Below are 114,330 nucleotides of genomic sequence, written 5' to 3'. Positions count from 1 at the left end.
TTACCGGGTCCCCAGGCCTGGCCCCAGCTCAGCCCGGCCTCTTCCTCTTCCTCGAGTTGGCCTGAGGCCTTCCTTTGTTTTTCCTCAATCCAGGAAGAACTTGTTGGAGGAACAGTTCTCTTTTCAAAGCCCAAGAGCGTCATTCCCTTGTCGCTGCCCCACGAGTTCACTCACGTGCCCGGAAACCAGGCTCCTCACACTCATTTTGGTAACAAGCTGTCCCCCAGCATCTGGACGCAGAAGGGATTAGGTCTGGAAAGCGCGGGGTGGGGGCTCTCAGAGCCAGAGGCCAGCTCAGGGGAGGGGAGCCCTCCTGAAGGATGGAGCCGACCTGAAACCATCCAGCTCTTGGGCACCGGAACTTCGGCTCCCACGGGGCTCGGCCGTGAGCACTTCTGCCCCTCAGTCACCCCACGGGCTGGCTTCCCCAGCAGGAGTTGGGGGTGGGCGGAAAGGGCCCAAGCCCAAGGGAAAGCATCCTGGCAACACCCTCACCTCTCGGAAGACCCACTTCGGGAGGTCCCAGCTGTGTGCTTGCGAAGCTGAGGAGCGAGAAGGGCGCTATGGTGTGCTGTAGCGCTAACCACCCCGTTCCCACACCCTTGCCACCCCCCGAACCCCAAATTCAGTGACACCTTCCAGCCTCGAGTCCCCCAGTGTCCGCACGGCACGCATATTCCCTGGGGCACAAGACAGCCCTTCAGTTCCGGCAGAAACTAGGCAGGCGCTTTCCTGCCTTCCCCTCTCTGCCTCCAGCCTTCCGGAGCTCGCCTTCAGGACGGGCTCCAGCCCCGCCTGCTCAGGATGCGGCCGAGCTCGCTGGTTCTGAAACGAGCCGGGACCTGTATTTCCAGGTTTAGAGGCACTGGATTCAAACTTTCAAGTACTGAACACTGGCGGTCGGAACAGCAGGCGCAGGTCCCTCGCCTGAGGCATGCAAGGAGAGCTGGGGGCCCGGCCGGCCCATTCTCAGAAGCCTGCTCTGCGGCCGCTCAGAGTGCAGGGTGCTGACGCCCAGACCCAGCACGTAACCTGCGGGGCCAGCGCAGTGTTTCCAGATAGTGAGGAAACTCGGGCTACCCAGTCAAATCCAAAGTTTGTGTAAACAACGAACAGGGTTTATTTTATTAGGATAAGTATGTTCTAACTATTTCACGGGGTATACCTGTTCATCCAAAAGCATGATCTGTTGTTTATCTGAAATTCAAGTTGAAGTGGGCATCTCATACTGGCTCCAGAGTTACACCGGGAACACCCTGAACAGGTCTGTGCTGAGGTCGGGGCCCTGCAGGGAAGAGGTGGGACTCTGTGTCCTGGAACAGTGACCTTTGGGGGCATGAGTCTGAGTTTGAGCCCCTCGATTCCCCAGACCCCTCTGGGCACGGAGCAGCCCCTCCCCCACCCTCCCGGAGGTGCTGGTGTCGCGACGCTGTGGGAAGACTTCACCTGAGCTGATGCCTTGCAACAGGGTGCTTGTCCTCAAAGCCCGTCCCCATCTCTTCTCATTTCCTGCAGAACAATGACGAGGGTCAGAGCTCAGCAAAGCCCAAACGGAAACGTAAAGTTCCTGCTCTGGGAATCAGCGGCGTCTTTACTGGCACAACTGCGGTCCTGGCTACTGTGTCACCAAACGCAGGGGGACAAGCGTGCGGGTGGACCTTGAAGGTACTGAATGCAGTTCATTGACTTGGGAGGAGTCTCCCCAGCTCGGGACTGGACTTCCTGGCGGGCACACTCGGAAATGGTCCCAATACGCTGCTCTGCAAGGCGTGGGCTCGAGGGCAGCGAGGAGCGGGCGCTGCAACTGCCCGAGCTCGGAGTAAGAGCCGTGCAGGGGCAGGGGGAACGTGAGGAAGGTGGGTTTATCCTGTAGATTCCATAGATTCCACCAGACTCGGTTCCCTGGGAGGCCCCAGAGGACACTTCCGCCACCAATTGGCTGAGCAGGAGACTTGGAAGGCTGGCAGGTCCTGGCCCACACACAAGCGTCTCTGGCTGGTCAGGGAGGGACCGGAGGGAATCGGGCGGGAAGACTGGACCCAGAGAGGTGTGCGTGGACCTCGGGCACCGTGTGTGAGCCTGGTATCTCCCTCCTGCCAACGTGCACCAGAGGCCATTTACTGCAGAAGGGACGCTGACCGAATAGGCATGCTGTGGACGTCAGCCTTGGTCCTTGGGACAGTGGTCATCACCTTGAAACGCCCTCTCCTTCTCTCTTCCCTCTTTCCTGCATCCTGACCACATGTCCACCTTTGCCGGGGGTACTGCAAGGGATGAAGGTCAGGGGCATCCTCCGGGGCTGGGCCCCGACATCACCCGGACTGGCGCTCGACCTCTGGACCACGGCCTGGTCCCTCTGGACATCTTGCCCTGGGTGTCCGCCTGAGAATAGGCAGAGTGGGCCCTGCAGGGCCAAGCCATGTGGTCAGCACAGCCCCAATCCCGCTTCTGGGTCATTTCCTGCTGTGACTGCTCCCCACCAACAGGGGGCGAAAGAGGCCAATGGTGGAGGGTGCAGGGGTGGGGGTCATCACTAGACGCGCGGTGCCCAACCTGCTGCCCAATGGGGCGGCAGGGCCAGGCCGTTTAATCCTCCGAGGCTGACCCTGCAGCCCAGGTTCCCCCATCGGGCGGGCTCAGTTTCCCCACTTCTAACACGGGATACCTTCCGGCGCTCGGAGGTCTGAGCTCCGGGGGCAAGACAGTGTTTGCGAAAGTGCAGTGCAGCGCGGGTGCGGTCTCCGTGCGACTTGAATGAGATTTCCGTGCAATGCGAGGCTTCGGTGCGGCGCGGGTGCGGTCTCCATGCAACAGAGAGGAGGGCCCCTTTCACCCCCCCGCCAAAAAGGGGATGCCCCCCTCCCCGAAGTCTACCCACCGCCTCCATCGGGGACTGGCTCTGGCCTCAAAGCCTTTCCTTTTGCGGCCAAAGAGCTGAACGCAAACGCATAATTAAAGGCAGGGATGAGGTTTCTTCTGGAGAGAGAGTCCCCCACAGGCATGCAGGCGCTCTGCCCCCGCGTCTGTCCCCTGGGTGGGGCTGGTCGTGGGCCCCCAGCCCAGGGGGAGCCAGGGGCGGCTGCAGGAAGACCCAGGATTCATGCCCTCAGCTAGTGCCCCAGTCCTTCCCTGGGACCCTCAGGGGCCTCTGACACCCCGATGCACTAACCTGCTCCTTGGAACGCGGAGCCCCCAGCACCTCTTCTTCCCAGACCCGTGAGGAAAGGCCTGCTGTTACTGGAATCCGTGGAAACTAGGGCTTTTAAACCCAGGACTCTGTATGCACCAGGTGACCTGTTCTCACTCACTCCTCACATGGGACTCCATGTAAAACCAGCCCGAGCCAGAAATGAGTTATGGAAATCCAGCCCGGGACCCTCCAGAAGAGCTTTTATTCATGGTTGTGACTTGAATGCTTTTGGGGGGCTTGTTTTTACTAGCAGATTTTACAGAAAGACCTCCTCTCTTGGTGCCCCTGTGGGGTTTGTCCGTGACCCCAGTCCCCGCATGCCGGGTCCGTTGGGAAATCATTTCCCAGTAGCTGCTACTCAGGACCTACCCGGAGCCACGCCAGCAAATTGCACAGCTTGGCTCCCTGCTCCCGGAGTCCAGTGAAGGGAACCCTGGAACTCCCCAGTGGGGGCCGGTGTCAGGACCGCTGGGGCTTCCCTCCAACCCAGCACAGGGTCAAGGTCCTGGCTTGCAGCCCTAGGACCAGGAGGATTGAGAGACCTCTGGGGACCCTCCACAGCCAGCCAGGCTGTGCGCTAGGTCCCCACCCCGAACGAACAAGCAGCTACTGCTTGGGAGACCCGTTGGCTCCCAGCTCCTCCCTTGGGGCCTGGACGCCTGAGGGGCCCCAGCCCCTGCCTTGGGCCAGACCAGAGATGCTGGGCAGGGGCAGCGGGCCAGGAGCCGGGCATTGTTTCTAGCTCTTGGAGGCAGAGGGATAGGACCTGGGTCTGCGTTGCCCAGGAAACCGTGGGAAACCGGCTGTCTGCTGGCGGCTGAGTCATCCGTGGGGTGTGCGGCTTCTGGCGTGGGGCCGGCGGCGGCTGTGGGGAGCTGGGTCCTGGGTTCCCAGTGATTGCGTGAGGGCCCTGGAGAGAAGCCCAGAAGCTCTCTTTGTGGTCTGTTCACACCCAACGCCCACGACCTGAGGGGGGTCACCAAGGCCTGGGCCACCCTGAGACGTGTGCTCCACACCCAGGTTTGCTCCAGCCCCATCCAGGGGCCACTGTTAGCCCCACAATGAAGCGAGGGGCTCCCTGCCGAGAACAAAGCCCACCCTCCTGTCCTGCCCTCCTGGGGGCTCCAGCCCTGCACCCCATGGGCATCCCTGCGTCCTTCCTCCCTGCCAGGGGTGTGCGCAGACTGCGGAGAGCCAGCAGAGCAGGGTGACTTGTCCTGGCGCCGGCCACTGCGGCAGCCTTGCCCCTTTGGCCTCAGGGGCAGATGAGGTAGAAGGCTCTGGAACACAGAGGAGCGGGGGACTGTGGGAGAGAGAGGCTGTGCCACCATCGCTGTGGGCATGTCACAGCCAGGGCCACCACAGGCAGGCAGGGAGGGAGGGGGATTAGGACCTCGGCCTGTCCCCTCCTGCTCCCCAGGCCTGGCTGGTGCCCCTCAGGACTGAGCCCACGGGGACGCCGAGGGCTGGGCATAGTCCATGCAAGTTGAGCAGTCAGTGTCTGGGACACAGGAGGCCAGAGGGTGGTGGGGCTTCCCGAGGGACTCCCGGCCCCCACACTTCCCCTGGCTTCCCTAACCCTTTCCGCCCCCAGCTCCCCGGGGGCCCTACGAAGCAGCCGCTGGTATGTGACCACACCTAGGCCCCCTGACCACCCTGGCCACAGGGATTCTGAGGGAGGAATCAGGAGGACAGGGGCTCCAGAGAGGACAGCCTGACCTGGTCATCCTCCTGGCCCACACCCCGCACTCAGTGTGCTGGCGCTCGCCCCCACTTGTGGAGTGAATGAGTAAGTGGTAGCCCGGGCCTCCGCTGCTCAGTCCAAGGGAAAGGCCACAGCTTCAGGAGCGTAGGAGGCTGACCTTGGGCTTCCTCGTCTTCGGATGAAGCCCAGCCTCAGTGACCAGGGCCCAGCAACAGTTCCCCGCTGCACTCCGAGTGACAAGCACCGGATGCTCCTGGTGGCTCCCTGTGTGTGGGGTCCTGTGCTACCTGTCACTTACGCGACCTCATCCAGTCCCACAGCATGCCTGGGGGTAGGCTCTGCCATTCACGTCCCCGTGTTATGGATGAGCAGGCAGGCACAGGGAAGTAAAATGTCACAGAAGACAGGGGTCCCCAAGCTGCAGTCTGCCGCCTGTTAGGGATGGACTGCACACCAGGAGGTGAGCAGCCAGTGAGTGAGCGAAGCTTCCCTGGCATTATGGCCTGACCTCCGCCTCCTGTCTCCCCCGCCCTGCCTCTGTAGGAGGAAAAATCGTCTTCCACAAAACCAGTCCCTGGTACCAAAAGGTTGGGGACCATGGACAGAAGTGATTTTTTCCAAAGGTCGCCAGCCATGCGGATGGAGCTGGGGTTCCTGCTCTTGTCTGTCTAGAGCCAGGCGTGGCCCCCAGCTGCATGGCTTCCCCCGGAAGGCCACCCAGGCCGCCTGAGTGGCCCCTGCAGTGGTCCTGGGGAAATTGACAGCTGGGGGCCAACCCTGCTGACCTCAGTTCGGGGATGGCAGAGCCAGGCCCCTGGGGCGGGGCGGGGGGGGGGGACACCCGGCTTAGGCACTGGTGTCTGTCCCTTCAACCTAACAGGGGTCTCTTCCCTTGGAGACCCTCCCTCCAGCCCCTCTCTCACAGACCGGCCCCAGACCCCCCAGCACTGGTCCTGCATGCACCCCTACACAGCCCCCTCCGTCCTTTCTCTCCTCCCAAGTCCAGTGCCTTACTCTCTGCCCAGGGAGCTCCTCCCTGCTACTTCCAGGGTTCCCGGGGGCCTGTGCCCCTGCTCCAGGGCCTGGCTCTCCAGGGCTCCCTGATCCAAGCCTTGCCCCCACCTCTCTGCCAGCTCCAGCCCTGGACACCCTCTGCATTCCTCTGTGCATCCTGTGGTGGTGGGGTGTCACAGCCCTCCACGCTGGGAGCTCCCCTGGAGTGCAAGGGTCACAGGTTTGCCCCCCACATGTGTTCCTGCTGGGGGCTCCTCCTGGAACAGAGGGAAGGACCACTGTCCTAGAGGGCCAAGTCTGCAGGAGCTCGGGGACCCTGCTGGGCTCTCTCTGTCCAGCTGCCTCACGGGGCCCCTGGGAGAGCTTCCTGCGGAGCCCTCCTCTGACAACAGGCCCCCAGGCCAGCGGACTACCCTGCAACCAGCTCCGCCGCGCTGCCCTCGGGTGCCCTCTACTGGCCAGAGGGGTTTACTGCGGCTGATCCTGAGGTCCAGGTGGATCCAGGGGAACCGGGGACCCAGGATCCCCAGGATCACGTGCACCAGGAAGAGCAGCCAGGCCGCAGACCTGTATCTGCTGGGCTGTCCACCCCTGGACTGGGAGCCCGGCCGGCGCCCACCGCGAGGAGCGCGGGTGGCTGTCTGGAGGCTGTGCCATCTGATCTCCGTTAGTGTCTGCGGCGCCCGCATTGACGGGTTTCTCCCGAGCAGACCCTAGGTGGCGGCTGGAGCGCCTTCACGTTTTTGTCCCGCTGCTAGAGGGCTTGCCACGTCTTTTGGCGTCTGGTTTCAGCGTGATGGTCTCTGGGATTTTACAACCTCCAGGGCTGAGAGCGCAGGCGGAAGGGCTTCAGACGCCTGGATGCCAGGGTCAGCAGTTCTGCCTGGACTCGTGTCCGCCCCTCGTGTTGAACCCTGAACGGCCGTTTGCCGCCAAGGATCACGCCTCCCGGGTCAGGTGGCTACAGCCCACTGCGGGGCGCTGTCCCTGCACCCAGCCAGCTGGTCCCTGCGCGCTCCCTCTCGCCCACGCACCCGGCGAGCTCTCTCTGGCCGACGCCCAGACAAGGGGCTTGTTTCCAAGCAGAGCAGAAGCTCACTTATTGAGAGTTTGTTCCAAAAGACAGAAGAGGTGACGGCCATGCCTCTTTACGAGTCCACCTTCAGTGAAGCGTGGCTGATATCCTCCCGTGTTGTGTAATTTGGTTCCTTTCTGTGGGCCCCACGCGTGTTGTCGAAGCTTAGGACTCCAGCTTCTGGCCATTCTGAAGATTTCCATCGTCGTCCTGGCTGTCTGGCGTTAAGAAGACTTATAATTACTATGAACTAACTTCCTCTTCCTCCCTCCCTTCCTCCCTCCTTCCCACCGGCGACTACACCCCCGCCTGCTGGCAGGAGGGGGGCACAGAGGGGGAGCTCTCTCGGAGTTATCCCGGCTGGGCAGAGGGAGCGGGGGTGTAGCCCCAACTCAGGCCCATAGTGGCGGAGGCCCCTGCCAGCAGGAAAGGTGCCTCAGGTACGGGGTCTGGGCCACCAGGAAGCAGCATCGTGTAGAGATAAACGAGGCACTCAGGACACCACTCCACTAGAGTCCCTCCGCTGCTCCGTGGCCCTGGGGCCCACTGGCCGGGCCTCTGCGGCAACGTCCTGCTCTGGGGGGCCAGAGTCCCGTTCCCTGTGCCTGGAGCCCGACCACCACTCCCCCCGGGGACCCCCGCCTGCCAGAGGACTGGGCCCCTCCCCTCGTTCCCCAGGTGAGACTGGGCTCAGGCCCGTGGGTGCCGCCCTCGTCTCTAACTTGCGTCCTGGCTCCCGCAGGGCCTTCAATGGGTGTGAGGAAAAGTACGTAGATGTTTGGTTTGACTTAGTTTGTTTTCTTAAAAAAGAATGGCTATGATGTTAGGGGTCACGATGTACCAGGGGGCCCCCAAAACCCAGAATTTATTAATAAAAATTGTGTTTATTCTTCCATGTTTAAACGTCAGTCACCTTCAAAGCATTCTCCATCTGACGCAGTGCACCTATCGAGACTCCTCCCCACGGCTCCAAACAGTGTTCGAGCTCGTCGATGTTGACGCCTTTGATGCTTCTGCCGTTCTTGTCTCATCTCTTCCCCGTCGGCAAAATGCTTCCCTCTGAGGACTTTTTACATCCCGGCAACAAAAATGTTGCTCGGTGAATAGGGAGGGTGGGGCATGGCGGTCATGCCGATTTTACTCAAAAACTGCTGAACACTCAGCATGATGTGGGCAGGTGTGTAAATCACCCTTCATAAAATGGGCAAATGTGTTGAAAGAGTCTCAAAAAAATACACTGAAGCCGAATGCAGCCTCTCACAACAACACCAGCTGGTGCATGGATACAGATGGGCTCCTGGAACACTCACTCAGAGGAGGAAGCCTGTACTACAGGGGGCCTGTCCTCCGGAAGGTAACACGGGTTTTTTCTGAGTCCCCTTTCATAGCTTCCATAATCAATACTGTGTCATATTGGCTGATGGAGAGACACACAGATCGATGGGACAAAGTAGAGAAACCAGGAATAGATTCACACCCAAATGGCCCACGGACGCCTGACGAGGGTGGAAGAGCAGCCCTCTGAAGGAAAGAGAGCCTTTTCTACAGATGGTGCTGGAGCCGCTGGGCATCGTGGGCAAGGGGACAAGCCTCGACCAAACCTCCCCCATTACACAAGCGCCAACTCCAGAGGGACCACGGACTTAGACTGTACGACCATCAGACTTTCAGGGGAAAATCAGAGAAAATATTCTGGGCCAAGGAGTGAGTTGCTTGATTTGGCCAGAAGCACCGTTCACAAAAGGAAAAATACGGATGCACGGGACTGCGTCAGAGCGGAACGCTCTCGCTCTGCGGCGGCTTCTGTTAAGAGAGTGGGAAGAAAAGCTACACACAGGGAGAGCGAACATGTTTGCAGACCACGCTTCCCACCGAGGATCGGCGTCCAGAGTATTAACCCCTAAGGCAGTCAAACTCAACAGTAAACAAACAAACAAACAAAAAACCTAAACATCTAATTAGAAATTGGGCTAAAGACATCATGAATGGGCTTCTTTTTTTTTTTTTTAATTTTTTACCAGAGAGGACCCACAGGCGGTAAATAAGCGCATGAAAAGATGCCCCACATCATCAGTCATTAGGGAAGAGCAAATGCAACCACGATGAGATGCCGCTCCTGAGACTGCCTAAAACAAAAAATAGCGGTAATCCCGCCGGCAGGGACGAGGAGGAGCTGGGCCGCTGGACCTGCTGGCGGAGCCGGAAGCCAGACAGCCCCTCTGGGAGAGGCTGTGGCCGCGGCCTACAAGACGGAGCACGCCTCGGCACCCAGCTCTGCCATGGCACCATGGGGCGTTTGTTCCCGAAATTTGAAAACTTCTGTTCACAAAACCCTGGACACATCCATTCACAGAAACGTCACTGGTGTCCGCCTTACCCGGGAACCATCTCCGACCCCGCAGTGGGTGCAAGGCGGAACAAGCTGTAGTTCCCCTGTGTCTGGAACCGGCTCTCATCCACGAGAAGGAGCAGACTTGGCCCATGCAGCCCCCTGGGTGGACCTCAGGGAACGAGGCTGCCTGAAAAAGTCACCCTCCGAAGGCCGCAAATTATCTGAGTCCCTTTCAGTAGCATCTGGAGGTGACGAGTGTATAGGGGAGAGGAGATCAGTGATTGACGGGTCAGGGAGGAGGCGCAGAGGGCGTGGCTGTGGCCATAAAGGCATCCCGGGGGGGTGGCCGCACGAATCTACACTGAACTAAGAGCACCCGCATGAGTGCGTGTGAAACTGGTGAACTGGGAACGAGGCCGACGGCTCGGACCAAGGCCTGTTCTCGGCTGTGATATCACACGATAGTTATGCTCGATGGAGCCCTCGATGGAAACAAGGTAACGGACGTTTGGGGTCTCTGTGTCCTTTCTTCCAACTACCTGTGAATCTACAGTTATCTCGCCGTGAAAAGCGAGGGGTCACCAGAGAGACGAGACCTGTGCCCAGGCGTACACAGCACAGTTGCCTGCTGCTGGGGATGCGGCGAAATTCTGGTTGTGGTTTTGGTCCGGGACCCGGACTTATGGGTCCCAGTCCGGGTGCGTGCGGTGGGCAACCGATCAACGTTTCTCTCCCTCTCTTCCTCCCTCCCATCCCCTCTCTCTAAAAATAAATAAAATCTTAAAAAAAGAGAGACAACCCATCTACTTCAGTTTAGGGAAGCAGCTCTCTGGGGCGGAGGGTGGGCTTGACTACGAGGGGGCGCGGGAGGCCTTTCTGGGGGATGCGGGTGTTGTCTATCTCTGTTTTGGGTGGCTACGTGGTTGTATGCATTTGTGGAAACCCATCAAAATGTGTGCTTTTAACAAAATATTTATTTCCTTTTAGAGAAGAGGAGGAGGGAGGGAGAGGTACATCGGATCAGTTGCCTCTCGCACGCCCTCAACTGGGGATCTGGCCCCAGACCTAGGCCAGTGCCCTCCTGATGGGGAATCGAGCCGGTGACCCTTCGGTGGGCAGCCGGGGCTCAGTCCACGGAGCCACGCCAGCCGGGGCTAAATGTGCACTGTAACATGCGTAGGCCTACACATTTATCGCAACCCATCAAGACGGACGTTAAAACAAGTAGTGCCTTTTGCTGTGTGTTGTAACTTGTCTCTGATTCGAAAGCAGCAGCTTTGCTACAGCTGAGCGGGGTTTGGCCTGAGCTGGAGAGGGTGGGGGGGGGGGGTGAGCGGGGGTGGGGCTGGAGCCCTTGCAGAGCGTGGCTTCCCAGTTCCCTTTGGCAGCTGGGTGAGGTTTATCTTGTGCAACATTCTCTGCACTTTGTAGATAGTTTAGCTCGCCCCAGCTGCGCCCTGACCCCTGTTCCCCGTGACTGCCGTGACTCACCATCCGCACGGCTGAGTCTGTGGGGAGAAGACTCGAGCGCTTGGCAGCCAGGCCTTGCTCTTGTTCACTCTTGACCCACGACCCACGCAGAGTTCCCACAGGACGAAGTCAAGATGCATTTCGGCAATTGTCACAAAAGGGTAGCTTGCTGCTGTGGACATGGGGTTGGCTGCTGAGATTTCCCTTCAAGGAAGAACTTGCTAGAAAGCCGAAGGGGGGTCCCTGGCAGTCTCTGGCCCAATTCAGCACCTGTAAGATCTGTCTAGGGCTGGAGGCGAGGCTGATTCTTGGGGGCCGCTCTGGACAGGGCCTGGGCCTAGTGGGGGGTTGGAGTGTGACCATTTCTGCCCCCCTCAGGGCTGGCTGGTGTGTTCTCGGCCTCGCCCCACCCCGCCCAGCCCTCCCTCTCCAGCTCTGCTCTAGGTTTTCTCCTCCCACACCTGCTCCTTCCCTGCCCCTCCCACCACATTGTCCACTGCAGGCGCCTTGTGGGAAGCACAGGGAAGTGTTTCTGCAGGTCCTGGAAGAGGAAAGAAGCTACATGCGGCTGCTGCAGCGATGAAGACATCAGCCAGAGCAGGAAGTCACTCTGCTCTCCAGGCCTCCCGGCAAAGAGGGGTGGGCGGTGTTGCAGGGATCTGGGGCCACCTGCTGGACGCTGGAGTCATTTCAGGCACATCTGGTAGGAGCTGGGAGCCCAGAGGGACAGACTGCTGGTAGGTTCCTTATTGTCAAGTTGGAGGCCACAGGGGAGAGGGGGGGGAGAGAGACACCCTGACTTCTCCCTTCCTGCCCCCTCACCAGTCTCTGCTCTTGTCCAAACCCACCTGGAAGCTGGAAGACAATGGGGCTGGGATTCTATTTCCCTTCCTTATGGAGCAGAGGAACGAAAGCCAGGAGGCGAATCTGAAAGAAGACAGGAAGTGGCCAGGACAGCTTCCAAAGCCTTCTTCCCGCTCCTTCGGGGGAAGGTCACGGCGAGGGGGTGGGAGCGGGTGGCTGGAGGGATGGGTCCGTCAGGGATGGAGCCAGAATCTAGGTGGTGGAGACACAGATTTTCACTAAAATTCTTCCAACATTGCTGTGGATCTGCACATTTTCATAATAATAATAAAATATTGTAAAAAAAATACCCTCTTTAAGTAAAAATTTCATCTTTGGGGGGAGAGGAAGGTCAGGTTCTAGCGTAACCGTTTCTGCCTGGAGCCCTTTCCTCCTCCTGCTGGGACCAGCCCTGTGACCCCTGTGTCTGCAGCTTTCGGGGTGCCTCTTCCATCCCGGGTCGGGGCTGAGGGGCAGAGGCTGCAGCTCCTGGCCAGGCTTCAGTCCGCGCCACGCCACCTGTGGTCCACCCAGGGCTTCACAACACTTCTGTTAGCTACTCACACTTAAACATCTGAACGATTCTCACAAAAGTCCAAATGTCCAACTTCACTTTGAAACTGGAAGGTCGGGCAGCCCCGGGCTTGCCTTCCTCCCCGGCGACAGCAGAACGGAGCTGAGCGGCCACATGGCTCGCTCCCCGGTCACCATGACCACCGCCGGCCCATCTGCTCACTCAGGCTTCCTGCCTCATCCCCGGAAACAGAGGCTCGGAGGACCCGGGTTCACCGGGTCACCCCTGTTTAGAACGACCACTCTGCACCTTCCCCTGATGGCTCCGTCCCTTAAGCTGCTTCATCCACGAAGCCCTTCTGTGACTTGCCGTATTCACGGGTCACCTCTGGTTACTTACAACTTTAAAATGCACTCTTTCAAAGCCAAGGCCGATTTTATACATTTCCTGAGCAGCAATCCCTGTAAAACCAAGAGTTGGGTGCACCCAGCGGGTTTTCCTGACGCTACACAGCGCGCACTTGTGCCTGAAACCACGGGCTCGCATCTCCCACAGACGGCTTGTGCCCCCTTCCGGGCACCTCTGCCTGGGGCAGGGCTCCAGAAAGCCCGCCGGCCTCCTCGGCGAGGTCCCCCCAGCCCCGCAGGGCCTTTCCCACGTCACACGTGCTTGAGTCCAGGCTGCTTTCACGTGACCCTGAAGCTCGGGGTCCACAGCATGGCCCCCAACATCTCCTCCCCCAGAGACCATTCCTGCCCTTCCCCAGTCCCGTGGCTTCGGTGCCTCTTGGGCACCCACCCCCCAGTTTGCTGCAGTTCACCCGATTCACCCAGGAGAACCCTGGCCCGTTCCGACTGTGAGCCCTCCGTCGGGAACGCAGTGTGTGGTGTGAGGCGGGGTCACCCTGGAGAGACAGACGGGGCCTAGGGACAGTCCGCCCTGCCGCACTGGGGGTCTGTCCATGCGGTCGACCGAGGCTTAGTGAGCCCTTCTCAGGTAACTGGACACCCTGCCAGGGCCGCCAGGTAGGTCCCACGTAGCCGGAGGCGGGGTGACCGCAGCAAGGGCCCCACCACTCCGGCCCATGCGGGGTCCAACTCGATGGTCACACAAACACTGTGTGGGGGGTCGCTCTGGCCCCTTGACAGATGAGGAAGGGACAAGTGACATTCATACAGGTAAGGGACATGCCTGTGCTCTACAGCTGGTAAGTGACAGAGCCGGTGCCCGAATCCTGGTCCAGGTGACACCCGTGTCCGCCCTTCCGCTGCCCCACTGGCCCCAGGCAGTCGATGCCGAGCCACGTCTTGTGTTTCTGGTGAGTTAGTCCAAGTCCCTTCCGCCTTCACTCACAGGTTAGGCGGTTTGGTTGTCTTGGGTTTCCCCCTGGCTGCCCCTCTTGGTGCCCCCAGAACTGGGCCCCGGGCCGTGAAAAGGCTGTGCAAGTCCCCACGCCTGGTGTGGCTGCGTGTGCCTCCTGCTTCCCTGGCGGGGGGTGGGGTGGCTGAGTCACACAAGCTGCCTGCGCCCTCGAGAGCGATGCCGTCCTCTCTGTCCCGGCCAGCGCCACGGAACACTCCAGCAGGAGGACGGGAGGTTGGGGCGCTGTCACCAGGCCCTCGTCTTCTGTGACTTAGTCCTGCCCGCTGAGTCTTGGAGCCAGAGCGTCCAGTGCATGGTGTGGTCTCCATACCCGGGGGGGTGCATGGGAGAAGCTGGGTGGGTGCTGCTGGGTGGCAGCCCAGGCTGTCCTGGCTGGCGCGTCCACCGGCAGTGCCCGGGAGTCTCTGTGAGTGCCCAGCACAGAGAGCACTGTCACCCCCTCCCTGCGGCCACCATGAGGTGTGTCTTATAGAGGAAACGGACAGAGGGGCCAGCGCAGTGCCACACCGAAGGGAATGGTGGGGAAAACGGCCCCTGTTCGTCAGCTCTTGTCCGGGACGTGTGCCCTGGCACCTCTTCCCACCTGGTCCTCCCAGAGACAGCGTAGGGCGGGAAGGATCCTGAGGCCAGGTGACTGAGGCCAGGCGAGGTTACAGGTCTTGCCAGAACTTGAGGGGTTTCCGGGATGCACCCAAAGCTGTGGTCACCGGCTGAGTCTCGCTGCCCCACCCTCGTTCCTGGAAGCCCTCCCCGCCCTGCCCCTGCCTGGACAGAGGGGGGCTCCCCTGTCCTGTCCTGAGTGTCAGAACCCACTTTCTCACGGAGGAAGCAGTGGCCACGCCGTCCAGGGGCCCTGGAACGTCGGAGGGCAGCGCTGCCACCGGCACGCTGTCGGAGGAAGAGCCCGCTCTGGCCGGCCTCGTGACCCCCGAAGACAGTTTCTGTGGGAAAGTGCGACTCGGGCCCCAAACGACTGACTTGGAAAGGCAGTCCTGGCGCTCAGCCCGAGCATAAATCAGGGACTGCCTGTCGCCGTAAAAACTGTTTGTTTGGAACACGGGCCTCCTGGACTTTCCTCCCTCTGGTTCCGTCTCTTACTCACTTTCCTCTCTTCCCGGTGCCGTGCAAGGGCTTCCTGTTCTCCCGAGCTGGCAGGAACCACAGGGTCCCTGGGGCGGAGCGTCCGTTTCTGGAAATACCCCAGAGACATGTTTCATCGCTGTGGAAAGTGTCATTCTGTTTTCCTAAGTGACGGGATGTGTTTATGCAGGGACTCCGACGGGGCTCCCGCCTGGCTCGATGGCGCGGCCGGCTGTGCTGGGAGCCCAGCAGCTGAGCACCGCCTGCACCCCCACTGCTGGCCACAGGACCCGCAGGCAGGGGTCTGGGCGGGCCTGTGGCCACGTGATGCACACGTGCCCAGCTCTGCATGCCGGACCCGGGGCTCTGCCCGGTGGACGCCTTAGGTGGAGCCTAAGGCCGGGGAGGCCTGGCGGGCCGGGGCAGGCCCTCCCAGCCCACAGTGAGTCATGCCTATTTTTAGCAGCCCTCTCGCCCAGGTGGGCCAGGTTTCGGCTAACTACTCTCCCGCGGCTCCCTTTCCCCTGTGGAGCGGCTGGGCGGCCGGGGACTCGAGTTTCCAGGCGGTGCTTCTGCACACGTGACTCTCAGCAAGGCTGGCGACAGAGGGAGGAGAATTAGCCATTTTGGGAGCCAGTGACATTATGACAGGGACAGTGCTCGAGTGGCTCTTGAGCTCTGCACACCGTGGGCGGGAGCAGGGCTGGCAAGCCCCCAGGGACTTATCCCCCCGATTCTCCACCTGCGACAGAGACATGACTAAGTGATCGGGATGCTCCTCTCGCCGGGCTGGGCCTCAGCCGGCTGTGATAGATTAGCCATGCCTGTCTCTGGGCCTGGGGGCGCTGGTAGGGAACCCCTGGCGGCAGAGGTGGGGAGAATCGTATGTCATTTAGTCATTGTGTGAATTCCCTTCCATCTGTCGCTGTATTAACAGCAGTTGTCCGTATGTCCACAGAGCCTGGGACGGGCGTTGGAGTGCTGGCCTTGTACTGGGAGGGGTCCCGGAAAAGCCCTAGGGCAGTGGGGCAGTGAGACGGGGTGTGGATAGCATGGGTTCCCTTGGGGCATCTGGGGACCCTGAGGGGTGTGTCCAGAGCTGCCCCCTCCAGGTGCGAGGACGCAGGGTGTTCATTCCGCCTCTGCAGCCTGTCATTGACTGAGGACCGGTCCCCAGGCATGAGAGCCTCTGGCACTTTCTTCCTGCCCTTGCATGGGGGGCGTTCATTGTCTGGAGTCCAGAGAGATCCCCCAGGCTTAGAGCTGCAGGGAAGGAGGGTGCCCTCGAGTGGGTGGGCTCAGGGCGGCTGCTCCAGGGGAGAACAGCAGGTCTGGGTCCGAGTGGCCTGGGCTGCCACCCTTGCCTCGCTGGGTCGGAGCGCCGGGTTAGCCACCAGCATCTCTGCGGCTCTCATGCCTCCCCGGTACCTCCAGGGCTCGCCGCGAGGATGCAGCAGGTGATGTCCACGAAACCGCTTTGCTCGATTCCAAGACCTCCAGGGGAGTCTGTGTGAAGGTCATCTGTGGCTGCCTGCTCTCTCGTGGTCCTGCTCTCCATGTAACTCCGGGGACCGCTAATTAGAACCCCGCTCTCCCCTGGAGGAACTAATTCCTGCTGGCGACGCCACAGGCAGCCTCTCCCAGGAGGCACGCGGCAGCTTCGTGGTAGATTCTGGAATTCTCACGCTTTCCCCCCAGATTGCCCTCATGTACCCACCTCCAGTGGCTTTGGTCTCCCAGCCCCTCTCTGAGTTCAGTGACGGTCCAGGGCCCTGGCCCAGGTGGACTCTGTGAAGTCTCACCACTCCTCGTCCTGTGGGGGCGGGGGGAGGGATGAGGACCCCAGCGTCACAAGCAGGGCCCCGTGTGAGAAGTTTGGGGGGCTGGGTTCTTCAAATCCCACCGATGAGTGTCCCTCCTGAAGGACGGACACTCTGATTGCCCCTCTCTGCAGCTCGGCCCCTTTTCTTCCGCTTCCTGGGGTCTGATGTCAGAGAACCCCCTCCCCGCAGGGCCGCCTTGGGCACCAGCCCCTCCCAGACCTTCCAGGTCTTCCAGTGATGGGACTGTCCCTCCTCTCCCCAGGGCCCCATAGTGCTTGGGTTCTCCTCTCCGAGCCCTTGCCCGAGTGCCCCAGGCCCACGGTCAGAGGTGTTGACGGCACCCTGGCGTGGCTTCCTGTGGGGCCAGAGTGCCCGGGTGGGGGCGGAGAGCGCACGATGCCCCAGTCACCTCTGTGGCCGCAGCACAGAGCAGCCTGCCTGGCACACAGTAGGTGCTCACTAAGTAGGGGCTGAACGGACCCCCTGTGCTCACAGCCCTCTCTGGGTAGGGCTGGTTTTCCGTCAACACCAGGAGGAGGAAGTTGGAAAAGGCTCAGCGGTGGGGCCCCGGGGAGTGAAACTGCCAAGCGACACAGTCCCCGCCCCCCCACTGCCCGGGCCACTCAGGGGACGATGGAAGCGCCCCACTCAGAGGACATGGGCCCCAGCTGCAGTGGGCGGGGCTCCGTGCTGACCACGAGGGGGACCCGCGGCTTCAGCTCCCCAGGCAGATGCCTGCTGGGAGCTCCGGTATCAGCCAGCCCTGGGGCTCCCGACCCCTCTCTCCAAGGCCCCCAGCATGAGGTCCCTGAAGAGCCCCTTCCAGACTCTGGACGTCGGCCTCCTTGCCCTCCCCAGAGCTGAGGAAGGAGGGCTTGCTGGCCCATCGCCCTGCCCCGTGACGGTGCCAGGCCCTGTGACCCCCGTGGGACTGCTCAGTGGTCAGGCCCGTGCCCCATCCCAGCTGCAACCCCTGCCCACAGGAACGTCCCTCGCAGAGCCATCCTGACCGACGGTGTGGTGTCTACCAGCTTCAGCGCGTTTCGGTCTGGGGGTCCGAGACACACTCCACCCCTCGGCAACCAGGACTCGGACGGTCCTGGCCCTGTCCCTGCATCAGGGCCGTCCTCCCGGGTCTGGTCTGGGATGTCCAACCCCCCCGGCCCTGTCCTTGCCCTGGCTGGTTCCTCCCACCTGGCAGCCTCCTGCCTCAGGATAATGGCAGGATTTCAAGAGACCCCGAGACCTGGCTCCCTTTCCCAACCCCGCCTTCCGGAACTTTCCATGACATGACAGCTGTCAGTCCCCCCCCCCCACCCCTGGGCTCCTGGGGTCCTCACAGTGGTCTGTGGCAGAGCGTGTCCCCCCGTCTCCCCCGGGCACTGCAGAGCGGCATCTGAGGGCTGCACGGGATGCCACACGACCTCGTGCGGTGTGAGCAGAGCCCGCTTGACCGTCCTCAGAAAGGAGGCCGGTGGCCGAGTGTGGCCTGGCTCCGCTGCCCTAACGGGAACATTCCAGCCGACTCCGACACACGCACTCTGCTGAGTCCTGCTCCCCGTGCGGCGCTTCAGCGTGGCCTGGGCCCAACAGGAAATGCTTGGGGCTCCTGAAATGCTTTTCAAAATCTCTGATAAAAGCGCTGACCTCGAGCCCTGGCTGGTGTGGCTCAGTGGATTGAGCACCGGCCTTTGAACTGAAAGGTTGCTGGTTTGATTCCCAGTCAGGGCACGTGCCTGGGTTGTGCGCCAGGTCCCCAGTGTGGGGCACACGAGAGGCGACCGATCGATGCATCTCTTGCACACTGATGTTTCTCTCCCTCTTTCTCTCTCCCTTCCCCTCTCTCTAAAAATAGGTAAATAAAAATTAACAAACAAAAAGTGCTGACCTCGAGGATCTTGATGTGGATGTTGGGGAACCGTGAGGTGCCGAGGATTCCGGGGAAGCTGCTGGTTCAGAGTCTTTCCCCGGGACCGAGTGTTAGGCCGCGGTGTGTCCCTCAGCTGAGGTCTGAGCAGGAGAATGGAACCAACAGGCGAATGCTCTCAAGGGGGGCAGACATGGAGGGGGGTGGCACTTTGAGGGGCTGCCTGGCAGGTCAAGGCCTGGACCCCGCCCTGCCCTCTCCTGCCCCGGGCTCCAAGGGTCCCACCGGCCAGACTGGCCCTCACCCGGCCACCTCGGGAGGGAGATACCAAGGCGCAGGTCATGTGATCCTCGTTGTTCTAAAGTGCAGATAAACCTCCCCGTCCCGAAACTCCAACAGCGGGTTTCACTTCCCTTCCCCTCTGGGTGTCCCGTTCCAGCCTGGCAGGTCTGCTCACACCAGGGACAAGGGCACATGGCTGTGGGACCTTCTGGACACAGAGGCCCTGCCTGGCTGCCCCTTTCCCTCCTGCCTTGTCCGGGCCTGGGCCTCCCTGTCGCTATCTCACCTGCAGCCTGGCAGGTGCTCCCCCAGCGGCCTCAGTCCCCCAACGCTGTGGGGCCCCCTGGCTAGTGAGGGGGTACGATCACTGTGCCCCAAACCTGGGTCCTCACATGTAAGTCTATTGTCACAGGGAGACCGGACATTTCTGGTGGCTGACGAGGCCATCGTCTGGGCCCTGAGCGCCTGGTACCTGTAACTGTCCCCCATTTTCTCAAGCTTCCCCTCCCAAGGGCAGGCCTGAGACGGCCCCTCACCAGCCCAGAGAGGCCCCTGTCTTGGGGTTCTTTCCTGGAGGGCGATGAGCCCCTCATCTGGCCAAGTCCCTCGTCCAGCTGTTCCTGGAGGAGAGGACACCCCAAAGGTCCCAGCCGTGTGGCTCCTGAGCCCCGAGGTGCTGGCCGTGCGCCTGGCCAGCAGCAGCAGCAGCAGGGAGCCGTCCTTCCTGTGGTCAGAGGTTTGTCCTGTCCCGGTGGCCTGGGGGCTCGAGGGCCTTGAAACCCCTCACTCAGCTTGGTCACCTGCCCAGGTGACAGCCAGGGGACAGTGAGGCTCAGGTGCACTGGGAAAGCTGGACGGCAGGTGACTCTCAGGGGAGGGAGAGTTGCTCAGCAGAAGCTGGGGTGCAGGGGAGGTCAGGGACACCCTGCTCACCAGCGGGAGCTCCTCAAGGTCATGGGGGGACCTTCCCGTTTTGCTCACCTCCATGTTCCAGGGCCGAGCCCCCAGCGCCAAGGCAAGTGCAGACTGAAAGGAAACGTGTGCCCGAGGGAAAATCCTTCGAAATCCCCCCGGGGTGAGCCGGAATCAGGCCCTGCCTCCTGCCGGTCCTTGGTCAGACCTCTTTCTCAACCTGTGCGCCTCAGTCTGCCTGTCGGGAAGATGGGGTGACAAGAGGCGATGGCGCAAAGGCTGTTGGAGGGAGTCTGTGGAGGGACCACGGAAAAGCAGCCCCCAGGCCTGGGGGGTGGCACGTGGTCAGTCACCTGGAAGCTGGAACCGGGGTGTCTCAGAAGAGGCACCTCCTCCCTGGGACCACCACGCGGGCCAGCAGCCAGGGAGGAAGAGCAGGGACCGAGGGACCTGGAGGAGGGGGTCTGGGCCAGGAGAAGGAGGCCCGTGTGCTCTGCCTCCCCCGTGATGTGAAAAGCCGTACAAGGGACCCGTCATCCGCACCTGAGCAAACTCCATGTCCCTCGTGGGACTGAAGTGTCACCTGAAGTCCTTCAGCTTTGCCAGAGTTAGTAACACACGCTCTCGGGATTTCTCCCCCCCTTAGTTGGAAAAGTGGAGCGTCGTTTCCGGCTTTTCTCACCCCTCTGCTCTAGACAGTCGAGTTCTGTCCTGGTGCAGAGAGGGCCTGTGCACTCGGCACCGCAAGGTGAAGGCGGCTTTCCACAGGGCTGAGCCCTCCCCGCTGCCCGAGGCCGCGCGTCTGCACAGATACCCGGTTTTCACCCTCGCCATTCCGCATCATTACCGAAAGTTAGGCTGCGAGGCCGGCTGCCCGATCGCTTCTCCCCTCCCTGGCTGAGGAACGGCTGCACTGGGAAAGCCTGACAGAGGCCAAAAAGGGAGCTACCGGGAGTTCCGCGCATCACAGGCCCTCCGCTGCAGAGAGTGAGGTCGTGAGCGCCCTGCACTCTGGCTCAGCGGGCTGCGCTCACTCTGAGTGCACAGGTGGGATTTTAATGTAAATAAATGTTTTTTGTGTGCTATCAATCAGGAGAAACATCTGAATATCTATCATGCTGATTTGATGAGTTACGCTTCCGCGGTTTCAAAACCCCTATTTCAGTGTAGTAATTTGTCAAGCCAAGGTCTCCCTCCATGCATCCCTTCCTTCCACAAACAGCCGAGGACCTACTGAGTGCCGGGCCCTGTGCGGGCCACCGAGGAAGCCCCGCCCCCAGGGAGCTGTACTCTGGGGGAAGGCGACGCTGCCGAATAGGAAACCCGCTGCACCGCACGGCACCGTAACTTCTGGGAGGGGTGGGCCAGCAGCTGGGACACGGGGTCTTCCCTTGGGGGTTTGTTCCCACTCCCTAAGGTCACCCTTCCTGTCGGTCGCTCCCAGGCTGGACTGAGCACTGGGGTCCTGCCACAGCCCCTTCCCTAGGTTGTGGGACCCCCTCCAACGGGAGGCTTTGGCTCTGGTTCCCCCGCTGACTGGGATGGAGCCTAAGGTTCTTCCTTCCGCTTCTCCTGCCCTGGGTGTTGCCCAGCATCCCGGTCGGCAGGCCGGCCCCGTCCTCCTGCCCCGGCCTGGGGCCTGCACCTGCAGTCTCGTCTTGGACTCGGCTTCTCGAAAGGACTGAGATTATCTCGACAGGACCCACAGAGCCTGCTGGGATAAAAGAGGAATATTTGAACAGCGTCATGGGGTGAGGAAATAAAAACCAGCCTTGGCTGGCAGACAGCTGCCCCTATCCAGTTCCAAAGGTCACTCACCAAGGTTGCCCAATGCGGCTTCCCTGTTGTATCTTATTTTTTGGCTGACATCCTTACGTCCCCTCCCCATCTTGCTTCTCCTCCCCCTTTTGTCCTCCCTCCCCTCCCCTGCTAAGCCTGTCTCCCTGGGGTTCCTTCACGTTTCGGTTCTGCCCAGGTATTTTCTCTGCAGGACCGCCAGCCCCTCCACGCAGGCTCCGAATACCTCTCTTCTTTTCAGCTGCCTTCCCAACGTTGTAACAGCAAAGCCCAAAGGGACATCTGTGGAAATTGCAGCTGGAGAACCAGGACTGGGTGTTGCTTAACATGTGACAAAAATGCGGTGTTTCCTTCTACAAAGAACACGGTCCCCTCAGTGGTCAGTCCACCAGCAGGTCAGAGGGCCTGGTGAGGGCAGGGGCTGGGTGGCCCCCCAGGACTCTGCCCAGCTGTAGGTGACCCCCTGCTTCCCAGCCTCTGCCTATGTGAGCCTCCCCAACTTTGCCATGGGGTGGAGGGTCCGGGGCCATGCGGGAGGGGCTGGGCCACAGTCAGCAAGAGAACTGGCACACAGGGAGCTGGCTGGGGGCCTGGAGGGTGCAGCAGCCCAGGGGACTCAGGACAAAGCCCACCCAGTTCCCACCTAGCCACTCCCGCCTGGCCCTGGACTGAGGACCACCCCTCCCGGGCAGCCACGTGGGTTTCCTCAGTTTCTGGTGCTGGTGTGAGTGGTCTCTGCTTCTGCCGCCCACTCGGGAAAGGCAGCAGAAGCAAGGAGCATTCAGGGTGGGGTGTGACCTGTGTGCCGACTGCACTCCCTCCCGGAAAGGCTGAGGCTCCGGGCTTCGCCGACTGGGGCCTCGGGCTCTGCCCTCCAGCTGAGGCACTCACATGGGCAGGCAGTGTCTCTGCTGATGACGGACAACGGTGGGGGGCCACGGCTCATCCCCGGCCAGCGAGGGGTCCTCTAGGGATGATGCTGCCCGGTGCTCTCCCATGGGTGGGCGGGGGCGTCGTCAGGGCACGTGACTGTCTTGGGCCTCCCTGTCCCTGCCTCTGTCCTTCCCCATCTCCTTCCACAGGAGCCGACCTGCATGGCCATCTGACAGCTCCCCTGCCTGCTCCTGGCCCCTCTCCCTTGTACTTACCACGGTGTGATGTCCAGTGAATCCCTTGCCTGTTTGTCTTCATTTTTACTTTGCAGAGAACCAAGGACTGGGGTCAGGGACTGGACCGTTCACAGCCTGGCTGGCAGGGACACCGCATCCTGAGTGACACAAGGTGGTGGCCCAGGTGCCAACGATTTTACCGGTAGTGACTCGGGAGGGTGTCCCAGGGAAGGACGCCCTGCCTGGTGATGATTTAGTCTGTTGGGAACAGGGACAACTGTGCCGGAGAGGACACAGAAGCGGCGTTGTATCCAACACTGCATTTGGTTCCCGAATGGGTCACTGGGCGGGTCTGTGCGGCAGTGGAGTGGCCCCCGCCAGGTCCGGGGAGTGTGCAGTGAGGGCCACCACAGCCCGAAGACTGAGCGCAGCCTCGGAAACGCCCTCCCGCACGGCCGAGACCTGAGTCTGATACAGGTCGTGTTCTGGCCGGCGGTTGGGTTGGCGCAATCAGCACTTCCCCTGGAGAGTGTGGGGATGTGGGGGCGGTGGTCCATTTCACCTCTCTGTTTAGGAGCCGCCCGCCCAGAAGCTGGGTGTGCCCAGGCCAGTGCATTCTGCCTGGGGGTGGTAAGTCTGGGATGGGGCCCGAGCAGGAGGGGGTGCGAGGACCGCACATATCCCCCGCAGCTGGAGCGGGGCTCCCCCTCTGGGCCTCTTCCGCCATCGAGGGGGGTCTGATAGGACCTGCGGGGCAGAGGGACAGGCTCCAGCTTTGCAGACGGGGGAGCTGGAACCTGGAGGCTCTGCTGCCGACGAGCCCAGCCATCTCACCCCTTCTCACTCCTGCTTTGCTCACGACCCGAGGGACACAGCGAAACGAACACACGACACAGGAACAAAACGGTGAAACCAGACAAAACACAACTCCCACCTCGGCCGCGATCCACTAGCATCTTCAGTGAACCAGAAAGGAGATCTGCGCCCGTGAAGCTCAGACGCGGCACTGTGGCTGCAGAGCGGTCGCAGCGAGCACAGGCCTGAGATTGAAACGAGGGGAAACGTTCGGTGCCGGTGTTGGCAGGAGGAGAAATCTGGAAAACCGTATGGAAGACAGAGACACGGAGACCCTCAGAGAGGAGCCGCAGAGGATCAGTCTCGGAGCGCCGACGTCAGACTCGGTGCAGAGCGTCAACTCACATTAATGCCCTGTCATGCTCTGCTGGTCTAAGGGAAGCATCTCACATGCACACACGCACGTACACACAAGCACACACACATGCACACGCGCACACACACACATCAGTGGGGGATAAGGAACCCGAGTCCCAGAGTCTCGGTCTGCGGGTCTGGGAGTCAGCACAGCGGGCAAGGGAGTCGTCAGCGTCTTGAAAGGAAGGATCTCCGGGGCCAGGTGGGCGGCGGGGCAGGCGAAGTCTTCTGTCCAGCAGGGCAGAGCCCCCAGTGACCGAAGCCGAGGGAGACCAGCGTGGCCTGGAGCAGCGCTCTGGGGTGGGGAGCTCGGCCGTCTCAGCAGGGGTCTGGAGCCTGCCTCAGTTACACCTTGAGAGTGATGTCCTCCACCCTTCGGGGGCTCTTGGTAAATGTCTCGGCACCCCTGGTGCCCAGTGGGGAATCTCCCCAGGAGCCTGTCTGGGGGGGTCCCGCCCGCAGGCACGGCTGTTCAGTCACGCGTGCAGATGCTCGCGTGTGTCTCCTTGCCAGACGTGTGCAGTGTGACTGGGTGGTTAGTTTCCCTCTGGAACCAACATGTCGTGGCCAGCTGGCCGCCATCTTGGCTGCCACTCTGTCTCTGTTTTCTGTCCTCTGTGCCACCTCGTCGGACCAAGGCCCCCGTACTGGCCCCCTCCGCAAACACCCAGGAGAGAGCCCTCCCCCGTGGGGTCGTCCGGCGGCTGGAGGGAGAAACGTCTCCGCCCACCGTCCCCTCCTACGGCACCCGAGGGTGCGCTGCACTTTCAGACGCAGTTTTGGGATCGCTCCCTCAGCGTGCGAACGTCACAGGATGCAACGTCACCAGTGTTTTTAAGGAAGAAAATAAGAGCAAGGATTCCTCACTCGGGTGGTGGAGGGAAGGGGCGGGCGGAGGGGGACAGCACCTGTCCGTCCCTCATGACGTAGGGTTCAAGAGTCACCCCCGGGGCCAACGGCTGCCGTCGGGCCCTCGAGCTGTTCACTCGGGTCTCTCCGTTCTGGGGTGTGTCCTTGTGTCACTTCCTCCATAACGTCCCATCCCCCTTCGTGGCTTCTGGGACTGATCTCTGACGGACGTGTGTTCCTCCTTCCTGTAAATTTCTCTTATTTGTGTTCTGCTTCCTTGGACAGCGTTTCAGGTCTGTTTTCTGTCACCTTGTTTTCCCTGTTCTCGTCCTCATCTGCGCAGCTGTCAAGTGGTCATTACTATTCTATTGAAAAATTTGAAAAGCAGCGTGCGTGTTTGAAGAGGACGTCATCCCACCTCGTTCTCGGAGGTCCCCAGGGTGGTCGCCCTGGGGGTGCACGCTGCTGTCTTTATCGTGAGCTTTAACTGGAGGCCCTTTTCCCGACGTTGGCCGATCTTCCCTGGTCTCCGCCTGTTTTGTCAGGCGCGGATTTGAGTTCAGCGCCACAGGAGTGGATGGGAGCTTCCTGTGCTGGGGTCACTGCGGGCCCCTTGACGGGGTGACCTGGAGGCTAGCACCTGGTTTGTTAGGGTCCCCCTGCCAGTGTCCACCTCGACCTTCCCACCTCCGGAAACAGCTCATGTCCACCTGGGCCAGGGACCCACGCGATCCCTTCGAAGGGCCTCTCCCTCTGACAGCTGGGGCTGTGTGACAAGTCCCCACACACTGGGGGCTTAAAACCATTGGAGTTAATCTTCTTGCAGTTCTGGAGGCCCAGCGCCTGAAACAAGGGTGCCAGCAGAGCCGTGCTTTTTCTGGAAGCTCAGGAAAGGCTCACGCCTCGGCTGCCCCCGCGCCGGGTGGCTCCCCTGCCCGTTGGCCTGTGGGCACATCCCGGCAGTCTGTCTCCATTTCCTTCCCCCCCCCCCCCCAGGTCTTCCCTCTCCAGTCTCTCGTTCGGGCAGGTTTCACGGCGTGTCGGGTCCACCCCAGCAACTCAGGAGCTTCTCGTCTCAAAATCCTTACCTTCATCACAGGTGCAAAGGCCTTTTTCCTGATAAGGCCACATTCTGAGGCTTCAGGGGTTAAGACGTGGGCATATTGTTTTGGGGGCACCATTCAACCCACTACACTCCCCAAACTGCGGACCCACCCCCTTTGCCAGCACAAGTCCCTGCAGAATGAGCTCTCTGACACATGAGGACCAGGGGCCGCGGCCACGGGGTGGGACCTTCAGGGGCCACTCTGCCCCATGACACTGAGAAGAGGTACTCTGAACTGTATGGAGGGGCGGCGGCGCCTGAGTTTCATTCATTCAGCACAGTTTCTGTGCCGCGTGGCCCCGAGCTGCGGGGTGGAAAGTTGGGCAGAGCCTTATGCCCTGGAAGGGCCCGCATGACCCTGGACAGTGGGTGAGTCCGAAAGGGCCCCTTCACAGGGAGCGGAGTAGTCCTTAAATTGCAGGAGTAAACCACACGCGAACACTTAAAAGGAACGGTAGAAATAAAATCGCAGGCGCTGGGTTCAGAAAGGAGGCGGGCCCTGGCCAGGTGGCTCAGCTGGTTGGAGCGCCGTCCTGTGCACCAGAGGGCTGTGGCTTCGGCCCGGTCAGGGCACACGCCGAGGCTGCGGGTTCGATCCCTGGTCCGCGTGCATCCAGGGGGCAACTGGTCGATGTTTCTCTCTCACATAGATGTTTCCCTCTCTCTCGACTCTAAAAAAAAAAGTTCTTGGGTGAGGAGTAAAAAAAGAAAAGACAGAAAGAAAGAGGGTGGAAGGGGCGTGCACCAGAAATGCTGCACTCTTCCCCAGAAGTGCTGATATTTTCTGTTTGGGGCCCGTTGCCCCGGTGACATTCCACAGCGGCGCGTCACTCTGCTGGATGCAGCGTTGTCCAGAAACCTCAGGAGACCAACGGCTCCTGCTGTTTTAATATGTGGGTCAGTGGAAACCAGTTGGAAATCTGATAGTTGCTTAAACGTTCACTGGCCAGGCCCTGTTGCAATAGACAAATGTATAATTTAGCCAACGCTCTAGTGAATTACACTGAGAGGTGGTTAGCAACTGTGTCCGCGTGTTTTGGGGGAGGTGGGAAGAGTGGTGGAATCAGAAAGTGGCTGAGGGGGGGCTGGGAGAGACGACCCCCCTGTCCATCAGCCCAGACAGAGCTGGGATTTGACCCCAGGTCTTTGACCCCAGCGGTCCCCCTTCTGTGACAGAGGTCATGGCCGCAGGTCTCAGGGTGTGTTTTATTTCAAGGGAAATTTGCTCCAACGTCCTGATGTCCCCGCACAAGCAGCCCCTCTCGAGGGTCCTTTGTGAGAGACCCCGGCAGCGGTGGGGGCTGGGGAAGGACGCCAGACTGTCCCTCGTCCAGTACGCAGGACCGGCTCCCCAGGCAGCAGGCCTGGGGGACACGCCTTCGTGTGGTCTGGCACCTCTGCCCGGCCCCTTCTTACCCAGCATAGTCAGCCCCTGACGGGCCCAGTGGGTTATGGGTGGGGAGGGAGGGAAGTTTCTAGAAGGCATTCTGAGACCTTTGGGTCACCGTTAGGGTCCAGTGACCGACAGAGAGACTCTGGAGGCCTGGTCTTCAGGGCTGCATCCATCACCTCCCGGGGAAATGTGGGGACAGAGCAGCGAGGATGGCCAGCCCGCAGGCTTGGGGGTGTCCACGGGGCTTTGAGGAACTCCAAGGGCGGCAGTGAGAGCCTGGCCTGCCCATGGGAGCCTCTTCACTAGCCGTTCAAGGACCTCCCTGCAGAGAGGGCGGCAGGGGTGGGCCTTCATCAGCTGCACCTGCACCGGCGGATGGTGAGCACCTCTGAGCTGAGAAGGCGGTCCCGGGGCTGGGTGGGGCACCCAAGGGTGTGGCTGTGAGAGCCCCGATCCCTAAGAACTGTTCAAGCGCAGGTGCGACCCATCCCAACAGGTGCACGCTGGCCAGGACAGTCGCTGAGAGGGCTGTGTCTCCGAGCTTTTCCTGGGCTCCGGGGTCTCCACGGCGGCAGGCATCAACAGGTCTGATCAGCGGACGACTCTCGGCGGTGGCACCTGGAGGGGACCCTCCTGTTGGGAATTTGAAGGTGACAAAAAGATGTCCTGAGCATGTGCAAGCCCTTCCTCCGAGCCCAGTCTGTGTCAGTGTCTCCAGCCCCGGGCAGGTCCTGGTGCGTGAGCGCCCTCGGGACCGCTTGGTTATAAGAATGAGTGAATGAAGCAATGATGGATGATGAGTGAAGCGGGGATGCACCCGGCCTTGCTGCCACCAGGTTCCTGGGCCACCTGCTGCTGCTGGAGATCCTGCCGGGAAGACCGGCTCCCTATCTGCCCCCTGGGGCTCTCTCAGAAACAGGCCGGCAGCTCCTCCCCCACCTCTTCCAGGATTTGGCCGGCACCTGCCGGAAGTCTTGTGTGGCTTTCTAAGTGTGGCTCTGCGTTGCCCCCACGCAGCCGCTGCCGTGTGGGTGGGGGGTGATGGAGCAGTTTTCCCGTCCCCAGTCATGGCTCGGGGCTGGAGAGGTGAGCTGAGGAGAGGGCGTGGTGGGGACCGGCAGGCCTGGTCACCGTTACTGTTTACAGCATGCCGCCAGTGGAAAAAGGACTTCACCGTGGCTGGTGGACCGTGAATCAGTAGCCGCCCTCACTGACGGCTCCTCTGTGAGTGCCCCATTCACGGCGCCCCGGGGGGGTGGGGCTGAGGCCGCACTGCAGTGGGTGTGCCCGCCCAGTCGCTGCTGCCGCCGGCTGTCCCTCTCCAGGCCGCCGCGACCCCAGCCCCCAGCGCAGCCCCTCCCGGTCTGTGGCTGCAGTGGGTGGGCAGCCGGTGAGCTGGCTTCCCTTTGCTTGCTTCCAGCCTTACTCACTGCCATGTCATCGTGCTGGCCCGTCCCCACCCACCTGCCACCCTCTCTCAGTCTAGGGCAGCCCTCCTCCCTCCCGTGGTCTCCTATCTCTACCCTGGCCCCCTGCCTCCCTTCCTCAGGGCTGGTGCTGCCCTGCCATCCTGTGGCCCTGGGGGCCGGCAGGGAGCAGGGTTCCAGAGGGGAAGAGCACAAACCCACCAGCGGCCCTGTGGCAGGAGGGGTCCCACGGTCAGGCACTGAGGTTGCTGTGCAGAGGAAGTGACTCTCAGAGGTGTTCCGGCAGAGGGGACCACGTGGGGGCTCTTTACCTGCGATATCCATCCACTAGACCCTCCGGGGGCCTTCAAACCTCTCCACTTGCGCCTCTCACCGGCCCGTGGCAACCCTGGGAGGCCGGGAAGGTGGGGAGTTGTTCGTGTTTGCCGCAGAGAACACTGGGGCTCAGGCTGGGTGACCAGCTCAGAGTCTCACAGCCAGGCATGGGCAGCCGTGTCTGCGGCCCCAGGCCTCTTGTTCTTGTCTGCCCCGCCCTCCCCGCTGCTCTGGCGGCAGCGTCCAGAATCGGTGTTACTCTGCCCTGTCCTGTCCTACCCTGTCCTGTCCTGTCCTACTCTATTCCATCCCATCCTGTCCCACTGTTTCTAATCTGTTCTCATTCTAATTCAATTCCCTTCTCTCCTATTCCATCCCATCCCATCCCCTCCCCTCCTGCTGTTTCTACTTCTGTTCTCATTCTCATTCGATTCTAATTCTAATTCTATTCTGTCCTATTTCACTTTTCTATTCCTTTTTTCATATTACTTATCTAATAATTTTTCCTGTCCTTCCATTCTGTTACTTTATTTCTCAGACATCGGACCTCTTGAATAGACCTGCAATTTTCTTGTCTATTTGTTTAATTTTCTCTCTGACATTTGTCCTGTTTTCTGAAAGATTTCCTCAAGTTAGTCTTCCAAAAACTCCTGTTGAATGTTTCAGTTTTGCTGCGGTATTTTCCCGGGATCTACGGAGGCATAACTGACAAATAAAAACTGTTGTGTTTGTGGAGTACAGCGTGAAGGCTTGACGTATGGGAGACACTGGGAGTGACTGCCCAGTGATCAACACACTTGTCACCTCCTGTAATTACCATTTTCTTGGAATGTGGACGTTTAATATCCGCCCTCCCATCCAACTTCAAGGACACAATAGAGTTTTGCTGAGTCTCGTCACCACGCTGCACTTGAGCTCCCCAGAACCTACTCAGCTTGTCACTGAGTCTGTACTAGCAGCTCCCCCAAATCTTTGACCGACGTCTCCCGCGCCCCCACCTCCGGCTCCCGGGAACTACTTCTACTCTCTGCTTTTCCGAGCTCGACGTTTCCCGAATCCATAAGCAGGTGAGATGTGCTCTGGTGTTTTCAACCTCTACATACATTTCATACTCAGCAAATATCCTCATCTGAAAAATAACGTTCTCTCCTGTTTCGTGCCTGCAGTATTCTTTCTTTGATTCCTGGGAGTATTCATCATTGCCTAGCAGCAAGTTTTTCCCTGCTCCCTCGGTCCCCCTGAGTTCCTTAGTTAGTTAAGTGACACCTGCTTGCTTAAGTTCCTGTTCCTTATTGAAGGTTTAACTGGTGTCCATATGAAGGGTGGGCACACACATCTGGTTACACATCCGTGTCCACGACGGGCCCGTTGAGTGGCCACCTTTGCAGCTGGGTGACGACCCAGCTACTTCCTGGGGGCCCCCATGTAGCACCTGACCACCTTTTCTTTCCGCCCAGCGAGCTTGTCCATGGAAGGACTTCGCAGTTTTCTGCTGCAAGGGGGTCCTGGGTTCAGCTGCAACTCCCTGGAAGGGCATGTCCAGGTCCCGCCCCCAGGACCTCGAGTCGACATCAGAAACGTTAGAACCTGTAGAGCATTTTTGTGTGTTCATTTGAGCCAAACTGATGACAATTGCCAGGAAGCGAACCTCTCAATGGACTGAGGAAATGCTCTGGAAAATGATAGTTTCCCAACTTATTTTATATACTTTTGGTTGAGGGAGTGGGAGAGAATAAAGCAGGAACCCCCTGGGATCGGACAAAGAGTGAAACAGAGAGGCACACCCTGCTTTTACACCGGCGGGGAGGGCGGTTAGCAAGGAGCGCTCATAGCCCACGGAGGTGGAGGCGGGAACCAGCCAACAGGCAGGGCTCGGTGTCTCGCGATCCGGTGCGGTGGGCAGGCCGGAGGGGCCTGGAAAGGAAATCACCCTGACATTCCCAAAGTACGCTGTCCTCGATGCAAAGACAACGGGCAGGCTCAGCTGACGTGAAGCCTGACCTTTGTCAAGGAAGCCACAGGCCCAGGACACGACTCCCTGCCGTGACACTTTTCGTGAGGGAGTTTTATGTTCAGACCATCCGAGAGGTCACTTGCAGTCTCTGTGTGTGAGGCCTCCACGCAGGCCCCCCCAGCTCGTCAGGTTTAGCATGCGGCCTCCTGTTCGTCCACACCCTGAACGTGTCCTTATTTGAAATAGGGTCCTTGCAGGTGTAACGAGTTAAGGCGAGGTCACGCAGGGGTAGGGCGACCCCTAACTGTATTTCGCTGCTCTCTTCACAAGGAGACAGAGCACACAGGGAGGAGGCCGTGGGGGGACAGACGCAGAGATTGGAGCGATGCTGCCATAAGCCGAGGGGTGCCCGGAGCCCCCAGAGCTGGAAGGGGAACCGGAGGACCCTCCCCTGGCAGCTTCGGAGGGAGCATGTCCCTGCAGACACCTTGAATTTGGACTTCAGCCTTGAGAACGGAGACTACACCTCCGCTGTTTCCGCCCGCCGTTTCGGCACTGGGTTCTCAGACACGGTGGCAGAGAGCGTGTGACTTCACGGCTTGCTGATGAGCCTGAGGGGGCCTCTGGGGGCTGGGAGGGCTCATGTCCTCTTCCATACGGAGACTTTACTGAACGCCCCCACCCCTTCCACTGTCCCTCGAGGGTCTCCCCTTGCCTCATTCTGTGCCCCGTGTCCTGGGGCCTGGAGCTCCTTGCTCTTGAAACTCACCTCCCCATTCCTCTTGGGGTTTGGAGGCGTGATCCGCCTGGGGCAGGGTCTGGGGGTTGCGTCCTCTCCACTTAGACCCCCGACCAACGCATGTGCTTCCTGCCTCAGCTCGCTCTTGCTAATTAAAGGGCAGCTCCTATTCCTAAGGGGCCTGCCTGAGCTCTCCCAGGGGGAAGTGAGGGTGCCCTCTTCTGGCCTCCTCTGGCATTTACCCCAGGCGTGCCCAGGCCTCTTCTTCCCCCCGGGGGGCTGGCGTGCAGAGGGAGATCCCGTCCCACCCCCGCAGGGCGGTCTCCACCTCTGGGTCCTCTGGGGTCGCCTCCCTGCCCCACGCAGCTTTCTCACACAACAGCCCTCAGTGCCTGTGGCTGGAAGAGCAAAGGAAGGGAGAGGGCAGTGAAGCTAAAATGAGCCGAGGTTTGACTTCACGCCTGAGAGAAAATCAAACCTGAGGCTACGGTTGTTTGAGAAAGAACCAACCCACCCATTTCTTTCCACATGGAATTCATAGTTCGACCTAGAAAAAATAACCCAACAAGAAAATGAGTCAAATTGGAGCTTTGGTGTAGTCTGGTAATTATAACACCAAATATCTTCTTGCTAAACAGTCTGAACCCCAATCAACGGCAAACGGCTTCTTGGACCATCTCACTTGGGTTTGCCATCCTTAAAACTCATCAGCTGAGCACGGCTTACAGCTCACAAAGTTCTGGGAAGCATGCTGTATTTTTAACCCGGCGATTTGACACAAATTTTCCTAGAGCCAGCTCAGCGCTGGCTCATTACTTCTACCCAAAGTCATCTTCTCGTTTCCCCAAATGGAGGGGTTCACACGTTCCCCCGAAGTGACTGGTTCAAGGTAAATAAAAAGTTCCTCCCATCTGGTGTTTCTTTGCAAGAATGTGCATCAGTAGGAGGCTGTTTCCCAGGCTCTGCAAGTCCGCCGCTCAGGACCCACCATCCTGCCCCCCGTCTCGCTGGGCGATGCTCCCGAGCGCGCCTCGCCTCTGATGTCTGGCTTCTGCATCAGGCTTTGTGTCCACGTGCCACTCAGTGACAAGGACTTCACTTCCTGTCTGTTCAGGGAGAAAAGTGGCCTTAAGAGAAAGCGAGGGAAATCCGGACGAAGATTTTCACGAGAGTGGGGGTGGTCGTGGAGCTGCGGCGCGTGAGCTGCCGGCCCCGGAGGTGGCACGCGGCCCTGCGAACGGCCGTTTGTCCCTCAGGCGGCAGGCGGGCTGTTCGGGTTGCAAGTCTGGGGAACCTAACTCAAATCAGGGTGAGAAAAGTGTAACTTCTGGCTCACACGGTCAAAGGGGGAGCTGGGGTGGGGGGACCCAATTATGGGGAGGGCTGCGTCTAGGGACGTCTGGAAGCAGGGATGGATGGTTCTGTCCCCTTCTCTCCACTGGCTCCCTTCACGTGGCTGCAACCAGGACAGCTGCTGGGGTCCCCTCAGGGAGCCCTGACACTGGCCAGCTGGGTCCGTGTGTGTCCCGCGCCCGCCGCGGAGGCTCGGCGGGAAGCTGGCAGCCCGCTTTAGAAGCACATGATGGAGTAGGGGAGGGCTCTCCCCCCAGGAAGGGAAGGGCAGGCTAGACAAGCGACAGAACAGATGTCCCCGACGGCACTGCAGTTCCCCTTGCAGCCGCTGTGCTCTGGCCAGTGGAGGAGAGATGTCACTAGCTCTGGACTCTTGGAAATGGCTGCCACAGCACTGTCTGAGCCGTGCAGGCGCCCAGTGGGGGGGCGCAGCAGCCTGTGCACCAAGTGCGGGGCGGGGCAGGGGCAGAGAGCCCCCCCCACCCTCCCGCCTTGTCCCTGAGGCCGGGGCTGGGGGCACAGTCAGAGCCAGCGGCCTGGGGCTGGAGGTCAGGCCGAGGCCAATACTGTGGACACAGCCCGACCCCCGAGGGTCAGCGCTGGACTGGTCCTGACGGCGACCTCGCATTCTGCAGATGAGGAAACTGAGCCCAGACTGCCCACTTGCCCGAGACCCACAGTCTGTTAGTAGCAAGCAGGCTTCGTTCCCACTTTCCACGGCGCAGCTGAAGGAAGCTGACTGTGGCATGGAGGGGCCCCAGCCTCCCTCCCCCCGCCCATGTGGGGTCGGTGGGGGGGTGCCCGGGGGGGTGTTGGGCCGGGGGCGTCGGGCGGGGGGCACAGCTCAGCTCCTCCTCCGTGGCTGTGCTCACACCCCTTCTCTGGAAATAGCAGGGTTGCCGCTTGGGCGCTTTTCAACTAAGCTGACTTTGGAATCTCATGTACTGCCCCCCCCCCCAAGGTGCGCTCCAGCCTCACAACAAGTGACCCTGCCTGCAGACGCACACCCCTGCTGGCCTCTCCCCTGCACTCCCCAACCCAGCCTCTTCCAGGAACTCGGTTCTTATCTCAGAGGCAGAACTGACTGCGCCCCCGCTTCCCTGCTCTTCCCCACTCAGTGCTTCCTCAGCGTCCGCAAGTCTGTGCGAACTCGGACTCCCGCACTTAATTCATGAATGCAGGGACACCCCTGGGCCACTCCAATGGGACAGGCTCTCTGCCTGTGTCCCCAACTTTATTCATTTTTTAAAGTATGTTTGTTGATTTTAGAAAGAGAAACATCGATGTGAGAGAGAAGCACCGATTGGTTGCCTCCCGTATGCATCCCGACTGAGAATCAAACCCGCAAACTTTTGGGGGACAGGACGATGCCCCGACCACCTGAGTCGCACTGGCCAGGGCGATGTGCCCCAAACAGGGGGGGAGACCCGACCCCTCCCTGTTCCCACCGGGGAGACGCACGGCTGTTGCCCCCTTCAGCTGCTGCCACTGCGGGAGGTAAAGTGCAGCTTTGCTTTTACTTTCGGGATGTCGTGACCCTGCAAGATCGGGGCGTGGTTACGGAGAACCGAGATTTTTCTTTACCCGTCATGCTGTAGCCTTTGCACACGCCTGTTATTTGCGGAAGTTTTTGATGGCTGTTGGCAAGAGCCTTCGGGTCTCGAGCAGCATCCTTGGGGCTCAGAACCTGGGGTGTGGCTGGGACCCTGGAAAGGCCTGCCCGGTGCGGGGCTGCTGAGGCGCCTCTTGGCTCCTCCAGCGGCTATGAGTTTCGACTGGGGACAACGGTCACAGAGGTGGGCTTCTGGGTCCCATCAACTCTGTGAATGCTACCAGTGCTTATTATGGGTTGCTGGTTGTAGGGTGGTGGGGCTGGGGTAGGGGTCGGGAACTGTTCTGGAAGAGGCTTATTCAAGATGTGGAGTGGCAAAGGGGTTAGCCCATGTGGATTCCAGAAGCTCCGTCCCGGAAGCTGGCTGTGAACCATCCACTCCCCTTCTCCCAGGGCACCTGCACCAGCACTGCTTAAGACTCCCACCAGCTCCGTGGGTCCCCGTCCCCACCGACAGGCCACTCACAAAGGCAGGGCCACGTGAGTCGTGCCTCCTACAGTCCAGTGTCTGTCAGTACCAACTTATTTTGCAGAATTAAGAGGAAGAGATGCAATCTGAGGACAAATCATTTCACGTTTCCCCTAAAACACGGATTTAAACACTTCCACGTGGTGCGGTGGGGCGAATGAGACTCTCTCTGCATCATTCCCGGAGAAGAGGCGCAAAGGCTGAGAGGCAGCGGAAACGCCTGCGCGCCCAGGCTCCAGGCTGATCCGACAGCACACCCCGCTGGGGCCTGGGATTCCTTCTTTCTTTCTTTTTGCCTGTCACGTAAGAAGCACACATGCACGGGCCTTCAGAAGCGTGACGCTGAGGGCTGATGTGGCACCTGAACCAGGTGGGGTTCCCTGCAAGAGAGCAGACCCCACCTGGCTGCTGCGAGCTCACAGGGATTTTCGTCTGGGAATTATGGGGCGGGGGCCTGAGGAGCGGGCTGTAGGGCCACACCAGCCTGGTTTGGTCCTCCGGGCTGCCCTGGGAGGTGGGGACCGGGGCTGCATGGCAGAGCCTGTGCTGAGGTGCATGTGCCCAGCTACGGTCCAGGGTTCAGGAACGAAGATGGGGTGGTGGCCTCCTCAGCTGGAATGTGGAGTCACCACTTCCCTTCAGCCGCTGGGAGCTGGTGGTGGGCCCCGGGGTCCTGAGCCCAGCTGCCCCTGCCCCCCTGCCCCTCAGCACTGGGACGGAGGCTGGAGTCGCACTTAGAACTCTGCCCACCACCCTTGGAGGTGTGGGGGCGTCTCAGGGGAGGCTTCTCGCTCCCAGGGCCACGGGCAGTTCTCCCCAAAGGGTGCAGCTGTGAGCTGTCGGCAGCTGACCCCCACGGTGGCTGCCGCCGTGGGCGCCCCCACCCGGGAAGGGGTCTGGGAGAGGCCCGTGCTTGGCTTTCCAAGGGCCCGCAGAGCAGCCAGAGCAGCAGGGGAACGGCCAGCACCTCTGCCTGCCTTCTCCACATCCCGGCTGTGCACTGGGGGAGACCACTCCCACTGGAGGGAGCCTGGGGGGCGGGAGGGAAACTGCCCAGCTGTGCAGAAGGAGACGAGAAGACGTGCCCAGACCAGCTCACCCCAGCGCTGGAGGGGAAGCCGAATCGAGAGGCCCTGCGGCCCATGAGGTCCCTCAGGTGGCTGGCAGACACGATGTTTAGGTCAGTGCTGACCACAGTTGAGATGGTCCCCCGGGCCCAGGTGGCAGAGGAGTGGGACATTGCAGCAAGGACCCCACATCCCAGGAGCCAGCGAGGAAACCTCTGGAGCCCAGTCACTCCGTCTGGGGAGCGCGAGGGAGGACCCCAGAGGTTCGCCGCCGACCATCACCGGCCTGGGTCGTTTCGGGAGCCACAGGCGGTGCTGGGGAGTCTAGATCAGCCATGACCTCGGACAGTTCAAGGTCACAGAGTTCGGTGCCTGAGTGAATCATTTTCTCTTTAACTCTTGTTCTCCTGATTCCAAGGAAGGCCTCTTCTATTTCAAATGGCGTATTTCCACACATCAGCCGGGTACTGTGGCTCCCCCTCAGAGCCTCCGCTCGCTTTCTCATTGATGGGTGACAAGCTGGCACTTGCCACAGTGCGCCCCTGTCCCCTAGCCCGACATTCTTCGAGCTGAGCCCTAGGGTGCGCTGGGGCTGTGGGAGGGGCGTGGGCATGGTCTCTCGGGTGCTGTCTCCCCTTATTCCTTGGGCTTAAAGGGGACACTCTGTGGAAAGGAAGCCAAAGTACCCCTCAGGTGTCTCTAGTACAGGGTCCCGCACAGATAGCGCCCCTTCTCATTACAGAATCGTAAGCACGTAGTTCTGTAACGTAACTACCACCCTCAAGCACACCGCATGACATGTGTGGTGAAATGTTCACATGAAAACCATAAATTATCACACCCATGTTAGCACCCAGCCCACCACACGCAAGCAGGCCTTACTCCTGCCGGGCCCTGAGTGTCACACTGACCGAGTGTTCACCGGGGCCGTGGGACAGGGCGGCAGCAGGAAGCCAGGGCTCAGCTCAGAGCTCTGCTACGGCCCAGGCTTTCCCTCATCTGTGAAGTGGGGCCCTCCCCTGTCCTGACAGAAGAGGACACGGGCATCCATCGGAACGGGCTTGGGGTGCCGCTGTCGTGACCGAAGAGAGAACGGGTATCAAAGTGTTGGAACCGCGCAAAGCCTTGTAGAAACGCAAGTTCTTTCTCAAGAATTTCCTTGAAACTCTGAGCAAGAGAACTGTTCTCTTCCCCTTGGACGTGCCCCGGAACGGGGTCCCCAGCCTCACACTCAGAACCATTAAACACGGAACCGTGGAAAAAGACGCGGTCTCCCGTTCTCGTCCCTTTGCGCGCAAACAGAGCTTTGGGGAGTGGGAAGCCGGGGCGGCTTTAATTGCGGCACTACCATTTGAGAGGGGAGGCTATTAGGAGAAGTCCCTATTCAGAAACTTCAAGGAGAAACGGGCAGGCGGGCGTGGTGAGGGCGGAGGGGCAACTGCATTTCCTGTTTTCCTTTCCTCCCGTGTTGGAAAACACCGCGAACACTATGGAGACCCACGAAAAAATTCCAGAATTTATTCTCTTTGCCACGGCGGCCCAGCCCAAGAGGTGACGCGGAGAAGGGGCGAGTTTCTTTTTCGAGAGTCGGGGTTTGTGGGAGCCCAGCCCCACGCATGTCGGAGGAAGACAGTCCTCAGAGGGTGACCTCAGCGGCTGCAGGGGCCAGGCGCAGCAGGGCAGGGTCTGGTTTTCATTTACAGTGCGGGGCCGGCCCGCAGTGGGGAGGGGCCGGGAGGGGCGGGAGGAGGGAAGGAGAAGGAGGAGGGGCTGAAGGAGGCCCTCACTGTACCCCTGGACCCCGGCCAGTGCACAGCTCGGTCTTCCCCCAAAGGCTGCTGTGCTCTCCCTTGCTCCAGCCTGCTGTAGGAACCTCCGGGGAGTGTTCCTTCTCCACTCCGGTCCCCTCTCCTACAGAAAGAAAGGGACACGCCGGAGGCGGACAGCCATGGGCCAGACCCTACGTCACTGAACACCGCAGCCCAGGGAAGCCGCCTCTTCAGGTCTGCTCAGGGTGAGTGCGACTTCCCTTGTGGCCCCAAGGCTGCGCCCAAGGAGGGAATGCTTTCGAGCTGGGGACCATGGGAGGTGGCTCTCAGGGTCCCTCTGTCAGCGTTTGCAGGACTCTGGACGATTCGGCTGAGTTTTCTTTCTCAGTTTGCGGCCACTGGGCTTCCCTAACGCAGTTGAGGCTGTGGGCTGCCCATGGGGGCACCTAGGCTGCCGCCGCGGGGCGCCTGGGGTTTCCAGCTCAGCCTGTGCTCTCCGGGCGGCTGTGCTTCTGGGCCCACCAGGTGTGGGACGCTGTCTCTCCTTCTGCAACTTGGTGGGAGTCTGCTTTGTTAGCGGGAGTGCCTTTGGGAGAACCCCAGAGCTACCTGTCGGGCTGCTCCGTGCGAGGTGCCTCCGAGTTGTCCCAGGTGCGCCGGGCCTGGCTGGTGGAGCACATCTGTGGCCTCTGGGGGACTGCGGTGACTTCAGGGTCCAGGTTCGGGGCCAAGTCAAGAGTTAGCCATGACTGTCACGGCTTCATCTTTTCAGGAACCTCCGTTGAAGCCTTTGTCCCCTGGGGCTGCTTAAAGGAGCTTCAGGGTCAGATGAGGAGAAGGCATTTGGTGTCTGGGCGGCACGCCCAGTGGATAAGGCCGGGGGCCCTGGGGCCACGGGCCGGCCTGTGCTGCCCAGATGGGGGGCGGATGCCAAGCTGGGAGGCCCCGGCTGCTCCTGGCTGGGAGGGTGGGGCTCGGTCCTCTTGCCCAGGACGGAAAGTGTTTCCTGACAGTTGCCAGCCTGCCTTGGGGACCTCCTTCAAGGGCTTACTGTGTTAGGAAATCAGTGTGGGGTGGAGCGGGGTGGGGCCCCGGGAAGGGCCCCGTGGAGTATGGGGGACTCAAAAATCCAGCATTTCACAGCCAGCGCAAGGGGCAGGGGTAGGGGCTGGTCTGGACCCCAAGAACGAGCCGGTCTGGGCCTGGGGGTTTCTCCTGCACCCAGTGGGACTGCAGGTCTGGGGCCCCTTCCCAGGTGGGTCCTTGAGAGCTGTGGGATCGAGGGCTCCTGGGGTGCTCAGAGCTCATGCAGACAGACTGTGCTCCACCTGGGGTCCCCCAACCTCCCAGGGGACCCATTCTTAACACTTCAGAAGCTTGCACAGCTGGCCTTAAACCCAAGCAGTCTTTGTTTCTAGTCAAAATTCTACTGAGGGGCAGTAGGCTGGTGGACGTTATGGGGACTTCTGGGGTGTTTGCTGGGCTGCCGGCGGTGGGGGGTGTCCCTGGTGGGAGCCTCTGAGGCGTGGTCCTGCGGTTTTGAAGAGGAAGAATAGAGCGCTCCCAGAGGCTGACTTACTTGCTGAGGGCGCAGGACCCGTGGGAGCCTGAGATGGCAGGAAATCCCTGACGGGGGCGGAAAAGCCGACGGCCTCTGGTGGAGACCCCGAGCTAACATGCCTCTGGGTTTGCACCCCCAGAAGATTCTGTCCCGCCCCCACAGTCTGTTACAAGTGATGGGAGACTGCTCTGTGCTCCCCGAGTCCCTGCAGGCACGCGGAGGAAACCGTGCCGGACAGATGAGCAGTTGCAGCGACAGCACCGGCCCTGAGCAGGGATGGTGGCGGCAGCGGCTCCCTCGTCAGGCCGCCTCCTGTGGGCCTGCTGCTGCGGGCTTGGGCGTTGGGGAGGGGGGAGGCGAGGGGCTTTGGGAGGAATGCAAGATCTAGGAGTGGCCACGTGGTCTTGACGGCTTCTTGGTTGAGAGGGACGTTTTTCATCATGGGGCTAGAGTCTCCTTCCACGCACCCGGCAGTGAGGCAGCACTGAGAGGATGTGGGGCGGAGGGGCCCACCCAGGGAAGGGTCCCAGAGCAGGGCGGTGCCCCAAGGCTGTCCCGCCTTTTCCCAGTCCGGGACTGGAGGGTGTGCCACCTCCCCACACTCGTCGCCTTCTGGCGATCGGGTCTGTGGTGAGTGGTCGCAGTTGGGTCTTAAGGACATTTTTGATGGGAGAAAAGCATCTTCCTGAACAGGGACTGTCCTTTGTCTGCAGCCCCTCGTGCCCACCGTGTTTAGGGTTCACTGTCACCCCGCTCTCGTCATACTGAGCTGAGAGCCTAACACGTCTGTCGGGGTAAAGTGGGGAGCAGCCCTCTGGCAGTTGGCAATCAGCCTGTGGCCCCCACAGGGCGCCCCATCCGACCTCAGCGGTGGGTGTGGGGGCAGCCACGGCCACCCCCTCACCCCAGGGCCAGCAGCTCAGATGCCCTGCCCCTTGAGAAAGCCACAGTGTCTCTGCCGCTGTTGGGGTTCAGGTCTCCTCCCCCAGTGCTTGGGCAGTGGGCGAGGGAAGCATGGTCCCAACCAGCAGGGTGTGTCGGCCCCCACTTTCATGGGATATTCCACGCCGGGGATCGAAAACTCCACGGCAGGTCACAGGTTCTGTGGCATGCAACTGTCTTGAAGGCGTGGCGGTCATTCAGCCAAAAGTTTCATTTGGAAATTGGCTCTAGGCACTGTTCTCCTTGGCAGAACCGGAGGGTTTGCTATCTCTTGGAGAAGAATCAGACGTGGCCCGAGACGCCCCCGTCTGCACGGGCGTCGTGGCCTGTGGGCTTTCCCCCTGCGACTTGAGGGGGCGGACTTTTCCCGGCTCCCTTGCCGGCGAGGTGGGCAGTGAAGCCCAGCACTGCCTTCAGGACCAGTGGGCGACCCGAGGGCCGACCTGACATGTACAGCATTTTATTAGTCGCTCTAGCTGAGGATATGAACCCCCCCCTCCCATGCATCACAATGTAAAGCAGGGAAACTTTAAGAAAAGTTCCTGCAGATTCAGACGGCTTTGAACTAGACATGTGTAGACACGGTTTCTCTCTTCCCGATGCAGCAATGCTCGGGATGGCCCTGCCCTCCCCAGAAAAGATGCTCTTTCTCCTCCCACTCAGCACACACCGCGTCCTGATTAATTTCCCTCGGACCTTAACTATGCTAATTCTCAGAAACATACTTTGGATGCCTTTGGGCTCACAGGTCTGTTCTGGGAAGGAGGTGAAATTTTGAGTTGGAGCCTTGTTCCTGAACGTGAAGGTTGGTGTTCTGTCCTCTAGAGGGCAGCCTGTCCCCCTGAGCGCCCGAGAAGAATCTCCAAGGGGCAGCGAGCCCCTCGGGTGGGGTTTCCGGGCCTTCGGGGAGTGTGTCTGCAGCAGAGCTGGGGGAAACGTCAGGAGCTCCCGGCAGGTGGTTTCAATACAGAGTGTTTAGAAAGTGGGACTGCAGCCTCCAAGGAAGATGGAAACTCAGAACTTTTTCTAGCTCAGGTAGGAGGAGCGCATTGAGGGGAAATCACGCTTCGCAGGGAGGCGTTCTAACTTCATCAGGCGACATATCGTCATCACAAGGGCATGGTCCTGATGAGAACTTCTAACGGAGACACTCGCCACACCTGCTGAGGAGGGTCAGCAGTAGCTGCGAGGTGTTTCGGAGCCGAAGCGAGATCACGCAGCCCTGCCGCGCCACGCCCAGGCAGAATTTCTGAAACGCATTTGTTTTTTATTACATTGTGTCACAACTTTATTTTCTACGTATATGTTATTGATTTGCTATCACAGTTGTCCCAATTTTGTCCCCCTTTGCCCCCCTCTGCCCTGTACCCCTCCTCCCTCCAGCAGTGCCCCCTGCCCCTCAGTTCATGGCCATGGGTCGTGCATGGAAGTTCTTTGGCGTCTCCATTTCCCACGTGGTTCTTAACCTTCCCCTGTCTATTCTGTGCCTACCAATCATGCTGCTCATTCCCTGTACCATTTGCCCCCATTCCCCCTGCCCCTCCCCCCTGATAACCCTCCATGTGATTTCAGGTTCTGTGGTTCTGTTCCTGTTCTGCTTGTTTGCTTAGTTTGTTTTTTTAGAATCAGTTGTTGATAGTTGTGAATTTGTTGTCATTTTGTTGTTCATAGTTTTGATCTTCTATTTCTTAGATAAGTCCCTTTAACATTTCATATATATAATAAGGGCTGGGTGACGATGAGCTCCTTTAACTTGACCTTATTTGGGAAGCACTTGATCGGCCCTTCCATTCTAAATGAGAGCTTTGCTGGATACAGTCACCTTGGGTGTAGGTCCCTGCGTCTCATCACTTCGGGTGCGTCTTGCCAGCCCTTCTCGCCTGCAGGGTTGTTTTGAGGACTCAGCTGACAGCCTGTGGGGACCGGTGGGGAGTTAAGATAAACCGACGCAGTGATTCAAGCTTTTCATTCCCTGCCCTTGACTAGTTCCTCTCGCTGGGCAACCTGTTCGAACATATTGTAAAGTGGGCACACAAATGACAATTATGAATGTCCCATTTAAAGTGTTTGTTAACACAAGTCGGAGACCGACTCTCAGACTCGGGGCCCGAGTCCCGGAATCCGGCTCCGAGGGAAGAGCTCCAGCCCTCAGCGGGTCTCAGCCTGCTCTTCACTCACGCTCGGCGAGCGCTTGTGCTCCACGGCAGGGCGCCTGGGGTCCAGGGAGGGACGAAAATGGCCAGGACACAGGCCCTTCGTTCTGGTCGGCCAGTGTGGTTTCCATCTGGCTTCTTGGTGGTGCCTTCTCCACCCCCTTGACACTGCAGGAGAGGGAAGGATGGCTAAGTGGCCTGAGGTCGCCGTTTCCCGGGCGCTCCCTCCTGTTGGTGCTCCGTGGCCAGGTGGCTGGGGCCAGGAGCACCTGGGGCACATGTCTCCGGGAGCACGGTGCTGTCACGGGAAGGAAGGCCCTTCTTTGCGCTGGCCCGTCTTCCGTGGAGGAGCGTATTTCAAGTTGATTTAGCAAAGGGGTAATTGTTGTTAAAAAAAAATCTGGAAAGGAAAAGGAGAGAAGAAAAATAAGACAGATACGCAAAGTTCTGCCAAACCCTCTCCCAAAGGCAGAGTGTTAGTCTTCTGAAGGAGTCTGGCTGTATTTCGCTCAGTGTCATCCAGCTGTTCTCCTGCAGCTACGACTCGGGGAACACGGAGAGACGTTTCTGAGTCAGGGGAGGCCCGGGACAGTGCGCAGGACATGTCTCCGGCCCCTCCTCCCCCGGTGTGTGCTGTGCGTTCAGTTTTCCTGCATCCAGAGCGCGGAGGCTTGGCTACTGCAAGGAAGAACTCGTGGACTGGTTTAAGTTCAAAATTCAGAACTGAGCCGCAGCTGGACATGACTCAGGTCTCCAGGGAAGCCATTCCAGGAAACCGGTTTGTCTCTCTTCTGGAACCTTCATCAGTTGATTCAGCAGCTCAGAGCTGGAGCCAGCTCTGCTGAGCCCTCGGGGTGGAGCTGGGCTCTCTGTGTCTGGAGGGGACGGGCCGCAGGAAACCCCGGCCATGAGACCCTCGGGCTGTTCCTGGTGTTTCACACACCAGCGAGGCTGCGAGAGACTCTCAGACCCCCACCGATGGAGACCGGCATGGAGCTTTGTTCCCGGCTGTCACTCTCAGTCCAGAGCGGAGGACATTTTAGCAGATGTTTCGACTTAATTATTGTAAAGCCTCTATTTTAAATAAGTTTCTCTTCTAGACTCGATCATGAGTCAGGCCAGAAAATAAACCAGCATGTTTAATTTCCTTAAAATATGAGAGCAGTGCAGCCACGCTGAGTGATTGTGCTACAGAACCCCATGGGCTGGGGGGCCAGGAGCCCCCAGGTCTGGGGCCAGGAAAGGAAGTGAGGGGCACAGACACCGAGCCCCAGCCCGGAGCCCCCGGCACCCTGAGTCTCGGGGCTGGGATGGAACGGGGTTGGAGCTCTGTTCTGGAGCATTTCCTAGGGCAGCCCCACCTCGGTGAAAACCTGAACGAGTGCTGAGGTTCACCCTCAGCAGTATAAACGCAGAAAGCCTTGTCCGGGTGCCTGGCATGTCGGAGGGTAAAATGTTTTCCACATTTGCACTGGGGCGTCGAGCTTTTCCAGCTGCTGCAGAGATGGAACTTTCTGCTTGAAGGTCATTGTCTTGGAGCCGGGGATGAAGTCTTTGAATGGATTCCCAAGTATGTGGGCAGCTGCTGCGGAGGCTCTTTAAGTGGCCCTTGCGGGGGAAGGAAGCTGACTCAATGGGCCCAGCGTGTCCTCCCTCCTGACCCCGTTTGGTGAGGAGGCTGCTTTCGAGGGGACGTCCCCACCTCACCGTCCCTGCGGCTCCTGAGCCGCCAAACAGGGATTGTTTCACTGGACTTTACCAGGGAGCGCTGAGGACACGGGTCAGCCCCCCAGGGTCCAGCCAGGACCCCAGTGGGTGGCAGCGAGGCGGGGCCAGAACCCACGGGGTCAGAGGAGTTAAACGTCTGCCGTCACAGGAACCTCGTTCGGAGCCCGGGTCACGTGCGCCCCTGTTTACAGGCGCAGACTTGCGGCCGACGTTTCGTTTCTGATGAATTTTCCCGGAATGGAAGCGCCAGCTTCTCGCGTGTTTCTTCGCAGCGCTTCCCTCAGGGCTGTCCCCAGTCATTGGCTTTCGAGGGTCCCCCCAGAGCTCTTTCGAATGACAATAACGTTAAACTCCGCTCTCCTCCTAGGGGGTGGACCCAATCAACCCCCTTAGCTTCCTTTCTGGGGCTGAGAACAGGGGCTCCTTTCACAGGGTTCAGGCAGAAGGGGAAGAAGTCAAGAAAAGACAGAGCAGGGGGGCGCCGCAACCTCAGGACGCCTCGGGTTTCCTGAAACGTGACTGTCCACGTCACAGCAGATGGCGAATCTCTGTCCTGTGGCCCCCGACGCTTTCTGCAGCTCCGGGGGCAGCAGGGCCAGGGAGGGGTTAACAGCAGTCCCAGCCCTTGGTGGGCGGACCGGCCTGACGTTCGAAGGCGGTGCTTGGGGAAGACCAAAGGAATGACTTCAAAATGGGAGCTCTGGATGTACTTAAGCCTTTGTTTCCAAATTATTTCCGTGTGTGTGTGCGTCTGTTTCTTAAAAAAAGATTTCCAGACGTGGAAAACGGAAAAGCGTTTGGGTAGACTTCATGAAAACTAAACGCATGCAAAATAGCTCGGGGAAGTCTTTGGAGCAACGGCCTTGTATGGGAGCGTCGCAAAAGAGGGATCTTTTTAAGTTTCCAGGCAACTCAAATCCCTCTGAGAAGGAGGCAGATTAACAAACAGAGGAATTACTAGTGCTCAATAGGGAGGAGGAGGGTGCATTTTAGTTCTATTATTAACTCCGTTGCCTTCAGGGCAGAGTCTGTGACACAAAGTGGTCCTTCACCCCCCCACCCCGCCCCTCCCCCCACTCCACCCCACCCCACCCAAGGGTCTCAAGCAGCCAATTTTAAAATCATTTTTGAAAGAACAGCATGAACAAATGGATTCCTTTGACACAGAATCTGCGGTTTGTCGCCGTCAAAGACGTCTATTTTATCCCCGCGCGACGTGGGGGTTCCTTGAGCTGGGCCAAGTCTGCCACAGCCTCTTAGGGCTTCCTGGGGTTCTCCCGTGGGCTGTGGGACGTGGACCTTTGTTTCGGTTCTGGTCAGGGTCCTGGTTCTGTGTCGCCTGTGTGGCCTTGGGCAAGTCGCTTCGTCTCACCTGGTTTCAGTTCCTGCTGCAAAAAGGGGGGCGGGAAGCAGCTGTCCGGCTGTTCACATGAAATCTCACCCAGGAGACTGGAACCCAGAAAATACTCCTGGTGTGTCATCTCTATTTCCTGCGGGGGAGGGGCAGGATTGGGGGAGGGGGAAGGGGGGGCGACTGCCTCATCCCCCCTAATTAAAGTGGGCAAGCCAGGTGATCATTTAGGGTGATGATGTCGACATCTCCCACTCATCTAAACACGAACATTTCTCCAAGTTGCCAGGAACCTCGGTTTTGGAAGTTAGGCTCCACGCAGGGCAAACAGTAGACGCGATTTGACCGCAAAGAGAATGCAAGCAGATAGAAGGTTTTCCCACCGGGCACCCAGTCACTCAGCTCATCGGTCCTCCGCGGAGCCTGGACGACACAGGAGCTCACAAACACCTCTCCTGTCCTTCCTTTTCAGAGTCGGAAGGCCTTCTCCCTGCCCCTCTCTCCAATATCTGTATAGATTTTGGAAAAAACTATTCCTGTGCATTGAGTATTTATCCCATTCCTTTGTGTCCCAATGGGAAGCGATTTGCCTGGGAAGTTGCTCTCCTAAAGATCAACACCTCGGCGATAGAGATTGTTCCATGGAATGTGCAGCCAATTTGAAATTCATTTGCCTGAGAAAATAGTGGCAGTAAGGGACGCCCCAGAGAGGCGTGGCAGATTTCGTCCCAGAACGGCTCAGTTTTTGTTGAGATCCAGCACAGACTACGGACTTACTTTGGATGCTCCTTACAGCCCTGCATCTGGGTGCATGGAGGGCATCTTGGATTTAAGCCTGGAACCTGCGGTGAAGGTGATGTTTAAGCTTCAGTGGGGAGTTCGGCTCACATGCGGACCCCGGAACCTGACAGATGCCCTTACAGTTTCTCATGCACTTGTGGAGGGTGGTCAGATCCTGTGCAGTCTGTGGGTTCCATATTAAAAAGCGTTCTTGACCAGCCCTGGCCAGTGTGGCTCCGTTGATTGGAGTTGTCCTGTAGCCGAAGGTTTGCGGGTTCGATATCCAATTAGGGCGCACATCTCGGTTGAGGGTTCGACCCCCGGTCCAGGCACAGACGGTCCTCGGTCTGCATGCAAACGGGAGGCAACTGATTGATGTTTCTCTCTCCCTTCCACTCTCGGACGCAATGAAAAAATGTCCTCAGATGAGGATAAAAAAATACAAACATATTCTGATTATATTTGGAAAGGACAAGCTGTATTTCCAGAAAGAATCCAGTAAAATTCAGATCACGTGGACAGACAATTTTCCCATTTTTAGTAAGATGCTTATTGCTAACAAAAGTTCCAGGGTTTAATTTTAATAGGAAGAATTAAGAAGCACTCACGTACCGTGGCCTTCCACCTTGTGCTCAAGTGTGTGACTCAGTTACTGGGGTACATATGAATGCACACCACACGCCTTGCGCTTGCTTTCCTTTTTTTTCAAAAAAAATAAAAAAGACATGAACAAACCATCAGGAATAAGTCGAGCGGAGTGTGGAGAAGGGAGGTATGAGAGGACAGAAAGGTCTGGAACCTCCTTCTTGCTTTGCTAGAACATTCCATGGAATGAGGGTTCCCTGGAATACACTTTGAGAAATGCTGGCAAAACCAACCGTGGAAGAGAATGGTAGTTAGAATTCGTGACTATCCATTCTGTGTCGGGCATTTAACAAGCAGCCTGATGCACAGTCCTCACGGGCAGCTGGCGAGAGGGGTGCCATTAGTATGGCCCCATGTTTGAGATGAGGAGGAGGGGCCTGCCCAAGGCAGGGTGCGCCGGACCCTGAATCCAGGTTCACCTGTGTTTCCCTCCTCCCCTGGCTCCTTATTTGTTCCTAAAAAGCTCCAAATTCGGCTATTGAATTTGATTGACAAGTTGTCCCAGAGTATGAAAATGTTTTTCTTCCTATCCTCTCATTAACCATCAGAGTGGGGGGCCCACGGGAAGAGCAAGTCGCCCCTGAATAGCTGTGCGACTTGGGCCAATTGCTCTCTGAGCCCCGATGTCTTCTTGATAAGCCTGGGGGTAACGTGTGCCTTGAAAGATGGAGAGAGGGCACTTAGCAGGTGCCGGGGAACTTTCGATACCGTGACGTCAGAAAGAGCGGTTTCAGAACACCACAGGCTAAGGCCAGCGCACCTCCTCTCTCATATGGCGCCACGCCCCTGACCGGGGGTCCCCTGAGCAGGCCAGGGGAACGTGAGAAGAGCCGCTGGGATACCAGGACCAGCTCCATCACGTGCGGGCTCAGTGCAGAATGAAAGCAAAGGGTGCTTTTCCCGAAGTTACTCAGTATTTCAAGACAGTATTCAGCCAAGCATGGGGCCCTTCCAGCATGGGGCCCTTCCAGCATGGGGTCTTACGGGATGGCCCAGGAAGAAGTTGGGAGGAGCCAGAGCCTTGGACGAGGGGAGGAGAAAAGAGGTGCTGTCTCGGCAAGGGGACATGAGCCTGGACGGAGAAGACCCGGGCCAGCTCCCTGGAGGGCTCTGGAGCCGACCTCTCTGGGTGGGGGCCCGGGGCGTGAAGAGGTGACCTGATGGCTTGGTGGGTGGGGCTGCTCTCTGGTTCGGGGTGTGGTGAGGCTGTATTGCTCGCAGGGACACAAGCGAGTGAGCCCCTCTGAACACGAGTATGGCGGGAAGTCACGCCTGCAGCCACCAGCCGGTGGGGACCGTGCAGCAAGGTGGCCAGCCCTTGGGTCTGGTTCTCAGTCTTGCTACACAGGAGCCCTGGGCGCGTTCCACTCGGAGACTGGAGGCGGGCACGCGGCAGGTTTTTGCTGGGGGAAGGTGCTAAACGTTAATGGAGAATGAGGGCAAGGTCCGAAATGGCCCCGGCGCTGGGGCTGCGTCCATGCGCGCTCACACCGTGGTCTGGGCAGAGTCCACTCCCTGCCCGGCCCGGAGCTCTCGGTGGGCTTCCTCTGAACGTGCTCACCGAGCTGAGCTGGGTGTCTCAGTCCCTCCACACCTGTGCCTGCACTCACGTGCCGTTCTCCCGCACTGTTCTCGCTGCCGTTGGCTTAGTGACACTCTCTAGCTGCCTGGGCCAGTGTGACAGGCAGACGGGCGTCGTGGCAAAGTTGGTAGCTATGGCCACACTGATACGACCCCTCGATTCAAAGAGTCTCATTTATATGTTCAGTCAAAACTATTAGTCGTGAAAGGGGCAACCCCTTCATTTCTTAGGCGGTCATCTCAGAGCCAAACACGGGTCATGCTCTGCCCTGTCTTCTCTTTCAGGTCCACACAGGGGGCACAGACAAATTCAAAATGAGGAAGCACCGGCATTTGCCCTTGGCGGCTGCCTTCTGCCTTTTGCTTTCAGGCTTCTCGCTGACACGTGCGCAACAACAAGCAGGTAAGACCCAGAGCATCTCTCAGTGCTTTATAACAGGAGCCGGGTCCTCCGCTCCCAGACCCGAGAGAGCCCGTGGTAGCCGCAGTGCTTACAGGTGCTCTGGGGAGCGAGCTGAGCCGATCTTCACAGAACGTCCATGTAGTTGTCAAGCCTTCTCAGACGCTCGTTCCCCACTGAGAGACGGCTTGCTTGTGCTAGAACTTGGGTTTCATAGCTTGGAGTTGGTTTGCAAGCGGTTGGTTTTTACGCTGGGCGAACAGAACGTTCGCATCGCACATGTTTTACCATCTGAACAGCTTTCTGTGAGGCCCCTGTTGGTCTCTGGGCACTGAAAACCGGGAGGAGACATGATTTTCCTTGGAGACAAAACCCAGTTCCAGACACAGAAACGTGTCACCTAGCATCGTCTCATCTTTCAGAAATCAGTTTCCCCAGCCTATTTTAAAACACTGATCCTAATCAACCCCATTAAGAATTTGCTTGCAGAGTTTTAGGAAACTGAGAAGTGCTTCGTGCACTGGGAGCTCGAAGGGTGACTAGGGCCTGCTGCCCCGGGCAGACAGAGCTGGGCCGCTGGTGGGGACGCTCCCACCCGGTGCCCTAGGGGTTAGAGGGCAGGCAGTGAGTGCCAGCTCAGGGGAAGGGGACCACTGGCTGGGCACTGGGTCAGCCTGAGGTAAGTAGAGTCTGGGAGCCAGCTGTGGTCAGCCAGCTGGCCACCGCTGCAGAAGGGCCGCCCCCAGCTCCCTCGGCCTCCCGCCTCCGCTGCCGAGCGCCCGCAGGACCCATCTTTGCAGTAGACAAATCATGTCCAGCGCCTGTGAAGGCTTTTCCGGCCCCGGAACATATATAGCGAGTTGTCAAGGCACCTTTCCTCATGCTGAAAAGTCTGAGGACAATGAGACCTTGCCTCTCTGTGCAGTAACACAAGTCGTGTTCACTGAAGGAGGACTTACTCATTGCATTTACTCTTCTCGAAATTACCCAAAGCATCGGAGGTGAGTTCAGGTCAAACAGAAGCTGCTGTCACGCTTCCTTCAGGTCAGGGCCGAGTTTCCCGTCCCCAAACCAAAGAGCGCATTTGTAAAATGATGCTTGGTCACCGCGATAGGCTCTCCTTCTGGCCTGATCAGGTGGGTTTGGGGGTTCAAAGTGCCACAGAGGTCATGCTTGAGTTCAAAGACACCCCGGGGGATGATTTTCCCCATTCTGGACCCTGCCCCCTAGGGGTGTGCAATCATGTGGGTTGTGAATGGGCCTCGGGCTGTGCACTGGGCTCCGGCAGCTTTGAGTCCCAGTGCCGAAGCCCCGCCCCCCAGGTAAGTCGGCCAGCCTGCCTGTGCTGCCGGCGAGCCGCAAGTCGCTTACAGACAGCGTGGCCTGAGTGTAGGAAGGGTTTGCACTGCTAGGAAGTAACTGCTTGAACAGGAGAAAAACCTAAACCCATGTCTTCTTTTAAAGATGTCAGAAATGGTGCTGCTGCCGATATAATATTTCTAGTGGATTCCTCTTGGAGCATTGGAAAGGACCATTTCCAACTCATTCGAGAGTTTCTGTATGATGTTATAAAGTCTTTAGCTGTGGGACCAAATGATTTCCATTTTGCTCTGGTCCAGTTCAACGGCAACCCACACACCGAGTTCCTGTTAAACACGTACCACTCCAAACAAGAGGTCCTCTCACACATTTCCAACATGTCTTACACTGAGGGAAGCAATCAGACCGGAAAAGGATTAGCGTACCTAATGCAAAGCCACCTCACTGAGGCCGCTGGAAGCCGGGCCGGGGACGGAGTCCCGCAGGTTATCGTAGTGCTAACCGCCGGACGCTCGGACGACCGCCTCGCTCTGCCCTCAGCGGAACTTAAGTCTGCTGACGTTAACGTCTTTGCGATCGGAGTCGAGGATGTGGACGAAGGAGCCTTAAGAGAAATAGCAAGTGAACCGTTCCAAATGCATGTTTTCCACCTAGAGAACGCCACCTCACTTCATGACATAGTAGGCCGCTTAGTGTCCTCTGTGCGCTCGTCCTTGGCTCCAGAAAGGCCTGGAGACACAGAGACCCTTAAAGACATCACAGGTAATGGCCACGCCGCCACGCTGCTGCCTGCCTGCCTCGCGGTCCTTCGCAGATGAGCTTGGCGCCCGCTGGCCTTACAGCGTCACTCTGGCTGATGCGCGGCGGGTGGATTAGGGAAGAGATGGCCGTTCATAGGTTTAAAAACAAAGGTTTTTCTTCTCTGTAGCCTCCTTCTGAGAGAGAGCATTCACCCACATCCAAGAGGGTGTTTTTTGGAAACCATTAAATTTTAACTCAAAAAACCCACATCTCACCAAAGGTGCTTCCAGGTTCCTTAGGAGGGAAAGCCCAGTGTGGCTGTTTGCGGTCAGATTGGACGGTGGTTCCGAAAGCTCTGTTGGAGAGCACGAGGGCGGGGTGGGGGGAGAGGGTGCCCACCTCGCTGTCCAGTGGAGAAACAGGGCGAGTGCCTCTCTCCTGCAGGACGGAGTTCAGTTCAGAGGCTTGAGGGAGTTAGGATTGCAGGAAGCCTCAGATAGGACGCAGCCCATGTCCGTGGGGAGGAAGGGAGTCCTGGAAGGAAGTGACAAGCAGTTAGCCAGAGGCCCTTACGTTTCGGCTCTGAGTCTGGTCTTGTCCCATGTCCGAAATGCAACTGTGGCCATGCCCACAGAGGCTCTCCCGCCCCAAGCGGCCTGCCAGCTGCTCCGGTGGCTCTGAGAACGCCTGCCCCGGCGTGGCTGGTCTGTTTCGCCAGCCAGACCCCTGAGCACCCCCCCACCCCCTCCCTGTGCCGAGTGGAAGACGGACAGGGCGGGAGCGTGATGAGGCAAGGGTCAATCTGTCACATGCAGCGGTTCTGGGCAGTGACCAAGCGAGGCTTCCTCCTCAGTGGTGGGCAGGGCGGAGGGGCCCCCTTTGTCCGACAACTAGCCCAGGGAACCAGCTGCCCATGGGGAACGGGGGGGTTTGGGGAGGCTGGGCAGGGAGTGAAGGTGGAGTCGAGGCCTCAGGGAGAGACAGGTGCTGTATTCCCAGAAGGGGGGCAGGGAGGAGGAGGGGAACGGGAGGAATGAGCGTCAGGGGAAAGGAACCAGCGGTGCTGGACAGACAGAGCCAGCCCAGCCCCCGTGTTTCATTAGGTCATTCGTAAAATGGTTTCCCCAAAGGTCACCGTGATTTCGGCTTCGGTGGGGTGAGAGGGCCATGCCCTCCTCCTCCTAGCAGGGAGGGCCGAGGGACACGCTGGGTCACTTATGTTCAACACTGAACAGCGTCCCCTCCTTCGAATGACAGGCTTCACCTCTGTGTGAGTGTTGGCCCTGTCGGGTTACAGGAAAAGAACATGGGACCCTCGAGAGCACCCCAAACCACGCACTCCCGGTGACGGGGCGGTGGGGACAGGCTGCCTATACTGACTTGCTCCATGCGCTGCCGTGTCCGCTGTCCCACAATTCACGTCATCGCTGTTCCAAGTGCAGGGACAGTAACTAATGCCTGTCACAAATAGTGCAGGGTTCGGCAGCAAACGGGACAGCTTTTCCTCATTGATGTCTTGGCCGGAGTGGGAAACAGGGTGCGTGGGTTTGCCTCTGTGCTTAATCCTCATGTGAATGAACAGGTAATTAGATCATGAATGATACCTGAGCTTATCAGCCCAGGACCTTTCTGCACCAATGGCGAAACCTTTGTTTTTATTCCGAGAAAACATCTCTGTCTTCTGGTGTCCAAGCCACTAGCAGCACCAGGCTGGACTATTAATCCGTCTCTGTTGTCTTTTCCGATTCACTTCACTCGGCAGTTTTCCTAGAGTCACGCCCCACTGCGTGCTCCACAGGAAGCAAAAGTCAATCTCTGCTTATTGTCTTGGGGGAAGTAGTCAGTCATGATAGAGAGTAATTCCACTGAGTCGGGGCAATTTCTCCCCATCACCTGCCCACCACGCAGCTTTCCCCCATAAATACATATATTTATATTTATGTAAATAAATATGTATATGTATAAAATGTTAGTGTTGCCACTGTTCTAAACGAGCTCTACTCAATCAGCCTCTGAAAGTTGTGTTTTTAAAATCCCTTTTATGAGTGGATATAAGGCCCAGAAGCTTTAAACTAAAGCAAAAGCGAACGCCGGTCTGTAGTCGGTTCCAGCATGAGCTTGCTTTGCTGCGCGAAGCCTAGAGAGCCCAGGCAGCCTGCTGGCCGCTTTGTATTTGCATAGAATGTGCAAGTGTGGTCTTTCAAAGTTGTCTTAAAAAAAGGAAGTGCCCCGTGCGCTAAGGCTGGGCTGGCACCCACCCCGAGTCGTCAGGAACCTAGTGTTTCCAGCGGCGTGGAAGGAGCCCACGGTTTTCCAGGGACCTTGCACAGCTTTTCCATAGAAAATGCCACAGAGGGTGTGGGGTGTGAGCCTCGAAGGCAGAAAACCAGAGAGGCTCCCGGTTTTAATTCTCAGTGGATCTGATTGCCCCCCGAGGGCCCCTAGATCACTGGGGTGCCCCGCTGGACGCAGGACCTGTGGCTCCTGTGCCCCCCAAGGGTTGGGCTCTTCTGGACAACTCAGCATGCTCATACGTGTCCCATCATGTGCGCATCGGAGGACAATGTTGATCGTTCAGTGATGACAAATTATCCAACATCTTTCTATGACCCGCAGCTGTTTGGCCTTTGGGAAGAGAAAGGTTCAAGGGGTTTCCCTCAGGGTCCATTTAGCTTATTCATACTATCGTAAGGTGCATTAAAAATAAGGAACGAATTAATAAGAAAGGTGCAAGCCTGTGATATTTTCTATGATTGACCCTGGGATCCTTGTTAATTCTTCTTTTAAAGGTCTTGCTGTGCTAAGCGTGTGGCAGACCTTCCTTGGTCCCTCTGGGTCATTGGTTCAGGCCTGAGCAATGATGAGGGATTCTGCAGCGTGATTGGCAGAACCTCTGGTCATGTGATGACCCGAGCCATTTCGTCGTCTGGCTCTGTAGCCACACTGCTGGTCCCGCCCTCCCGCAGACCCTTTAGAGACCCCATGTTTTGGCTAAAGAGTGGCCAATGCTTCAGAATTCTTAGCAATTCTTCAATTCTTTTGTGTGACGGCAATTATTAGTAACACAAGCAAAATTATGCTCATTAGACCTTATATTTCCAAGTTAATATGTTTCCCCATGGGAGGAATTTGTCCGCAGAGATGCGGTCAGGGGCGGCGTGTATTGGAGGAAGAGAAGAACGGAGGCGGAGCCCCTCGCAGCCCTGGCTTCGCTTACGCAATGAGAGAGCTTGGGTGACAGTGTGGTTTCACGGTGGCAGAACTCTTCCATTCCACGAGATTAGATTTGTATCCTATTTCCGCAGTGAAAATAAAAGCAATTTTGTTGGTGCAAAGGCAAACCGTTTTAAATATAAAATGTTCACTGCCATGAAAAAGATCAGAATGAATGGTCTTCTACGTTATAATTATATTATAATTACACCCGAAATACAGTGCCCTGAAATCTCAGAACGTAGACACCGCATAGGCTCACGCGGAATTTGTTCCCACTCCACCATGGATGGGAGCGATTACACCAACACCAGAATAGTCCTCCTTTCTCTGCAGTTTAAATCGGTCTGATGTAAATGTTCTAGCCGAGCCTTTGAACTATTCTCCTCAGGTCCGTAGATTTATCGGTTGCTTCTCTGAAATCCCAACTCCTAGCGTTAGAATGGAAGTTTCACAATGGCCCTCATGGCGAGGGACAGAGGAACTCTTGGCCAGCCTTCCATGTTTGTGTCCGTCTAGGTACCCCAGAGCTAGCTCTGGTCAGGGGTCATCAGGTGCGCATGGTCCCAGAAGGCCAGCGGTTTGGGATGTCATAAAAACGAGGTTGGATAATTACGTCATGACTGGTTTCATATCGCCCTGCTTGACGTTGTTCTGCATTATGTGACGGAGTACGAGGCAAGAGCCCAGTCCCAGACCTGCACCGGTGTTTCATGCAACCAGACATTGTATGAGACAAGAAAATCAAGCCAAAATTTTAGCCGAGCATTTTTAAAATGAAAACTTTCAGGGCCATCTGAGTTCTTCCTTTCAAACGAAATGAGCTGTATGTATGCAGTCACACCGGTTTTCAAAGAAAACGAAGAAGACACAGGTTGCTCCAGGAGTCAGGCGGTCCCTGGATCACACTGCAGTGATGAGCCGCCGAGCCCTGGGTCTGACCGCCTCTCTTGTAGCCGTGCGTTTGCACGACGGCAATTCCCACAATCACTTGAGGCTAACACGAGAAACGTCCATCGCATCTTTGGACGTTTGTTAAAGTCCTCCTTTGCTTTCTAGGCAGGGCAACGCCCAATTCCATGAAACTTCATTGCCCTCCAAATCGAGTAGACATTTCTAGAACATGTACCCATGATTCTCTCCCACAGAAAAGTGAATATGAGCCTTACAAAGATGGCAAAAATAAAAATGTGATAGGAAGTTCCCTATTTTACACCGTCATTTCTAAGAAGTTGCCTCTTATCCATTCCGAATGCAGAACGAAAAGAGAAATTCACGTTCCTTAATCAACATGTGTTTTGTTTGTCCATATTTCGTGTTTCTTATCGGTTTCCAAAGAAACATGTCAGAACACTGAACGATGCATGTGGTCACTTGTTCTAACGCTTTCACGTTTTTGCATTTCTCTCTTTTAAAGCACAAGACTCTGCTGACATTATTTTCCTTATTGACGGATCAGACAACACCGGAAGTGTCAATTTCACAGTCATTCGGGACTTCCTTGTAAATCTCCTTGAGAGACTGTCAGTCGGAGCTCAGCAGATCCGAGTGGGGGTGGTCCAGTATAGCGATGAGCCCAGAACCATGTTCTCCTTGGACACCTACCCCACCAAGGCTCAGGTTCTGGATGCAGTCAAAGCCCTGGGTTTCATTGGCGGGGAGCTGGCCAATGTCGGCTTTGCCCTGGATTTCGTGGTGGAGAACCACTTCACCCGGGCAGGGGGCAGCCGAGTGGAAGAAGGGGTTCCCCAGGTGCTGGTCCTTATAAGTGCTGGCCCTTCTAGTGACGAGATCCGCGACGGGGTGGTGGCGCTGAAGCAGGCTAGCGTGTTCTGTTTCGCCCTCGGAGCCGAGGCCGCCCCCAGGGCGGAGCTTCAGTACATAGCTACCAATGACAAGCTGGTGTTTACTGCCCCGGAATTCCGTAGCTTTGGGGACCTCCAGGAGCAATTACTGTCATACATTGTTGGTGTGGCCCAAAGGCTCATTGTCTTGCAACCGCCAACCATTGTCACACAAGGTACGTATGCCCTTCTCGCCATTGAGGGGGAGCGGGCTGTTGGGTGGGTGGGGTTTTGTGGAAGGAAGGTGGGCACCTCCCTGAATGATCCACCCCGGGAGCAGCTGTAAGTACCACAGCAGAGTCCTTGATGGGAGCTAGCTCTTGGGTGAGACGTCACGGACGGCGTGGTTCCTAAAACAAAAGGTCTGTGAGGCTGAGTGGGGAGCTCCTGTCAGGTGGCGCGTGGTCCAGCAAGTGTGCTTGGAGGGCCAGTCCAATGAACCTGACCCTGTGAGACGTCACAGAGCAGTGCTTCACCCCCTGATGATGTGGCCGTGCTGAACGTGGGTCCTGGGGGCTCACTGCCATCCTGAGGAAGTCACTCCAGGGTAATGGCACCGACCCCTGAAGGTCAGCCCAGAGGAAGTGTGCTCACTCACACGCGAGGGCGTCTCCCCAAAGTCCTTTGCATGCTGGGCATTGAGAGGTGTGCTTCTGAAGGTAAGACCTAAGGAAGCACTCGTGTGGGGCAGTGTTTCGGAGAAAGCTTTCCCCGTGCCTGTCAAGCTGAGGGGTAGCTCTTCTCAGTGAAGAGAGACCGTGATGTGGAGTCAAATGAGGGTCTTTGGCAAAAAGCCCAATTAGAGTCATTTAAAAAAAATCGACAACTAATCAAGCCCCCTAAAGCTACGTGTAATACCTGAGGGAGGTGGGAAGTGGATTTCAAAACTTAGATAAGGAAACAGTTGTGCTCTGTGCTGCGGCGGTGACTGCCGGCGAGCACCGCAGACACAGGCGCCGCACGAACTGGGCGCCCCATCTGCCCATCGGAGAGCTTACCTGCGGTAATGGGCACGCACTGGCCTGGCAGGTTAGGGTTGGTGTGGCGCCACACCCTGAAGCCTCTCTCAGTATTTCCAGACGTGCCTTTGGTGGGTCTGCACCCCGCTAAGTTCTCCCTGGGCGTGCCCACTTTTGGAAAGAGCCACGGTCCCACAGGTTTTGTGAACACTGACCAAGGGCCGTGGCTGCCGTGGTGGGGGCTGGCCTTTGGGCCCTGGTCCCACATTAACCCGCCGTCTGACGCTGGGCTGGCCACACGCTCAGGCCACATGCTCCAGTGCCCTGAGTTTGTGACAAAGGATTCTCACCAGGGGAAGACGTAGTTTTGTTCTGGGAGGTGTTTCCAATTCTTCTTCATTCGAGCCAGTGCATGGCCCTCATTTCGGTTTCCCCAACTCACTGGGGAACCAAGTGCTAACTCTTCGTTGGAAACATCCTCTCTAATCTTTGTGACTAGTTCATCAGTGCCCAGCAGGTGTGCTTGGCTGTGTGGTAGGAGCCGGACGACAAGCCAAGCCTGGGGGACTCGGGGCTGGTGGGCCACACTGACGTGGCGGCTGGCCTGGTAGAGTACAATGCGGAGGCAGACAAGGGAAGTACAAACCGACGGCTAAGCCGAATGTCCCTGGGGGGTGGCGGGTTCGAGGAGGACACCACAGGGGCCATCAGGGAAAAAGGGGGTCCAAGCGCTTTAGACGGGGTGGTCAGAGAAGACCACCTGAGAGGTAGCGGGAAGAACGGAGGTGGAGCGGTGGGAGGGAAGTTGCAGGTGTGTCCACTGTGGGGCGCGGTGAGGAGCCCCGCCCCGCCAGCAGGGCTGGCGCTCCCTAGGCATGGGGCCCCGTGAGGCACGGACAGCTTTCTGCGGGCCTGCGAGTTTGAGAGGCACCTGGGTGCTGGGTACCTATTCACATGGGTGGAGAGCACAGTCTGGGGGTGTGGGCAGGGAGAGACAGATCTTGGGGACCAGGCTGCAGGGCCTGTGCTTGTGCAGCTGGGGAGGAAGGGACAGGGAGGCGAGAGTGTGGGGTGCTGGGACCCTGGCGAGGACAGTGTGTCTCCAGGGTGGGGAAGATCCCCTGGGCCCTGAGCTGCTGAGAAGTGGAGGAGGAGGGAGACCAAGAGGCCCCACTGCTGTGTCCACACGGAGGGCCCTAGAGTGGGTGCGGCGGGAGCTGGTGGGGTCTCCCGCACCAGCAGGACTGCTGTGTGGCCGTGCGGGTGGCACAGCTTTGAGCAGAGAGCAGCATCTGGAAGAACCGTCCTGGGGGAGGGGAGCAGAGCTTGCTGGGGCTGCCTGGGGCTCTGACGTGTCACACGGGCCCCGGCTGTGTGACTTTCTCCGGACCGCCAGTGGGCCTGGCGAAGTGTGGGGAAGAGAGGGGTAGGATGCTGGCTCTGTCAGGAGTGACTGAGGGAGGGAGGGGCAGGGAACCAAGGGCCAGGCCCTGAAGGTGGCGGGAGGGAAGTCCAGCCTGCCGGGGGCCCTTTGGGAGCCAGGGTGAACAGACTTGGGACCTCAGGAGTGGCCGGAGGGGCAAGAGCCAGGGGTAGCTGGAGGGCGAGGCCAGGAGGGGGCGGTGAGTGAGAGCTCAGAGACTTTGCTAAAGACCACAAGGCCACCTGGGGCCTTAGACACAGGTGCTGGGGGCAGGAAGACGGGCTTTGTTGGCTTTCAGGGTCCTGGGGTCACTGAGAAGAGTAGCCTAAGAGTAGCCTCGAGTCGGCCTAAGAGCAGGGTGGAGGGACACAGCACCGAGAAAGGGCGGTGAGGTCTGGACGGTTGAGAGGGATTAGCTTGGAAACAGTTCAAGGACGGGCGCCTGGTCCTGGGCTGCCAAGGCTGCGGGGGAGCCGTGTCCTGGGGAACATGCTGGGGTCGGCCACCAGGGAGGGGAGGGCTGCAGCCGGCTGAGTAGGGGGACCTCAGGTTCACCTCCCAACGAGGGTGTTGCAAACCCAGCCCCAGCAGAACCCTGGGGCAGAGCGAAGAGGCTGCGTTCAGCTTGGCTCCTGGTCAGGAAGGAGGAAGTGTCATTGTGGCCGGTGGTGGTGGGGGAGCTGACACTCAGGTGAACCGCATGCGTCCCCTGGGGTCAGGGGTGGGTGTGGATTTGCCTTTCTATTCATGCACCCTCTAAGGTAGACACCTCTGGTGGAATACAGGACACGGCACCAGGGGGTCGGCACCAGCTTCTTCGTCTCCGGTGTGCAGGGGTCCCGTGTGCGGGGAGTGTGGGCCCAGGCATGCCCGCTGTCCTCGTCTGCCTGTAGAGAGCGTGCATGGGGCAGTTTGGGTGCCTACACACCCGTCCTTCATGGAGCAAAAGAGGGGGATGGAGAAGGTGGGGTTTGGGACAGGCAGTGAGTTTCACCCACACACGCAGTGAGAATCCAGCGTGTCTGTGGGTCTCTACAGAGCTGAGGACTTGAAATTGATTGTTTACACCACAATTTGCCCCCTACGCCGTGGTTGGTCCCCGAGCGCCTGTCCTGGGGTGCTTCCTCTGAAGGAGGAAAGTGCGGACGGATCGCTGTCAGTGAACGTCAAGGGCATTGGAGGGCTGTGTGTGGTCCGTCCGGCCACGGGAATGATGGCGGCCCCTCATGGCCAGATAACTGCCTAGTGAGTGGAGGCCTCCTGCCGAAGCCTGGACGTCCCCTGTCCCTGTGAGTCCCGGAGGCCCTGCCAGTTTCTGGCTGCGGGCTGGTTTCCAGTCTCCGTTCCTGGGACTCAGGGGGACTGCTGACTCGGGGCCACGGTATGGGGACAGGGCTCCTGCTTCGTGGTTTGTCTTTGAGTTTTCCCACTCTGACCATGTCACTGAGAACCTTCACGACACAGGGCTCTCACTGAAAACACGTCGGGGCACTTACCGGCTTTGACGTGGATCTGCTTTTCACGAGTTTTTACGATGCCCGGTCACCGGCGTTCTTCTTTGCCTCAAAGTGAGGGCAGGGCGGCCAGAATGAAAGGGACGGGCGGTCATGCTCTTAGCGTCTGCACTTGGCCGAGGGTGTCCGTGCGGCCCAGTGCTGGCACAAAGGGCCCTCTGAGCGGACACGGATTGTTTCTTTAGTGACCGAAACTGTGGCCCCATTTGGTGCTTGCTGGCTTTCTTAGTGACAACACACTAGTGAACCAGGGGCTACGGAAACCACATCTGTTTGGTAACAAAGCACTGAGTGGGTGGGGACGGATGGGGAGGCCATGCTGCCATCCCGTAGGGAAGGACCCAGCTGTCACTGCTCACATGTGGGTGACAAGCCCCCCACTGACGTCATGTTAGCCAGAGCCAAAGGGGACGTTCTGTGGACGGAACTGGCCGTGCAGCGTCGCGGTTGCCTGTGGTTGCTGAGACTGCCCCACTCACCCTCTCCTGTTGCCACCTACAGTCGTGGAAGTCAACAAGCGGGACATAGTGTTCCTGGTGGACGGCTCTGCAGCGCTGCCCCTGCCCAACTTCAACGCCATCCGGGAGTTCATCATCAGGGTCATCCAGAGGCTGGAGGTCGGACCGGATCTCGTCCAGGTGGCAGTGGCTCAGTACGCAGACACCGTGAGCCCCGAGTTTTACTTGAGCAGCCACACCAGCAAGAAGGAGGTGATCTCGGCCGTGCGGAAGATGAAGTCCCTGGGGGGCTCAGCGCTGTACACGGGCTCCGCTCTGGACGTCGTCCGCAACAGCATGTTCACGGGTGCGGCCGGCCACCGGGAAGCTGAGGGCGTCCCGAAGCTCTTGGTGCTGATAACAGGCGGTAAGTCCCTAGACGATGTCAGCCGGCCGGCCCAGGAGCTGAAGAGGAGCAGCATCATGTGCCTCGCCATTGGGAGCAAGGCTGCCGACCAGGCCGAGCTGGCGGACATGGCCTTCGACTCATCTCTGGTGTTCACCCCGGCCGAGTTCCAAGCCGTCCCCCTGCAGGGCATGCTGCCCAGCTTGCTGGCCCCACTCAGAACCCTCTCAGGCACCACTGAAGGTATGTGAGGGGGGCTTGGGGTGGGGGGAGGCAGACACGCCGGAGGGGGCCCAGGCAGAGCCTTCGGGCGGCACAGCAGAGGGCGACAAGTGACATCTGTGTCCTGTGTCTGCTGTGGGCCCTGAGCTGGGACTTGTCGGACTCAGGAGCCATATGGTACAACTTCATGTCCTAAGAAGCCGCACGAGAACTGCGCGCCTTCTGGTGCCATAAAATGAGGACTCTGTGGCTTAAACCGTAGGGTCGGGGCCCGGCTGTCTCTGAAGCTTCTCGCGGAGGTGGTCCCCTCTCAGTTCCTGTCCCTCATCAGGTCCCAGTGTTCTGTGTCTGCTGGGGGCCCTTGTCCAGCCCTTTCCCCCTCCCCCCCACCGCCGCCCCCAACCCGAGGTGCAGCCTGGATCTTCCCCTCCCGAGCTGACAGCCCGCTCCTCAGTGACCAGGGCACAGTGTTAATCCGCTGTCCTCTCCCTCTACGGGATGTCCTGTCCTTCCGTGGGAGGCATAGGGCACGAGTGGGCGTGAGCAGAAAACCCCGCGGTTGTTCCACGCCCTCAGTAGTGCGGCTGTCGGTGGGAAGTTGTTTAGACCACACCCGGGCAGTCGAGAGCACGTGAAGAGGGGGGCTCCGCCCGCTGTCCTCAATGAAGATGGATGTCACGGAGACTGGCTTTCTGCCTCAGGGGCTCTCCCACCGAGGGAGTTCCGTGCTTAGCCCGAGTTGCATGAATGTGCGCTTTCTCCTCTGGCTCTCTCTCTCTCTCCCCCCTCCCTCATGTTCTTGAAAATCCCAGTCCACACTCTCATAGCCAAAGTACAGTTTGACAGAACATAGGATAAAATTAGTTGCTAGGTTTAAATTTTCCTGAGCCACCAGGGGACAGATGGGAAAGAATTTTTTCAAAAGGCATGGACTTGGATGTGGGGGGAGACACCCCTGTTGGAGAATCGCACCTTTGGCCCTCTATGGGTACAGGGCCTCTCTTCACTCTCCCATGTTCCCACGATCCCCTGCTCTCACTCTGGAGGGATTCCCGTGGGCGCCCTGTTAGGGAAAGAGGGCAGCAGGAAGGGACGCGTGGGTGCCCCTAGGAAAGCCGGAGATGAGAACAGAATCCTCTCATCGAGCATTTTTAGTCCTAAGGAGGTTGTGTTCTCGGGTGAACTTGGGTCAACCTCTCTAACCTGCCCAGTGGGGAAACCTCAGTGCATGTGTAGAGGCGTGTCCACGAGGACCCCGTCTCAGGCAGGGGACCCTGGCTGTGACCGGGCCCCCAGACACGGGTGAGGCCAGGCTCCACGGCGCCCTGGCAGACATCACTCCCAGGGAGGGGTGCTCGGTTTCGAGCCTCTGATCCTTTCTGTCGGTCGAAAAAATTGTGCCTTTGGCGTAGTGTCTCTCTGTGAGCCAGCTTGGCCTCTCGCGTGGCCGTCCACGTGCCTCACACACCGGCCACGGTGGGGGACGTGGGCAGCCTGCTGCCACGTGTCACAAGCCCGATGTGCTTTGCCTGTCTCCCGGTGTGTCCCCGCGTCCTGCGTGTTGGCATGTGTGCGCCTGCGGCAGGCACACATGGGAACCCCGCGCCCGCCCGTGGCGGGGGCGTCTGTCTCACTTTGTTCTCTGTGCTTCACTGCAGTGCACGCAAACCAAAGGGATATCGTCTTCCTTTTGGACGGATCGCTCGGCCTTGGGAAGACCAACTTCCCCTACGTGCGGGACTTTGTCGCGGACGTCGTTAACCGCCTTGACGTCGGAGGCGACAGGGTCCGCGTGGGGGTAGTGCAATTTAGTGACGCCCCGGTCACGGAGTTCTCCCTAAACACATACCAGACCAAGGCAGACGTGCTCGCTCACCTGCGGCGGCTGCAGCTGCAGGGGGGGTCGGGCCGGAACACGGGCTCCGCCCTGCGCTATGTGCGTGCCAACCACTTCACCGAGGCCGGCGGCAGCAGGGTGCGCGCCCACGTCCCCCAGCTCCTGCTCCTGCTCGTGGCTGGCCGGTCGGAGGACTCCTACTTGCACGCCGCCAATGCGCTGGCCCGCGAGGGCGTCCTGACCTTTTGTGTGGGAGCCGAGCAGGTGGATAAGGCTGAGCTTGAGCAGATTGCTTTTAACCCGAGCCTGGTGTATCTCATGGACGATTTCAGCTCCCTGCCGGCTTTGCCCCAGCAGCTGATTCAGCCCCTAACCACATATGTTAGTGGAGGTGTGGAGGAAGTCCCACTCGCCCAGCCAGGTAAAGCTCCCCCGCTGTGCGGGGCTCCCTCCCCCAGCTCCTCCCTGGCAGGCAGGCGGCCCGGCCCGAACTCCAGACCATGGTGACTGTAGCAAGTCGATGGGCTCCCTTTGGTCGCAGCATTTCGAATGGGGGTCGAGACACAGCTGCAGCGTCTGTGCATTCTCTGTCCAAAGGGTGTTCACGAGAGACGGCAAGGGTGGGAGCTCCACTGGTGCTCCTCACACCTCCCCCTACCCTTCGTTCAGAAGCTGCTTCCCCTGATGCCTACAGAAATTCTGGGGTGCAAATGGAGGTGGAGGTGAGAGGGTGCTGGCAGACAGACGTGGGCCCCCCTCCCACGCGAGGATGCCTTGGTGTCAGTGGGAAGTCTCAGTTCTCTTCCTTAGGTGGCAGTTTTTATGTGCACAATCTGCTGTATTGGGAGCAGAGGCTGCAGCTTTCTGTGACGGTAACAAGGTTTCCAGCGGCAGCCTGGCCCGGGGTTCTTCCTGCACACAGACACGGGGTGGTGGCAGGGGGCTGCTGAGTCGTCTAGCTGCTGGCGTCACGCGGACGGGCGGCAGGCTGAGACCGCTGAACTGCATCAGAGAATCCTGGGGCCGAACGCTGCGTTCACATGGTGCAGTGGGGCCCTGCTGGGGGCTGCCACCCTCGTTCTGATGTCTGGATACAGCAGATTGGGGCGCAGTGGCCCACAGAGCAGGGATGGACACTATTTTGGGGGCTGATCTATAACCTCCAACTGAACGAAACGGTAATCCCGTTAGAACAGAAGGGTGCGTGTCACTCACCCTCAGTTGTCATGAGAGGTGGGTCGACTTTTAAGCAAAAGGACAATGAGGACCCCATGTTCGAGAGTTCAGTGTGTAATCTGGAGACACTGTCTATTGTAGAGCGGTTGCCCCCCGAGGCCAGAGTGTGACCCTCTGGGCCCCCCATGGGCTTGCTCTGTTGAAGAAGCGTGATGCTAGCTTGGGTAGACCTGTCTTGCTCTTCTGGTCCTTCTCCTGTGCTCACTTCTTGCAAAGGACCGGAATAACGAGGGCATTTTCATGACGGCTGGTGAGGGCTTTGTCTTCCCTGGCTGGTTTGGTGGTCTTCAGATGCCTCATGTGGCCCCGCACGGCCAAATGGGTGTGCGGCCGGGCGGAAGCCCGTTTGGTGCCTGCCCTGCTCTTCAACCTCACTGTGTCCTAACCTCCTTGTTTTGCAGAAAGCAAGAGAGACATTCTCTTCCTCTTTGATGGCTCAGCCAATGTTGTGGGCCAGTTGCAAACCATCCGTGACTTTCTCTACAAGATAATCGACGAGCTTGACGTGAGGCCGCAGGGGACCCGAGTGGCGGTGGCTCAGTACAGCGACGATGTCAGGATGGAGTCTCGTTTCGACGAGCACCAGAATAAGCCCGAACTCCTGAATCTGGTGAAGAGGATGAAGCTCAAGACCGGCAGGCCCCTGAACGTGGGCTACGCCCTGAACTATGCAGACAGATACATCTTTGTGGAGTCTGCTGGGAGCCGGATCGAGGAGGGCGTGCCTCAGTTCCTGGTGCTGCTGGTGGCGGGAAAGTCGTCTGATCACGTGGAGGAAGCAGCGAGGGAACTGAAACAGAGGGGGGTGGTGATTTTCGCATTGCAGGCCAAGAACGCGGACCCTGCCCAGCTGGAGCTGATAGTGCTGTCCCCGGCCTTTATCCTGGCTGCCGAGTCGCTTCCCAAGCTTGGCAACCTTCAACCCCAGGTGGTGAATCTCTTAAAAACAGTGCAGCCAGCACCAGGTACGGCACAGAGATTCCGGTTGCTTCTGCAGCTCAGTTCTGCAGTGTGGGAGTGACGGTGGGCGGCCCGCTGCAGACCCTCAGAGGGAAGCCCCCCGGGGTGTCTGGGGAAGGTGGAAAAGCAATGGGCGGTTTCTACAGGAACAACAAAATAGGACTTTTCTTTCCCTGCTTGGAGTCTCTAGCTGCCCTTTGGGGAAAACAGGAGTGGTTATTTTTAGGGACATTAGAGACTTTCACAATAAGATGCATGCTAAAGATTTAGACATATTTGTGGTTAGAAATCCTTTTAAGAAAGATGACTTTACTATATGCATAATAAAAGCCACATGGCTTGGTTACATTGTAGCTAAAGGACTCTTCATCTTCCTACTCCCCCGCGTCCTGTTTTAAGGGTGTGCCCGAGTTAGAACTCCTTCACTCCATTCATTAGGGGCACACGGCGGGACGACAGGCAGACGCATTCCCACCGCAGACACTGCATGAAACATTGTCCGCCGACATCCCCATGCCTTTGTGTTGGACCACGTTCCAGCTGCTGATACAAATGCCGTGAAAAGGGTCATTAGTTTCATGAGTGATCCTTTTGATGGGACCCTGGGGATTGGGTGTTCCTGGGGTGACTGTGGGGCCCACACACGTTGGGGCTGGACTGTGACCTAGACGTCTGGGTCACATGTCCCCCCTTGGATCCTTGGCGACTTGCAGTGAGTTATTTACAACAGCCTGCCTCCGAGGAGGCGAGGGTCCTGCAGGCTCCGCCCGCCCTGTCTCCCCAGCCCCTGGCACTTCTCCCGGCGCTTCTCCCGGAATCACGTCTGAGTGTTAGCAGTACTGCCCGAGCCTGGGGCGGCTCTAAAATAAAAGTGCTGTCTACATATAATGGTGCATTCACCCCCCCCACCCCCGACCCCCAGGGCTGCCACAACAAATTACCGCAACTGGGTGGCTTTAAACAAAAGGGAATTCATTATCTCACCCTTGTAGCGGTCAGAAATGCAAACCCAGGGTCCTTGGGTTAAAGTCAAGGTGTCCAGTGAGGCTGCATTCCTCCTGGAGGGTCTGCTGGATTGATTACCCCTTTCCCCGCCTCTCAGTTTCCAGAGGAGCCTGCAGCCTTTGGCTATCGGCCCCCTCCTCCACCTTCAAAGCAGCAACATAGTATCTCCTCAAGTCCCCCACGTCTGCTTTCACCCTCCTCTCTTCTCCCTCTAGACCTGGTCCTCCTGTCTCCCTCTTAAAAGGACATCCCCAAAGTCATGCTCTGTTCTGGGGATTCAAAACTGGACATTTCTGTGGGGCCGTTATTTAGCCCACCACAAGTGGTACCAAATTGTCCCTCTCCTATCCTGTTTGAGTCACATGGCTGTCTTCCTCCAGTTTCAGAGGAGAAGGACGTCGTGTTCCTGCTGGACGGCTCGGACGGTGTCGGGAGCGGCTTCCCTCTGCTGAAAGACTTTGTCCAGAGGGTGGTGGAGAGCCTCGACGTGGGCCCAGACCGCGTCCGCGTGGCCGTGCTGCAGTACAGTGACCGCACCAAGCCCGAGTTCTACCTGAACTCCTACATGGACCGGCAGAGCGTGGTCAGTGCCGTCCGCGGCCTGGCCCTGCTGGGGGGGCCGACCCCCAACACCGGGGCCGCCCTGGACTTCGTCCTGAGGAATATCCTGATCAGCTCGGCTGGAAGCAGGATCGCGGAAGGCGTCCCCCAGCTCCTGATCGTCCTCACGGCCGACAGGTCTGGGGACGATGTCAGCGGCCCCTCCAGGGTCCTGAAGAGCGGTGGGGCTGTGCCCATCGGCATCGGCATCGGCAATGCCGACGTCGTGGAGATGCAGACCATCTCCTACATCCCCGACTTCGCCGTGACCGTCCCCGCCTTCACGGAGCTGACGAATGTCCAGCAGCATCTCTACCAGAAAGTCCGGCTCAGCAGAGAAGAGCTGATCCGGCTGCGGCCAACTGGTGCTCCTTCACCAACGCCAGGTAAGGTCGGGTCACCCTTCCTTAAAGCAACTGGGGCGACTTGCTGGGACCATGGGCTACAAAGAGTTCTCAGTGTAGCGTCCCCTGCCACACAGGGTGTGAGCTAGAGTTCCAGGAAGGGGAGAAGCTGCATGTGTTTGGTCTTGGGGGCCGGCAGTGACAGAGGCGTGGGGAGTTGCTAAAGTTCACCTTTTTGGCCAAATTAAAGTCAGACAGAAGGGCGTGCACCTCGCCTGTGGTGTAGGGAGGCTTTCGTGGGGGTGCCCACGGGGTGGGGCTCTCTCCTTGATGACAGATGTCCCCGGAAGGTCCAGCCGGCAGCCTCCCATGACCAGGGCCTGGGTTTGACCTCAGGCGCGGTGTCAAGCTGGACCACAATCTCCAAAATACTGGTTATTCCAGAGCCAGAGTGTAAAGATGGCTTTTGAATTTGCTTGGTGCTGAGAAGTGTCTTAATTGGCAGGAAGGACTCCTGGAAGGCTCTGTGGCCACAGTGTATCCCGTACCCTTCTTCCTGTCTGCTTCCCCAGGCCTCACTGCAACATGCTGGAAGTTGATGGGAGCCTGGCTGCCAGGAAGGAAGGGACCTGGGTGGGGATGGGCACAGTGGGGACAAGGCAGCTGTGTCTTCTCCTAGTGGCTCACATTCTCCAGAACACCTCCTGCAGCCTCACAGCACGGAGCAGGGGGAAGGAAGGGAGGAGGAAAAGCAAGGGAGAAAAGTCAGAGGCAGGGCACAGAGCCTGTGGGAAAGTGAGGGAGGTGAGGGGGACTGCCATGGTGTGATCGAGGGGGTCAGCTTCCCCTCACTGGTGTGCAGGGCAGGGGGCCGTCTGGCCCCCAGGCTTCCGTGGGCTGTTCCAAAGGGCTTGTCATCAAAGAGACGTGGGAACCAGTGAGACACACAAAGGGAAAGAGGCGTCCGCCAGTTGGGGCGCTTTGGGAATCTCCAATACAACGGGCGGCAGGCTCCCTTCCCTCAGGGGCCCTCTCACGCCCTGTGGCTGCGCCGCCAGCCTCCTGAGTGCTTGGCTGCTTTACCAGAAGCAGAAGCCTGTGCTTCTGCAGCAACAGGACTCCCGCCCATTCACGCCCCACCCTGCTTCCGCTCTGCCCTGCCCTCTCAGCCTGCTCTGAGATGCTTGCTTACCTGGAATCCCATTTCCCTGGCAAATGTCAGGGAATTGGAGAAGAGCTCCCAGAGGAACCACATGGTCTCTCCCAGCACCGGAGTCCTTGCCTCAGCATCCCTCCCCGCCTGCCCGTGACCGTGGTGACCCCTGTCTGCTCCCAGGCTGTCCTCTCTTTTACACAGGGGTGCCCTCTGCTTCTCCTCTCTCCTGATCTCCCGTGCTCCCCGAGCATGGGGAGGGCAACGTTCTCCATATGGCAAATGCATTGCTTTCTCTCTGTCTTAGACCCTCCCTCCCAATGCCCCGTGTCCCCTCCAGCGGTGCCTTGGTCCCCATTCAGATCCCACACCCTCCATACCTCCGCTCTGAGCCCCCCAGTCTGCCCCCCGCATCACGCGGCCGCACACAGAGCATTCCTCCCGTGGGCCCTCCATCTGGCCGAACCCAAGGTCAGTTCTCAGGTGCCTTCTGGCTTGACCCACAAACAGCATCTGTCACAGCTGAGGTCCCTTCCTTCCCGAACACTGTCCCCACGCCATCCACACATGGCTCTGTGTGGCCAGTCTCTGCCTCCCTCACAGCGACCCTTCCTTAGCCTTGGCGGTTCCTCTCTTCTCTCTGACTTGTAGTCACTGGGCCGGGATGCAGGGGTTTTAACCAAAATCGTTAGGATCAGGAACTTTGCCCGTTACGTGGTGGTTCCGCGACAGGAGGGAGGTTGTTGGCTCGAGCTAAGAATCAGGCGCCAGTGAAAGTGAACTCCCGACGTTGTTGGGTCCCCAGGTGCTGGCGGCAAGAAGGACGTGGTCTTTCTCATTGACGGGTCCCTGCGCGCCGGCCCCGAGTTTCCGTACATCCGCATGCTCATCGAGAGGCTGGTGGACTCGTTGGATGTGGGCTTCGACACCACCAGGGTGGCGGTCATCCAGTTCAGCGATGAGAAGCCCAGGGTGGAGTTCCCGCTCAACGCCTACTCCAGCAAGGAGGAGGTGCGGAACGTGGTGCGGCAGCTGCAGCCCAAGGGCGGGAGGCAGGCCAACGTCGGCAGCGCCCTGGATTTCGTGTCCAGCAATATCTTCAAGAGGCCCCTGGGGAGCCGGATCGAAGAGGGCGTCCCTCAGTTCCTGGTCCTCATCTCGTCTGGGAAATCCGGGGACGAGGTGGAAGACGCGGCAATAGAGCTCAAGCGCTCCGGCGTGGCGCCCCTCACCGTGGCCCGGAGTGTGGACCCAGAGGAGCTGGTGAAGATCTCCCTGAGCCCCGAGTACGTGTTCTCGGTGAGCACCTTCCGGGAGCTGCCCCGCCTGGAGCAGAAGCTGCTGACCCCCATCACGACCCTGACTTCCCAGCAGATACAGCAGCTGCTGGCCAGCACGAGCTATCCTCCTCCAGGTGAGTGGGGTGCTTGCTGTGGCTGTCTGTCTCCGGGGTTGGGGGGTTGATAACCAAAAAGGAATACCCATGGTGCTCGTGGCGAGTGCCATGAAAACACAGGCACACCTGTGGCCGGGCCAGGCGGGCCTCTGGCTCGGCGCAGGCGGGAGGTGAGCCGTGGGACGCCACCAATCTAGGGAGGGTGACTGCTAGGACCTGAGCTCGCGGCAGGTGAGTCTGTGGAAGGCTCAAGGAAATGGGCCTTGGCCAGGATCAGATGCGGTCAAGAAAGGGAGGTGACCCTAATGGCTGATGCCTTGCTGAATCTTAGGGCTGAAGCTGCCAGGGGCGAAGAAACCCCGGCAGCTCCTCTCAGCCAGGAGAGAGGGGTGTTTGGTTATTTCTGTCTTCTTTTCGTCAGCATTCACACACGGTGATGGCCGTGTGACCTCATTTTTGTCTGATGTGTCATGGTTACCAGGTGGCTTTCCCTGACGTTGGTATTCCCCTATGGTCTTTTGCGTCCCGCAGGAGAGCCCCGGGCCCGCTGTGTGCGTGGGGCAGCGTCTCTCTTCCTCAGCGTGAATGGCTCAGTGGCAAGACTTGCTCAGCCTTTGCTGTGCTGTTTCCACAACCGGTAGCCCGGTGACTTGTGAGGCAAAAGGCCGGTTGAATTTGTCAAGTGGAAACCTATGAGCCATTTAATACGTGACATCTAAAAAAATACCTAGAATTCTAACTAAGAGGAAAGCAGGACTTTCAGATTAATTTCTTAGTTAAAAAATGGGCTCATGTGAAGATCTAGGAGAAGTAGGATTGAAAGTAAAACCTCTGTATAAATGCTGGAGATCCGTGAGCAAAAAGACACAGGCTGACGGTAACAGCAGGGAGGCTGCACCAGCGGCTAAGGGGTGGTCCCAGACCAGGAGAGGACCTTTGACCTCAGCGGGCCCCCTCTTCCGGTGCCACGGGGATGGCGGTCTGGGGACCTTCGTGCCTCCTGGTTGTTACCATGCACAATTCTGTAGGTTGGGGTTCCCGGGTTTTCTTTCCAAATATCGCTTTGATTTTTCACATTAGTTGTAACCCAGACCACAAAGCCGAACTTAAAATTGAGTAAACTCAGAAAAGTTTGGAGAACTTAAAATATTTCAAGAAGTGGATACTGTTTGGGTGCAAAAGGCCCAATTTTAATGATTATTTAAAAAAAAAAACCCAAGCTATAAACACATGTGACTCGGGTTATAGTTTTAGTCTTATTACTGGGGTGCAATATAGCACAAAGTCCAGAATAAAACGCCAAGGGCAGAAACAGAAGCAGCTGACCGCCCGCCGCGTCCTGAGCTTCCTCCTGTGCCCTCTTGTCCGCAGCCGTCGAGAGTGACGCGGCGGACATCGTCTTCCTCGTCGACAGCTCAGAGGGAGTGAGGCCCGAAGGCATCGCTCACATCCGAGACTTCATCCTGAGGATCGTCCGGAGACTCAACATCGGCCCCAACAAAGTGAGGATCGGGCTTGTGCAGTTCAGCAACGAGGTCTTCCCCGAATTCTACCTGAAGACCCACAAGTCCCCGGCCGCCGTGATCAATGCCATACGCCGCCTGGCGTTCAGAGGGGGGTCTCCGCTCAACACGGGCAAAGCTCTGGAATTTGTGGCAAGAAATCTCTTTGTCAAGTCTGCTGGGAGCCGGATAGAAGATGGGGTGCCCCAACACCTGGTTCTGTTTCTGGGCGGAAAGTCCCAGGATGACGTTTCCAGGTTTTCCCAGGTGATACGCTCCTCAGGGATTGTGAGTTTAGGGGTGGGGAGCCGAAACGTCGACAGAACGGAGCTGCAGACCATCACCAACAACCCCAGACTGGTCTTCACGGTGCAAGAGTTCAGAGACCTCCCCAACCTAGAAGACAGGGTCGCGAGTGCAGTTGGACCCTCTGGGGTCACGCCGGCACCTCCGGGAGTGCCGGCGACTTCCCCGCCTCAGACAGGTACGAGCGGTGGGACCCACGGCTACGGGGTGGGATGCCAACTGTTTTTCAGTTTAAAAATGTCATTGGCATTTATTTGGATGATTTTCATCTCATAGGGGTGTTGCCCCAGGTAATATTAGAAATTAAATACTGGAACAACAATTTAGCTGAAATTGTGGAAGGAAACGCATCCCAGAAAGCAAAGGGTTACTGGCCCCCCCCCCCCCCCGAGACGTCCGTGAGCTTCTCCGAGGTGAACGCAGCCCCACTGAGAGGCCCTCGAAGGTGCACTGAGTGCTGGCTCTCAGAACAGGATGGCTTCATGGAAGCTGGCCAGCCCATGACCCTCTGCTCTGGTCTTGACCGCTTGGTGGAATTAGGAAATGACCCCAAACGCCACTGGTTTTCAGCAGTGTCCCACAAAGCTCTCAGCATGTTGGCAGGCGACCCTCCAAAGGCGTGTGGGGTCTGCTTCCCATTTTGCGATCAGTTCCTGCCAGCCTGTCCTTGCTCTGCCTCTAGCACATGTTCCCAGTTCTTGCCAGATGACATCCTTTGTTGGGACCGGAGGAAAGTGTTCGGTGGCATTTCCTAAAACCCCTGCAGTCAGGGCTCCACAGCAGATTACTGTTTCGGGTGGGATAGCCGGGACTCAGTTCCCCCGAGTTCTCCTGTTTCCTTTCCTTTTTGTTTCAGTGATGTATCACTTATCTTGTTTTTAGCACAATGGTTTGAGGGCTGTGGATTTGGAGACTACAGAGGCGTGGGGTGGAGCCAATCGGTTGCGGGGTGTCCTGTGTGTTGACTGTGGCTGTGGAAACCAGCTCGGTGCTCCTTTTTGTTTCGGCTACTTTCAGAAAGCAAGAAAGCGGACATCGTGTTCCTGCTGGACGGCTCCATCAACTTCCAGCGGAGCAGCTTCCAGGAAGTGCTCCACTTCGTGTCCGACATCGTGGACACGGTTTCCGGGCCCGACGACTCCATCCAAGTGGGGCTGGTGCAGTACAACTCCGACCCCACCGACGAGTTCTTCCTGAAGGACTTCTCCACCAAGCAGCAGATCGTGGGCGCCATCAACAGAGTGGTGTACAAGGGGGGGCGGCACGCCAACACCAAGGTGGCCATGGAGCACCTGCGGCTGAACCACTTCGTGCCGGAGGCCGGCAGCCGCCTGGATCAGCAGGTCTACCAGGTCGCCTTTGTGATCACCGGGGGGCGGTCCATCGAGGACGCGCAGGAGGCCAGCTTGGCACTCACCCAGAGAGGGGTCAAGGTGTTTGCGCTGGGCCTGGGGAACGCCGACTCCGTGGAGCTCGGGAAGATTGCGTCCAACAGCGCCATGGCCTTCCGCGTGGGGAGCATCCAGGAGCTGTCGGAGCTGAAGGAGCAAGTGCTGGAGACCCTGGATGCCGCCATGCAGAAGAACCTGTGTCCGGGGCAGACGGACGTGGCCAAAGGTAGCCCCCGCCACAGCCACACGTGCAGCCCGGTCTCGCTGCTGTGCTTGGCTGACTCGGTTGCCTAGATTTGTCTAGACTCCCAGAGCTAGCCAAGGGGTTCCTTAAGCATCGACTTCCTGTGGCCATTTATGGACCCCTGTCCATGTGGGTTGAGTCCTGGCGGTCACCTCACCTGCTGTGGGGTGCTCTTCCAGTATAAGAGGGAAGCCTGCCTCTCTTGCTCTTATAAGACTGACTTTCTCTCTCTTCTTTAATCCCCCAGCCATTCTGACTGTCGACCCCGTTTCTGTCCACAGACTTCTTAGATCAGTGACAGGAGGGCAGAGTATTCGAGCTCTCAGGTGCCTGTAGTTTAAAGCACGAACTTGGGAGGCACCTAAGTGGCAACTGAACGTCATCACGGGAAACCCGCACAGTCTGCACTGGGGCCCCGGGGAGGCAGGCAGGCGGGCTGCTTCTCACAGTTCATCCGCACAAGCGCTGCCCTTAGCTTAGAGCCAGGGGCCCTGGTCCTGTCCCTGGGGCTGTGCCCGAATGTTGGGCTCATCTCCACAGCCCCTCTCGGAGCTCACTGCCTGCTTCCCCCCACAGCCTGTAACCTGGATGTGATTCTGGGGTTCGATGGCTCAAGAGATCAGAATGTCTTTGTGGCTCAGAAGGGCCTTGAGTCGAAGGTGGACGCCGTCTTGAATCGAATCAGCCAGATGCAAAGACTCAGCTGCAGCGGCGGCCAGATGCCCGTCGTCCGGGTGTCCGTGGTGGGCAATACGCCCTCGGGCCCCGTGGAGGCCTTTGACTTTGCTGAGTACCAGCCGGAGCTGCTCGAGAAGTTCCGGAACATGCGCAGCCAGCACCCCTATGTCCTCACGGCGGACACGCTGAAGGCCTATCAGAACAAGTTCCGGCAGGCCTCGCCGGACAGCGTGAAGGTGAGCAGGGCCTTCCCCTGGTCACCAGGAGGCCTGTGGTGTTCCATTAACACCCTTCGTGTTCCGTGGCCTTGGGAGTGTCTCTGGTGTGAGTCATTCACTCAGCCTGGCGTACTCCGAAGAGCGGTGTCTCCCTGGTTTTACTTAAGCTCTCTAAGAAAATATCCACCTGTGGTTTTGGATAAATTGAACACCACCACACACTGCTTCCTTTCCCACTGGAGTAACTGCAGGGCAGCCAAGAACCCGGGGACACCGGGCCATGGTGCCCGACCTCGCCCCAGTTTCCTTAGCTGGAAACAGAGGGGTTCGAAGGGCGGAGCTCCCTCGCAAGCGCCTGTGATGTTTCTTTTCAGTTTCAGCTGGAGTTTGACTCGTCTTGTATTTTCAGGTGGTCATTCATTTTACGGATGGGGTGGATGGAGATCTGGCTGCTTTACAAAAGGCTTCGGAGGAACTCCGACAAGAAGGTAGGTTCCGGGGTTTTCTCAACGTGAGACGGAGCCGTGGGGGAGGCAGATGCGCGGTCCTGCTGGAGAGAAAGGAAATCGCTGACAGGTCCTCGGGCCGCCCTCCTGGGCATCTTGGCTCCCTGCTGCCCCCCTGGGGCAAGGGGATGGGGCGGCCAGGAGCCACCTGTACCCCAGACTGAGTCCTGGCACAGGCCCTGCCGTCTCAGACCTACGCAGGTGGTATGACATCAGGAAGCATGACGCTTTTGCAAGAGGGCAGGAAGGCTTGATTCACTTAGCGACATCACGTAAACTAGGAATTAATTTTGCAGCAAAAAATATTGCTGTCTTTTCAGTTAGCCCAGCTCAAGAAGACAACAACATCCAAGAAACATAAACTGTAATATAACATAAATAAAAGCACGCTTTTAGATTTAAGCTGACTGACTGGATGAGCCGTGGTGGCTGCTTTCGGACGGGACAGCTGCCTGCCCAGCTCCGGGCTCTGGCAGCTCTGACTGCCGGAGTGCGGCGCCAGCGCCGGGGCGGGGGGGGGGGGGGGGGGTTGGCCACAGTACAGGGAAGCATTCAGTCACCACGAGAACGCTGTTTATCGCTCGTTTCCCCGAGCAGTGGAGACGCGATTGCTCTCGCCTGATTTTGAGGGTGTGGTACCTCTTTCCTCAGCACACCCGGGTCAAGTAGGACCAGTTGGGGAATTCGTGCACGAAGACACTTTGCGGGGTCACTACCTGTATTCATATGAAGCAGTGTAGTCACTGCCGTGTCTGAGACCACTGCTCCAAGGGGCTCGAAGCTGCAGTATCTCAGCGCCATACAGGGGCTAACTGGCTCGCATAAACGTGTCTCCGGGAAGGGCCAAATGATACACTGATGTGGTCTTTGAAGAAGAAAGATGCCGTGGCTCTCCAGCGCCCCTGTCAGCCTTAGAAATGTGCCCATCCTCGCAGGTGTCCAGGCGCTGATCTTGGTGGGCCTGGAACGCGTCGCCAACTTGGAGCAGCTGATGCAGCTGGAGTTCGGGCGAGGGTTCCTGTACAACAGGCCCCTGAGGCTCAACTTGCTGGACCTGGACTACGAGCTCGCGGAGCAGCTAGTGCGTATTATGTGCCTCCGTATGCCAACCACAGCTTTTGGCTTCTCAGGATAAAGACATCAGGCCCTGGCTGGTGTGGCTCAGTGGATTGAGCATCGGCCTGAGAACCAAAGGGTTGCTGGTTTGATTCCCAGTCAGGGCACATGCCTGGGTTGCAGGGAAGGTCCCCAGTAGGGGGCGCATAAGAGGCAACCACAAATTGATGTTTCTTTCTCTCGCTGTCTTTTTCCCTCCCTTTCCCTCTATCTTAAGAATAAATAAATAAAACCTTTAAAAACGTATAATGAAATCAGCGATCACCTGGTGACGGGGGAGAGGCTGCTGGGTGGGTGAATTAACCCATGGAATACATGTGGGACCTGCCTTGTTGCCCTAACATGTGTGAGTCCTGGACAGGAAGAGATCCAGAGCGAGAGTCAGTGAGCTGGGACACGTGTCCCCAGGTGTGCTGATGTTTTGGCCTCAGCATCCCCTCTGCTCCCTTTGATAGAGGTCTTTTCATTCATGAGATTGCTGGTTTGAGACCGACCCTTCCCGAACAGAAACCATGTCCACGGCCTCAGAGAGCCGGCATGAGGCGAACGAGAATGTGCAGGGAAAGGAAAGACCATTTCTGGGTGGAGAAGGGGTGCTGATGCCTTCTCTTCCAGTTTCCTTTGAGCAGGTGAAGGTGCCCCTGGGCTTGCTCCCCCTCCAGAGTTCAGCCTCTCTCAGCGGGAGGGTTGGGAGTGGGGGTGGGGCTTTCGGGAGATGTGGGCTGAGCGGTCCACTCTGAGGCCCTCCAGGGACCACAGTGGGCCACCGGATGGACTGAGTATGCCCTGCCTCCTCTCTGTGGCCTCCCAGCACCGGAACCAGGGTTTTGAAAACCGGCTGGAGGGACGTGTGGTTAGGCGGTGAACCTGGGATACGGGAGGAAGGGCAAGCTCTGGGAAGCTCTCTGCCAGAAAACATACCTGACCGCCACGAGTTTAGCAGGTGGAGGTGTAGTTTGGGGCAGCTTCCCCATGCTGGGGCGGGAAGGGTGTGTGAGGGCCGCAGAGGCTGGTGACCCGGCTGGTGGTGCTGTAGCTGGGAGGCAGGGACCTCGGGGTCTGCCCCACACCAGGCCTCCTCCAGGCCGGTGCCCAGGTCCCCGGCCCTGACCCCGGGCCTTCGATTTGAAACCTCCTTCTGTTCTGACCTTCGGCCATTTGTTCATTAGGTTTTGCTCTTTGGAGCTTAAAAGTACATAAAGTACGCTTCACGTTTGAAACTTGAGTATCTGTGCTGGAAAGTTCTAGAGATAAGGCCCAACCTGAGGGGACATTGTGAACAAGGTTTATTTTACTTTGCTCTTGGTCTCCCATTAGTGACTGACCGCCCCGCCCCCCCCCAGCCCCCGACAGTGAAGCCAGGAAGCCGGTCTCTGAGCGAATGCCACGCCGGGGTGACTTCTCTCCCTGTGGGATCCACACAGCTCAGGCCTCGCCCTGTAGGGCCCGCCTGTGCTGTTTGGGCAGGCCCATTGAGACTCCAACGTGCTGTTACAATTTGGCAGGACAACGTCGCGGAGAAAGCGTGCTGCGGGGTGCCCTGCAAGTGCTCCGGACAGAGGGGAGACCGCGGGCCCATCGGCAGCATCGGGCCGAAGGTACGGCGGCTGCACCCTTTCCTTACGCCCGAGGCTCGGGCTCCGAAGTCTGTCATCACCTTGGCTGGAGAGGGAGAAGGGGGAGGAGGGGCCCCCAGGCTGTAGGACAGAGGATCGGAGGATTGGACGAGTGTCCACATACCCGCTCCCATCCCCCAGTCCCGGGGGCGAGGGGGTCTCGCTGTTCCCTGACCCACTGGCTCTGCGTGTTACAAAAGCAAGTTAAAACCAGCGGGCATCTCTGACCACTCACTGAGGACGGACGGTCCCCAGGGGCGCTTGGCATCTGCCTCGGACAGGAAACAGCCAGGATTTTGTGACAGATCAGGGGCCTTAAAGGGACTGACAGAAAGAACAATCGCACCAAAACAACGAGTGGGGAACTGGGCAGTTCAAGGGGACAGCTAAAGCCACACTAAACTCGAGCGCCGCTCTGCCTCACGCGGGGGTCAGGGGGACGCTTCGATACGGAGCAAAACCCTCCAGCACCCCGCGGATTTACCCAGGAACCCACGTGCTTTGTTTTAGGGCATTTCTGGAGAAGACGGCTACCGAGGTTACCCCGGTGACGAGGGCGGACCCGTAAGTGAAGTTGCTTATTCCCGAAATTGTCACTCCCTCCTTGTTCTGTGCCGGGACCGAATGGTGGGGTTCCCAGTCCCTCCGTTTCTGCGGCCTTTCCCGCTGGGAAGCACTGAGGGGTAACTTCCTCAGCAACGCTGTCGGACTGCGACGTGATGGAAAGCAGTGGGGCTTCCCTCCCTCTGTGTCTCAGGGAAGGGCCACTGCGCCTGAGGCCCGGGGTCACCACGTCCGGCTCTGCACAGTCAGATCCCCAAGCACAGATGGGAGGCAGTGGGAGTGGGGTGCCGGGGCCCTCATCAGGCTGTGATCGGGTCACGCCCTTCAGGGGAAGTCTCCCAGGGAAGATTTGGATGGTCAAGAGCCTCGGGGTCCAGTTGAGGGTGGGCAGAGCCTTCTGGAAGCGGTCCCAGGGACAGACGTGGCCAGAGAGGCTTTGAGACACTAGAAGAAGGCCCAGCCTGGGATTCCGGGGCCCCTTGGGAGTAGGCGAGGTCACAGGCTCCCAGCCTCACTGGAGAGCTGGGGATGCGGGCCCACACAGAGCGGTCAGGCCGAGCGTTCTCCGCGGGGGCCTGCCCACCTGGGCCCCCCGGCGGCAACTTCTGCACCACAGACCCACCCGGTGTCCTCCCCCCCGGGATGCTGTGCCCTGGGCCTCAGGGGCAGGGATGCTGGGGCCCTGTCGGCTCAGTCAGCCGCCCTGGCAGTAAATCGGCTTCCTAAGGCGCGCCTTTCACAGAGCTGCGGACCCTGTGGGGACTGAGGACCAGGAGCCCCACCTTGTAAAACAGCTTTGTCTCCCTGACAGGGTGAGCGGGGCCCTCCCGGCGTGAATGGCACCCAAGGCTTCCAGGGCTGCCCCGGCCAGAGAGGAATAAAGGTACTGTGTGGGGGCCGCCACACGCGGCAGGGCCACAGCCCTGGGTGGCGGGCCGAGGGGCAGCGGCACCTGCAGAAGTCCTGGTTCCTCCCCGTGTGTCCTGGGGGAGGATAGGGCGGGGGCCCTCTGCTGGGAGGGCGGCCACAGCTGGGGGCCCAAGAGTGCAGGCCATGCTGGGAAGGGAACCTGAGGGGCAGAAATAGTTTCCTGTGGAAACAGGGAGCCTCTGGGAACCTGTCACGAGGACAGACAGGTGTGGGCCAGGTTAGAGGGAAGGCCAGTGCCCGTGGCTTCAGCCCGGGACCCCAAGAGGAGCCATGGAGGTGGGGGTGCAAGATGGAGGCAGAGACCGCTGCACCCACTGGTCCTCTGCAGGAAATACTTGGATTCAAGGGCTGACGAACTGTCTCCTCCACTGGCTGAAGTTAAAGAGCAGGCGCTGAAGGCAGGGCCACTGTCCTGCCTGTCACAGAGGGACCTTGGAGCCCTGACCCTGGCTTTCAGGCCCCTTTCCCAGAAAGCAAAAACCACCCAAGGGCTTAGGCCCAGGAGAATTAGCTTTGTCACCTCCCTGAGATGGTGAGACAGCAATCCAAACAAATGCATCTCTAATAGTGAATTCTCAGCTGCCGTGGCTTTCGGCTGGGTGTGGGGCAGCGCCGTGCTGCAGCTGAGGGTCTGGCTTCCAGAATGGAGATAATGTTTCCCTTTCCCTTCCTTTCTAGGGATCTCGTGGGTTCCCAGGAGAGAAGGTACGGAGCCTGGTTTTCTTTTTACATTGAAACTTGCGCGGAATTTCTCCCTGCCCCTCTGCCCGAAGGACTCCGACACTCACCCCTGTGTCCTGCCCCTCACAGGGTGAACTAGGGGAAATCGGACTAGACGGTCTTGACGGCGAAGACGTAAGTAAACTGGAGTGCTGAGTCCCGGGCGCCTTGGTCCCCAAGATTCCCGGGATGGTGCTCAGTCTTCGGTAGCGACTGTGCCAGGAATGACGTTTCGCCCTTGTCTTCGGCAGGGAGACAAGGGGTTGCCTGGTCTTTCCGGAGAGGCTGGGAGTCCTGGGAGAAGGGTAGGTGCACGTCCACATTTGCTGTGAGGGAAAACCTGTCCCCGGTTCCTCTTGGGGCTATTTCTTTCACTTATGTGTTAACTCCGCTTCCTCCAAGCAGCCTTCTCTGATCTCCTCTGGGGGTGCCTCCTGGGCGTCCCCTACGTCTGTGGGCAGCTGCAACAGGTGATGTTACAGAGTCTCGTTGGAGACTGTGCCCCACAGTGCAGGGACTGAGGCTGTTGTGTTGTAAATAAACTGCAGTGTGTGTACAGGGTAGGCCCCGGTAAGCACCCGTGGACGCCCTGAACCGAGCAGGAAGTAATTTTATCCTCATGGCAAGTGAGCAAATGCGTAACATCGGTCTATTTAAGATTTATGAACTGAAGAGTGATTTTCAGGGTGAGGCAAAAAAAAAATTACAATTCTCTTTCATGTTTAGTCTCCACTTGCATTTTTTTGTTCAGGGTGACAAAGGACCTAGGGGAACCAAAGGAGAAAGAGGAACCGTTGGAATCCGAGGTGACCCGGTGAGAATTCCTCATGGACAATCGGAGACCCGAGTCTGTGGGAAGAGAGGGTTGAAAGGGAGAATTTTACTTTCCACGTGGCTTTAAAACGTGCTGATAAAGTACATGGTTAATCTGTTTCCGTTGGTTTTGGGGTGGCTGGCCATATGTTTGCTGCCTAGCTGTAGGGGTACGTGTTTGCAAGCCCTGTCCTACGGACACCTGAGAAGGTTCTGTAAAATGTGGTCTCCAGACACTTTAACCCAGCCGGATGGGGTGGTCAGGAAAAATATGCGTGAGGATGTGGATGCGAGGCTCTGCGGCAGTCCCTCCAGAAACATCCCAGGCAGATGGCATCCACCCCCTTCACTGCACCTGATGTGGGTGCTCAAAAATCCTTCGCCCCAGGGAGGACGGTGCCCGGGCTCCCTCTTGCCTCGTCCCGGCCTGGAGGACAGGAGGCCGGCCCGGGGATGGTCGGTCATTTTCTCACGGGCTTCACAGAGCCGGAGGCGAGATAAGCTGCAAACACCTTCCCTTCCCTAAAGCAAACTTCAGTTTCTTCCCCTGCCGGCGTGGCTCATTCCCCTGACCTGTGTCGTTTTCAGGGTGACTCGGGACGGGACAGCCAGCAGAAAGGACTCAAGGGGGAAACCGGGGACTTCGGGTCCATGGTATGATGCTCCTCGTTGCCAGGCTCCCTGTGTGGGGTGGGCCAAGGAGACAAAACTCACGCTGGCTCGTCCCCAGCCCCGAGGCCGAGGAGGTGGCCTCCAAGGCTGTGGATGTGGGAGGTCGGAAGGAGGCAGAGGGTCCCCTGAATCTGAGGGCGTGTCCCCGTGCAGGAAGTCTCTGCCAGGGAACGGAAACAGCCCTTCCAAGGGGGGCTTCTCCTTGGCGGAACTGGGGCCCCTTAGACATTTGCAGACACAGTGCTTGTGCAGCCCAGGCTGGCGCCCATGGGACTGCACCCCAGCAGGACTGCACCCCAGCGGGACCCACCCACACAGTGCCCGGCTGCCCTGGGTGTCCATCCTGCACCCCGCGGTGTCTTGGGCAATATTGCCGGGTTAGACATTCTTCTCTGCAGCTGAGAATCTCACGCGGGTTTTCTCTCCTGCACCAGGGTCTCCCTGGGAGAGACGGGGTGCCTGGCAGCCCTGGGGAGCGCGGGAAGGACGTGAGTACCTCCGGGGGCTGAGGGGGCTCTGCGTGACGTTAGCGCCATTGAAATGCCAAACACTGTGTGGGGCAGTTACTCAGCGACATCCCGTGAGGGAACTTCAGGGAATTTCGGAAATTGTTGTCACTCAAATCTGGCTGCTTAGGTCTCCAGCTCTTTTCCTTTGCTCTGTGCTCCCTTTCCCTCCCTCCCCCGGACCTATTTCCCTGCCCTGCCCCAAACATGCTGAGCCGACGCTTTTCAAAGTCCTATCTTTACTGCCTCTGAAAATGTGGCCAGGCTTCTTCTCACGAAATACGTAACAACTCCAAATGAAAGGCGACCCCGGGGGAGTGAGGGAATCGGCAGGAAGGCAGATGGGGTCGCTCATCGTTACTGGGTGTGTAACTGTTTCCTGTTGCGCGCGCTGCGGGGACTCAGGCGATGAAACCAGATTCCGGTTTTCTAGCGATGGCATCTCGCGGTGGCTTCTTAAGACGGTGCAGAAATGTCAGCTGCAGAATAGCTGGCTGCATGCCTAACCTTTGCGTCCCGTCGAGGAGTTAGTACCCGATTCCAAAGGCTCGCGCGAGTCGTCTGCCGGCTCCCAGGGCCCGGGGGCGCTCAGAGCACGAGCCGGTAGCGGGTGGTCGGTGCCCGGGGAGGAGGGGTCCGGGATCGGCAATCCTCAGGTGCCATTCAGGATGCTGTGGGTGCCCGGGGCAGGTCTCTGCTCCGACACTGGCTGGGGCTGTGCAGCCATTTCCCCCGTGACCGTGACATTTTAAGGGGTGAGCCGCTGGCGGGTTGGGAGGGAGCCTGCCGACGTGAGGGCTTTTAGAAGAAACGACTCTCCTTCGCAATCAGAGGACACGCTGTGGGCATCATTTTGCTTTTAAAATCCAGAAGAAAACTTACTATCTGAAAACGCCCTCAGAAGCTTTGAATATCATTCTTGAATAATGCCGCCCAGCTTTGGAACGAAAAGGCGCCGCGGAGGAACCCCACTGTTAGAGCGGCCGCCTCACTCAGTCCGTGGGCCGGGCCGGACTTGTTTTCGTGAGATACAGCCGCGCGCACCATTCGTTCGGATTCAGTGCACGCGTGGGTTTGAATTCGATACAGCCGAGGGCTCCTGTGGCCTCCGTTGCCTCCTTTGCTGCAGGGGGAGCCCTGTGGCACGGCGCCCTCCTTCCCTGGGCCCTCGCTGGGCCAGCTCCCCCTTCTGCGGGGCTCCCTCCCCCCCCCCACCCCCGGCAGGGCCCCCACGGGCTGCCTTTGGCCCGAGCAATGGATCCCCGAGCGCCGGTGGCCTCTGGCCGTGCTGAGGCTGTCCCCTTTGGGAGGCACCAGCTAGATGGTCACTCTGTAGAGGAGTGACCTGGCCCCGCCCCTCCCCTACTTGTCCATGTGCCATCCATGGAAGGAGGCCACAGTCTTCCCTTAAAGAAGCGGCCAGTCAGCGGAAAGTAGCAAAATGGTCACTCCAGGAGGTCCTTGGGCTGGCCCGTTGGGAGTAAGATGACGGTCCTTGGGTTGACGCAGCAGAGGGCTGGCCTGGTCACCACTGGCTGTGACCGGCCCCAGAACCCCAGCCCCTAACCTTGCGGAGATACACCCAGGACGTTCCCGCGGCCCCGCCCCGCCCCTCCCCTCCCACTGGAGAGGAAACACCCGGCGTGGGAACTCTGCTTGGGAACTCAGAGTGACTTACTGGGCGACCCCAGAGGTGCGAAGGAGGAGTCGTGTCTGGAGCGTGGGCAGGAGGCGTTGCCCAGACTTGAGCGCAGACCCAGCGCCCTGGGCCATCAGGGTCACAGCCGTGCTCTTGGACACTCCGTGGACGGAGGATGTGTTACTTTTGGCGGCCGGACTCGGAGAGTCTGGGGCCCCTTCCGTTCGGTGGAGCGCATCCCACCAGTGACTGCTCTCACTGGCGGGAGAATGGGAGGGCGCTGACACCCCCTTCGCATTTCTCCCTGGGAACTCCAACTGGGCAGCCAGGAGTCGTTGTTTGACTTGGCAGGTTGGGAGCGGCCCTGGCAACTTCCATCTCGGTGGTGGAGGGGGCGCGTGGAGGCGAACCTTCCCGAGACCAGGCGGGAAGGAGGGTGTGGTTTTGTGTGCGAGTCCTCGGGGCTGATGGGGCCTGGCACACAGCGCGTGGCAGAGGAATGTGAGCGTCAGGTCACACAGAGTCCCCGGGCTCCGTCCTGGCTCCCCTCACTGTGCGCCTTCTTCCGCAGGGCGGCTATGGCCGGAGGGGCCCAGTAGGAACTAAGGTAAGCCTCCCAGTTGGCTCCTCTCCTCTGTCATCTCAGTGTGGCTAGATGTGGGCTCTCAGGGACTGTCCTGTGCCCACCGCCCACACGCGGAGACCTCCTCTCTCCTTCACCGCCAAGGCTGGTGGGTCAGCCAGCAGCTACCACTTTTCCTGTGGCCTTCAACTTGGCCTCTTCTAATGGACTTGTGACGATGATTAACCGTGGGGACCTGGGGGGCGGGGGTGAAGGGGAAAAGATGGAGGGGGCAGTTCTGGGGCACCCTTGTCCACGATGTACCCACTTCTCTGGTCATTGGCAAGTCACAGTGTCGCGGTGTCTCGGGCTCCTTGCCCATGAAGTGCAGGTCTGGGTCCCCAGACGTCCTTATTTCCCAAAGCCACATTGAGGAAAAGGGGAGGCCAGGGTGGGCAGTGATTGTAACAGCGCACAAGGACAGCTGGCGTCACCTGTTGGGTGTGTCACCCTGGGGCTGCCGGGTCCATGGCTTCCAACCCCCTCGTAGGGCTGGGGTTGCTGCCCAGTCCCCTCGTCCCACGTGATCGTGGACCAGAGAGTCTACGCTGGTGTGACCCACCCCGACCCCTCCCTGCATCTCCTCCCTTCTTTCTAGGGCAACAAAGGTGACCCCGGCCAGCCGGGTGCCGCAGGGGAGCAGGGGACCAGAGGTGCACAGGTCAGTACCCGGCGTGCCCTGAGCCACCTCACAGAGGCTGTTGCATGTTGTTAAGTGGAGGTGACAGTTCACTTCACAAGCGGAGCACGGGTCGCCTCAGTTAAAGGGAACAGCGCAGGGGCATCTTGTACATTCCCAGGGGTGCATGGGTGTCCCCTCCTCTAGTTTCACAACGTTCTCAGATCCCCAGAGGAGACCCTGTGCCCGTGATGTCGTTGGTCCTCGAGTCCCCACCCCAGCTCCTGGGGACACTCATTTCCCTCCTGCCTTTATGGATCTGCCTCCTTCTGGACATTCCGTAGAGACGGGGTCGTTCAGCAGGCGGCCTCTGGGCCTGGCTCCCTTCCCTTCGCACCGCGTTGTGGGGTGAGGCGGGGCGCCTCTCCTCGGCCGAGTAAATCCCACGGCACGGTGGGCCCCAGCTTCCCGACCTGCTCGTCGGTGAGGGGGCACGCAGGTGGTTCCTGCCTTTTGGCGATTGCGACTGTTCCTGCTGGGGACGTCTCAGACACATGTGCGTTTTTTAAAAGTGACGTCCCCTCCGTGGCCCAGGCTGGCTGCCGTTCCCACGGCAGACACCGGAGTGTGGCCCCAGGGGACCCCTTTGGCAGCTTTAGGGAGGCTCTGGGCTCCGTGAAGGTGCACATGTCATCCTGGGCTTCCTCCTGGAGCGTCAGCTCGACACCACACTGACCTGAGCCTTTCCCCACCAGGGAGTAGCGGGCCCCACGGGTCCCCCGGGCCAGATCGGCGAACAAGGCATTCCTGGACCCCGGGTGAGTTCCCTTCATCCCCCACTCTGCGTGGCTACACCGGCAGCACAGGGCCTGAGTGGGCTGAGACTTGTGATGGGTGTCGCCGAGGACCGACCTTCCCCTAGCCCGACTCGTTGGTGACACCAACACGGGGACAGCCTCAGTCTCCGAGGCCACCTATGTGAGGACATGAGAGCCCTCCCTCTCGGGGCTCCAACGGCCTCAGGTGCAGTGCCGTCCCCTCCCAGCAGCGGCCAGCCGGGCTCTGGCCAGGTCGGAGGGATGTGCCTCGTCTCCGAGGTCTCCGCATGGGGCCGAGTGGACCCCGGATCTACTGACAGTCTCAGGGGTGACAGATTGTTTCATAATCTACCCCTGGGGGTTGGCTCTGAGGTTCGATAGTTTGCGTAAGGGGTTCCCTGTCCTCACCGTCACACAGAAGATGGTCCTTGAACCTGCTGTGACTGCAGAATTCCACACGTCTCGGCTGTGAGTGACGGGGGCAGACCTGTGTCCCGGCCGAGCTGGGCCAGGTGTCCCGCGCACCTGCTGGCCCTAGTGAACAATGGGATAGTGTGGGGCCCGTCCTACCACTTGTTACGGAAAATGACAAGGACCAGCACCTGGCAGGGGACTGGCCTGATGCCACCTGTCGGCACAAACAGGCTTTGCGGTGGAAGTGGGAACCCAGTGACAGCCTTGGTCCACTCAGAAAGTCCTCCCCAGTTTGAAACCTGATAAAGACCTATTTTGAACATTTAGTTCAGCTCCGATTAACCAAGAACTTAAGATGGAATAGGGAGGAGGCCGAGCTCTTGAAACAGTGACCAGCAGGCACAGAGAGCTGCTGCCGCCTGGCCTCTATTCGTGGGGCTCGTTCCCGGGCCCCACAGGCTGTTCTGCGTGTGGGGACCCAGGTTCCCTCACTCACCCAGCAGAGCAGAGCACACCGGTCCCCACACCTGTGAAGCCAGGTCTCACTGTGGAGGTGTGGACAAGACCCCCCTAAAATGTGGGTGTTCTCTAGTTAGGGGCTCAGGGTAGGGAGGGACGCTGGGAACTGCATCGTGGGACATCCGCGTGCTGGCTGAGAGTCACGCAGGGTCGTACAGGCCACACGCGTTTGCCTTGGGGTGTGTGGTGCCGCATGTGACTCTGAGCCCTGCTGCTCCGCCCCGACCTCCGGGGCGTGGGGAGGGAAGCCGGGGACAGACACCGGGGCCCGGAGGGTGGACATACTGTCACTGACGCTGCTCTCCTCTCGTCCCAGGGGAGCGGAGGGCCCGCCGGTGCTCCTGGAGAACGGGGCAGAAATGGTCCCCTGGGAAAAAAGGTTGGTTTTGACAAAGGAGGAGCCTGTTCCCTGAGGCCAGGCCTGGCCAGCCTGCTGGTGGCCTCTCCCGCGTTTGCCTGCCCACTTGCTTCGCTGGCACATCCCTTCGCAACCCCTCCGGTCTTTCCCACCCCAGCCTCCCCTGTTGAGAGCTGGCTTGGCTGGTGGGGTCCCCGTCCCCACCTGAAGGGAACGCACGGCTTGTGCTCACAGGCCTGGCCTCGTGGCCGGGACCCGGCAGCAGCTGTGGCTCGTCTGATCTGCTCCCGCCGTGGCACGTGACCATGGTTTCACGTCCTTGTGTCTGTCCGATCAGACACAAGGGGTCCCCTAGTGTATCTGGCAGGGCACTCAGCTGCTCTGCTGGCCGTGCTTAGCTAACCCTGCGCCCTGACCATTTTGGATGCCGGCAACTTATTATACAAAGGTTCTCCGGCAGCCTGCTCTCTATAAACCTCGAGAAAAACCACAGTTTATCCTAGCCAGTCTGAAAGGCCAGTGTCTTCTCAGTGAAAGAAATGCGTTCCTGGGAATCCAGAATTTTCCCTGGGGTTGGGCTTTCCTGCTGAATTCAGTGCCCACCAACTCTCTCGGCTTCTTGCCTGCCCCCCTCTCTCCCCTGTCAGCGTGTTCACATGCCACGTTCATGAAAAGAACACACGAGCCTCCCTGGCTTCTCCGCCAGGGCTCCACACAGGAACTTGCAGTTGGAGAAATCATTTTTATCGAAATCTAAACGGGGAAGTTGGCGGTGGCGTCACCTAGAACGCTGGGGCTTGGAGTCACGTTTCCAACCGGTCTGGAGCCTCGGGTGTCTCAGCCTTTTTTCTCGTGTGCAGGGCGAGCCTGGAGAGCCAGGACCAAAGGGAGGACTCGGGAGTGCGGGTCCCCGTGGGGAGACGGTAAGATCAACACACGTCGCTGACTCTTTGCTGAACCGTTCAGGAAGCGGGGGGGCTGGGGCCTTGTGCTGGGCCCGCCTTTCTCATTGCAGACGCGGTTAGGTCCCAGGAGAGCTGACTTAACCATCGTTTCTCCTGTCACTGGGGACGTGATTGAAAATGGGGAAACCAAATAAATGTTATGATCAGTTTTGCGTCATGGGGCGGGGTCGGGGGTAAAGACTTTTTTCTGCATTTCCGGGGCGTGTGAGCGTGCTGGCCTGCTGAAGCCGAACCAGGTTGCGTTCCGGTGCACACAAGCACACAGCTTTTCCGCAAAGGGACGGCGTCGGGCTGGGTGAGCACTCAGTCCCGGTCGAAACCGCGCCCTCGGAAGGAGACATCCCAGGAATAGAAACGATTCCCTTGTTAACCTGTGTTTTAAAGAACTGTTGTTCCAAGTAATTAACTGCTCACTGACGGTACTCCTGTGGGACGTGTTCCTGTGTAAGAAGTAGAAATCTACAAAACATTGGGAATTTTTCAAAAATAAGTCAGGATACCTAAAAACTATAGAAACTGAGCAGGTTGACCTGACTTATGACCCTGAAACGTTTACATGTTTTCCTTGTGTGTAACTTCTCTACGGCTAACGGAAGTTTAAAAACATCCGTTTCTGTTACTCTTAGTTTCAGAAGCAAAGGGAAAAAATACCGAACTGCCTGATTCCGTTTCCATACCCCTGGGGGCAATGGCTCCTTTGCTGTTGACGCCCCCTTAAATCTGTAAACCAACTAAGTAACAGGTTGCGTGTTTTAGAGATATTCCCATAGTTCTTCTGCCTCTTTTGAAGTAACGGTGTCCCATTCCGCAAGCCCCCATGAGGAAGGGACAGGGACAGATCTGAGTGTCCTGAGAGGGGGCGTTTGGAAAGAGGGCAGTCTAGTGGCACGGCCTGGGAGGAGGGGGCGGGACATTGGGAGGGGCGTCTGAGCAAGTGTTTTTGCTCTGGAGTGGAGTCAAAGACTCATAGACGGACAGGCAAGGCGGCCTTCACGAATCCTTCGCACTCTGCGATTCCCAGGCCCAGCGAGTCTCTGACTCCACCTCCGAGCACTGTCTGCACCCACAGCTGGTCCCAGTCTTCAAATTAGCGGCACCTCTTGCTGAAAGGCCCTTTCCAGACCGGGCTCTGACAGCCTTGCTCTTGTTTGCACGTGGAGGATGGGGGAGGGACCCTTCCCGGAGCTGCAGCTAGATCTGGGGGCATTTCAGGGACCCCAGGACCCTCTTCCCGGGGCTTTAGACAGAGGTGGGCATGGTGCGCCCGGCATGGTGACCTGCAGTAATGCTGTTTTTCCACAATCAGGGGGAGGATGGCCGAGACGGGGTCGGCGGCGAAGGGCGCAAAGGCAAAAAAGTATGTACTTCTGACAGGTGGTATTTTTACAGAACCGTTTCTCGAAGTTTTATTGGGACATAGTGCATTTTTTCTCTTGATGACCATAGACAGGCTGAGACTGCATCTTTTCTGTTCAAGAATAATTTGTTTTAGATGAGTTTAAATTGAGACTAAACGTTAGTCATTTATTTATCTCTTACAGGGAGAAAGAGGGTTTCCCGGACACCCGGGTCCAAAGGTAAACAGCCCCCTGGTGGGAAAACACCCCGCTGTCCCTGGGCCACAAACAGAGCATCCTGGCTCTCATCCTGGGTCAGCCGCTTGTGAACCGAGCGGCCTTGGGAGTCCCCAGCCCCCACCCTCTCTCTGTGGTACTCCCTCGTCTGTCCAGTGGAGGTGACAACAGGCACTTGTCCGGGGCTTGTGAGGACGAAATGAGACGGCCCCGAGACAGAACCCTTAGTCAGCCTTACAACGCTGCTGCTACGTGGGGTTGTCTTCATTGGCTCAGTAAGCCGAGGCTGCATCTGCCAAAGACGTATGCGCACTAGTGACCCAGTGGGAGGGCTCATCGAAGTGAGCCGCTTGGCTGCCCTGGGAAGTGTGGTCCAGGCGCCCCAGGGACCCTCGGCTGGACGTCCCGTTCCAGAGCTTCATGTGCTGTTTGCTGGTTCTCTTCCAGGGTGTCCCCGGCGAACCAGGAGCAGAGGGACCACCGGGACCCAAAGGCATCAGGGGCCGAAGGGTAAGCGAGCCAGTGCCGGGTGTGCGGCGGGAATGAGGACCCGTGGGAGGGTGGTCGACCCAGACGCCTCCCCTGCTCCTGTGGACACTCTCCTTCCTCAGCCGCCGCCTGGCCCTGGACAGCACTGGGCGGAAGGAAAGGACCCCTGAGCCGAAGACCGGTGTCTTCAGGCCCCCTCGGTTGTGTCTGTGTTCTCCCCATTGGGGGTAGGCCCCGCGAGCCCATTCCTCTAACACGTCTCCAGCAAGGGTCACCCGTCCATGGTCCACTCACAGCATGGGGGGACTCAAGTCCCAGAACCAGTCACGTTAGAAGTCTGTGTGGTCAGATTGGGCCTTGCCCACTGACGGCGAAGCAGCACCGTTTCACCGGTCACATGCTTGCTCATGAGGGTCCTGGGCTGGGAGGCCGGCCAGGCCGAGGCCGCCTGCGCCCGCCCCACCCGCCGGGACCCCTCTTCCTTTCGCTGCTCGGGGTCTGCGCGTTCTCCTCCGGGATGTTCACTCGTTGTTTCAAGATGGCGCGAGTCTTGAATTAGCGAACGGTGCTCTGGATGCGTGTAATGGTTTCTAACGGTTATTTTGAGCCTGAACTGTCGTTCAGCTCACGGTAACTGTCCTGTTGCTTTGCTCAGTGAAGACGGGCAAATTGGTTCAGTTACTGCTTAAGATGGGGTTTGCAAACATTGGGTGGGCTGTCCACGCCAAACAGTGGTCTCGCTAGTGGTCAGTCACTGACTTCCTGGGCACTCACGGATGGTGTCGTCAGTGGGTCTCAGGCAAGCACCTGTCCCACCTCGACCTTCCAGAGAACCTGGTGTGGGGAGACACCCATCAGCTCTGTGAAAGCCTCTTGTCCTTGCGTTTGAACCTGGAGACGCCAGGATCCTCGAAAGGGAGGGCTTTCCGGCGGGGGTGGGGGACGTTGCACCTGCTCACCGTTGCCACCCTTCCCAACTGCGGGGGTTGCGACTCCCCTCCTTCCGCCACAGTTGAGCGATGCTGGTTCTGCCCCTTGCAGGGAAATTCGGGACCTCCGGGGGCGATCGGACAGAAGGGAGACCCCGGTTACCCAGGGCCGTCTGTGAGTATCTACCCCTTCCGGTCAAGCTGCCCGTGGGCTGGACGCTCTGCAGTCCCCGAGAACCTTCCACCACCCCCTTCCCACTAGGGCGGGGTGTGGCATTCTTGCCGTCATCCTTTGCTTGTTCGCTTGTTCGCTTGTTCAACCGCCTTCCTTCTGGTACCATGGTGGGGGAGACAGCTCCTCAGCGCGCTGCGTTCCACACCTGGGGCAGGTTGCGATTTGCTTCTACAGTTTCCTGGTGCAGCTTCTTAGTTCGAGGCTCGGGTGGGGGACAAACAAAAGAATACATCGAAACGCCTCGATGGCACCCTGTGAGAAGACCCTAATTACGCCAGACCCCATTTTGGGGAATGCTTCCTTTGGCCTGTAAATGGCCCCCCTCCACCCCCAGCCCCCAAACAAGTTCCTGATTCAAGGTCCGAACCCATTCGTTACCCGGCTGTGGGGAGCCAGGAGGGCACCCCTCTGCCCCCCTTCCCTGAAACCTCCCCCAGACCTCCCCATTGCTAACCTCCATGTTTTCTTGCTTGAATTTCTCCCTGTGCTCTTATACCTTTCTCCCTGTGTCTCCCTGTACCTTGAAACCGATGAGGTTCGCAGCAGGATGAGAACTTACTGACGGGAAGTCACGCCTAGAAAAGGGGTTATGGGACGAGGTGGGGTGGACCTGTCTGGTGTTCAAACGACTGAGGTGTTTGATGGGAGGTCCTTCACCAGTGCCTGGGCAGGCCAGGTGGGCGGGAGCAGCCTTATGGAAAGACGGTGGGGCCCACGAGGCGACTGCTTGCCCGTCGGGGTGCATCCCTCCTGGGTGAGCTGCCAAGGGCAGCTGAGGGTCCCTCCCCGAGCAGAATCCACCGGGGTACTTCAGACCTGGAGTGATGGGCAGTGTGATGACTTTGCACTGTCTTCTGGGAACGGGGGGTTTGAACCAGCAGGCGAGAGGAGAGAGTCGTGTGGGACTCAGGCTCAGGTGTGTGGTTTAGGTGGGTTGGTTAGTGACGAGCATCCAGGGTTTCGGGGGCGGAGCTCTTCTCCTCCCAGGGAGTCCCGTTTTGTCCTGGAAGTCTCTCTCCTCTGCTCTTGGAGCAGTAAAGTCAAATTTATAGGGAGAGTCTGAGTGCCACCCAGGCCAGCCAAGGTCCACCTCGGCTTCCTCCGTCCCCTTTCTGTGGGCCGAGGCCTGTCCCTCACTCCCGCATCCCGCGCATCAGCCTCTCCTTCCTTGTTTTTCAGGGTCCCAAAGGCAACAGAGGAGACGCGATCGATGTAAGTCGGGTGTGCGCAGCGTGAATCTGTGCCCGTGGGCCCGCGTCGGCTGTGCTCACGCCCCCTTTCTTTCCTTTCGCAGAAGTGCGCCCTTGTCCAGAGCATCAAGGACAAATGCCGTGAGTGCACGACTTTCTCTGCCGGCGGCCCTTTTTGTTTTTGCACGCGAGGGCCTCCCGCGGTGGGTGCCACTGACCCTCTTCTCTGTTCCCTTTCTAGCTTGCTGCTACGGTAAGTCAGTTTCAGCGGCGTGACCCCCTTCCGAGGCCAGCAGACCCCCTTTCTGTGAGTAAAGCCTGTCTCTGAAACCCCCCACTGCCCAGGGCCCCTGGAGTGCCCCGTCTTCCCGACGGAGCTGGCCTTTGCCCTGGACACCTCGGAGGGCGTCACCCAGGACACGTTCAGCCGGATGCGGGACGTGCTGCTGCGGACCGTGGGCGACCTGACCATCGCCGAGAGCAACTGCCCGCGGGGGGCGCGCGTGGCCGTGGTCACCTACAACAACGAGGTGACCACGGAGATCCGGTTTGCGGACTCCAGGAAGAAGTCCGTCCTCCTGGACAGGATCCAGAACCTCCAGGTGGCTCTGACGTCCAAGCAGCAGAGTCTGGAGACCGCCATGTCGTTCGTGGCCAGAAACACGTTTAAGCGCGTGAGGAACGGGTTCCTGATGAGGAAAGTGGCCGTCTTCTTCAGCAACAAGCCCACGAGGGCGTCCCCACAGCTCAGGGAGGCAGTGCTGAAGCTGTGGGACGCGGGCATCACGCCCCTGTTCCTCACCAGCCAGGAGGACCGGCAGCTGGCCAACGCCCTGCAGGTCTGTGCCCAGGGGCTCTGGAGGCAGCTCCCGCCCCTCCTGGGGGCTCTGAGAAGGGTCTCGGGCACGTCTGCACCCTCCAGGGTGTGTCTGTGACCCACGGTTTCTAGAGGGCCCTGGAGGAGGCTGGTCTGACCAAGAATTTCTGCCCTGGGGTTTCCAGGACAGTCTCTGGCTTCAGCCCCACGTCCAAGGTCCCCTGTCCCGGGCTAGAGGAGGGTCTCTCGGGTGGCCCGGGAGGTCTGCCGCCTCCTAGTGAGGTACCCGAACACCTGTGACTCCAGGTCCCCAGTGTGCACCAGCACTCATACCTCGCCTCACCCGGGCTGGCACCCACGGGTCAGCCTGGGATGCAGACAAGTGCTCCCTTGTTATTGCCTAAACAGCACCTTTCATTGTGATACCCAATCGACCTGTATTTACTCAGCGAGAACTCTGGGCTCGCTGCTCAAGAGGAGTGGGTGACGGGCACGGAGGGAGGGCAGGGCCAGGACGGGGGTGGGGCCTGGGCTCGCTGCCCCTCTCCCCGCCATCCGGCTGTGCGTCTCACTCACTGACCTCTCCGGGGCTCAGATTTCTCACCTGCGAAAGACGCGGTGGGGTAGGGATGGGCTCCATGCTTCTCCTTCCAAACTGGATATTCTGCGGTTCTCCCTTTGCCCATGTCCACCAGTGGCACTGGGTCATCGTCTCTGTTCCGCAGGGTCTCCTCTGCCCGACCGCAGGCGGGTGGAGCGCAGAGCCCTGGGCTGGGGGGTCCCACATGGGTCTCCAGCCGTGTGCTTGGTTGGGGGGCACGCATGGGCTGAGTGACCCAGACCTGCCTGTGTGTCTTACCGGCAATAGTCTCAGCAGGTTTGGAACGTTAATTATTCATTAATGGAATTTAATTACTCACTAAATACGTAGCTCGCAATGGTGTGCTCTGACAGGCATCTCTTCTGGAGATGGTTTAATTGCTTGCTTCCTGATCGCATCCCTTTGTAGACCTGGGAGAGAGAGGAAGGGGTGGAGCTAACATTCGCCACTGACATTGATTGCTGAGAGTAACGATACTGTTTAGGCCCCGCTGTCTGATAGAAGGCACTTGGCATACGCTGACTAACCTAATCCTTCATATAACTCTGTTGAGAATTTGCCATCACCCCGTTTTACAGCTGAGGAAGCTGAACCCTGCCCGGAGAGGTGGGATAACTGTGCTTGGGGTCCAGCAGGAAGGGCAGGGCTGGGATTTGAACTCCAGCTCATCTCTGCAGAAGAAAGCCCGTGTTTTCCTGCTCAGCTCAGTGCCTCCTCTCACCCTCGCCCTAAAAAGCGAGGGGCTGCTGCTCCGCTGGGCGGTTTGTGTGCTTGGTGTGACTCCATTCAGTCCTCGGCTGCACTTCGCGAGAGGCTGCTGACCACGACACCCCTCCCGAGCGCTTCCTCTTGTTCCAACAGATCAACAACACCAAAGTAGGGCACGCGCGCGTCCTGCCCGCCAGGGGCGACCTCACGAACTTCCTCAGGAGCGTCCTGACGTGCCACATCTGCCTGGGTAAGCGCTCCTGCCACGGCGCGGCTGCCCAGCCGCAGCCGCAGCCCCTTCCGTCCGGGGACGGACGTTTGAGCGAGTAGTCGCCATCCGTGCACAGGGCTTGTGCTGAGCGGTTCGCGGCACCTGGTGTTCACCCTGTGGAGGCTGCCTGGTAGTTCACATACTTGAAGTGGAGCCCCCCAAACGGAACTTCTCTCGGGGAGGGAATGATTGGTTTATAGGTGATAAAGGAGAACGTAGATTCCGCTTACATTTTGTCTTTGGAGCCCAGATTTTAATGATCTGCCTTTGGGACTTTCTAGAACACATTTCTTCAAAGGGTGGCAAAAAAGTAAGGTCCCCTCCCCTCCCCTCCCCTCCCCTCTCCCTTCTTTTTCTTCCTCCTTTCTTCCCCTCCCTCCCTTCTAACTCCAGTGCTGCGGCACGCTAACAGACTTGGGCTCACTGACGTGTTCATGTAGTCAGCGGTCCAGTAAGGAACCGAAGCCTGGCCACTGCGGTGTCGGCCGCTGTAAACAGGGTTCCGAGTTCTCTGGCGGCGAGGGCGGCCCAGGCTCCCGCGGACCGAGGCGTGTGTCTCGACGCGGGAGCCGCAGCGTGGACGGGCTGCCACTCTTCCCCCAGACATCTGCAACATCGACCCATCCTGCGACCTGGGCAGCTGGAAGCCAGTCTTCAGGGACAGGCGCGCAGCGGGCAGCGACGTGGACATCGACATGGCGTTCCTCTTAGACAGCTCCGAGTCCACCACCCTGTTGCAGTTCAATGAGATGAAGAAGTACGTCGGGTACCTGGTCAGACAGCTGGACCTGAGCCCTGACCCCAAGGCCTCCCAGCACTTTGCCAGGGTGGCCGTGGTGCAGCACGCGGCCCCCGAGTCCGTGGGCAATGCCAGCGTGGTGCCCGTGAAGGTAGAGGTCTCCCTGACCGACTACGGCTCCAAGGACAAGCTGCTAGGCGCCCTGGGCTCCAGGATGGTGCAGCTGCAGGGGACCCAGGCCTTGGGCCGCGCCATCGACTACACCATAGAGCACGTCTTCGAGCCTGTGCCCCACCCGCGGGACCTGAAAGTCCTGGTGCTGATGCTGACAGGCGAGGTGCGGGGGCAGCAGCTGCAGGAGGCCCAGACGGCCATCCTGCAGGCCAAGTGCAAGGGCTACTTCTTCGTGATTCTGGGCATCGGCAGGAAGGTCAACGTCAAGGAGGTGTACAGCTTCGCCAGCGAGCCAAATGACGTCTTCTTCAAACTGGTGGATGAGCCTACCGAGCTCAGCGCGGAGCCCCTGCTCCGCTTCGGGAGGCTGTTGCCGTCCTTTGTCAGCAGTAAGTCCTGTGTCAGACCTCGGGGCTGCCCGGCCGGGCTTCCTGCCTGCCCACGCCGTCGGGCTCTTGGGGGTGAGGGGGGCACACTCGTGGGAAAGGCAACTGGTGTGAAGACGCTGACTCGTTCGTTCATTCAACAGGTAGGTGTCAACACCCACCAGGCCCTGGGTACCCTTTTAGCTCCAGGGGTGGCAGTGAGTGCAGATGGGGACCCCGTTCACTTGCTTATTCAACCAAGTGCGACTGGGCTGCTCCCAGCATGTGGACGGGAACCCCGAGAATGTACAGTCTAGGCAGGCAGAGGGGTCACGCGTGAGGTAATACGCTGGCAGGTCACAGAGAAGTGCATCCCGATGGGGCATTGTGGAAGCTTCTAGAAGGAGTTGCATGGATCTGGGCTTAGCTGCCAACCACGCACCTGGCAACCTCTGGGTCCGTGCCAGCGTGGCTCCCCAGCATGCTCTCCGCCTCTGCTTTGGCAGCAAACCCACATTTGTCCTCCACACCCTCCTGCCGTCGCCCTGCTCACCCTGGGCGCTCCCTATCCCCAAGGCTGGCCTGTCGTTGATCTGGGTGTGGCCCCTACCGCATCTATTATGCAGCCCGAGGCTCATCCGTCCATGGGTCTGTGGGTCCAGTGGGCTGCGAGGTCCTGGAGAAAATGTGTCACTCACCACTGTGCCCCCGAGCCTGGCCCGGAGTTGTCACGGGAAGTTCTCTAACAAATGAGAGAGACATAGGAAGCGTGGATAAGCCTGCGTGAACGGGGAGGTTCTCGTTCAAGGGGAAGGTCAGGGCCATGCCAACGGTACTCCCACTGGGAGGCGTGGGCCCCGAAAGTTTCAGGGAAGGACACAGGGAGCAAAGGTGAGGCAGTGGTTTTACCTGGGGGCCACTGCCCCTGCCTTCAGAAGACCTGGGCCAGAAAAGCTTTGTTAACCGCTGCGCCGAGAAGATATCGAAGGTAATTCGACTCTAACTGGTGTGCAAGGGCTTGGACCTTGTGAAACTCTGCCCCCGAGCTCTCTCTACTCCTGCCTCCCCGCCCACACTGAGCAAACGTTGTCTTTACCTGGGTCACCCACACGTTGCCAAACAGAAGATACTGGCTTGCGATGTTTTCTGGATCAAGTACTTAATGTTTAAAATCGCTAGACTTAGCTTGTCTACAAGAGTTAATTAATTATTTAACAAATATTTATGGACTACCTGCTATGTGGTTCATTTAATTCATTAGCAGATTAATTTTAATTTGCAAGGAATTCACATACGTTATACGTATATATATGTATATATATTTTCTCTTTCTTCCTAGGTGAGAACGCTTTCTACTTGTCCCCAGATATCAGGAAACAGTGTGATTGGTTCCAAGGGGACCAGCCAGCAAAGAACCCTGTGAAACTTGGTCACAGACGAGTGTAAGTGACTGTAACAGTCGTCCCACAAATTCCAGTGCTGGAGGGGACGCAGAGAACCTCCATGCCTGACCTTGCAGGGTGAGGACTTGAACTGCAGAACACGCGACTTCCCGAAGGTCGCATGAGACGTTCTTTTAGAAGAATCTGGTGGATCCGTTCACTCTCTGCTGCATAACAGACTGCCCCAAACACGGTGCTGAGAACGGCTGTTCACTCAATCTGCGATTCTGTGGGCCAGCCTTTGTGCTCGGGCTCAGCGGGGCGGTTCTTCCGGCCTCCACTGGGCTCAGTCCTGTGTTTGAGGTCGGCTGCTCGTCCGCTGTGGGCTGGTGGTCCAGGGTGGTCTCAGCTCGCAGCTCATCTCTGCCCCCGCGTGGTCCCTCACCCTCCGGTAGGCAAGCCTGGCTGCACCCAGGCGACGGGCAGGGCTCCCTGAGACAAGGCAGGCGGAGGGTGCAAGGCCTCTTGGGGCCCAGGCCAGGGCCGGGCTCTGTGACCTCTGCCTCGTCCTGTGGGTGAAAGTGCATCCCAAGGCCAGCCTAGCTAGATTCAAGGGTGCAGAGCCGCACGGTGGGCGAACCTGTCCCATCATATGTAGGGCGTGGGACAGAGAGGGTAGGCAATTGGGGCCCTGTGTCCAAGCGGTTTGCCATCTCTCGTGTGAAATGATTTCATATAGAAGGATCGGACGCATTCAGCAAAAAATGGACTCCAAGTCTTCCTAAAGTAAGCAATGCTGTAATCACACAGCTGACGGTGGAAGGATGTGAGGCCACGTGCCTGTCCTGTGAGGGGGACTTGTGAGAGGGAGGGGCTGCCGCACCCGCCGCGATGCTGGCCGCCTGGCACCTGCTCAGTGACCGTGTGCCCGGCTGCACCTGCAGTGCAGACGGGAGAGCAGTGTGGCCGTGTGACAGAGGGCCAGGCGAGGGGGCGTGGTGGCAGGAACCGAGCGCAGGTCACGTACAGCGCGCCGTGCCTGGGGGAGGTGGAGGCCTGGCTGCGGCCCCCCAGATGAAGTCATAAAGTAGTGAACGTGTGTGTGAGGGCAAGAACTGAGTGGGGGGTGGTCTGTGCCGTTGCTTAAAAATTGAAGGAAAAAACCCTAAAACAAAAGCACACACACAAAAATTAATACAGACCAAAACACACAATAGGCCCCCAGAGTGAAAGCGCAGGCTGACATCCCGCCTTTGCAGCTGGACACAGCATGTTGCTGCCTGGACACTTTCTTATAGCGAGAGTGGTCATTCACTGGGCGTTATCGCCGACAATGAGAGTAACACTTACTCTCTGCACTCTCTGCTTTTATGCTGCAAATTGAAGAGGGACGTCAGGCACACTTACAGTGTGATGTCAGCCTCATTTCTAGTGAGCCCTGCCCCGCGTGCTTTCTGCGGCGCAGCCGGTGCAGAAGGCCTTCGGCGTGTGCGGAGCCGTGTGTAGCGAGGAGAAGCTGCCCTGGGCGTTTTGCTGAGACAGCAGATTCTGCTAGTGCCTCAGGCCATGTGTTTGTCCATTTGAGGTGGCCGGCAAAAGTAGAGAGGGTTAAAGCAATACTTCGTTTGTTTTAACAGAAATGCTCCGAATAATGTTACTTCAAGTCCTGCCTCCAAACCAGTGGCCACCACCAAGCCAGTGGCCACCCCGGAACCGGCGACCACCACCACCAAACCCGTGCCTGTGGCACACCTGCCGGCCTCCAGGCCGGCCGCCTCCAGACCCGGGCCTGGGAGACTTGCTGCCGCCAAGCCCGAGGCCACGAAGGTGGCCACGGTCAGACCTGCCGTGGCTGCAAAGCAGGTGGCAGCAGTGAAGCCAGTGGCTGCAAGACCCCTTACTGCTGCCAAGCCAGCTGTCACCAAGCCTGAGGCCCCCAAGTCCCCAGCAGCCAGACCGGCCACCGCCAAGCCAGCCACTGCGAAGCCCGTGGGTAAGAAAGCGGTGGTCAGGGCTCCCGCCTTGTGACATCCTTGTTTACTGTGGCTGGGCTGTGTCCCTCCAAGCCTGTTTCCAAAGCAGTGGCAGTAGTCACTGATCTGCGATGCATGCTTCTCAACTGTTCGGACACCTGAGAGGCGCTGTTCAGAGCAGGGACTTGTCGAAGCATCGCGTTTTTCTGCGTGAGGAAGCGATCTTCCTCCTCCCCCTGTGAGACAGACAAGCCCCTGGCGAAGGGCAGGGGAAAGGGCTCCCCTCTCCCCCTGCTCCCCGCCAAGCCCCTCCCCCTGCTTTGGGACATGGCCCTTCTCTGCTGGAGACCCAGAGTCCTGAGAGAAAGGGATCTAAGTAGAAGCAGGGTTTCAGCCCCCCTGGAGGCAGGGAGAGGGGAAGACAAGCTCCTTGTCGTCGCCTCCCCAGCTGCGGGCCGTGCCCAGGTTATGGAGTCGGACCTGCCTCCCTCAGGATGTGACAGCCGACCGTCTGATCCACCTGGAGCTTTGTCACAGCAGGCCTTTGTCCTGCTGGAAGAGCAGGGAAAAGAGGCCCCACACTGCCCGCTACGGCGGTGCCCGGTGTCTAGTCCCCACGCGCTGCTCCATGTGCTAGCCCTGGCCGTGGGGAAGACAGGCCCCAGATGGAGTGAGGTCCCGGGGCTGGGTGGGCTCAGTGAGGCCCGGGGTGCGTTACTGTAGGTTGTCCTCAAAGGAGACGCTGGGAGACACTGCAGTGTCACCAACTGTCCCGGAAGGTGAAGGCGGGGGTTCCTGTGAAAGGATTTCATGCCACGCCCTAAAGTTTCATGACTTAATATACTTTAAGGCACAGGCGGCAGACACAAGGCCCGCGGGCCGAATCCGGCTCGGCCCCGGTGGCAGCGCCGAGCTCCTGGCCCCAGTTAAGGAGCAGTTACACTTACACAGTCCTAAAGTTACATCCGGCCCTTTGAAGGCGACCGCGAGGCCGATGTGGCCCCGGTGACAACGAGCCCGACAGCCCCGCTCTAAGTCAGGGCGCTCGTTCTGTCCTGGACGCTTCCCTGCAGATCAGCACGGCGGTCTGTGCGTTTTCCCGGTGCCCCTTGCTAAGGCAGCCTTTCCGTAGGGCACGGAGGGGGTGTGAACCCTGGGGATGAACGACGGGAGTTCTACTTGCTGTGACTCCTGTCGCATTGCATCCATGTTGGTGGGTGAGAAGACCACTGTTTCCCGGGAACTTGAACAAGAACTCAGTTCCCTGCCTCCCCTCCATTTTTCGTCAGCTGTCATACACACCCCTCGGCGTTCCCCTCGCGCCTGCCTGTTTCGGTCACATGGGGTCTTGCTTGCATCCCCATGCTGTGCTTTGACCTCTGTCCCAGTCAGGGCCCCCCGAGAGGTGCGGGTGTCCGAGGTTGCCGAGAGCAGCGCCAGACTCCACTGGGAGAGGCCGGAGCCGCCCAGCCCGTATTTTTACGACCTCACCGTCACCTCGGCGCACGATCAGTCCCTGGTTCTGAAGCAGAACCTCACGGCCACAGACCGCGTCATTGGGGGCCTGCGCGCCGGGCAGACGTACCACGTGACGGTGGTCTGCTACCTGAGGGCTCAGGTCCGGGCCGTCTACCGAGGAAGTTTCAGCACAAGTGAGTACACGGCCTGTTTAAGGAAAGTCGGTCCTGACTCCTACGTGGAATATCGACAGGACTTAGAGGGAACAGTTCTTTTTATAATTATTATAATTTTTAATCCTCACCCGAGGACATGGTTATTGATTATAGAGAGAGAGGAAGGGAGGGAAAGGGAGGGAGAGCAACATGGATGTGAGAGAGAAACACAACTGAACCCACAACCCGGGCACGTGCCCCGACCGGGAATCGAACCCACAACCTTTCGGTTTACAAGTCGGTGCTCTAACCAACAGAGCCACTTGGCCAGGGCTAGAGAGGACAGTTCTCCTTCACCAAGTCTGGGGCACCCAACTTTACAAATGAACAAGCTGGAGGATGGGGTCCTTGTGAACCATTGCCCTGCTTTGGGGGTCCCGGGCCACTTTGTGGAGGAAACCAGCTCCATTTGGCCTGGGCGCCGCCCCGGCCCTGGGAGAAAGAAGTATGCCCCTGGCACCCAGCTGGGGCTCGGCGCCCCTGCCCCGCCCATGTGTCAGGAGTGTGCCCCCCCCCCCCCCCCCCCCGTTCAGTGAACCGAAAGCACCGCCCAGAGTCACTGGCTCCTTCGGGAGTAACCGAGGCGCCTACAAGGTCTCACCGCCCCAGGGCCATGGGGCACCCACGGCCGTGCAGAAAGCACCTCAGAATTTCCCTCCCCAGCTCCCCACGCTCTGCGCTCTGCCCTCTGCCCTCTGCCATCCTCCTGGCTCCTCCCCGGCGCCGAGGCCTGGCCCCGTGCGCCTCCCAGCCTCTCTCAGTGACTCACGTGCCCCACCTCCTTTCCAAGTTCTTGTGAGCTCCCCATCCTCCTTGACCCCCTTCCCTGGGAGGTGGAGGGGGAGGCTCACATTGCTGGCTCTTCGGGCCAGTGCGGTTCAGGTCCAGGCACTGGGCCCGAGGAAAGGAAATTCCCGCCCGTCCCCACGCAGTCCATGCAGATGAGAGCCCTCAGCCCCGGGGGTCTGGCTTCGTGGCCAGAAACAGGAAAGCTTCTGTGGGAAAATGAGAAGATCTGTTCAAAGCCTGGCAGCTTGCTCCACGGGCCCACCGAGACGGGTTGACCGAGCAACCCGAGCAGACAGCGGGTGTCGGGGCTGCGCAGAGGCCTCTCGGGTCTCTGCTTCAGTGGTCCCCGCCCCCCGCCCGCCAAGACTTGACCCAGAGAGGAGAGCTTGCCTCGTCCCGCAGGATCCCCAGCCTCTCTGGTTCCGAATCACTTACTAGCTGCCTGTATCTGTCTCTTGTAGAGAAAATGCAGGCCGCACCCCCGCAGCCCGCAAAGACGGCCGCTAGTGCCACCGTCAATCTCATGGTGGGCGCAGAGCCGCTGGCTGGCAGTGACGGAGGTGAGTGGGGCAGCGTCAGGGCTGTCGGCAGCGACACTTGGCCTCCTGGGCGCTGCACTCTTCCCTACGCTGCGACCTGTGTGGGTGGGTGTGGCCTGCGACGCTGCAAAGCCTGGGGCTCCATCCTGGCAGAGATCCGATCCCACACAAAGCCGCTCCTGAGGACACGAGACAACCCGGACGGGGGCCCTGGGAGACCCGGAGGGTTTGCAAGTGGCCCGTGGCGGGCATGTTCCGGTCCTGGTTCTCTGAGCACACCTGTGGCTTGGTCCACCACACCGACCTGTGTGCGCCTGAGCCGGGCGACTGCGCGGCTCATCTTTAACCAGGGCCCAGTGGGACGCGTTTCTCAGTGACCGCCAGACCCGCCCGCCCAGCGGGGCGCGAGCTAGGGCCCCTCACCCCCGAGGAACTGGTGTTTGGGATAGTCGAGGTGCTTTGCTTAAGCGTGTCCTACAAAAGACATGCCCACTAATACCCAAAGTCCCAATTCCGTGGGCGTTTAGAGATATCATTGTTTTATAGACCCCCAGCAAAAGGTGTCCCGTGAGTGCGGGGACAGTTCCTTGGTTCTGGGGGGCATTGGCCACTGGCAGGAGGGGTGGGGCGCGCCTCTCCTTAGTGTTTCTCTCTGCTCTCGGATGGGATGAAGGGCGCCTGCTGCTGCCCGTGCGGCTCTTGTGTTGCACAGTGCAGCCGTGCTGTGTCCGTTCCCGTACGGTGCGCGGCGGCCGCGGCCACCACACCTTGGTTTTTGAGTTTTCAGCGAGGCTTTCGCGTTTTGCTCTTCCCACTGCGAGTTTCTAGGATGTTACTTTGGTTCTCCGTTGTACCAATTCTGTAGAGCCTGCACCCTGTCTCGTCTGTGGTTAGGGAATATTGCATGGTTTCTGGCTTGGCGCTTGGGAGTAGAGGCCCCTGGACTCTGTGAGCTGTTTCTAGGGGGCTCTTCTCTGTCACTAGGATATTGCATCCCTCTGTCCACGGGGACACGTCTCTGTCCCCGTCTACGAGCCATATGTGGCTCTGTGTTCAAGCCTGCGTCTCGCCGTCATCCCGTGTCACAGCCACCGCCCCGCTGACTCGTGGCCTCAGGCATTACAGGGAAGATGGTGACCGAGCCAGTGCACAGCTGTGGACGATTACGCACACAGACGCATCACCGTGTGGGACTGAAAAGTGTCCCCGATAGTGCGCCCCTGGGAACGGGTTTAGGAATTGGTCTGTGCGGGAGACCGCCAGGGTTTTCAAACTCCTCAAGCCTCGCCAATGGAAAGACTGACGGGAACGAGAAATCATGGCCTCCCGATGTCGGTTTACGGGCCTGAGTCAGGAGTTCGTGGCGGGTTTCGTACAGTCCCTTCCCTTGTACAATCCCTTCCTAGGGGTGTGGGGTGAGGGTACGGGACGGAGGAGGAGAAACCCGAAGCCTCAGCCCCTGTTGCTTCTGCTCAGAAGCTGATTTCTGGGTCCTGCAGAAGCCTTGTCCCCTGCACTGGGTCCCGGAGCTCCTGCCCCACTCCGGGCCCCTTCCGGAGTCACCTCTATTCAGGGTCCCAACCAAGGGCTTGAACGGAGAGAGGCCACAAAGAACTCACAGGAATTCCCCAAAGACATGGGTCCCGACAGAGGAAATGACAGCTTGGAAGTCACTTCCCACTCACTGGGAGCCTCGCCCCAGAAGAGCACGTGGAATGTGACGTTTCCAGCGGAGTCCGGGCCTCAGCGAGAGAAGGCGGCTGTGTGTGAACAGGTCCGGGATGTCTTTGGTCTCCTGCGTGTGGTCCGCAGGGACACGGACGTGTAAACAGCGTTCAGTTAACATAAACAGCACCGTCTTTAAACAAGAATCTGGCTGGGCTTTTTTTTTTTTTTTTTTAAGGACGAGTCAGTTTCAGAAGAAGGGAGGTGTTTTCAATCTGGACCTTTGTCACTTCGGTCCCCTCTCTGCATGTGACAGAGAGCAAAGGGTTTTTGTGTGCACTTCTGCCATTTTTGAGAGCTCTTTTGGTTGAAACCAATGACGTGTTTACAATATTTAAAATTCAGAATGGGGAAACAGCACTTGGAAATGAAAGCTCAGTCTTCCCCCTCCCTCCCTGCCGCCCCCTTCCTCCCCCCTCCTTCAGTAGTTAAGTTGTCTTAGACTGTTTTCCTGGGGGTACAACTTCGGGCTAATACCTGTATTTCTGAAGATCGAACAGGGAATAACTTATCCATGGATTAAGTGACTTCTAAAGACTGCGGTAACTGTATCCTTCGAGCCCGTGAGTGCTGAAACTGTACACGCAGGGAAGTTTTTTCATTCACACAAATTGTCCCTGCTCCTGGGGCTGGAAGCTCTGGCCCCCGACCACCCGCGTGGGCCTGAGGTCCGCCCAGCCTTCTTGTGTGTGAACACACGGAGCCTCTCGAGAGGGTCTTCACACATATTTGCTGCCCCAGTGGAAACCCTTTCCGCTGCCCCCGCCCCACATGGCTCGAGGAGGCAGCGGCGGACCAGTGATCGGCTGCCCTGGAAGACGTCCACACGGGAGCCTTTAAAAATGCTGCTTGTAGACATCATTAGAAATCTCGAACTACAAAAACGGCGTGGTTTGCCAACTCAACATGTTTTTTGTTTCAAAGAGCCACATCTTTTCTGATTATAGAATGGTAGCTCTTCACTGTGCGGAGCTCAGGACGCCAGGAAAGTGTAGGGGACCGTGGCTCCCGTGGCCGCTGGGGAGCGGTGTTCGCGACCCTTCGGGTCTGTTCCGTGAACAGGACACGCAGGTGCACACGTCTTTCTTACCAAAGTGGACCAGTTTCCAGGGTGCCCCCACCCCGTGGTGGTTGTTCTGGGGCGTCCCAGGTTGCTCCTCGGCTCTGGCGACCAGACGGGGGTCCCAGACAGGGTTTCCTCAGACGTCACTGTTGCCCCCACGTCCTCGTGAGTGTGGACGCTCACTGCAGCCTGCAGGGCCCCCCCCCTCACTGTTTCACCAGAGGGTGGTCCAAATCAGGCTGCTCACAGGTGTTTCCTTTAAAATGAAACGTACTTTGCCGTTCAAGGTTATCGACAGCCCCCTCCCCCGCATCGTGTTCCCGCTCCCGCTGGGCTCTCAGTGTAGGGCAGAGAGAATGGATGGACGCGCAGCCAGACGTGCCATGCAGGTCAGAGCGAGGGCCGCGGGCTCCCGTCCAGGGAAGCTGGACGGCCGTCGTGTGCAAAGACCTGTGCCAGGGAGGAGCTCAGTGAGGGCCGGCCACCGTCCCTCTCTGGACAGCGAGACGCTTTGCTTTGCTCCCTGTCCCCAGCATGGCTGTGGTGGCGTTTGTAGGCACGCCTCGGGCGAGGCCGGTCCACACGATGTGTCTCAGAAGCCATGATGACGAGGCTCCTTACGAGCACGGAACCTCCCATTTTCCTGCTTTAAAAATGGAGAATCCCAGGTAGTTGTCTTGGAAGAGGGTAGGGCCCTCACTGATGGATTGCTCTCGGTTTCCCAAACGTCCGTGTGTCCACAGTCACGACGTCCTTGCGTCCCACGGGTAAACCAGACGGGGAGCTTGCAGCGACTCTCGCTGAAATAAAGGATCTCACAGGCGAGAAGGCCAGTTTGGCGCTGGGCGATACGGTGCAGGCTTCCTCCAGGCCGGCGTCCTTGGGCCCAGGGGCGGTTCCCGTCTGTGGCAGAACACACGGAGAGTGGAGGCAGTAGCTAAGCACAGACGGGCCGGACTGAGTGCGCCTGACAGACAAATCGGACAAACACGGCCATTTGGGGGGAGAAAGGACAGGGGCTGCGGCAGCCCTTTGGCCAGGGCCTCACGCTCATGGGGAGCCCACCGGTAAACAAGGGGTGCGTTTGGGTGGCTGGATCACCTTGCTTTGCCCAGTCCCCTTTGTGACATTCCAGGCTTTTCCTGCGGTCGTTGGCACGTTTGAGAGAAAGACATTGTTTTTGTGAATTGTTGTCATTTTTTTCTGCCTCTGTGGGGCTGCCCGTCTTTGTGCCGGGGTGGCAGCCGCCCCACCCTCGCCAGGGAGGGTTTCAAGATCAGCCTGGGCCCCGCGTCCTGTGTACCCTGGGGTCCGGTGCGTTAGGCGGCCCCGTGCTCTGCCTGTGCACCGCGTCTCCCTGCGGGTCTCCGTCAGAACTGCACCCGCGGACCCTCACTGCTGCTGGGCACCCCACTAGCTGAGGAACGAGGCCCCTGGGTGTCAGCCCTGCGTGGTGGGGGCGGCGATGCAGGCACATGTACACCCACACACTTGCACCCCCCCAGACTGCACACACATGTGCACCTGCACACACACAGACACACATGCACACACCCTCACAGACATGTGTTCACATGCGCACACACAACACATGTGCACACCCACACGGGCATGTGCACACACATACCCACTCACAGACACCCGTGCACACCCACACACAGACTGTGCACACACATGTACACAGCTACATGTACACATGTATATCCACACACTCATAAAGGATTTTTTCCTGCTTTAACTTTTACTGTCAGTCTAGTCGGCTTGTCGTGAAATGTTCAGCCTTATTTTTGAGCTATATTCTGACAGAATTAGTTGCTATTTTGCCAAGGAGTAGAACATTCCAAGGTTCTAAAACTCGGTGTCTTTTCTGGGGACTTAGCAGTGAAGGGACCGGAGAGCGGGTGGCCCGGGGCCTGGGAAGGGAGATGCTGTTCACCTTACGTTCAGTTGCCTGTGACAAACAAGAGCTGACGCCGGGGGTTGGGGGGCACATCACCCCGCCCCTCGCCCTCCGGCCGTGCTGGTGCTCCCGGAGACCTGGGCGGCCATGACCCCCGTTTGCGGCATTGGGGTGCTGGCGGTGCGGGGGTCCTTCCCTTCCCCGCCCCCCCCAGCCTGCGACTGGCCCCCAGCCGCTCAGGCTGGAGCAGGAGGGAGCGGGGAGGGGGGCTGTAACGGGCGCCGCCCCCTCTCGCCCTCGCAGCCGTGTGCAAGCTGCCCAGGGAGGAAGGCACGTGCAGGAAGTTCGTGCTGAAGTGGTACTACGACGTGGAGACCGGGAGCTGCGCCCGCTTCTGGTACGGCGGCTGCAGCGGGAACGAGAACAGGTTCAACTCACAGGCGGACTGCGAGAGGGTGTGCGCGCCCGGTAAGCCAGCGTCCTTTTTTGTTTGTGGCCTTTGTCAGTAAGGTAAAAGCCACCCAGGTCAATGACTCACCTTTTTAAGATACTTGAATTACAAAGGTTACGGTAGGTATGAACCAAAAAAATAGATTGTATCTTCAGGTGAGGAAGACATTCAAATAAAGCCCCTGAAAGGGATTTCCTGAATGAGTATCGTTTCTTAAAAACCTACTTGTATCTTTGAACTTTTGCCGATGAAGAAACACGGGGCCGACAATTCCTCACTGTTGAGTTACGCAAATCCCTGTTCTTCACATGATATTGTTAACGAATAGCATCCTTGGGGGAATGACGAACAATTGTAGATGACACCAAAGATAACTAACCCCATCAGTTCACCTTTAAATAACTTTGCTCCCTCTCAGGGATGAAAGTTCGTATTGGGTCCACTCAGTGTGTCTGTTATGTTGGGCAACTCGATGGGTAGTAAAATGTGCCAGCTCCCCGACAGCCGGGCCCTGAGGGACCGGAGAGCTCAGTCTGCACGAGGACCCAGCCGGGGTGCAGGCGAGACAGGCTCAGACTGCAGGAGAGCGCCCCTCCCCCTCTGCTCCCCGAGGCCAAGAAGCCTGGGAGCGGGTGAAGGTTCTGAGCCCGAAAGTAGAGGTGGCCGGGGAGAACGGGAAGCCACGGGGTTTTGTCGAGAAGCACAGGGTCCTTTCCAGTCAGTAACATGCCTTCTCCTTCTCTGCCCTCCCTGCCCGCCCCTCCTGTGACGCTCAGTGCTCGTCAAACCCGGCGTCGCCGCTGCCATCGGGACCTAGGGTGGCTGGCCAGGGACAAACACCTCTCGAAGAAGAAGGAGTCAGCTGTCTCCAAGTCGTCTTCGACGAAGCTCTGGGTGCAGGCTCCCTGGCACTGTGCCATGGCATGCTTTGAGCTACACTCGAACTTGGGAGGGGCCGCCTGCCGCACGACCCATCATATGGTGCTAACGGGGTTTGGGGCCCCTGCGCCCTCCGTCTCCGGCAGTCAGATCCTGTGCTGCGGACGCCGTGCAGCAGTTACGCACCGCTGGCGTTTCCGCCAACCTCCATCACCTCGCACTCCCTCCGGAGCTCCCACCATGCCTGCTCCTGGCAAGCGTGGGGTCTAGAAGGGAACCCCCACCTCCCCCATGGCTACGCTCTCTGCTCGTGCTTCGTCCTCCCCTCCCTCTCAGTTAAGCACCACTTTAGATGGAGACCCCGCTCCGGCGAATAAACGCGTGGCCCAGCTTTTCCGCTTTTCTCCCAATACCCTGGGTTAGGTGTCGAGAGAACGCTCTTCTCCTAAAGCCTCTGACCCGCGGTCTCGATGGAAGGAGGCGAAATCTCTGTGCGCCGCCGCGGGACCAACGCTTTAATTAAACAGTGAAAAGAAAGGCAGAGAACATTTTTGGCATTCCTCTAACGTGTGGGGGTTTTTTGTGCAGGGGTGGGGGGGACCTAATTTTAATTTTAAAATTTTTAGGAAATTTATACAAAGAAACTTTTTAATAAAGTATATGGAAAGTGACTTGGGTTTGGTGTAATTGGCGTCTTGCGGTCAGAGGGCAGGCATTGGTCCTGGGCACCAGCCTCCTGTCCTCCAGCGGAGGGGGCTAGAGAGCTCTGGGAGAAGGTGTCCCCCAGGCCACGGCCGCCCACCGGGACCTCGGTCCTGGCTGAGGACCCCAGGAGTCTTTCTGGTCTTAAGAACCAGGCTGCCTTTCAGCCTGTCCTCTAACGTCTGGTTGCGCCCCAGCGCCTTGGCCTCCCTCTCTGCCTCTTCAAAGGGTTGTTTCCCGGGGTTTAGTTTGCTCCCCCCAGCGGGGCTAAGAGATGACGGTGCAGGTGGCCCGGGAAACCCCCCATCCCTTTTCTGGAGTCTCAGAGACAAAGCAGAACATCTTCTCACTTCTCCCTTGAAGACCTCGTCTCCTGTCTTCAGAAAAAGCGAAGAAGCCCGTCTTCCGGTGGTCCCTGGACTCCGCTTCGCCAGGACCCTGGGTCTGTTGCACAGGACACGCCTGCTCTGACAGGTGCCCGCGACCTGGGTGTGGGCAGAACTGTGCTGTGCATGACCGGGGAGGACTCCGTCGGAGAACCCAGTGAGGGGGGAGTGAGGAGGAGAGAGGGCGCAGAGCCATCGAGAGGAGGGGAGACGGCAGCTGCACCCCATCTGGGAGGGCCGCGCCTCAGTTGTCACCCTGCACCCGCAGTGGGGCACCTGCACAGGCACCGGCGGGAAAGCAGGGCCTTCTGTCCCAGGTGACGTGGGAGAGAGTCCAAGTACACTGACCGGTGCAGGGAGGGGTGGCAGAGCCACCTCTGCAGGGAGTTGTGGGAGGAGTCAGGACCCCACCGGGACCCCGCCGTCCATGTCTGCGGTGGGGGTTCGAGTTTGCCGGCACCTCATGAGGACTCAGAGGCCCCGGATGGACCTCAGGGCGGCTTCAGGGGAACTCAAGCTCTGGGGGCTCCTTAGAAGTTTCCACAGTCGGTGGGGGCCCTGGACCACTGTTGTCCCTTCGGTAGTGCCAACCCCTCCTTACCTTTGGAGGACCCCCTTTTTAGCGTGTGACCAGCCCAGGGGACCCACAGAGAGCCCAGCGCGGTCATGACTCCCTTGGAGTGGGTACGCATCCTGGGTGGGAAGTGCGTGTTCTCTGACGCCCTCGGTGACGGCTCCCAGAGTCTCCAGCCCCGTGAGAACAGTCCCCCTCCTCATAAACGTGCCTTCCGCCTCCCCTCAGGCTGGGGTGTTCAGGCCGAGTTCACCCCAGGGGAGCAAGGACACGCTCATAGCGGGGCCAGGAGAGGGGCATCCCTGGTGCACTGGGGGGCCGTGGTCAGGGAACTGTCTCTTTGCTGGGCTCCGTCACCGACTCTCACAAACGGGGCACCAGAAACATCTTCTCTCCCAGTTCTGGAGGCCGGAAGCCCAGAGGCAAGGTGTCGGCGGGGCCCTGCTGCCCTAAATCTTGTGGGGTCCCCCTTGCCTCTTCCCACCTCTTGGTGACTTCTCGGCTCTTAGCCACGCGACTCCAATCTCTGCCTGTGTCTTCACGTGGCTTCTTCCTGTGTGGCTGCCGGTCTCCTTGTATTGGATCGGGGGTCTGGTGATACGGGATGCGGGCCCCCACTCCAGTCTGACCTCACCTAATCTGATTGTGTCTGCAGTGACCCCGCTTTCAGAGAAGGCCACATCCTGAGGCCCTGGGGGTGAGAACTTCAGCACAAGCCTTCCCCACAGCTGTCTCAGTCCTCCTCCTCCTCCCCTTCCCTCGTCAGATGCTGAAATCCAACCCCGCCCCACGCAGCAGGCCCTGGACGCAGGCACTTCCCCCTGGGAAACAAAAGCCCGGGAAACAAAAGCCCGGGAGATGGTGGGATGGTGGGCGTCTGGCTTCCTGCCCCGCCCACAGGAGAGCTGTTCACTCCCTCCCATTAAAACCCTTAACTGCATCACCATAAAGCCGTCCATCCACACCCACTGTTTGGTGAGCTTTGGCCGTTGCAGGCCTCACACTCACGAGGTATGACAGGTCCCTAAGCCCCTCTGGCCGTGTGTGTGTGTGTGTGTGTGTGTAAGAGCACTTACAGTTTCCACGGCTTTTCTCCCGGCACCTTTACACGCAGAAATGTTTCCCAAGGAGCCCACCGGAGACATACGAAGGTCTGTGTTAAGGATTTTCGATCTGCCATTATTCGCGGTGACCAAAAGCGTTGGGGGTGTGGAAATGACCGACAAGGGGGGTGCTCAGGTACATCAAGCCTCCCCCACAATGGATCTACGCCATCCGTTGGTGAGCGCTGCATGCGATCTCAGTGTCCCCGCCCACGGGAACACACTCCAAGGCCCCCCCGGATGCCTGACCCCATAAATACGATGTTTTTTCCTCTACGTACACACCTGTGATGAAGCTTGGTTAATAAATCGGGCACCGTAAGAGATCGACAGTAATAACCAGCCACGAGACAGGACAAGCATAGCAATACACCGAAAAAGCTATGTACACACGGCCTCCCCTTTCGCTAGATCTCTGGGCGCTGGGTTCGCCCGCTCGGGAAGAAGTGAGGTGACAGATGCCCACACGGCACGCTGAAGCGAGGCCCTCAGAACAGCACGCAGCTTCAAACTGCCCGCGTTGTTTATTACTTCTGGAATTTTCTGGTTCACGTTTTTGGGCCAGTGGCGTGTTGTTCGGGGTGATGACAGCGGCTGCGGGCAGGGAAGGCGAGGCTGACGGTGCCCTGGTGGGGGGCCGCTGTGTTTCAGCGGAGTGGCCTGACCCTCCCTGGTGAGGAGATGTTGTTGGGACCCGAGGGCAGACGGTGAGGGGTGGCCAAGCTGACAGCGAGGAGAGAGCTGTGGTCAGTCAGGGCCCCAGGGCAAGGAGTGTGCCCCGAGGGAGGGGGACACCGAGGCGGGAGGTGCAGGGCCAGAGGGGGCGTCGGTGGCCTGGGAGGGTGGCCGTCACTCAGCAGCTGGGTCAGGGGCTGGCGTGCTCTTCTGTGGGTTAGAACGGGCCCCCCAGTTGCTGCGTGGGGGCAGCAGGCGGGGGGCACCGGCCCCGAGTTGGTGGCAGAGGTTCGGGAGAGGGGCACCGGTGGCCAAGCCCAGGGCGGCAGCAAAAGAAATGGAGGGTGGGCTCTCGGTGCCTTTTGATCCAAACATGCCAGAACCGATACCGTCTGTGTCCTGTTCAGTTTTCCACACTCGTTCCAACGAAGGAACTACAGCAAACCCCGGTCCGCGTCCTGACTCTGTTCTGCCAGGCGAGGCCCGAGTGGCAGGCCTCCCGCCCTGCAAACCGTGGACAGACCGTCCTTGGCCAGATCACGCCTGGACTCCTCGTCCTTCCCCGAGCCCTGGCGCGCCCCGACCCCGCCGCCCGCCCACTTCTTTCTGGGGAAGACTCTGAGAACTTCCAGCCTGGCTGGGTGGGAAGTGGCTTGCCAGGAAGGAAGGCCCGTTTTGGATTTTGTGAGCAAGAACTACACTTCCCCTGGGGTAAGACATTGAGGGCTTGGGCTCCCGGAGCAGCTGCCGTGACCGTAGCTAATCCCATTCACCTTTGGCCGAGAGCGGCCGTGGGTCAGGCGCTGTGTCAGGTGATTTACTCCCGTGATGCCCGGGAGCGGCCAGTTCCTAGTTTTACAGATGACTAAACAGAGGGTGGGAGTGGTCCAGTTCCTCCAGCTGTGACCTCTTGGAGGCTGTGTCCGAGCAAATCATCATACCCGGAGCGCTGCCAGGGCTCCCAAGGATGAGCTGGTTCCTGTGGGACCCACAGTCCCTCAGGGGCTTCGGGACGTTCCCTGGGGGTCAGATGTGAGCCTCGCTCTGTCCTCTCCCAGCACGAAGCGTGCCCAGCCCAGCACCTTCCCTTACTCCCAGCGCTCGGAGCCGGCCTCTGCCCCTCCCTCTGAGTCCGGTGTCCCGTCTCTTTTTCGCTGTCCGAGGAGAAGCGGACGTCCTGGCTCTTTTTTTGGGCGATGCGCAGGGCGGCTGCTCGGGGCTGCATCACCAGGACATCGGTTTGGACCCAACCGCGAGCCCGTTTCAGCCCCTTCATTGTCTTCCCTGCTGCATTCGTGACTAGGAGGGCCTCCTGCTCCCCTGCCCCACCCCCCACCACCCACCCTTTACAACTTTGCGTAAGTTCTGAAAAGTCACGGTGAGCGTGACCGGGAGCCAGCACCATAAACCCTCCGGGGCAGTTCTGAGCTGCTTCTCTGACAGCGGCTCATTTTAGGGGTAGTTCGGATTTCCTGCCAAGCTTCCCCCCTTGCTGTTGGGTTTCCAGCTGGACCTGGCCGTCCTTTGGGAGACAGGCTCCCTGGGTTCCCCCGGAGAAGCTGGGGGCTCCCTGGTGTGGAGCCGCTGGGCCTCATCCGGGGTCTGCCCGAGGGTCCGCTCCTTCTCCGCTGTTGGTTCCCTGCTCTGAGCTTCGGTGCTGCCTGTGCTCCCACCTCCCCTGGGGGCCATGGTGCGGGTGCTGCCGGGCAGCTCTCAGTGCCGTGAGACCCCTGAGGGTCTTCCTGCGTGTCAGGAATCGTGACTCCAGAGCCAGACTGTCCCTCAGAAGTCCTGAGGCTCGGTGAAGAACCAGGTCACGGATCCTTCCCCACGATCCCCGATTCTGTGACCCGCCGGCCGAGGTAGAATCACCCAAGAGCGCAATGCCGGGGAAGGGCACTTGCAAACCCAGTCATCCCAGCCCAGAGGCATTTGGCGATGGGAGACAGCCCTGGTGGGACCCCTTCCACTTCGCAGAGACGCAAACGGCACAGCACAGAAAGTCAGTGGGGCCTCTGTCCTTGGGGAGGGGTCCTCTGTCTTTTAAAGACTCACAGCTGAGTGTTTCTGTCACCCCGTCTTCACGAGGGTTCCCCTGAAAGTAGGTGCCGGCCGAGCTTTGGTTGCAGGGAATTTGCTTAGGCGGGAACGTGGGAAGCCCAGCAGAGGGGCTGGAGAAGCAGGACGGAGAAAAGCCCACGAAGGTGCGTTGACGTGGGGCAGCTCACCAGCCTCGCAGCTGTGGAGGGGCCATGGGGCGGGGCAGGGCAGGGCGGGGGCGCAGTGTGGTGGGGAAGGGGACCTGCGTGCCTCTCTCTCGAGGCTCCTCTCCTCTGGCTGGGGTTTCCCTGGGGTGTTCGTTAAGTCCCCACACCTCTGGGCTCCACCCACACTGTTGCTGGGGAAGGGCCTTAGGTCCAGAAGCAGGGAGATGAGGGCCCTGGAGGCAGAGAGCTGTTGGCACACCTGGAACCATCCTCTGGGGCCACCGGCCAGCTCTCAGGTAGACAGAGGAGCACGGCACAGAGAGGGCCGACTTCCTGCCCCCTTGGACATGAACCCACAGACTCAAAGTGGAGACGTGAGACCAAGTTCATGAGAGAGGGTGGTCCAGAGAGGTCGGGAACAGACACCATGCTCCTCGCCACCCTGGGGGGCAGAAACAAGGAGACTCAGCTCTGCCATTGCCCACAGCGGGCCCAGCCAGCCCACTGGTGGCAAACTGCTCTGGTAAAGGACAGTCACCGAACACAGGTCCCGCTGCCCACCGCTCTGAAAGCCAATGCTTGAGAGGCAGGAGCTGACATAAAGGAAAGTGGTTTATTTTCAGGTGCCGGCCACCTGGAAGATGGGGGACTCGCGTCGCAGAGCCCATCTCCCCCCTCAGAGGAGGAGGAGGTGTTATAAGGAGGGAGGGGAACAGAGAAAGAGATCACGGGAGGGGCTGCCAAGTTCTCCCCCTGCAGACGAGCACAGTCCATTCCGATAAGGACACGGACGCCCGGGGCACGTCATCCGGGTTTAGTCATCCTGGCTTTACATCATCCTGTTTCCATGGTTGAAGGTCAGCAGATCTCCAGGAGCTGGGATGCTTGAAGGTCAAGGTCTGTATCTTTTGAAGTTAGTTCCTAGGATTCCTCTGCAAGCTACACGTTAGTCAGAGTCCACATGTGCAGAACAGTGGCGTGGGCTCCGATTCCTCCCACCCCGTCACTATTTCCTGCTGCTACAGGCCCCTGGCGTCCAGTGGTCCAGGGACTCCAGAGAGAGCCACAGT

At 58.9% G+C, this 114,330-nt stretch overlaps 1 protein-coding gene and 2 long non-coding RNA genes across 5 annotated transcripts; 2 read left to right on the top strand and 1 right to left on the bottom strand.

Annotated features, from left to right (window-relative positions):
• Positions 1-15,533: 15,533 nt before the first annotated feature.
• LOC123480161 (uncharacterized) lies at positions 15,534-20,360 on the bottom strand. 3 transcript variants are annotated; one of them, XR_008426228.1, is made up of 5 exons: positions 19,115-20,360; positions 18,625-18,745; positions 18,318-18,439; positions 16,324-16,419; positions 15,534-16,112 (listed from the first exon to the last, which is right to left on the bottom strand). It is a non-coding gene; the product is annotated as an uncharacterized lncRNA (long non-coding RNA). The 3 variants fall into 3 exon arrangements; XR_008426230.1 differs by having other exon boundaries at positions 18,318-18,745; positions 19,115-19,378; positions 19,560-20,360; XR_008426229.1 differs by having other exon boundaries at positions 18,318-18,745.
• Positions 20,361-27,451: 7,091 nt separating this feature from the next.
• LOC123480143 (uncharacterized) lies at positions 27,452-32,274 on the top strand. Its single transcript, XR_006656029.2, has 4 exons — positions 27,452-27,605; positions 28,102-28,179; positions 29,364-29,764; positions 30,982-32,274. It is a non-coding gene; the product is annotated as an uncharacterized lncRNA (long non-coding RNA).
• A 5,379-nt stretch (positions 32,275-37,653) lies between these two features.
• On the top strand, positions 37,654-108,230 carry COL6A3 (collagen type VI alpha 3 chain). The gene is made up of 44 exons (XM_024564201.3): positions 37,654-37,905; positions 48,687-48,804; positions 50,266-50,883; positions 55,493-56,095; positions 60,317-60,901; positions 62,539-63,138; positions 64,355-64,918; positions 66,299-66,904; positions 68,821-69,429; positions 70,783-71,397; positions 72,237-72,836; positions 73,431-73,768; positions 74,160-74,238; positions 75,192-75,337; positions 76,878-76,970; positions 77,499-77,552; positions 78,364-78,435; positions 79,161-79,187; positions 79,293-79,337; positions 79,454-79,507; positions 79,954-80,016; positions 80,604-80,669; positions 81,122-81,175; positions 83,404-83,439; positions 84,053-84,115; positions 84,829-84,891; positions 86,141-86,203; positions 87,043-87,105; positions 88,454-88,504; positions 88,689-88,724; positions 89,169-89,231; positions 90,252-90,314; positions 91,554-91,586; positions 91,669-91,705; positions 91,806-91,817; positions 91,910-92,403; positions 93,844-93,940; positions 94,565-95,263; positions 96,579-96,681; positions 98,259-98,614; positions 99,983-100,246; positions 101,518-101,616; positions 106,587-106,751; positions 107,511-108,230. Exons 2-44 carry the CDS (start codon positions 48,717-48,719, stop codon positions 107,549-107,551), a joined length of 9,480 nt encoding a protein of 3,159 aa, XP_024419969.2. The 5' UTR covers positions 37,654-37,905; positions 48,687-48,716; the 3' UTR covers positions 107,552-108,230.
• The last annotated feature ends 6,100 nt before the right edge of the window (positions 108,231-114,330 follow it).

The sequence above is a fragment of the Desmodus rotundus genome, chromosome 2 (assembly GCF_022682495.2).
Source record: "Desmodus rotundus isolate HL8 chromosome 2, HLdesRot8A.1, whole genome shotgun sequence".
In the NCBI taxonomy this organism is placed as follows: Eukaryota; Metazoa; Chordata; class Mammalia; order Chiroptera; family Phyllostomidae; genus Desmodus; species Desmodus rotundus.
The sequence above is the reverse complement of the archived record's forward strand: the minus strand, read 5'-3'. Positions and strand labels throughout refer to the sequence as shown.

Bases quoted from the DNA above. Each gene is read 5' to 3' on its own strand.
- COL6A3 (XM_024564201.3), top strand. From the start codon at position 48,717: ATGAGGAAGCACCGGCATTTGCCCTTGGCGGCTGCCTTCTGCCTTTTG. The intron at 79,338-79,453 runs GTAAGTAAACTG...TGTCTTCGGCAG, and splicing joins ACGGTCTTGACGGCGAAGAC to GGAGACAAGGGGTTGCCTGG. The intron at 80,017-80,603 runs GTGAGAATTCCT...TGTCGTTTTCAG, and splicing joins TTGGAATCCGAGGTGACCCG to GGTGACTCGGGACGGGACAG.